The 144179-nt window shown below is 48.2% G+C and overlaps 1 protein-coding gene across 1 annotated transcript; it reads left to right on the top strand.

Annotated features, from left to right (window-relative positions):
- Positions 1 to 55518: 55518 nt before the first annotated feature.
- On the top strand, positions 55519 to 128353 carry LOC146866548 (E3 ubiquitin-protein ligase TRIM39-like). The gene is made up of 6 exons (XM_085636621.1): positions 55519 to 55980; positions 62457 to 62552; positions 85047 to 85277; positions 95797 to 95819; positions 106784 to 106833; positions 127566 to 128353. The coding sequence occupies exons 1-6, from the start codon at positions 55567 to 55569 to the stop codon at positions 128078 to 128080; spliced, it is 1329 nt and encodes a 442-aa protein (XP_085492747.1). The 5' UTR covers positions 55519 to 55566; the 3' UTR covers positions 128081 to 128353.
- Positions 128354 to 144179: the final 15826 nt, after the last annotated feature.

Raw genomic sequence — 144179 nt, 5'->3', positions numbered from 1 at the left:
TAGGTTTTCCTCAATCTAACAATCTCGCCCCTTACCCTAGGTATTTTTTTCAAAGCTACCATCAGAGACCTGTGTGCTTTTGAACATGCGGTATCGAACCAGCGCTTCTTATTCAGTTCTCCTTTCTTTGATTTAGCCAGGAGGTCATGCGACACCTGCCCACAGATCGACTCAAAGGCCCCTATAGTTTCACAACCCGGGGCACGAGGGTTCTGGCAAACCTCAACCTGTTCCTTAATTTTCGGGAAAACCTCAACATAGAAGTTTTCTGGGACCACCTTAGCCCACTTAACTCTCCTACCCTGATCAGAGGTACGCAAAGTATGGTCCGACCTCACTTTCCCCGGATTTGGCCCCATGTAATCTCCCCAAGCCACTTCAAGTAAGACAGGGTTATGATCACTGTGGTGAGATAACACAGTGCAGTAGGAAAGCACCTGGTTTAGAATACCTTGTGTGGTGAAAATATAATCAATTATGGTTCCGGGATTGGTGCCAGTGAAGGTAGCTATTCTTGGGCCTCCCTCTGGTTCGTACAAGTTGAAATTTGCCAGGAAGTCCTCTAGCTCCTCTCCCTCTGTGGTATGTTCAAAGTGAGGTCCCTCGGGACCATCACCCCATTCCTTGTTACTTAAACTGCATGCTAACGTGCAGGGATGAATGTTAAAATCGCCTAGTAGGATATACTCTGTGTCAAGCTGAGTAATCTAGCTGCCTGACCTTAATATAGCGTCTAAAGTGGCGATATTGCTACCGCTGTTGTCCCTATTCCCTGAGTTATAAAAATTTATGTATAAGGACCTCCTAGTGGGGTTAATCTCTCTCTCTACGATAAGTATGTTGTGCGAGTCAGTACTAATCTGTTTTAGGGAGCCCTTCAACTCTAGAGAGAATAACAATAACAGGCCTCCCTTAGCTCTGCCGCTGTGGCTAGGAATAGCTGCCTTGGCGAAGCTAGTGAACCCATCCCACCAAAAGTTAGCAGTTGTATCCCAGGTTTCCTGGAGGGCAATAATGTTATGTCTTACGACAAAGCTTGACCACTCCTTATCATTACGTTTGGAATTAAGTCCCGCTACATTCCAACATAGTATCTTGCATGTTTCTACAGTTCTCTTCGCCACAAAATCGGTCAAGGGGACCCCATCTTCTGCTCGTAGGTGGGGGCTTCCATTAGCCGATAAGTTGCCCACTCTCTCTACTGCACTTAACTGATCATGCGAAATATCATTATCATTAACAATAACATTCTCGTTCTCCTTAAGGGAGCCACCAACGATCACTCCCACAATTTGGTCAGGAGCAGTTTCTCTTTCTGGAGCAACTTGCGCTTTGCGGCCTTCCAGATTAATTGTCTCAAACATGTTTATACCATCTATAAGACCTCTGTCCCTATCTTTGGTGTGGCTTATTATGCATGGGACCCTTGATCCATTTTTTAACGTATTTGGGCCCCGATACGTCAATCGCAATCATTTAAGTTTGCCAAAACCCCATACCTATTCACTGTACCAAACCCCCAATCATAGGGTGGGGCCTCCAATCCCCATCCATTTGTTGCTACATTCCACCTTGGTAATGGGGTATTGGGACGCATCCAAAACTGCTCATCAACCGGCCAAGCTCCAAACCCATTTCCACAGATCCCGGGGTCATTTCGGTCGTTTACCGGGACACCTGCCCCCCACCTATTCATTATATTCCAGTTTGATCTAGGGGTCTTAGAAAATAACACATTCTGATGATCACCTGGCCCTACAGCGAATCTATTTGCTGGGCCAATACCATGGTCAATATGTATGGGTCCAAAATCCCCACCCCATCTGTTACTTCTTGTGACCCACCCTGGTCTTGGAATATTTGGATGGATCGCGTTTTGCTGCTCACTATAGAAAAATTTTAGGGTTAGAGGGATTATGGTTCCACTTCTTCGTTGGGGGGGGAAATATATTTGACAGGACATTTGGGAGCACGTCTGCGTTTGAGAAATTTAACACTACACAGTCCCCCTTGAACTTTTTTTCCCTGTTCCCAATCCATGTCATCCTCCTCGCCATTACAATTTTCCCTGCCAACTGCTCTTTCCCATAATGTGCCATCTGCATGTTGCTTGACAGCCAGTGTAACGTCTTGCTTGTCAGAGATGAAATAGATTCTGTCTGGCCAGGGGGTAAGATGGGTACATTCGCTAGTACCAGTACCAATGGTGAGGCTTCCACTATAAATTGTGTGGGGTTATCCCCTAGGGATGGCGGTGTTGGTGCGGTAGATGGGGGTATAGGGGCCTCTCTTGCTGCTTCCTGACTAGGTACAGCTGGTGGTGCCTGACCAGGCGGAATGGTCTCTGATAAGCCTTCATCTGCTACTATATCACCCCCAATATTTCCCAACACAGTGTCTACTGGTTTAGTGCCAATGGTTACTGCATTCTCTGTTTACTGCATTCTCTGTTTCTTCTACTAGCTTACGTTGCAGCCCTCCCGACCTTTTCACCTCTGCGGTAAGCTTATCAATTTTTCCAATCAGTGGCTTAATGATAGTCTTTATCTTTAGGTCTATCATATCCGCTATCCTGTTAAATAGATCATCATCTATAATTTGTCTAAGGTTATCTCCCTCATGTTCTTGTTTTTTTTCCTTAGACTTTGGTGGGGAAGCGGCCCTTTTCCTCCCTGACCGTGGTCCCCTACGTTTAGGCTGACTTTTTCTGCAGGTTCTCACCGCCCTAGTCACAGGCACAGAGAGTGAGGATTCCTCTGCTATGAGTTCCGCCTGAGACTCGGGGTCAGACTCTGCATTTGTCTCTAGGTCAACCAACAGTTCTATGCTTTGATCATGGTTTCCGACGTCAAGGGGGTAGGTGTCAGGGATGTTCGTGCTGGGGTCTTGCGATAATGTATCAGTCATATGCGCACTAGTGGAGGGGCCTGCTAAGTGAAGGTCAGGGAATTGACTCAAACCTAGCGATTGCCTTCTGTCACTGTTTATTTTATTTTCCACCTGAACCAGATAGTTATCTATGGTGTTAAACGTATCTAAAGCTCTAGAGACGATTTTCTTAGGCATATTTTCTGTTGGTAGTAAACACTGCTATACAACACAAACAAATAACAACAGGATAAGTGCGCGCTAACTACAATCACATGAAAACTACTTTGATAAAATAGGTGGTATAGTCTTACTTCAGCCAACTAGCTTTGATAATTGTGCAGGCAGAGTGGCGGGCCCAGTCCAGTCCCGGCCAGTCTAGGACTGTCTAAGACTGTCCCGCCCTTGTCCCGGGCTTCGCCCGCGCTGCAGTCCGCGCGCGTCCAGCAAGGGAGCTGGGCTAAATAGAAGGAGGAAGGGGGCGGGAAGAGGCACCAGGTGCGCGCGATGTCCTGGCGCAAGCACCTCTGGGCCTCGCAGTCCCGCTCCCGCTAATCAGAACAGCACAGCAAAGCCAGGAATGGAGCACACGGGCTCGAAGACTCCACCAGAGTTCCTTCAATTAGGGAAATGTCAAAACAACATGGAATTCCTCCCCAGAGCACACTTGGTAGAAGCTAATGCGAGCGGCTCCCGCGAAGTGGGGGCCGCGAGGCGTTAAAAGGCCTTCAGGGAGGAGGGGGCGGGAAGAGGCACCAGGTGCGCGCGATGTCCTGGCGCAAGCACCTCTGGGCCTCGCAGTCCCGCTAATCAGAACAGCACAGCAAAGCCAGGAATGGAGCACACGGGCTCGAAGACTCCACCAGAGTTCCTTCAATTAGGGAAATGTCAAAACAACACGGAATTCCTCCCCAGAGCACACTTGGTAGAAGCTAATGCGAGCGGCTCCCGCGAAGCGGGGTCCGCGAGGCGTTAAAAGGCCTTCAGGGAGGAGGGGGCGGGAAGAGGCACCAGGTGCGCGCGATGTCCTGGCGCAAGCACCTCTGGGCCTCGCAGTCCCGCTCCCGCTAATCAGAACAGCACAGCAAAGCCAGGAATGGAGCACACGGGCTCGAAGACTCCACCAGAGTTCCTTCAATTAGTGAAATGTCAAAACAACACGGAATTCCTCCCCAGAGCACACTTGGTAGAAGCTAATGCGAGCGGCTCCCGCGAAGCGGGGGCCGCGAGGCGTTAAAAGGCCTTCAGGGAGGAGGGGGCGGGAAGAGGCACCAGGTGCGCGCGATGTCCTGGCGCAAGCACCTCTGGGCCTCGCAGTCCCGCTCCCGCTAATCAGAACAGCACAGCAAAGCCAGGAATGGAGCACACGGGCTCGAAGACTCCACCAGAGTTCCTTCAATTAGGGAAATGTCAAAACAACACGGAATTCCTCCCCAGAGCACACTTGGTAGAAGCTAATGCGAGCGGCTCCCGCGAAGCGGGGGCCGCGAGGCGTTAAAAGGCCTTCAGGGAGGGGGGGGGGGAAGAGGCACCAGGTGCGCGCGATGTCCTGGCGCAAGCACCTCTGGGCCTCGCAGTCCCGCTCCCGCTAATCAGAACAGCACAGCAAAGCCAGGAATGGAGCACACGGGCTCGAAGACTCCACCAGAGTTCCTTCAATTAGGGAAATGTCAAAACAACACGGAATTCCTCCCCAGAGCACACTTGGTAGAAGCTAATGCGAGCGGCTCCCGCGAATTGGGGGCCGCGAGGCGTTAAAAGGCCTTCAGGGAGGAGGGGCCGGGAAGAGGCACCAGGTGCGCGCGATGTCCTGGCGCAAGCACCTCTGGGCCTCGCAGTCCCGCTCCCGCTAATCAGAACAGCACAGCAAAGCCAGGAATGGAGCACACGGGCTCGAAGACTCCACCAGAGTTCCTTTAATTAGGGAAATGTCAAAACAACACGGAATTCCTCCCCAGAGCACACTTGGTAGAAGCTAATGCGAGCGGCTCCCGCGAAGCGGGGGCCGCGAGGCGTTAAAAGGTCTTCAGGGAGGAGGGGGCGGGAAGAGGCACCAGGTGCGCGCGATGTCCTGGCGCAAGCACCTCTGGGCCTCGCAGTCCCGCTCCCGCTAATCAGAACAGCACAGCAAAGCCAGGAATGGAGCACACGGGCTCGAAGACTCCACCAGAGTTCCTTCAATTAGGGAAATGTCAAAACAACACGGAATTCCTCCCCAGAGCACACTTGGTAGAAGCTAATGCGAGCGGCTCCCGCGAAGCAGGGGCCGCGAGGCGTTAAAAGGCCTTCAGGGAGGAGGGGGCGGGAAGAGGCACCAGGTGCGCGCGATGTCCTGGCGCAAGCACCTCTGGGCCTCGCAGTCCCGCTCCCGCTAATCAGAACAGCACAGCAAAGCCAGGAATGGAGCACACGGGCTCGAAGACTCCACCAGAGTTCCTTCAATTAGGGAAATGTCAAAACAACACGGAATTCCTCCCCAGAGCACACTTGGTAGAAGCTAATGCGAGCGGCACAGTGGTGTTTGGAACCTGTTTGTGTATCTAGGTGCAGTGAGGGGTAGAGTGTCCAAAGGTTTGCCTGTAAACAGAGATGAGAGGAAAAGCGAGTTTTTGGCAGCAAGTGGCGCTGAGGTTTGTTGTGGCAATAGAGTTTATAGCCCCCAGCACACATACCAAGTCGGTCAGAGGGTCAGAGGGATGCTAGTAAGGGCAGGGTGAAACAAAGGTGACCAACAGAGTACACAATGGCTGTGATAGATTAAAATGACTGTAGCTTATGTGCACATAGAAATTTCCACCAGACAAGACGGCGCAGGCAATGTTCACGATTGTCGTTTTGCTTTTAACACCAGAGACATATGGGGTCCTGTAGGAAGGTGGAACCTGACTATATGGTTGCCCCCACTTTTTTCCTGGTGTTTGAATGGTTTTTAACTAGTCTGGCTGGGATCCTGCCATCCAGGACCCCAGCCTATCTGCTTACTCCCTTAAATGACTGGTGTGCATATTAGATGCACTAGTGATTGGATACTGTGGTACCTTATGAGCCCCTAGTATATGGTACCTTAGGTACCTAGGGCATTGGTACTTCACAGGCCTACCAGGGGCTGCAGCATGTATTATGCCACCCCTGGGAAGCATTCACAATCTGACACCACAGGCCTGCTACTTGAGCCTGTGTGAGGTAGTGTTAGCACTCCTCACTGAGGTATAGGTTCCTATATCTCACCATACACACACATATAATCAGCCACCCCTATTGCAGGCCCTAACAATCCTGAGGGTAGGGTGCTTGGTTTACTATGTGAGGGGGTGCTTCTGCATGAACAGGACCCCTCTGCTGCTGGTAGAGTCTATTCTCTGCTACTGTTTGTGGATGCGGTTAAACCATATACTCTTAAGTGCATTATAAACTCGCGGTAAATGCTAACTTTGGAATGACTGCATCAAAACATGTCGTGTTTGGTGTCAAACAACTTGGAATCATACCCCCACACCAGTAACTGGTGTGGGAGTATGATCCCACCCTTCTAGAGGGGATGACATGTACCCACTGTACTAATCAGTAGAAATCTTCTAGAGCCCTGGCATCACAAAATGGATGCCACCAGCACAGACACTGGGCTGCCCTCCTGCTGCTGACCGAAACTCGCAGTGGAGGAAGCCCAACAAAAGGTATCCTGTCACAGGGAGGTGTCACCACCTCCCAGACACAATTTAGTGTATTGGAGCTGGGTGGGTGCACTCTTAGAGTGCTTTGAAGTCCTGCACTGGGGGAGCAGTAGGCTCCTCTGTGCATATACTATATAGATGCCAATGTGCACTCTTTTGTAAAAACGTTTTTAAATAATATTAGTTCCTTGTGCTCTAAACACCAAGACGATTGTCCAAAGCGTCACATAGATGAATATGAACGAAAGTGCATGAAGAGAAGGTCTCTCCTGCTGGTGTGAGCACGTTAACACAGCAAACAATGTTGCTACCACTCAGATAAACCAATATTGGAGTTTAGTTATGAACGCTCATGAGCGGGTATACAGTCTTTCAAAACTTTTTATTGCATTAATTCCATGCAAATCTGATTCATTTGGAATCAAGTTGTGTGAAACAAACACTAATCATCCGAAAATGACATAATTCATCAAAAACCAATGCATAAAACTAAAAGAATTCCAAGAGGGTTACGGATCGCTTTAAAACCCATGTTATGTAAAACAAATAAACTATTCATGGAAAGGTGGTATCAGATTCTAAATAAATGTTCATTGGATCTCATTCTCCTCATTGTCGAAGAGCTATCTAACATACTCAAAACGTTGGAAATGGAAATAACTCAAATTAAAGAAGAACTATCAAAAAAGACACAGAAAACTGGGATGAACTTTTACAAGATCTGAATGAAAAATTAGACCGGTATGCCAAAGAAATACATGAAAGAAAAATAAGAAAGTTTCGCCGCGATACAATCGATTATAAATTGGACGAGGTGTACACCTGGGCTGAAATGTACAACCAACGCAGATGGCAAAGACCACAACAAAAAACAGGGTCATCTGAAGAGAGTGTTGTTTCCGATACAGATTTGGCTCAGAACAGACCACCTGTACACAGATCTGACATTCAAGCTGATACTCAACCGAGTACATCAGGTAGCGCACATAGTAAGAAGACATCTTTTTTAGCAATCAGCCCAGCAGCAAATCATCAACCAGAAAAATCTACACAAAAACAAGGAGAAGCAAAAGAAAAAGTGCCAACGAACGAAACAAAAAGAGACCTCTTCGGAGCAAGACGAGAGCAACCTAGTGGTGAATATCTCAAAAGTTGACTTAACTAAAGCACAAATTGCAGTCTTGAATAAAGGCACATCGTATGTACCAACGTATCACAGTAACATTGCAGAGAGTGAAATCGCTTTTTTCAAGTTTGTCAGAACATTGAAATTGAAATATTTCTTCAGCACCATTGAATCTCCTATATCTACAATGGAAGATAGTTCTTTAAAGGAATTCAAACCCAAAAGCTCCTTCTGTTCCCCGATTTCACACAAATCGATTGACACTTTTGAAAGATTGGTGAAAGCAGACATGAACAAAATCAATTTTGGCAAGAAAATCAAACAAAATTTCAGCAATAAAGAATGGAGTACTCTTAAACAACTATCCAACAATCAAGCTCTGATGTTTTCCAACGCCGACAAAGGAGGGGCTCTTGTGGTCCTTGCTACAGATTTTTATGAACAAAGTGTAATGGAACACATCACGGATAGTGACACATACACCAGACTTGACCATGATCCTACTTTGAGTTACCAAGGTCTTCTTAATCAAATCCTCACACAGGCGCTAGAAAAGGGCTGGATCAACCACAGGACCAAGGAATTTTTATACACTATGTATCCTAGACGTCCAAAGTTGTATATGCTGCCAAAAATACACAAAAGTTTGACAAAACCACCCTTTCGACCTATAGTGTCAGCATGTGGTTCTCTTTCTGAACCCATTGGCAAATACTGGGACTATTTTCTACAGCCTATCGTGCAACATCAAGTATCGTATCTCAAAGATACAACTGACCTTTTGAATACTCTTCAAAACCTGAACCTTGAACACATCAATGAATGGCACTTATGTACCGTGGATGTTACCGCTTTGTATACCTCCATACCACACAGGGATGGTCTTGATGCTATTGAATGGGCATTATTGCAGCATGACAACATTAAGGCTGAAAAAGTGTTTCTTTTAGAATTGCTGCATTTTGCGTTATTCCATAGTTATTTCGAATGGAAAGGCATATTTTATGCCCAGAACAACGGCACTTCGATGGGCTTTACGGGGGCACCCTCGTACGCCAATATCTTTATGTCCAAACTTGAACATGATCACATCGTGCACAATCAACCATGGTCTCAACATCTGATCTTATACAAGCGTTACATTGACGACATATTGATAATTTGGAAAGGCGACCCTAATCTTCTTGAAAACAACATTGGCGATCTCAATCATGTTCACGATCGTATTAAATTCACCTATACGATCAACAAACTTCAAATCAATTTCTTAGATGTATTGATTCAAATCCACGAAGGTCACATCAAAACCAACGTATTTGTCAAAGCCACAGACAGAAATAACAGTTTGCACTTCAGAAGTTTCCATCAATTTACACTCAAAAAGCACTTGCCATATTCTCAATTCATTCGTCTAAAGAGAATAACTTCTGATCCTCAAGATACTGTAGACATCATTCATAAATTTTCCGATAAATTTCGAGTAAGAGGATATCCAGATCACATTCTTGAACAAACCTGTCAAAGATTGGAAACTGTTGACCGCACTGATTTATTAACATCCACTGAGAAACCATACACCAACCGCCCTGTTTGTGTCTTAAAACATTCAACACAATCGTCATTGATCAAATCAACCATCATAAAACATTGGGACATCATACAAAACGAACCAGATCTCAATCATCTCTTTCCGCAGCGTCCGATTTTTGCAATGCAACGATCAAAAAATCTCAAAGAACTCTTGTCAGAGAAATCCACGGATCCTAAAACAACATTCAAAGGCATGCAAAAATGCATGAATTGCATACACTGCAACAACGTAATGACAGGCGCTCTTTTTTATCATCCAACTAAAGGGTATAAATCTAATTTACAGCACTCAAGCACTTGTGACACCAAGAACGTGATTTACGCTTTGAAATGTCCTTGCGACAAAATTTATGTAGGTCGAACTGAAAGAAAAGTCAAGACACGAATAGGAGAACACAAGAGCAATATTCGACTGATGAATGAGAAATCGTCAGTAGCATTGCATTGGAAAGAAGCAAGGCATAACATAGCGCAACTGCGTTTCACTATTCTAGAAGTGCAAAAACCCACAGGAGAGCATGATCCCGTTAAATCATTGGCACGTTCTGAATTTTTTTGGACCAAAAAATTGCAATCTCTCCAACCATTGGGATTAAATGACAGGATTGAATTTAGTTGTTTTTTGTAAATAGAACTTGTACGTGACATTTATATTTGCTGAACTTCTTGCTACTTTTTTTCATGATGAACTATCAGCATCTTTATTAGTTTTAGGCTGTTTGATCCTGTGTTTGTTTCAGCGTTTCTACTCATTTCCGCTCTCTATGTTCATCACAAATCACGGTGACCCGTTTTCTATGTTTATGGTTATGGGATCTTTAAATAGTCACGTTGTTTTACGCTACGTAAACGTTCCTGGCTGAGAAGCCATGCACAATGATTACTCTTGGTAAGTTCGCTGCGCTCTTTAAATTCTTGGCGTTTTGGCGCGTAACCTCACTTTACTTGGTGAGTTGGCAGTTTAATCGTGATTTGCACTATATTTAAGCCGGTTGAGCCTCAGTAGCAATTATCTTTTTTACTTCGTGTAATCTATGGTAAACACTCCGTGTTTTTCATGCTTGAGCCACTGTTTTTTATGATTTTCATGTCTTTATTAGTCACGTTTTGCTCATCGAGTTGCTAGATTACATCTCGCTATCGTGTTTCTTATCACTTATTCAAACGTTTATTAAGGGCACAATTGTATCTTTATACACACATCAATGTTAATAATGGGTAGCAGTAAGTACAGATTGACATCATGATGTGAGGACCGTTTGGTAAATTGCCTTTTTGTTTATTTTTCAGTATGGATGAAATGACCCCTGACGAAGGGTCTGGATTTGACCCGAAATGCATTGGTTTTTGATGAATTATGTCATTTTCGGATGATTAGTGTTTGTTTCACACAACTTGATTCCAAATGAATCAGATTTGCATGGAATTAATGCAATAAAAAGTTTTGAAAGACTGTATACCCGCTCATGAGCGTTCATAACTAAACTCCAATATTGGTTCCTCTGTGCATATGCCAACTCACACCGGTTCAGGGGCTACCTGCCCCTGCTCTGGTGCGAAACTGGACAAAGGGAAGTGGGTGTAACCACCCACTACCCTGACCCTCCTAGAGGAGTGGTCATAGAGCTAGTCCCTCCCCTATCTTCACTATAAGATAGCAAGCATTGACAATGCAATTCGGATTACCCTGGACGACGCTCTACAAAGAAGAATCCTGGCCCTTCGACGTTCCACTAACTCTGGAAGACTGAAGAATCTCCCTTGGAGTCAAGGAGTGACTCCCCTGCTTGGCAGGCACCAGTAACTTTAATCGACGGTTGCAAACTTCACTGCTCCCGCCGGAGTCCGAAGTCCCTGCATCCCCTGAAGCAGATTTCTTGACTTCTTAATGGCCATTTTGAGTCCCCAGCAAAGCTGTGGCATCTGGACCCCACGAGTGACGAGGAACAGCAATACCAGGGAACCGTGCACTGATTTCAAGTGCAAACCCTAACCAACGTTCTACGAACTTGTGCTTTGGACCATTTATAGTCCAAGTCCTTAGCAGGTCTGGTTCTGAAAATCAGCAGCCTACCCCGTCCCGAGTGACCGTGGGCTCCTGTGAAACTTTTCCTGCAAAGGCGTCTTTGCGGTTACTTGCTCATTGGCTAGTGACTCACCCGAAGACTTTCTCATCAATTTCAAGAGCTCTCCTGGTTTCTCCGGGCCTGACCTCACTTACCCTCGCTGGGTAAGTCCATCAGACCTTTCTGGTTTGCATCACCGACTATCTTCAGTCCACACAAGACTTGCAGTTGCCAAGGCTTGTTGGCGCCAATCCGGTTGCTGACACCGTCATCAGCTGCAGACATTGTGGGACACTCCGAATCCAGCTGCTGGTCATCTTCGATCCCTTCTGGACCTCGTGAGCGAAGAGACAAATCACCATCGATGACCTGAAACATCGCGACATCTGTGGTCATCCCTCCTGCTGGCCACCGGTCACTGGCAAGTGACTTTGAACACTGTCCCCTCAATTTTCAGGTCCTCTTCATCTTCAATCCACCTTCGGATTCCAGCTGACCCCTCTTCAGTTGTCTCAAGCAGCAAGTCTTCATTGGTCTCCATTGAAAACAGCATCGCGACCCGACACCAAAAGACACCTATGCACCCGGCTTCCCTGGGTGAGGTAACTCGTGCACTCCGGTACCCAAGTGTGTGTTGGCCCTTGAAATACTTACTCTGTAAATGGCTTGCTTGTTGACCTCTTCGAAGTGCCCTAAAACTTTAAAATACAAACCGCGACTTGCTCCATTGTAACCTATAGGAAACCCGCGGCTGTGTTTAGACACCGCTCGCATCTCCCGTGGGCTTGTTACTTACCTGCTAACACTGCAGTAGTGAAGCCCCAGCGATTCCCAAGGCCCTAGGCTTTGTCATTTTGCAAGTCGACTTTGTTAAACCATTTTCTTAGTATATGGTCTGGTACGCCCCTAGGGCTACAGCCATATTTGTGCTTAATTTATTGAGAACTGTTGACATTTGAATGTGTATCTGGTTTCTAATCTCATAAATAGATTAGTAGAGTGTATCTAGAAATAAATACATATATATTTGATATATATACCTGTGTGGTGTCCTTTTCATTTGGTAATTCAAGAGATTATTAAGGTAAAACAAGCTGCTTTACATTCCTCAGAGACTTAGCCTGAAGGCTGCTCTCCACAGCTACCACTAGGATAGCTTTCTTTAAAAGGTTGTCTTAAACCTATCTACCATAAGAGTCGAATTGGACTGGTGCAAGGTGGCCACTATAACTAGTGACCAGCATATGCCTGGCCAACTTCTCACAGGTCCTTTCAGAACATACCTCACATCTCAACAGCGAGACTCTGCTTCACAGCTGGAGGAAGGCATAGTTTTCACCGGCGTAGGGTAGCTGGGTTCTAGCTCACAATCTAAGCACCGCACTGTTTGATTCCCGGCCCTCCTGGAGCATATCCTATACTAAGGTTATAGCTTCTGTGTACTATGTTCTCGGCTGTGACAATTCCACCTTGTGATGAGGTGTTGCACTCCACTGATTGTATGGACTACAATGTAATAACCACTGTATTGACGCTGGGCTGGACCTTTCTGTAGTTTGTATCCAAAACATGCATCTATATGACCGTACTGGCCTTTTTATTAACTACTGATGATGACTGTACTGCATATGATGATACCTTTGTGACAAAATGATAAATAAAGTTTTTAAAAAAATGTTTGAATGGGTTAAACCAGCGTCCAAGTGTAATACTGTGTTGGAAGACTGCATATTAGGCAGGCATCCAAGCAGCTGACAACGAAGCATAGTTTCGGGCTAAGGGCACGAAACCACCACCAACTTCTGAATTGTAAATGGGATGTTATGTTTATTGAAATCTGAGCCACAATGTAGCCTGATATATCATCCAGTCTTGACCAAAGGTCCAATAAAGTACAAAACTTTCCTTTTTCTAAATATTTTCTCTATGTATCCATCTTTTTCTGTCCATACCAACCATCTGTAACTTTCCTACCCATGCATCACCTACCATCTTTTCATTCAACTGATCACCCAGACATCCATGCATGTCCTCATATAGCTATCCATCCATTCAAGCATTCATACAAATAGCTATCATTCCACCAACCCATCCATCCTAACTGCACCTCTACTTCTTAGATACACACATTATCTGGATGGTAGCCTCTTAATTCCACTACATACCACATACACCGACTCTACTCTATAACACATAAATATTTGCATTTACAATGCCAATAGCGCTAACTCTCGTTTTCTAACTGATCACTCCACTGCAAACAAAAATAAGCATTTGCAATGCAATAGGTCTTGCATTTGCGATAGTTTAATATATCGGCATTGTAAATGACAATGCCTTTTATTTATCTGTTTTGTAATTAACACATAAATAAAAACATTATAATTTACAATGCTATTAGCTCAAACTCTTGTGAATGCGAGACCTATTTCCTTGCAAAGAAGCAGCCACCATTGTCCCAGGCTGCTTGGAAAGTGAAAGCACCCATGGTGTGCTGAATGTTGCAGGAAAGCCTGTTCTGCCTGTAGTAGGAGAAACCCATTTGCAAACCAGCATTAGATTGTGCTGTGCAGCATGAGGCAAATGCGTGCACCAGGTTCCGTGCGTGAAAACCAGCCATGTGGGAAACCTGCATTAAAGTGTGCTGTTCAGCGTGAGACACAAGTGTGCACAAGGACCCGTGCCTTAAAAACAGCATTATGGAAAACCAGCATAAGAGTGTGCTGTGCTGCATGAGACACGAGCGTGCACCAGTGTCCATGTATGAAAACTATCATTAGTGTGTGCTTTGCAGAGTGAGGCATGAGAGTGCACATGATCCGTGTGCGAAAACCAGCTGTGTGGGAAACCAGCCTTAGAGTGTGCTGTGCAGCGTGAGGCATAAACGTGCACCGGGATCCGTGCACGAAAACCAGCTGTGGGAAACCAGCATTAGAGTTTGCTGTCCAGCTTGAGGCATGAGCGTGCACCAGTATCCGTGTGTTGAAACCAGCCATGTGGGAAACTAGCATTAGAGTTTGCTGTGCAGCACGAGACATGAGCGTTCACCAGGACCCGTGCATTAAAACCACCCCTGTGAAAAAGCAGCATTAGTGTGTGCTGTGCAACTTGAGACACGATCTTGCACCAGGATCTGTGCGCAAAAGCCAGCCATGTAAGAAACCAGCATTAGAATGTGCTGTGATGCGTGAGACACAAGCGTGCACCAGGATCCGTGTATGAAAACCAGCATCAAAACGTGTGCAGTGCTACGTGAGACACAAGCGTGCACCAGGATAAGTGCATGAAAAATACCCCTGTGGAAAACCAGCATTAGTGTGTCCTGTGCAGCGTGAGACATGAGCTTGCACCAGAATCTGTGCATAAAAACCAGACATGTGGAAAACCAGCATGAGAGTGACATGAGCGTGAACCAGAATTCCTGTACAAAACCCTGCCAAGTAGGAAGCTGGCACCAGAATGTATGCAGTGAGCCACCAGCGTGCACCAGGATCCATGTATGAACAAAGGCAGTAAGGGAACTAGTTCCAGAATGTGTGCTGTGAGCCTGAAACACGAGCGTGCACCAGTATCTGCATACGAAAACCAGCAATGTGAGAAACGAACATCAGAATGTGTGCCACCAGTGTGCACCAGGAACCATGTATGACAAGCATTTGCAATGCAATAGGTGTCACATTTGCCAGAGTTTAAGCTATTGACATTGTAAATGACAGATTTTTATTTATCTGTTTTTCTAATTAACACATAAATAAAAGGCATCGTCATTTACAATGCCAATAGTTCCAACTCTTGTAAATGCGAGACCTATTCAAAGAAGCGGCCGCCATTATTCCTGGCTGCTTGGAAAGTGAAAGCACGCATGGCGCACTGAATGTTGCAGGAAAGCATGTTGTGCCTGCAGTAGGAGAAACTCATTAAAGAAAATAGTGCTTACAGACTAAAAAACACGTACCTTGTAGCAACTGAAGTAAAAGGGCCAGTCCTCATGGGAGGTTACAAATGAAGACAAGGCGGTACTAATGAGGGACTTACAAGCCTATTAACGAATCAGAAGCCAGCATTTACGAAGGCCAATGGCACAAGCCAATGGCAAATATGGGAGGAGAGTGGTCGGGGCTTCTATTCCATGCTCCAATACATCATACCACAGAGTAGAGCATGCGCTGCCCAGGCTCAACCTAAAAAAAAAAGTTAAAAACATTCAGGCACATGCATCAAAGCTTTTCGCGATCGCAAACGGTGCAATTCGCAAAAATCGTCCGTTTGCGATCGCAAAAATAGCTTTTGCGATGCATGAAACCACTTGCCACTCACAATTTAAGAAATCACTATTTTTTGCGATTTCTTAAATTGTGATTGCATTTAAGGAATCACAAATTGCGATTCCTTAAATGCAATGCAAGAAGCCTTTCAAAATAGCTAATTCTCTATTTGGGCCCGCTATTTACCATGGATTCATAGCACATGGTAAATAGAGAAAACTTTGAAAAATGCACTAAAGTGCATTTTTCAAAGTTGTGGGTTACACACATACATGTCCTTGGGACATGTGTGTGCGCAACATATGTGCACGGATCAATTTCAGGGGTGCAACAGGGTGTCCTTTTGACACCCTTGCACCCTTAAACTTGCATGCACAATTTGTGAGTACCTATTGTTACTCGCAAATTGCTCTCGCTATTTCCCATTCATGTGTGGGAAGCCATTCCTTATTTGCGACTCGCAATTTGCGAGTCGCAAATAAAGAATGTGTAGGAATCGCTATAGCGATTCCTACGTGCATAGGATTTTGTGAGTCCTTAATTGCGAATCCTTAATATTCACAATTAAGGACTCACAAAACCCTAGCTGGATACATGTGCTTGTGTGTCATTTACAATGCCATTAGCTCTAACTTTCACAAAAGTATGAGACCGATTGTATTGCCAATGCTTGTTTAATTAGCATGGACGCAAAAAGATAGGGCAGCTGGTAAAATGCCAAGTATGTTGTATGAGTCACACTAAACATGCACTGTTATTCAACTTATTGTGAAAGTTATATGTTTGTCATTAACACCTTGTAATATATTCATTATTTGAAAATCAAAACACTTTCTTTCCCCATTTTAATACTTTGCTTTTTTCATTGCCTTTTTTTTTTACCTTTACCCTTTAATCTTTCGCTCGTTTTGATATTATTTTTCCCCTTATTTGAACCACTGCCGTTGTTTCTATTCTCTTCCCCTCATGTTATTTCGGTACGATTCTATATGATTTATTAACTTAATTTCTATTTCCATTACGATTCCGTTTATTTCTGTCTGTCTCTCTTCGTGCAAAAGTTTCAGGAGATTTATCGCCAGAGCCGAGTTTGGCATCCTGTTGAATCGTGTATCCCCTAACTCAGCCCGAAAAGTGATCGGCTGCTTCTGTCTGAACCTGCCCGGGCTGAGTTTCGTTTCCGAAAAGTGCCGAGGAGCAGGGGATACAGGAAACCGTGGGGATACCAGATATTACACAACACCAGCTATGTGCTTGAACTAAAGTAAGTAGATGTACAAACATGTGTGCCCTCCACAGCTAACGATGAAAGTGGCACAAAGGCATACATGATTTTTCTCAGACACACAAATATATGCTCACATAGCCACACACCTATAAGCACACATACACTTGAATAACATTTCAATAAAGATTTTACTGTAAATCACTTTTCAATCGTGCTTTCTAAAAGAACTCTGCATCTGGCAACGTAATTGTTTAGCCAGCAGTTGGAAATGGCCCAGAAAAGAATTTTAATATGAGCTAATTTCAGAACCATTAATTATTTTCTCTCCTGTCTCCAAGACGTACGGGATTCAATGGCTGTTTAAGAATCACCTAACAGCAAGGAGTGCATTTCTATCAGCAGCTCGGCTTGGCGCGCTGCTCCTTCTGCCTGCTGGAGCCGAGGTTCCTCCCTCCTGGGGTGGGCGGGGCTGGTAAGCGCTCGTCCGAGCTACCCAATAGGCAGGACGTCTGGAGTATGCCAAAGAGCAGGGTATACCAGATCTCGAGGGGATACCAGAAATTACACAACACTGGCAAGGTTTCAGATTGCTATGTGTGACATTTTCCTAATTTTAGTGTAATTATGAGTGACAATTCAATGACTATGAGGGACACTTTCTCGTGCGCAAAATTAATAAAGGAAAACATGAAAAACATGTAAATATCAGAAATTACTCCCATTTGAGCAGCGAGAACCTCTACGGGCCCCTGGCAGACATTAAATTATGACGCCCAGTGAGAATACCCGACTATCACAATTTCAGGGAGTAGCATAGTGATGCACGCAAAAATGCATAGGTTAAGTAACAGTCACAAAGAAGAACTTACATACAACAAGAAGGAATTATAAACGTGTATAGTATGAGAAACAGTACCAGAGTGATAAGCATGGTCGTACACAATATTCACAGTTGTATAAAAGGTCAATTTGTATGCCAGCTTTTGTTTGGAATGTTGAGTTGGAGCTATAATGCAAAGGATCTATGGCCTGTCACCCTAAATGCATTACAATTAAACACTTCTACTCATTCACTGTGCCTGTGTTCACTTGCATTCTTACTCAAACTCGAAGTTTTTGTGCCCTTTAAATCATTTTTACCTAATTCCTGAAAAAGTCTATTCCGACGCTAGTTCAAGAAGTCCACTTTTTGCTCAGATTGAGTTGCCATCGCTTTGTAAGCGATCAAAAATATTGCACTATAGTAGTGTCAACTCAATTATTACATTCAGCCCACTTAACAAAAGTAGTATTTTGCGCAACACAAGTGATACATGCGAAATAGACAAGAACGAACTCACAGCTCATACAGCTTAGCAGCTTGTAGGAGGCTGCTCTATTACAGAGAGAAGATAATTGGAGGAGGAAATGCTGCCTGCAAGACCAATGCTGGGAGAAGTGGCTCTGATTTACATGCACTCACACGAAGCAGACATTTTTTGCTGCAACAGGCAGGCGTGTTATGCAAACAGAACTTGTAATATATTAAAGATTGTGGCCGCCATCGAATAATACTTTGCTTTTCTTTTGGGTGCCAGGGTCGGACAGATTTATAGGGCAGTACGGCAGTGCCAGAAGTGCATAGGTGCACATGCTTTTTCCCAGTGTTGGAAATGGATGCTATGTTGTTTTGCACTGCTGTAAATTTATCACAATACAGCCCTCGATAACCTAAACAAGAACCCTCCTGTTGGTTAAATGTCAATCTTACGTGTAATAGTGACATCATTCATAGTTCCTTCATTCGTGTTTGTTGGGGTGAATAAAAAAATAAGCATGTAGGAACTGAGGATCTCTAGCCTTGTTCCCATATTTACACTCTCGCGCCTCACCTCCCCTCGACTGATGCTTGCTGGTGTTTGCCATTACTCTTTTCTATGATTTAGTTTCATTTATCATAGCTTTGGGGAATGGGTGGGAATACTCCTTCTGTGTAAAGGTAATGTGGGTTTAAGTGCCAGACTGGAGCCCAGGACATTTGTGGAATGGTGAAAGCTGCTGTCCGCATTCAAGGTAATACAATATTTAGTTAAATGTGAAATGTAAACTGAACTGTCCCTGACATTGATTACCTTAGGGGCTACACTGAATCACTGTCCCTGCTGCAGTTGCTGTGCGGGCTCGGCTGCCGCTGCGTCACTGCTCTCAGTCTGAACAGTCATCCGACCTGAAGGAAAGAGGGCTGAGCATAAAACAGTGAGCACCTCGAACTCCTCAGGCCAGTGTCGCCAGCTTGCCCGCTTGTGGCCCGCCTTTACGTGTCCCCTCGTGGCTGCACAGTCTTTGGATAAATCCTTACAGTCACTCTCATGACGTTGGGTCACGTGAATCAGAATGTTGGGACCAGGTAAAATGTATCCAAGGCGGACCGCAGCTGAGTCTACCCCCAAGCCGCGAGCAGCACGAACCAGCACTGCCAGCTTTGCTCAGACAGACACTGCGAATTACTATATTGTAGTGCTCCTGCTTGACACTGAGGAAGCGCTATAATGCGTGATGACTATTTTTAATGCGGTGATGCGGGGACTTGCCTGCAAATGCGATAGGATCACGCGTGATGCGTGAAAAGTGGCAGGGCTGCACACACCTGCCTTTGCTTGTTTCTGTAAGCTTCTGTGCGTGTACTTTGTCTTTCATGGCACGTTTCTGTGTGTTTGCATGTGTGCCTGTTTGTGGGTGCATTTGTGAGGGCATGCATTATGTGGAAGTGCATGTGTTTGGGCACCTATATGCTTTTGTTTTGTTTGTGTGAGTGTATGTGTGTGTGCCCTTTTCTTCCACAACAGTTCTCTGTGCTCATGTTTGTGTTTGCATTTGTGTGGGCATGCAATGTGAGTGCGTGTGTGATTGCATGTATGCCTCGTGTACAGACTTGATTGCTGCAATGTATCTTTCAAAGTTAAGATATAAGATACTAAATGATATCTTGAACTGCCAAGTTCTGGTAAATAAGAGCAAATACAACAGTCTAAACGGTATGAGTCTTATTTAAAGTTTTGAAATGGATGGAGACATGCAGGTTCCTGCTCTCCTGAAAATGTGCTGTTACGCACAAAACCAAGTGAGGTGCATATTAAATGTATCATATGAAAATGATTTAGATGATTAGTGTGAAAAGAGTCAAAAAAGAGAGCTTCCTTTTTTATCAAGTATGTTAGTGGCTCTAGGTGTTGTGCTCACAGAGTTTCTTGAGAAGTGATTGGCATTTAGCCATGAACTTGTAATGAGGGCCGTTCTAGCCTGCTAGCAAAGATATACTCGGTTGTCCTGATTTTCACTCTCTGGGGTCGATTCCGATCTGAGTCGTACAGCCCTCCGAGAGCTGTCCGTAGCCTTACCTTGCGACCGACTCGTCCCGGGAGCCGGTCCATCCGGGCGATAAAGCAGCAAGTATGAGCTGAACCAACGATGAATCCCATTGCACAGGTCATCCCAGTACTGTACATCAATGACCGGATCAGGAACAGACACGCAAAACGCAGACGGTCAGTCAGACACCTCCACAAATTAACATCACGAACACGCGAAATACTACACACACATAGGGGGGATGAAATCCCTTCCGCCAGCAACAGCAAAACCACAGGGGTAGCATGGTCCCCACTAGTAGCAGTTACCACACCTGGGGGGGTGCCCATCACCACTCCCCTCCCCACTCATAGGGGGCTGTATGTCCTGCACCACTCCCCTCCCCACTCATAGGGGGCTGTATGTCCTGCACCAGTCCCCTCCCCACTCATAGGGGGCTGTATGTCCTGCACCACTACTCACAACTCATAGGGGGATTATGCCCTGCACCAGTCCCCTCCCCACTCATAGGGGGCTGTATGTCCTAAACCACTCCCCTCCCCACTCATAGGGGGCTGTATGTCCTGCACCACTCCCCTCCCCACTCATAGGGGGCTGTATGTCCTCCGCCACTACCCACAACTCATAGGGGGATTATGCCCTGCACCACTCCCCTCCCCACTCATAGGGGGCTGTATGTCCTGCAGCACTTCCCTCCCCACTCATAGGGGGCTGTATATCCTGCACCACTCCCCTCCCCACTCATAGGTTGACCAAGCAAACCATCCCCATAACATCTTGGCAAGATCATATGTTTGTGTGTGCAAAATGGCCACAAGCCAGATCCCGACAGTGATCATACAATGTGACTCACATCACATGTCTGCCCAAAAGGTTGTTGTGGGGTTACAAAAACACAATTTCAGCAGCCGCGGCCCGTGGATAGAGTTCCGTGGGGTGGAAAGGCGGGGCGGGGGTTCTAAACACCGGAATATGGATAATTGCAGGTAAGTAAACAATTAAATAAATAAAACGAATTTCGTTGCGCGCCCTGCATCGCAAAATGCGATGCAGCGCGCGCTACGTAATTCGTTTTATTTATTTAATTGTTTACTTACCTGCAATTATCCATATTCCTGTGTTTAGAACCCCCCACCCTGCCCCTCCCCTGCCCCGCCTTTCCGCCCCACGGAACTCCCTCCACGGGCCGCGGCTGAATTTCAGGATCATTGTGGTAATGGGGTCTAAACCCCACATGACTACAGTCAGCAAAAGGTGAGTGTGGGGTCCAAAAAATCAGCATTGTCAGATCATTGTGGTAATGGGGTAAAAACCCCCCATCACTACAGTGACCAAAAGGTGAGTGTGGACATAACAAGAGCAGCATCACCAGACCAGCATTTGTGACTACTGCAACCAACGTAGTGGCAATGTGGTGGTTGTGTCACTTACAAACATAGATATGAGAGGCAAAAAATGCTGTGTATCACAAGAACTTCCTCAGCCATGTGCAGACAAGCATTAGCCATGACCCCTAAAAATGCCATGAGTGTACAATTAGACTGTGTGAAAAGTGAGCATCAAGATGCATACACACATCTCTGCAAACAGACACACAAACTGCGGAATCCTGTGGAGACTGTCGATGTTAGGTGACAAAGTCACATACCATGGCAGCAATGGGACATACCAAACATGCAAAAATCAATTTGGAGGGAGAAAGAAGAGCTTAGATCCACTCAGCTTCCTTATCTCAATATCAAAAAATCAGTTGTAGAGTGGATCACTGGTCCTGGAGAACCAGGGTATTGCATGGTTAGTACGTTGGTACTATTTAAGAAACCCTCATTCACGTTTAGTTAGGGATCGAGATTAGCGGTATATCTTGATTCTCCGCTAGATGTGGTATTCAACGTGATCGCATAATCATTGGGTTAATCCAATGCTTCCTCCACCCGGAGGCTTTTACCACTGGTAATCACAGTAGTGATCGTGAATAAACTGTCAATTGTACCATGTTTTTCAATTTGGTCTCGATAACCTGGATTTTGATGGTAAGTTCTTCAGTAAGTCTTGTAGCTGTCTTAATAATCAACACTAGGTAGTCTCTTGTGCACTTCCAGGAGATGGAAGACCAGTCTTTGCGAAAGACCAGATCATGTAGAAAGATGCGTGGGGCATTGTTTACCCAAAGACCTCTTGGTGCCGCATTAGCGCGTAAATATTCTGTCATTATTACGCCATGAATAGCTGTTCGTACTTGCTCTTTTTTGACCTCTGAGAGTTCTTCCCAGTCGGTGGTTTGGGTCAAGGTTTGCGTAAGGTCTTTATCTTGTAAAAGTGACGGGAGGGACAGAATTGCGTTGATTTCTTCTGTAGAATAACTTAAGCCTAGATTGTCGGCCATGGTTAGTGTTCACCAGAAGAAGGATGTGTATAGTTCGTATCTATTTGAGGAGAACTCCCACAGCTGCACGCTGCTTAATTATTCAAAAATCAATTTGGAGGGAGAAAGAAGAGCTTAGATCCACTCAGCTTCCTTATCTCAATATCAAAAAATCAGTTGTAGAGTGGATCACTGGTCCTGGAGAACCAGGGTATTGCATGGTTAGTACGTTGGTACTATTTAAGAAACCCTCATTCACGTTTAGTTAGGGATCGAGATTAGCGGTATATCTTGATTCTCCGCTAGATGTGGTATTCAACGTGATCTCATAATCATTGGGTTAATCCAATGCTTCCTCCACCCGGAGGCTTTTACCACTGGTAATCACAGTAGTGATCGTGAATCAAAAAAGTGAAGTGATTGTGATAAAGAAAAAAGGTGTTTAAAAATCTCGTAAAGCCAGTAGATTTCTTTATTGGTACTGGATTCGGGATAAGTTTAAAAAGAGTATTCTAGTTGTGCACGTATTCGACTTATTATGGTCAAGTGCACTTGTTAAAAACTGTGTCCAAAAAAGGTCGACATGTTTCAGCCCTCGTCAGCCCCTAGGGGTCAAGCGGGCTTTCTTCAGGACCTGGTGCAAAACAGAGTGGCCCAAACTGCGGGCACCCTTGTGGATGTGCGGGGAACTTTTTCCTTTTTGGATGCACATACAATCTAAAACCAATGGGATGAAATGTTTGTGGGAGGGGGGGGGAAAGAAGAAAGAAAGAAAAACACAAAGATCATTGTGAATCCATTCTCTATATGCAATCATAAAATGGCAAAACTTTGTTTGTATGAGACCACCAGGTGGGGGACTCCTTGAATGGCAAAATTCGTCCCTCCTTTACTTGCAAGAAACAGACCTTGTTCACAATCCATTTTGTCATATTCCCAAAAGGGTGAAAAAACCGAATCTCCAATCAACACCTCATTGTCAACAAACGATGTGTATGCTCTGTACTCCCCTATGAGCAATTCAGGCTGAGGGGTCGAGAGAATAGCACCTCTGGACGTTTTCTGAGGGTGACTGGGATCTAGGTCATCACTTGGGACCACTTCGTTAATCAAAAAATGAGTCTGGGCTCATTCAGAAGTTTGTCAATAAAGTTTTCGGTCTGTAAAACTGGTTCAGACAGACTATGCTAAGCGGTACAGTAATGCGGGCTCTAAAAGATAATAGCCCTCTAGTGTGGATCAGAACCTAGAATGTGAACCGATACATTACATTATTCTGTTCATGTCAATGGCTAGAGTGGGTAAAAACACACAGGACAAGGAGAAACAATGCCGTGATTACCTGGTCTCCTTCGTTACAGGCCACAACGGGTACTCTAGGGGGGTCGCTTCACGCTCTAATGGTGTTTGAAGAGAAAGCAGTGCTTCAAAAGAAAGTAATCTTAGCAATACATTACGTTTTGTGCTCTCGATTTTTGCTCTCGGCGCTCTCGATCTCCTTCCATTACCTCTTTGGCGTCGGTCTGTGACCAGTGCTGACTCTGCCTCCTAGGACCCGGTGAAGACATCGGTTCCGGGTCTGCTAGTTCTTATGAAGGCAGACTGGTCATAAACATGGAGAAGAGACTTGGAAAGAGGACTCGCTCGTTTAATCACTAATATGGAATGCAGAACTCGATTTTAAATCGCCTAATTACGTTAATAATTCGAAGATGGTGTTTGCAAATTATTAGATAATTAAAAAATTAGTTTGTCATGGATACTCAGTGTTATGGTATATACGGTACCAATTAGGTCCATTGGAGCCGTAAAGCATCTGTACAGAAGTCATTTTCGATCTCTTGACAGTGGTGAATGGGCGAAGTGGCTGCATTGGACTAAATCCTCTGACCTCCAGAGAGAACTGTCAATGAAATCCCACGAGGTCCATGGAATAATTCACCCATAACAGGACACTTCCCATGTGGCTCCTGCTCAGTATGTCACCTAACTAAAACTAAAACTAAAACAACCAAAACATTGCAACTACTACCTGATTTAAAATGGACAATCAGAACACATACAAACTGCAATACCACCCATGTAATCTACGGGCCCGATTCACAGAACAACTTTCAGACTAAATCCTAAACTTAGTACCATTCTGGTATTCACAGAATGCACCTAGTACTTCTGGTATTCACAGAATGAACTTACTACTTTTGCTATTCACAGAATGAACTTAGTACTTTTGCTATTCACAGAATGGATTTACGACTCCTAAACTTACGTCCGCACTCGGGCCGGAAATTCCGGCCCGGAGGCGGAGCTTCCGGCCCGGAGGCGGAGCTTCCGGCCCAGAGGCGGAGCTTCCGGCCCGGAGGCGGAGCTTCCGGCCCGGAGGTGGAGATTTCAGCCATAGCTAAATCGGCCGGAATCCCCACCTCTGGGCCGGAAGCTCCGCCTCCGGCCCGGAAGCTCCGCCTCCGGGTCGGAAGCTCCGCCTCCGGGCCGGAAGCTCCGCCTCCGGGCCGGAATTTCCGGCCCGAGTGCGGACGTAAGTTTAGGAGTCGTAAATCCATTCTGTGAATAGCAAAACTACTAAGTTCATTCTGTGAATAGCAAAAGTAGTAAGTTCATTCTGTGAATACCAGAAGTACTAAGTGCATTCTGTGAATACCAGAATGGTACTAAGTTTAGGATTTAGTCTTAAGTTTGTTCTGTGAATCGGGCCCTACATGATTACATGCCCTTGCAATCTAAGATACATTGGCATGACCACACGAAAAGCCAAAACGAGACTATGTGAACATAGAAGCAATGTGAAATGCAAAAAAATGACCACAAAGATGAGTTGCCACTTCATAGAGCAAGGACACACAGTGGATGATCTGCAATGGGTCATTTTAGAGACCTTAGCCTACAAAAACTCCAATGCCGAAAAGATACTATTCGAAAAGGAACAAAGGTGGGTGTATCGTCTCCAGACACACAGACGAGGACTGAACGACAATATCCCATGGCTCAGCCTTAAAAACACATGATTGATAGATTAACATCCGTCTACACGGAGTATTCTGGGAAATCCAGCAACATTACAAAACAGATATTCCTAATGGCAAGGAACGATATAAACATGGTCAATACAGGCATTGACTAATGCGGCCCGACCAGTCTACTTGTAAAAAACGGAGGTGTGCAAATAAAAAATTTCTTTTCCCACTAGATGCTTTGCAGTATAGAGAACACTGACCAACGCAGCCACTTCGACTTCTTACAACAGAAAAGTGACCTGCCAATCACTTGTATTCTAACGAGATACTTTGGCGCACAGAGATGTCATACCTATGGAACTGGGGCCTGAATTAATATGGGCACTGACTAATGCGGCCCTATCTGTCCACTGGCAATTGCACATATGACCCATTGAGCCACGAAAATCTTTGAAGCTCAGAGGATTTAGTCCAATGCAGCCACTTCGCCCATTCACCACTGTCAAGAGATCGAAAATGACTTCTGTACAGATGCTTTACGGCTCCAATGGACCTAATTGGTACCGTATATACCATAACACTGAGTATCCATGACAAACTAATTTTTTAATTATCTAATAATTTGCAAACACCATCTTCGAATTATTAACGTAATTAGGCGATTTAAAATCGAGTTCTGCATTCCATATTAGTGATTAAACGAGCGAGTCCTCTTTCCAAGTCTCTTCTCCATGTTTATGACCAGTCTGCCTTCATAAGAACTAGCAGACCCGGAACCGATGTCTTCACCGGGTCCTAGGAGGCAGAGTCAGCACTGGTCACAGACCGACGCCAAAGAGGTAATGGAAGGAGATCGAGAGCGCCGAGAGCAAAAATCGAGAGCACAAAACGTAACGTATTGCTAAGATTACTTTCTTTTGAAGCACTGCTTTCTCTTCAAACACCATTAGAGCGTGAAGCGACCCCCCTAGAGTACCCGTTGTGGCCTGTAACGAAGGAGACCAGGTAATCACGGCATTGTTTCTCCTTGTCCTGTGTGTTTTTACCCACTCTAGCCATTGACATGAACAGAATAATGTAATGTATCGGTTCACATTCTAGGTTCTGATCCACACTAGAGGGCTATTATCTTTTAGAGCCCGCATTACTGTACCGCTTAGCATAGTCTGTCTGAACCAGTTTTACAGACCGAAAACTTTATTGACAAACTTCTGAATGAGCCCAGACTCATTTTTTGATTAACGAAGTGGTCCCAAGTGATGACCTAGATCCCAGTCACCCTCAGAAAACGTCCAGAGGTGCTATTCTCTCGACCCCTCAGCCTGAATTGCTCATAGGGGAGTACAGAGCATACACATCGTTTGTTGACAATGAGGTGTTGATTGGAGATTCGGTTTTTTCACCCTTTTGGGAATATGACAAAATGGATTGTGAACAAGGTCTGTTTCTTGCAAGTAAAGGAGGGACGAATTTTGCCATTCAAGGAGTCCCCCACCTGGTGGTCTCATACAAACAAAGTTTTGCCATTTTATGATTGCATATAGAGAATGGATTCACAATGATCTTTGTGTTTTTCTTTCTTTCTTCTTTCCCCCCCCCTCCCACAAACATTTCATCCCATTGGTTTTAGATTGTATGTGCATCCAAAAAGGAAAAAGTTCCCCGCACATCCACAAGGGTGCCCGCAGTTTGGGCCACTCTGTTTTGCACCAGGTCCTGAAGAAAGCCCGCTTGACCCCTAGGGGCTGACGAGGGCTGAAACATGTCGACCTTTTTTGGACACAGTTTTTAACAAGTGCACTTGACCATAATAAGTCGAATACGTGCACAACTAGAATACTCTTTTTAAACTTATCCCGAATCCAGTACCAATAAAGAAATCTACTGGCTTTACGAGATTTTTAAACACCTTTTTTCTTTATCACAATCACTTCACTTTTTTGATTCACGATCACTACTGTGATTACCAGTGGTAAAAGCCTCCGGGTGGAGGAAGCATTGGATTAACCCAATGATTATGCGATCACGTTGAATACCACATCTAGCGGAGAATCAAGATATACCGCTAATCTCGATCCCTAACTAAACGTGAATGAGGGTTTCTTAAATAGTACCAACGTACTAACCATGCAATACCCTGGTTCTCCAGGACCAGTGATCCACTCTACAACTGATTTTTTGACATACCAAACATGATCAATGTGCAGGATGATGACCTACAAGACGCATGGACACTAGGAACAATCCCACAAACAACATCCCCCCCAATGGAACGCTAAAGCCACACCAATGCAGAGGCGCAGATGCACAAACACAGACAGGCAGCCACACACTGCATATCATACACAACACGTGTGTGTGTCACAGTGTCCCCAGGCTAGTGCACAACGCATGACGGTGGGCTGAACTACAATGACACACATGTGTACACAGTCCCATACAAAAGTAAATCTTTGACTGGGCACACCTTTGGGGGGCAAGCAGGCATTGTCGGGTAAGCGAGATAACAAAGGATTCATGTGACACAAGGTGGGTGGAACAGCAACCAACACAGCAAGAGACAGACCCAACACAGCACTACCCTCAAGTACCCTAATTTGTGGTGACATTAGCCTGTAGGCCAATCCCACTGTTATGATAAAGCTAGGTTTTCCCCATACTGCGTAGCTCAGTCAGATGTGCATCCTGGGTCATGTGCCTGGGACCACAAACTCACATCACATCTCATAAACACAAATCACTGTCCATGGCCTGCAAACAATGGGCAAAAAGTAGTCATGGGCCTAGACATGAAACAACTTCCATTTTTCCACCATCAACAGCACACACCTTGATCTGCAACAATGTGCATCAGCTAGGCACACAGGGACTGGTGATATTGCTCGTGCACACATGACAATCCTGGGGGGGGGATCCAAGGTACCCACAAATCCTCACACATGGGCTGACAAAAACACCTGTGAAGGTCTGCCACACTGTGCAGCATGCGGCACATCGACATTATGTGAAAACTACACAATTCATTCGAAACCCTGCCACACACCTACACCAATGTTGAAACAGAGGAGAGCCACAACGCACAATGGTCGACACCTTACAACATAGCAGCAATGACCCTGATGATAGGGAGTAGTCTCACACACACACACACAAGTAAGCTTGTCAATGACAGATACCACATTGTGAAATCAACATGATGTTGGTAACACATAAGTGCCAATGGTAATCCAGAATGTGTCCCATGTGCGTTGGACAACATCCCTGGAATTTACTACTGAAACAGCCAGGGATGCCAGCCTTATTAGCAGTAGTTTGTCATGCACCTATATCCCAGAAAAGGCAGGGCAAAGATGTTACATGAACACAGGCCAAGTCAGCAAGTCCACAAAACAGGTACATCTGTCTGCAACACAGGCTGCGTCCAAAAACGTGAAGTGAACACCCACAGACATGCTCACACAACACACACCATGTGCCCAGGCAATGTCATGGAATGACACAATGTCATGAGGGGACTGCACTCTTGGGGAAGGTCAGCTGTGCCAAATTTCGTCTGTGCAGGCTTCTGTCATGCCAGCACAACACTTGCACAGTGATCCAACTATTACAACTCAAGAAAAGCTATGGTCACAGAAGCTTGTGTACGGGATTCCTCCCTCAGTCATCTGCACATATGCAATACACATGTACACCAAGTTGGACTGATGACACAGATGACTTGTGTAACATGGATGCACAAACATGCCTGTCCAGTGGAGATTGTCCAAGTCAGGGAATCTTTCCATGTGCCCAAATGTAAGCACAACCTATGTGCAACAGTGTATGCTAAAGATGCGAAGTTGCAACCCCAAAGAGAAAATCCAGCCCACAACATGTAGCCAACATCACACCCTGAAATTGCAGCGGAGGATGTCATGGATACATATCTGAAAAGTACACAGATTTCAGGGACCACATGGAGTACATTCCATCAAAAAATCATTCTGTTATACCTTTAAAACACCTGTACAGCAGCAAGTCCATGACACCCATCAACAACATCATGTACATTTGATGCAACAACACTGGATAACAACAATTGACTGTATTGGGGACATAACTCTTTGAAACCGTTTACCCACAATGTCAAGAGGCCAACGGCCAGTCCATATCAGGAGTCCTCACAGGGTGAGATGTGACAAGTCGTCAACCATTGCTTGTCTGTACTGCTACAGGCAGGGGATATCTCCCCTTGGAGGGGCATACACAGGGGCAGGCCAGGCACCGCAGGGACAGGATCAGGAGACAGCAGAATGGGGCAGGGGAGGGCTAGTGGGTGCAGGAGTGTCACTGGCAACTGCAGAGGAGGTGTCTGACACAGTTGACGCCGTCACCACGGCAGGGCCCAAGTCCAATGGGGTGTGTGCTGACACCAATGCAGGGCCCAGGTCAGATGGGGTTGTTACCCGCACCACTGCAGTGGGCAGATCAGATGGTTGGGACGGGGCCTCCACTGCAGTGCACAACTCCAAGGGAGTGTCATGGGACTCAGGTGAGGTTGGCAGGACAGAGGGGGGGACACGGTTCCCACATCAGTGGCAGGAACAGGCTGAGCATGTGAGGTGGGAGTGGAAGTGCAGGTGGTAGGAGGGGATGGCCTAAGCATTTTGGGGATGCGGTATCGGTGTGTGGGGAAACCAGGGGCAGGGTGTGGCGGGGGACCTGTGGAGTGGTGGCCTGGGGGCTGCAGGATGTAGACTGTGACTTTGAGTTGCGGGATTGGGGGGTCTTGCTCTTTCTGCTCCGGGGGGACTTGCGGATGGGGGCCTCAGTGTCCGGGCGCCTGGGGGTGGGTATCTGTGTGGCAGGGGAACTCCCCCTTGTGCGTGGTGACTTCCTCTTCTCCTTGTGCGTCTGAACAGATGGATCGGTGGGGAAGAGGCCAAGGTCACAGAGGAAGAGCTGCTTGGAAGGGGGGGGGGGGGGTTGCAGGTGAGGCAGGGGAAGTGCTTTTGGATGGAGAGGCATCTGAGGTCTGTTGAGTGCTCGTGGACGCGTGTTTGTGCGCCTGTGACCCATCCCCTGTGTGTGTTGCATCAGTCCCTGGAGTGTGCGTGCCTGCGGATTTTGATTTTGACTTGTGTGATTGTGTGCTGCCTGGGTCTGTTGTGGTGCATGCTGGTGCTGGTGTGTGTGTGTGCGTTGGACAGGTAGGGTAGTGGGGACTGTGGGTGTGGCAGAGGTAGGAGGGGTGAGGGACTGTTGGAGGAGGGATACTGCTGCCGTCTGTGTGGAGGCCATGGACTGAATGGTCTGATGTAGGGCAGACATGTTGGATGAGATGCCCTCCATGAAAGACGCCAGTTGAGTAAACAGAGTGGTGTGTGAATAGAGAACACTCAGCATCGCAGTCTGCCCTACATGGAGCTATGTCAGTAAGTCCACAGACTCCACACTGAGAGCAGCAGGGGATACAGGGGCAGGGGGTGCCGTGCCTGGACCAAAGGAGACATGATCCCTCACACGGGGGCCTCCACGGGCATCTGGGATGGCAGCAGATGGGAGGGTGGAGATGGTGGTGGGGACAGACTCGCTAGGTGTTGTCTGGGGTCTGCTGACACCCGCCTCCACAAGGGAGTCCTCACTGGAGATGCTGTGTTCCTCAGCAGAGGTGTTTGTAGCTGTGGTCTCCTCTCTGTGGCTCCCCTCACCCTCAGTGCCACTGGGTCCCTCAAAATCCTCTGAAGCTGACCCAGTCTGGCTCTGCGGCTCCTCTTGGTCAATGGAGCTGTCTCCTCCAATAGCCGTCGATGTATCCACAATCAATCGGGATAAACAGATCCACATCAGTCACCTGTTTCACCTGACACATCACAGTCAGTACAGCACATCACAGAGTACGCCTTGGCATCAAGTGCCAGATATTGCGAAAAGTGGAGAAATGTTTGGGAAATGACACCTGTCTGTCTGCCAGTCAACCATGCCCCTCATATCCTGCCCCTCCATGGACCCATCTGTCTGGGACATGTTGTATGCCACTTCTCATATGTGTGCACAAGCACCACATGGACATATGTCAGAACTGCAGGACTCGTGATTTAAATCTGCCAAGACTAACACATGCCATCTCCTGCCACTGACTCAGTACATATGTCATGCGAAGGGATGGCCAAATTTATTGTCACTAAAATGGATATGCTTCACTCACAAAACACCATGATGTGTCCTTGTTTTGATGGTCAATGCCACAATAGAGTGCATGCTGTACAACTGACATCACTGCGGGGTACACATCAGTAAGTGGGATACCATGCTACGGCCCAGTATGGCTAAGCAGCCAACACTGACCTCAGTCTCAGGGGCAGTGCATCCAAATTTAAACACTCTGCACTGTCACAACCATTAACATGTATGAGAATTAAAGCCCTGCAGATGTCAAGTGCACAGGTACACCCGATGCTAACCACATCTTCAGGCATCTGATGATCACACGTAATACAAATGCAACAGATGACTGACTGCAAGCACAAATCTGTAAGCATGATGACATCACAGCATGATGAGAATGAATGGAGACTGCCTGCACTGTGATGTACAATACAACATTATGCACCGTCAAGTGATTCCACACCTATGCATGAACCCATTGTGATGATCCATTGGCCACATCCCAGCTAGCTGCACAAACCAAAATGACCAACACCACAGGAGTCTAAGAGGCTAATCCACCTCACAATGACACAGATGCAGACACCATATTGCACACTTCACCATGCACTAATGTTAGGCTGACACACAGGAGTAGAAGAACAGAGTGTACTTCATGTCCGGAGTATGCATACCTGTCCAGGAGCATGTGCAACATGGGATTACCCTGGACACCAGGCATGTGCCCATGCATGTATGAAACACATGATGTACATTTTTCTGATGCCCGTAAATTGTCGTTGCTGCTACATGGCTGTGTGTCAAATACCCCTGGCACATATGGTGTGCCAAAACATGAACTGGAACACATGTCAATTGCCCACACAGAGTACATGTCTTTTTTTCTGGCAATGTGCAGACACATGGAAATCATGTGCCTCACTCATGAAGACCAAACAATGCACCGGTCGCAGATGCTGTTCACAACGGTAAGTTTGTACAACAGCAGGGACACACAACCCAAGTTACACAAGTCACAGACTAAAAGGGGCACACCTGTGTATTAGATGGGAATGGGACATGACCATTTTTGCCACATGACTCCTGTAGAAGCAGACAGGAGATCTGTGGAAGTGTAACCAGGATGTGGGAGTGCAAAGAGCATGTGAGACATTGGACACAGAGAATGCATGCACTTACCCCCTCCTTGTTGCTGTCTGGCCTTTAACTGCCCATCCAGGTCCAGGAAGACCACCGCCAGAATCCTGAGCACATGGGGGATCAGTGTCCGTCGTCTGCCCCTTCTGCAAGGAGGCGATAGCTTCAGCTGGACTCTGGCAATCCTCCGGGTCCAGCCACGAATGTCCTGCCACCTCTTCTGGCAGTTGCGGATGCGGCGTCTGTGGGCCCCCACAGAATGAACAGCCCGGGAAATGGTCAGCCAGATCTCCTGCTTCTGTTGGGCATCAATCTGTGAGGATGACAAGGATAGAAAAAGTCCTTTACCACACATGCCACATGTTTGTGCATCACACAGTTGGATATATATGTCTTTCTCGCACACAGGTAGTGCAGATATGGTGATTGACAGTTCTCCTGAATTTCCAACAGGGAAACATTGCCTGAGTATTACAACCGTGTGAAAATGCACTTTACATGCACAGTACCTATCCACTATAGGAACCTACACATCCTGGGAGTATAAACACAATTTCATTGGTGCCAGTCAGACAACATACACAATGAATAAGGGATGTGGAGTGCACACTCACCTACTCCCTTGGTGTCCCATACAGCTTGCTGTACTGTGGAAGGAGGCTGTCCAGCAGGGCCTTGTTCCCTCCTCTGTGAAGGCTGGGGCCCTCTCCACAGTACGTGCCATTCTTGGAGCCAGAGGATGCAGAGACAGCAGCAGAGATAGCAGAGATGTCAATCTTGACCACGTACTGAAGGCAAGTGAGCTCCCAGGTGAACAGACAGACTTATATCTGTGCTGCAGAGGCAGATTCAGTCCCATGTGTCAAAAGCGATAGGTCCAACACGTTTGCATCCTATGAATCTGGCCAATCCATCGCACTGCACGCCTCGTACACGCCTTCCGCATCATTTGAAATATTCCAAAGCATTGCAATGACAAGTCTGAAACATTGTTGCAGGCAGCCAACAGATTTTCAAGAAACCAATTCGTACCAGGCTCAAATCGCATCTGTTCCTATTGAAGACATTGTGCAAGGCGTGCGTGCAAGTCATGCGTGCAGCTCTGTCCACCCACGTCATTCCCCATTGAAGACATTGTGCAAGGCGTGCTTTCAAGTCGTGCATGCGGCTCCGTCCACCCACGTCAGTCCCCATTGAAGACATTGTGCAAGGCGTGCGTGCGGCTCCGTCCACCCGCGTCAGTCCCCGTTGAAGACATTGTGCCAGGCGTGCATGCAAGGCGTGCGTGCGGCTCCATCCCTAGGTGTCCAACGCATCTTTTGCATTGGTCACCTGCGTCAGTCACCATAGAAGTAACTGTTTAAGGCGTACAACACACCATAGCTTGCCATTGACCCATGGGCATAACAACAATACAGTCTGTGACACAGTAATTCAAAGTGCATGTCAGGCTGCATTACCTGTGTGTGTATGTGGATAAACATTTGATTTTGTATGTTTCACTTAGTGACACCCACTCCCAGGCAGGGCAGGTTGTCATGGGGACAGATACAATTGTTGGCTGGACACATAACCACTGTGTTTGACAACAGTATATTTCAGTGCATGACGCATGTATACAGTTCCCGGTGTACATTGTGTATGTCATGTGACACACACCCTGACTCTTCGGTGGAATGGTAGGTGCCTCACAGGGTGTCACAGTGCCACATATTTGATGTTCATCCACAGTATGTGTGCTTTTCCATGCAGAGATGACTCAGATTTAATGTGCTCAATGTCAAACGTTCACAACATCCCTGTCTATTGTCAATGTGAGTTGATGTTGCGTCTGTTTGTCACAGACATCCATGTGTGAGCTGGCATGAAAAGAGGGAGCACTACATGTGTGTGCCATGTGTGCGTTGTGTTGTGCATATGGGACGCCACATCATGATGGTGTCCATGTTGCGACACAAGGTCCCTGTGTGTGTCTGTCAGGATCCTGTGATGTGGGGTAGACATCTGTCCTCACTAGTCACTGTGGTGTGTGTCTGGTATGTGACACTCGTACTGATGTACTGTGACGGAGTCCATTGATTGCTCACAGCACAACAGGGACCTTATTGTGTGGCCGTGTAGTGCTAAGATGTCAGATGATGGGCATGTATCTAATATGTGTGTCCATACCCACAGCACACACATCATGTTCTTGTGTCCTGTAATGTGGTATCATGCGCTATTTGTCATGTACACTGGCACATAGATAGGGGGAATGACAAACTGTCTTTGCTCTCCTATGTACTGCAAGTGACCAAATGTCCACAGACCGTTCCCGGAACTGGAAACCATGGTTTAACGTGACTGCATGCGACTGTACCATTTCACCAGGCCACTGATCGAAGAAGTGGCGGAGTAGTTGGCCTCACATCTGCAACCTGGCCGGACATACCCTACAGCGCTGACCCCCAAGGTAAAGGTGATGGCAGACCTACACTTTTTTGCCACCAGTACTTTCCAGCACACTGTTGCTACTGCTGGTGGGATGTCACAGACTATGTTCAGCCGTGTGCTTCGGGATGTGTTGGAGGCAATGTTGCATTTCGTCGACCAGTACATCCATTTCCCCAAAGCACAACAACTAGCTGACATAAAGGGGGACTTCTATGCCCTGGGCAGGATGCCACATGTCATTGGCTCCATTGATGGGACACATGTGGCTTTGGTACCACCGCAGGCACATGAGCAGACATACCAGAACAGGAAGCATTTCCACTCTATAAATGCTCTTGTGGTTTGTTTGGCGGACATAACCATTTCCCATGTGTGTGCAAGGTTCCCGGTTCAGCGCACGACACCTACAAAATGAGGAATAGTCGCATCCTAACGATGATGGCACAGATGCAGTACCAGCGTTCCTGGCTAGTCAGTGTGTACTGACTGCTTAGCATTGTGTGTGTTTGCTAAAGTTGATTTGCAACCTATTTTCACACTCAACTAATGTGCAATTGTCTCTCTGTAGGTGACTCCGGATACCCCAACATGCTGTGGTTGCTGACACCCCTCAGGAACCCTGTGACACCAGCGGAGATGTGCTACAATGAGGCACATGGTCATACCAGGAGAGTGATTGAGCGGACATTTGGCCTCCTGAAAAGCAGATTCTGCTGCCTGGACAAGACAGGAGGGGCCCTCCCATATGCACCTGCGAAGGTGTGCAGGATCATCATTGTGTGATGCATACTACACAACCTGGCAGTGCGCAAGCGGTTGCCTCTCATCCAGGATGACAATGACCAACCTCCGCCAGCCGTGGAGGATCCTGGCCTGGGACATGATTCCAGTGATGATGAGGGTGAGGGTGATGTTCGGAGCCAGCTGATCCAGAAATTCTTCTCATGAATGTCAGTATACAAGTATGTGTTGTTATAGTATTGTGTCGGCATGACTTATGTTGGTGGTGGACTGGTGCTGATTGAGTGTGGCTGTATGCTACTTGTCAGGAAGCTTGCTGTGATGTGTCCTTTCTGGTAGTCTGTACTCCCAAACAGTATTTACCTGATTGTTAGGATGTGTCTGGGTAGCTAGTGTTTTGTTTTGGGCATGTATATTGTTGTTGTCTGCTGTAAATCTGTGTTTTTGATTTTGTTTTCTGTCTGTCCTTCACAGGGTACTTTGGATGCTGTGTGGTGCAGTCTGAACCCCAAGACCCAGATCCTTGTTCAGAGTGCAAGTACTCGTTGTCCCAACCAATGATGTGCCACACACCCCTGGACTTTCATCGTTCACCACATGTTTAATTTTCTGATCACTGTCATGTTAGGTTCACGTGCCTCAGTTGTGGAATTCTCACAATGTGAATATTTAATAAATCTGCCCTTCACTTTGTGATGTGCTCCGTGTGTGTCCACACATCCAACAGTAATTCGGATCCTGTACCTGTGGGCTGCTTGCCAGTGACTCAGGATGGGTGTTGTGTGTGTGCATTTCACTGTGTTTCCTGTTGACATCAGTGTTGACGAGGAGTTAAGGGCCCTGGTGAGTATGTGTTGTGTTGTCCTAGTGGTGTGTCTCCCTCATATGTGCCACATTCACATGACTCACATAACTGTGTTCACATTGCTCTATTAGTTTGCATGCACAGTGTTCCGTAGCAGTTCATCATCGCCATAGCACAAAGCAAGTAGGAATCACGACAGAGGCAAGTATTGTGTGATTGTCAATTTATTTACTAACATGTGTAAGGATGGTGAACGGAATTTGCAGTGCTGTACAATGTGATGGTAATCCAAAGTTCACAGGTGAGTTGGTAGTCTTGGTAGTTGAAATGTCCAGAGTAAAATCCACAGTCATTTGGTGCATTGTCACAACTTTGACCCTTCATATCAAGTGGGTGATTTAGATGTAGGTCGACATGGTCAACTGGTTTGCACACAAAGGATGTTAACCGGAGCAGGTGTTGGAGCCTGGGGGATATGCATGGCTATCAGCGTCTCAATTGCCCTTCTTCGGACGACCCCTCTTCTTCCTCGGGGAACCTCATGTGCAGGCTGCTGCGGTGCTGAGGACTCTCCGCCAGAGTCCTCCTCCCTCCCTGTGGCTGTTGCGGATGTTGTGGCAACAGATGTTGTGGGTGCACAGGGAGGTGTAGTCAGGTTGGTGCTGATCTGGCGGAGGCATGTTAGTATGTCCCTATGCACCGCTTGTGAGAAGTTGGCCTGATGTATGATGTCACTAGTTCTAGTGTACACCTTATATCAGTCCAAATACCCTTATGGTGATTGGTTGTAAAGTCAACCTTATAGACCAGCTATCCTAGTGGTAGCATGGACAAGAGCAGTCTTAGGCTAAACTCTGAATGGCATGTGAAGCCAGCTGTGATACCATATATAATCCCTTGAATACCAAATGAAAGGACACCACAACAGATATATATATAAAATAAAGTGTATTTATTCTAGTCAAACCCTCAGCACTCTTTATGAGATTAGAGGTAAGTACAACACAGTCTTATTTAAGCATACATTAAGTCACACAGGTAAGTAATACAGTTAGGCCCTAGGGGCCACGCAAACCATATACTAAGTAAGTGGTATAAGGACCACTGTCACGGAAATAGAATAGGCCTAGGCCTAGGGAATCGCTGGGGCTACACTACACTAGCGTTAGTTAGGAAGTGGGAGGCCCACGGGATTCGTGTGCAGAGTGGAAACACTCACGCGTAATGCGTAAAAGTCAATAGCAATAGTACAGTTTAGAAAACGGTAGATTTAGGACACTTCCGGAGTAGCTAGGAAGTTGAGACTTGAAAACTAGACACTAGGATAGTCACTATCCTGATGAGCACCGGAGTACCCAAGTTACCTAGCCCACAGGCTGCGGGTGCATAGGGGTGAAGATGCGTCGTTTTCGTCGTCGACTCCTATGGATGCCTGAAGAAAGATGCTGACAGGCAGTCAGTGAAGAGTGTCCGGTGGATCCCAAGGCTGGGATCAAGAAGAGAAGAAATCTGCAAGCAGAAGGGACAGAGTCAAGGTCACTAGCCAGTGACCACGTGGAACCAGGAAGGAACCAGGCGATGTCGTGAAGATTGCAGGTGAAGGTGAAGCTTGTCGCTGCAGCCAGGAGGACCAGGAAGTGTCGAGGACGACCAGGACCAGGAGGCGAGCTGTCCCACGAAGGCTCTTGCTGTCGGCGGCGTCGAAGTTGGACTAGGACTCACCAAGCCTTGGCAAGCGGAACCCACGAAGAACGAAGGACTTGCTTCTGGTGCAGACCAGGAAGGTCTGGGGTGCTTCTTCTTTGCAGAGAAGCGGGAGCCAGTCTGGAGGAGCCAAACCAGCGCAGAAGATTTCAGGGTGCGTCGTCACAAAGGCCACTAGCCAGCGGGCAAGCAACCGGACAGACGCGGCAAGCAGGAAAATGCTGAAGGGCCCCACGCAGGACTCGTGGAGTGTGGGGGGCTGATCTTCGGTGCAGATGGTGCTTGGGGTTGGGGCTTCTCAATCCCCGGTGCACAACTTCGAGGGTACCTCAGAAGCTGCGCTTTAAGTTACTAGCCACTTTTTCCAGGTAGCCGGTCCCACGTCGCTCGTCGCCTCCACGGATCTCAGCTCTGCTGTAGATGTGGATCAGGGTCGGAGAAGTCTGGAAGTCAAGGCTCTGGTCGGGCTCTGCAGTCGGTTCCTCGTAGAACGTGGGCAAAGCAAAGGGTAGTCTCTTGATGGTGCCTGTTTGCACAGGGTAGCCACTCCTTGGCTACAAGGGAGATTCTTCAGTCTTCTTCTTTCGTCGAATGTCGAAGGTCCAGAGTTTCTGTTCAGTTTTGCAGGTTCAGGATAATCTAAAGTCTTGAGGCCCAACTCCCACTCTTATACTAATCTGGGGGGCTGGGATACCTGCTAGGTCACGCCTTATGGGTGGGACCTGGGAGGGGGTGGTTACACCCACTTCCCTTTGTCCAGTTTCGCGCCAGAGCTGGGGCTGGAGTGCCCCAGCGCCGGTTTGAACTGGACTATGCAAGGAACACCTTGTGTGCCCCAGGCATGTCTCATTCCTTTCAGCCCACCCTGCCCCAATACACTAAAGGCTGTCTGGGGAGGTGCTAGCACCTCCCCAAGCAGGAAACCTATTGTCCAGGCCTCCCTGGCTGGGATCACTCCCAGCAGCAGGAGGTCAGACTTGTGTCTGTGGCAGCAGCATCCATTTTGTGATGCTGAGGCTTTGGTTAGAGTTAAACAGCAAAGTAGGATTTTAACATGTCTCTCCCTCTAGAAGGGAGGAATAATATCCTCATCACCAGAAATGGTATGGGGGTATTATTCCAAAGTGTTAGACACCTTACACGACATGTTTTGATAAAGCCCAACCATAGTTACCATAACCGTTTAAGATTATAAGGCACTTTAAGAGTATATGGTAGGCTATATCATAGAACAGCTATAAGGACATGGTTCCGAAAGCTGCAGACAGGCTCAGCTCATGCTAGAGCACCATCTCACATGTTACCAAGCACTCTGCCTCCAGGATTGTTAAGGCCTGCCATAGGAGTGACTGATAGGTACACATGTGTCTATATATAAGGGTAGATATAGGCATACTATATCTAAGCAAGGGGTGATTACACGACCTTGCCCCAGCTGAGTGATCAGCCAGTTGTGTCTGATTGGAAGGCCAGACCAGGGGTGGCATAATACATGCTGCAGCCCCTGGGAGGCCTAGGGTACACCTATGCCCTGGGTACCTAGGGTACACTGTACAGGGTCCAATAAGGTGATCCTTACCAATTGGTTATGTACCTAGGGTACATGGAGTCCATTTTAAAGAGAGAGCAGACAGCCTGAGACCCTGAATGGCAGGATCTCAGGCCAACTAAGTCGAAAAACCAGCTAGACACTAGGCAAAAAGTTGGGGGTAACCATAGTCAGATATCCACCTTCCTACACAACCCCCCCCCCAAACGAAAGGAGATAAGGCTGGCCTTGACAAGGTAAGCCTCTATTGCCTAAGTGGCCATATAAGGAAGAACCAGCACTGGCATGGTTACCCCCTGTCTCATGGTCCACTAAGCAATCCCTCATCCTAAAGGTATCATAGGGTCTCCACCATAGGGAATCTCTACCTTGGGTGTGTCTTTGCAAAGTAAAAGGCTGGTGTTGAGATGGAGTACTGAAGTGAGTGTCCTCAAAGTGAGGCCTCAGCTTCCTCCAATCATCCTCCACCATGGATGCCTTTCTTTCTTTCACTGAGTTACACTGTGCTCTCAGGGTCAGCCTCTGGCTACCTAAAGCTGGAGGCTGGGTCCCTTTTGTGGGCTTACTGGAGGGACAGGTCAGGTTTGGGGCCCTAAGGTCCCAGGTTTGCCTGTGCCCAACAGAATCCCTCTGGGGGAGGTCCCTAACTACCTGTAAAGGGGATCCCTCAGGAATGTTTTTACCCATCACCTGGCTAGGGCTACTAGCCAGGCAATCCTCATTCTTTTGATGGGGGGGTTCTTGTGGACAGGGGCCCTCTTGGGGTCCACTGGCCTCCCTGACCTCTGCAGCCCTGGGCTGACTGAGGCAGGGTAGAGAGAGGCAGGCTACCTGCACCAGACTGGGTCCCACCTTGGAAGGGGCCACTGACATCAGAGGCTCTGCCAGGCCAGGCCTGGCTACCTCTGGGGCAGTTCCTTCACAAGGGGTGAGGTCAGATCCCTGAGGAGGCTGACCTTTTCCTAATGTCTGGGGAGAGGGAGACTTTTCTTCCTCCCCACTACTCTCTGTTTGTGTGGAGTGATCCATAGTTTCAGGCTTCACCACACCTATGTCAGTCTGAGTATGGGCTGAGACCATTACAGCCTTGCCAACCTTTTCAGGGAGGCACTCAGTTTGGGTTTGAGCTGTGACTGTCACAGCTCTGCCAGTCTCTACAGGGAAGTCTGTCTTTGCCTGGGCTGTGGCTACCACTGCCCTTCCAACCTTTTCAGGGAGGAAATCTACTTGGACAGGGGTTGTGGCTGGCACAACCCCACTACCCTTTTGTGAAAGGCCTACCATTTTAGAATGGGTGTCTTGTTCAACTTCAGCCCAAGCTGAGAGTTCTAAGTCATTCCCCAGTAAGCAGTCCACAGGCAAGGTTGGAGACACTGCCACCCTTTTAGGGCCAGTGACCCCTCCCCAGCTGAGACATACCTCTGTCATGGGATGACTGTTCTGTTTGCCATCAATGTTAGTTACCTGGTATGAGAAACCAGGCAAAAGCTGCTCAGAGGGAACTAGCCTATGGGCCACCATAGTGATGCTAGCTCCAGTGTCTCTGTAGGCCTCAGCTTTTCTACCATTGATGTAGGGTTCCTGTCTGTACCTACCCAAAGTGTTGGGACAGGCAGTGAAGTTGGCAAACCCCATGCCACCATCACAGACAAGAGTAGCTGCTGTAGGGGAATTGGCTAAGCCAGGATCCCCCTGTGTTCCCCAAGACAACCCAACCAAATTTTTGGGGGCACTCCCACCACCTGGGGGATTACTGCTGACAGTAATAGGTGGTGTGACGGGAGTAGTTGGAGGAACAGTTTTGTTTTTAGCCCTTGGGCAACTGCTGTCAGTTTTCCAATGCCCAGGAGTTTTACACTCATGGCAGTAAGGCTTTTTAACTGTGGTAGAGGAGGGAGCTTGGGACCCACCACCCTGTGTGGAGTTTTGGGCCCCTGAGGAAGATTTCTCTTTTGCTTTATCCCCACCCTTCTCTTGAGGCTTGGTGGTATCTTTCTTTTGGTCACCACCCTGATTTTTAGGCCTAATCCTGGTCCTGACCCATTTATCTGCCCTCTTTCCCAATTCTTGGGGAGAGGTCAAATCTGAGTCTACCAGGTGTTGATGGAGAAGCTGGTTCTGACAATTACTAAGGATCTGCTCCCACATAATCAAGTTGTACAATCCTGTATAGTCCTGCACCTTGCTGCCAGTTAACCAACCTTCCAAAGCCTTAGTGGCACAATCCACAAAATCAGACCAGTCCTGTGTCTGTGTCTTCTGGGTGTCTCTGAACAACAACCTATATTGCTCAGTGGTTAAGCCAAACCCATCTATCAGAGCACTCTTCAGGACTTTGTAATTGTTTGCATCCTCATCACTGACTGTGAGGAGCTTGTCTCTACCTTTGTCAGAAAAGGAGAGCCACAAGATAGCTGCCCACTGACTCTGGGGAACCTGCTGTACTTTGCAGGCCCTCTCCAAAGCAGTCATCCACTTGTGGATGTCATCCCCATTCTGATATGGGGGGACTATCTTGCTTAGGTTTCTATGGTCATAAGACCTATCCCTATCTCTAGGAATGTTGCTGCCACCAGTGGGTTCTGACCCACACAATTTTTGCTCTCTAGCCAGAGCAAGCTTCTCCTTGGCAAGGGCAAGTTCTTCCCTCTGAATCCTCAGATTAGCTTCCCTCATTCTGGCTTCATGCTCCTTTCTCTCAGGGGAAGTCATTCCCCTGTGAGAGGAAGCATTAGAGATGCTAGAGACATGGGAGTGGATGGATTCCCTTGAAGGGGATCTGTCCCTCCTGCTTCTCTGTGTAAGCCTACTTGGGGGTCTGTATGGGGGGACCCCATGCAAACTCCCATGTAAGCTTAGGTTAGCCTGGCTAAGTCTTCCTACTTGGCCCTGGCTGTCTACCTCTTCATCTGAAGTCCCATCTGACTCCTCTGTGGTGGGTAGACCCTCCTCTGTACCTAGGGTACCTTCCTGAGATGCCCTAAGAGTATCATACTCCTCTAGGAGTTGTCTTAACTGAAGGAGGGTAGGGTTTGCACCCTGTTTTATTCCTCTGGAGGTACACAAGTGTCTCATCTCCTGGAATGTTAAGGTATCATATCTAGAGGGGGTCTTTTGCAGACCTGATCCTCCTGAGAGAGCAACTACTTGATCTCCTCTTAGAGACATGATCTAGTGAGGGTGTGGTGTGTGCACCTACCTACACTAGTTGTTTCTACTAAACCTCTCTAGTAGTTGTAGTCAGGGTGTGTTACTCCCTTCAACCTACAACTACAAAGTCCAGTAGGACTTAAGTATTATAATCTATGTTATATGTACCTAGACAATATCTGTGTGATCTTTCAATTTAGTATCTCAAGATTACAATGGTATTACAACAGCAAGCTCAGATCCCAACCGCTGCTCACCAATGTGAGAAGTTGGCCTGATGTATGATGTCACTAGTTCTAGTGTACACCTTATATCAGTCCAAATACCCTTATGGTGATTGGTTGTAAAGTCAACCTTATAGACCAGCTATCCTAGTGGTAGCATGGACAAGAGCAGTCTTAGGCTAAACTCTGAATGGCATGTGAAGCCAGCTGTGATACCATATATAATCCCTTGAATACCAAATGAAAGGACACCACAACAGATATATATATAAAATAAAGTGTATTTATTCTAGTCAAACCCTCAGCACTCTTTATGAGATTAGAGGTAAGTACAACACAGTCTTATTTAAGCATACATTAAGTCACACAGGTAAGTAATACAGTTAGGCCCTAGGGGCCACGCAAACCATATACTAAGTAAGTGGTATAAGGACCACTGTCACGGAAATAGAATAGGCCTAGGCCTAGGGAATCGCTGGGGCTACACTACACTAGCGTTAGTTAGGAAGTGGGAGGCCCACGGGATTCGTGTGCAGAGTGGAAACACTCACGCGTAATGCGTAAAAGTCAATAGCAATAGTACAGTTTAGAAAACGGTAGATTTAGGACACTTCCGGAGTAGCTAGGAAGTTGAGACTTGAAAACTAGACACTAGGATAGTCACTATCCTGATGAGCACCGGAGTACCCAAGTTACCTAGCCCACAGGCTGCGGGTGCATAGGGGTGAAGATGCGTCGTTTTCGTCGTCGACTCCTATGGATGCCTGAAGAAAGATGCTGACAGGCAGTCAGTGAAGAGTGTCCGGTGGATCCCAAGGCTGGGATCAAGAAGAGAAGAAACCTGCAAGCAGAAGGGACAGAGTCAAGGTCACTAGCCAGTGACCACGTGGAACCAGGAAGGAACCAGGCGATGTCGTGAAGATTGCAGGTGAAGGTGAAGCTTGTCGCTGCAGCCAGGAGGACCAGGAAGCGTCGAGGACGACCAGGACCAGGAGGCGAGCTGTCCCACGAAGGCTCTTGCTGTCGGCGGCATCGAAGTTGGACTAGGACTCACCAAGCCTTGGCAAGCGGAACCCACGAAGAACGAAGGACTTGCTTCTGGTGCAGACCAGGAAGGTCTGGGGTGCTTCTTCTTTGCAGAGAAGCGGGAGCCAGTCTGGAGGAGCCAAACCAGCGCAGAAGATTTCAGGGTGCGTCGTCACAAAGGCCACTAGCCAGCGGGCAAGCAACCGGACAGATGCGGCAAGCAGGAAAATGCTGAAGGGCCCCACGCAGGACTCGTGGAGTGTGGGGGGCTGATCTTCGGTGCAGATGGTGCTTGGGGTTGGGGCTTCTCAATCCCCGGTGCACAACTTCGAGGGTACCTCAGAAGCTGCGCTGTAAGTTACTAGCCACTTTTTCCAGGTAGCCGGTCCCACGTCGCTCGTCGCCTCCACGGATCTCAGCTCTGCTGTAGATGTGGATCAGGGTCGGAGAAGTCTGGAAGTCAAGGCTCTGGTCGGGCTCTGCAGTCGGTTCCTCGTAGAACGTGGGCAAAGCAAAGGGTAGTCTCTTGATGGTGCCTGTTTGCACAGGGTAGCCACTCCTTGGCTACAAGGGAGATTCTTCAGTCTTCTTCTTTCGTCGAATGTCGAAGGTCCAGAGTTTCTGTTCAGTTTTGCAGGTTCAGGATAATCTAAAGTCTTGAGGCCCAACTCCCACTCTTATACTAATCTGGGGGGCTGGGATACCTGCTAGGTCACGCCTTATGGGTGGGACCTGGGAGGGGGTGGTTACACCCACTTCCCTTTGTCCAGTTTCGCGCCAGAGCTGGGGCTGGAGTGCCCCAGCGCCGGTTTGAACTGGACTATGCAAGGAACACCTTGTGTGCCCCAGGCATGTCTCATTCCTTTCAGCCCACCCAGCCCCAATACACTAAAGGCTGTCTGGGGAGGTGCTAGCACCTCCCCAAGCAGGAAACCTATTGTCCAGGCCTCCCTGGCTGGGATCACTCCCAGCAGCAGGAGGTCAGACTTGTGTCTGTGGCAGCAGCATCCATTTTGTGATGCTGAGGCTTTGGTTAGAGTTAAACAGCAAAGTAGGATTTTAACATGTCTCTCCCTCTAGAAGGGAGGAATAATATCCTCATCACCAGAAATGGTATGGGGGTATTATTCCAAAGTGTTAGACACCTTACACGACATGTTTTGATAAAGCCCAACCATAGTTACCATAACCGTTTAAGATTATAAGGCACTTTAAGAGTATATGGTAGGCTATATCATAGAACAGCTATAAGGACATGGTTCCGAAAGCTGCAGACAGGCTCAGCTCATGCTAGAGCACCATCTCACATGTTACCAAGCACTCTGCCTCCAGGATTGTTAAGGCCTGCCATAGGAGTGACTGATAGGTACACATGTGTCTATATATAAGGGTAGATATAGGCATACTATATCTAAGCAAGGGGTGATTACACGACCTTGCCCCAGCTGAGTGATCAGCCAGTTGTGTCTGATTGGAAGGCCAGACCAGGGGTGGCATAATACATGCTGCAGCCCCTGGGAGGCCTAGGGTACACCTATGCCCTGGGTACCTAGGGTACACTGTACAGGGTCCAATAAGGTGATCCTTACCAATTGGTTATGTACCTAGGGTACATGGAGTCCATTTTAAAGAGAGAGCAGACAGCCTGAGACCCTGAATGGCAGGATCTCAGGCCAACTAAGTTGAAAAACCAGCTAGACACTAGGCAAAAAGTTGGGGGTAACCATAGTCAGATATCCACCTTCCTACACCGCTGTTAGTTCATCCAATTTCTCCCACTTGGACTCCACCCTAGCCATGTGGGAGTCCAAGCGGGCATGATGGGCAGCCTGCTGTTCTTTGAGTTCCTTGAGGATCCCCATGACCTGTCCAAACCCTCCGGTGCTTTCTTGGTACGAATCTATGATGCGTTCCAGGTGTGGCTCATCATGCAGTCCAGCCCCCTCAGCAGGCTGTGTCCTCTGCCTGGCCACCCTCCCACCTCCCCGACCCACACGGGCAGGACCTGCCGTGGGTCCCCTTGAGTGTTAGAACCGGTGGTGTTGTCCCTTGCTTCCGGGGGAACCTGTGTACCTGTTCCGGTTGTTGTTCTGGGGCCTGGGTCTATCCGTGTCGGCATGGGGACTCTGTCTGGTGTCCGATGTGGCAGGAGTGGTTGAGGGGGGTGCTGATGTTACTGCTGCTGGGGCTGCACGATGACTCACGCCGGAGGGGCCAGGTCGGTCAAGGTAGTCGTCCGAAGAGGACGGAGAGTGATCCACACCGGGGAGCTCAGGGTCTGCCAGTGTCTGGGACTGGGACTGTTCCTCAGGACCTGCTGTATCCCCAGCATCCCCTGTGTTTGGAGGAGACACACAATGTATGTTATGTTTCTACAGACCTCAATTTTTCACACACATGACATTTGACACTGAACATCATTATGAGAGTCCGTACATTGCATTTTCCTAAGTTGTGACAGACAGAGGTTGATATTGTTGGAGCACTTTGTAATGGCAACCTGGAGTATTTCGATGTGCATGTCAAGCTGTGTGCATGACCAGCTCATGTATTGATCAATTGTCTGTAGATGCCCATTGCCACTCAGGTTCCATTACATGCCAGACGCTGCTGTATTATCCCTGTCCACATTTGTGCTTTAACAATGACATACGTACAATTACACTTGGGGTATATGGCGAGCTTGGGGCATGTATTGTGTGATTCTTCTCTTTCCTCTGTGCATCACATTGGTGTGTCTGTGCAACATGGTTGCAGTATGGTATACCTGAGATCCAATGTGAGACACTAATTTGTTGTCTGTGTTCCTAGTTCACACCTCTTTTCATACAAGTCATGGTGTTAGCGTTGCTAATGAAGTTGGTGCTGAGTTTTGTATGTGCTAACGCCTTCTATCTTGTCAAATTCCTCCACAGTGAGAGGGATTGAGCACAGTTGTTCTCTTGCTTTTCAATGCTCATTACAGTGATGGGCAGAGGTGTGTGCATTACAGTTCAGCTGTTGTGAGTTGCATGCCTCCTCAGATGCAGTCCAGGTTAGTCATTGTGTTTGGGGTCTCCATAACAGTGAATAATGTGTTGCATAAATGTTGCTTACAACGCAGACCGATGTGATGCTCTGGGTACCCAGAAATTAATGAATTCTCGCATATGTCTTATGGGAATGGGAGTAAAAGGTGTATCCTCGGGTCGTGGGGTGCAAAGTTCTCCAGATATCTATTAAACCCATCTCATTTAGCATTTGTAGCCCCTCCCCAGAGAGAGCCCCTGTTGTTGAGCCGATCTGTTGATAGCTTTATCAAAGGCAAAGTTAACAGCATCTGGTCAGTTGATGTGGTAAGCTCAGTCATTGCCCTTCGTTGGAGGCTTTCTTGACCCTCTTTTGGAACATAAACCGAGCCTACTGTAAGAGTGTGGGAGCCCGCATGAAGGAGAAGGCTTGTAGCATACCCTTTATTTCTGCTTGTTTCCGATCTTTCCGGGGAAGGTGGAAGAGACAAGGATGGCAACTCCTGCAGATTTAGAAGACTGGGAGGTCCCCCCTCTACCGCTCATATCTCTGGGTCCAGTTGGAAAGTCACCTATGGGGAGTGGGGCTTCCGGGGTCTCTCCTCTAGCCCACTGGGGCTCACAAAGTGACGGCCAGGTGGTGCAGCGGGCCTGTCACTGTATCCGCAGGGAGCGGGGTGCAAAATCGCTGGTCTAAGCATCTGGGTCTCCCGCTTCTCTGGTGCCTCAACTTTTGGGCCCTAGACGTAACTTCAGGCTGTCTGGGGCCACTGCCATGTAGGTGGCGCGTCTCAGGCTCAGCAGGGGAGGGCAGGCTGAGTCAGACCTGGGTTGAATAGAGAGATCTGCATTTGGAGTATAGGGAGGGGTAGATCCTTGACCTGAATAGGGCTGTGCCTGGCAAGGTGAATGCTGGCTCCACCTCCCACTGTGCATCTGATGGCAGACGCCCTCTTTCTGAAAGGAAGGATGCAGCCTGGTAAACAAAGTGCTCCAAGACTGAGCAGAACTGGTTCTGGCTGGGTTCAGTGACTTGTAGCTTTTGAAAACAAAGACTTTTGGGGTATAAATATCTGTGCTGAAACCCCTACAATTTGTATTGCTCCTGGACATCAAGACGAACCTCTGTCCGCGTAACTGAAGGAATCTGCAGGAGAAGGACTGTCCTTGTGCTTGTGTGCTGTTTCTTGGATTGGCCTGCAGTGGTTACCATTGGACTTGGAAGAAGAGGGAAAAGGACTTTGAGAAAACTTTTATTAATCTTGCTAAAGCAATCACCCAAGGGCTAGGAGAGAGCTAGCCTCCTACTGAAGTCTCAGGCACATCAGACTTCACCACCAGCCTCCTGATTCCTCCCAGTGAGGATTTCTATCTGCAGGTGAGGCTCCTGTGAGTTCCAAGGCCTCTAGTTCTACTACAGAGAAGGGAGAGCTGAAATCGTCGCTAATGCCCGTTTGCGAGCCGCCGCAGCTGAAAGCGCACCGGAAAATCATCGCGCTGCTGCCGCTGAGTGCTTGCTACCAAAGATCATCGCATCGCACGCTTGCAGGCTGCCAATTGCTCGCTAAATCCAAAGATCATCGCATCGCATGTTTGCGGGCTGGCAAGTGCTCGCTAACCCCACAGATCATCGCATTGAGATCATCGCATCACGACATCGCAGCACGAACGCCGGGCGTCCCCCATTTTCATCGCATAGCATCAGGATCGTCGCTCCCTCGCGGAGCGCCATTTCTTCGCATCGTAACCCGATGGCACATGTAACAGGATCGTCCCCTCGTCTCCTTCCTCGCGGAAAGGAGTCATCGCATCAACGGCTTAGCGTGCAGAAGTTTGTTGCCTTGTCCCCGCACGCATCAGCAGATCGGCGCATCGTCTCCTCCCTCGCAGCAAGGATTCATCGCCGGCCTCGAGTGCAGAAAATCATCGCTACAGCTTCTTTGCGACATTTTGTTGGTTTTGCTACGAAATCCAGGTATTTTGTAAGTAAAAGGGTCGCAGAGACCACTGCTTTGAACTGAACTCCTCTTTGCACACTTTGAACTATTTTTGCAGCATTTCAAGAGTAATCCTATTTTTCAGTATTGTGGCTTTTTACCGTTATTGGTCTTGTGTTAAGTCTATATATAAAGATACTTATTTTTTAAAACTACCTGTGTGGTGTCCCTTTGTAGTGTTCTTCACTGTGCTACTGTGTATGGTCATAAATGCTTTACACACTGCCTCTGAGATAAGCCTAACTGCTCGTGCTACGTTACTACAGGGTTGAGCAGGGGTTATCAAAGGGTGTAGCCCTCTTACTCTGACTCAGGAAGAAGGGTCCCTACTTGGACAGTGGTCAGCCATTGCCAACTAGAGACCCCCATTTCTAACAATGTTGTCTTCAGTTCATTCACCACGTCATACACAAACTACCTGTCCCTCTCATTCTTACTTTCTATCTAATTTATACACCTCTCACCCCTATCTATTCACCATACCACATATTTACAATACATAAATACACTACACACCACACAATTCCAAAACTAACAATTCCAATTCAAAGCACATAATTCCACTACAAACAACATGCATCCACTCCACTGCAAAAACACGAAACATAAATAAGAAACAAAATAATTTACAATGCCAAAAACTCAAACTTCCTCAAATGCAAGACCAACTGCATTGCAAATGCTGGTCTCTATTTCCATCCTTCCCAGGTGCCTTGGATTCCCTTCAGGTACCTTAAAGCACGTACCCCATATTTATCTGCGTTGATCTAAGTTTATTCTTAGTTAGTGGTAACTCTCATCTTGTTTCCCATTAAGCAGCGATTACCATCCTTGTGTTCCCTTGTCCTGATGATGACCTCAAGTCATGAAGGTCGAAACGCGGTCGACTTGTATCAGCCGTTTCGGGATTGCTAATCATGCCTTGATTTTCCACTGCTTGTATTATAAACTAAATGTTTATGCATAATAATAGTTTCAAATATTCCCCAAAAATGCTGGTTTTAAGTTTTTCACGTCTTTCACTTGCGCTCAAACACATTTTCACAAACACAAGGTGTTCACATTGCATGTAGTACACAACTAAATAATGATGGTTGATGCTGCTTCATAACCCGTTTAAAGTATAAATCTATGCTGCTTTGTTAATGTAATTATGTTGAAACAAAAAATTGGGACTACGTGTTTTGTATGATTAATTTACTTTCCAAATTGTATTCCCTCATAGACTCCCATTGAGATGTTTTGTATGATACCGTACCCCTCTAGGTCTCAACTGGGGTTACGGATTTCTCCTGTGACCTTTAATACCTTGGGGAATACATGACATGACATGAAAGATGTAATGCTGCGGAGTGTGTGCGCTATGAAAGCTTCCCCTGGTTGCATGTGTGCTTGTGTGAAGTACAATACATGAAGTGGTGTGCAGCACGCAGATGGTGAGTGGGTGTGTGTTTGGGAGAGTGATCCCCCAGACAGATTGTGTATTGCTGCATTCCTGTGAGATGGGTGGGACACACACTGGAAGGAAAAGGAAGCGACTCCCTTTACACTTCAAAAGATGCTCCTTTGATTCTGTGAGAGATCAGAAGGAAGGGGCCTGGACACATCTCAGGACGAGAGTTAGGGCTGAAAAGGGAGTCATAAAGAGGAGGGCTGGGGTCTGGGATTAACCTTTAGATGCACATATCACTGTGGGTGACATCCAGGTATGAAGTCTGGTCACTTCCATGAGTGGTTTTATGGGACAATCAGCTTCAAAGTCTTGCCTACTGTGACAGACATGTGTCATGAGGAAAGAAAAAGAGAGGTGCCCACTTTAAAAGAAGCAGAACGCCAACATAAACCTTCAAAGACTCAGACTCTAAATCACACTTGGTGTCTGGAAAAGGACTATAAGAAGGGGAGGTTCGAGTCCTCAAATACTGGTCTTCTGCCAAGCAGCCAGACAGGCTGTGTGAGGAGGGGAAGCTCTACAAGACTTATGCCTCGGTGCAAAGGCCTGCTGGGTCCATGCTAGGTAAGGGGACATCACCCAGGACACCAAGATTACCTCCCCTGGAGCACCATCGTCTGCCTGCTGCCAAGACTAGTGTGCCCTGTGAGGGTGAGGAGAGCGTTGGAGGGGGCGAGGTCCAGTGGGGAGCCCTGCACGTGCATTCCCTGGGCGAGGTGTGAGGCTGTGCACCAATCAGGCAGTGGCCCGTGAGCAATATCGCCTGTGCAACGCCAGAATGCCAAGAAAGGGGTGCCTTGTTCTGAGCCGTATCGGAAGCACGGTGCACCAGGTCACTCCGCTGCGGAGACATCGTATTCCAGTAGTTGTCACAGGTGAACTGATTTTGGGCCAGGAGTGCCGGACTTGTGCCTGCCGAAATCAGCGACTCCTTATGCCAGGAGGAGCCAACGTGGTGAGGGCGATTGCATAAGGAGAGTCTGCGCCTGGATCATGGTCAACATGGGGCTGCCGGTATCACTTTGGCCAAGGGTTCAGGCCTAAGCAATACTGCTGTGATCAGTGGGTCTAGCCCACACGATTAGATCTAACCTGACGGATCATCAAGACACTGCCGAGGACATAATACCCTCATTGGAGCTACGGTTGGGAGCCAGAGGACCACACCAGCCGACGCGGCCCCCTATGCTAGGGGGAAGAGCAGCTTAGATTTGTGTCTGTAGAGCCGGAGAAGCTCTGATCACTGGAAACAAGTGGCAGTGCTGCTTGACAGTGAGAGACTGGGCCGCTGGGTCCTGCTGCATACATCAGGAGCAGCACATTCTTACCCTACACCATCCGGACTCATGAGAGCCAGAGGAGAGGGCACTCGCTTCACCAATGAACATTGCCACACCGCCAGAGCGGGTAAGACTGGAACTGGGCCTTTGTGGCCCCGGAGGACTTGCTGTTAACGGTGCTACGGCACCATGGACGCTTTTGAATAATTCCTCAAGTGTCAAAGGGAAAACTGTTGAGTGCGGCCTAATAGTTTGCATTACATGGATGCAGCCACCACTAAATGTGGAATAACGCCAAACACATTACAAGAAGGCGGGTGGGAACAGAGATCTGCCTGACAACTACTAGAGCCCAGACTTGAAGGGAGATTGCGTTATTGCTTCCGAATGTCATTCACCTTTGTATTTGTAGTGTTAGAAATAAAATGCTTCTTTTTTCTATAAAAGCGAGTATTGGACTGGAGATTGATTTATTGCGCGTACTGTTTGCACTTTGAGTTATGAGTCGTGTTCATTGAATTGTATCTAAATGCCCCCAAGGGAGCCATGAGTGCTCAACCACAGCTACCCCTGGGAGTCAAGTGCAGAAAGGATACCTGTCCCAGTTGATCCGGACCCATAGTAGGTAGAGCCCTGGGACATCGGTTGTAATAGGTCTCAACCACCACGGTCGAGCCCAGTAGCCCCTACATGCCCCTTGGCCCTCTGAAAGGTTTCTGACAAAAGGCAAGAAAAAAAGGAAAGACGGAATGAGAGAAGAAAAGAAACAGGGAAGGAAAGAAAGAAAGGAAGAAAGAAAGAAAGAGAAGGAAAGAAAGAAAGAAGGACATAAAGATGGAAAGAATGAGAATGAAAGAAAGAAAGATAGAGAGAGAGAAGGAAAAAAGAGAAGGAAAGATAAAGAAAGACAGAAGGAAGCATTTAAAGAAGAGATGAAAGAAAGCAAGGGTGATAAGGCTAGAGAAAGAAAGAAACATGGAAAGTGAAAGAAAGAAGGAAAGAGAAAGAAAGTGAAAAATAAAGAAAGAACGAGAGAAAAATGAAGGAAGGACAGAATAAAGGGAAAAAAGGTGAAAGAAAGTAAAAAGTAATAGAAAGAGCAAAAGAAAGAGAAAGAAAGAAACAGGGAAAAGGAAAGAAGGAGAAAGAAAGGAAGAAAGAAAGAAAAAAGAGAAAAATGAATAAAGTGAAAATAAAATAAATTAATACAGAACAGTTTCAAACTAACTCAATCATGTGAAATAGCAGCTGCCAGAAAAGCAAAACATTCCAAAAGGAATTTACAACAGCAATGGCAAGAGCTGGGATCTGCTAAAGATGTTATGTGCCCTGTGTTGACATCAGAACCCTCTAAACACAAAGGCAAGACTAAAGTAATTATAAAGTAAAAACAAAAAATACTGCCACTGAAGGGAACTGGCTAATGTGTGGATGTGCTCCTTGTGAGTGAGCGAAATGCAGTCACTCAAAGTGACGTTAACCAGTGGCTTGAATAGGATGACCCTCTGCCCCATGCTACATGGCGCAGTGGGTGGAGGCAAAATGTGAATGACACAACAACAGACCAATGGATGAAAAGGGGTGGCTGAAAGCCCCTATATGTTAGTATATTATATATATTTTAGTACAATCATAAGGTCTTGGTTAACGCCAGACCTAAAAATAGAATACAATAGAAACCTCACATCAGGATATTTTTATTGAATGACTGAAATGTATGGATAAAAACCTGTATGCATATTTTTACATAATTAAATCATTCATATATGTGTCAGTAAATGTACACACTGGGATTGGCCCATCTTGGTGCAGCCTGTTTGGACAAAGTTTAGACTGGCATAAGAACAGCGGAATATGTATGTACTCTCTGGGATATAACGTACACATCTGTAGTTAGCTGCATAGTATATTAAATAATTACAGATTCTCAGGGGAGCCCTGTTACATGGTAGACAGTGAATTGTTCTGATGACACACAGGAGTGTTGCAAGCTGCAGACATGTTGTGGAGTTATCTCACTCTCATGTCTTACACTGACCCTGAAGGACTTTCCATCCTTACACTATTCAAAGAAACCAGGTGAAGCCCCTCTCTCTTCTTTCAGCATCAGCCTGAAACATCTTAAGCTGTAATAAACCACAAACAGAGGAGAGAGCACGAAGAAAGAATTTAGTAATCAATACACTTTACAGCACCAGGACGTCTGCTAAAGAAACACATACAAACAATTAAAGGTGCACACCTAAAATTCGCAGAAGTGTATATATTTCATGTTTACTTTGGATTTGGAAATAGTTCATAGTGAATACTAACTATGCAAGACGAGGAGAGTAAAAGGGTCTTTTATGTTTTATTCACTTTTTTAGTGTCTACCACGAGAAAGCAAACTCAGCTTTTTATTGTAATCACTGGTAGGTTCTGACCTCTGACCTTTAATGAACAGCTCCTGTTTGAGTATAGAAGTAACTGATATGAGCAGTGTAAATACTTAACACACGTGAAATTCCAAGGTGTTAAATTAAAATAATGTGTAGTTATAACCAGTAAAATATTTACAAATATTTTCCGAACAAAATAGAAAACTTGTTTTTGCACAAATGTTTTGTGATCAGTCAATGGAAATAATGGATTTTGCACAAGTTGAATTGGGCATATAATTACGGCTATGCCACATGTACCACATAAAACTGTGTCTGCCTCAAACAGATGAACAATGACTAAAAAGCGCCACGTGTGGCAGCCCCTTTCCAAGGCTCCACTGGTCACCTGATGAAAGTTGTAGTGAGGAGTTTAACTGCACTGATGAGGTGAAACCTCTGCTCAGACAATGATTGTGTTGGATAAAATTGCAGGATATTGAAATCATGGGGTCACAGATTGCTGTTAAGCCGCATATTTTGCCTCATCTCGCTGTATAATTTAGTCCACCCTGCGGTATAAACTGCTCCTCCAATTGCGGGTAATGCCAGTGATCCCGATAATGAATTATTACATGTAAAGAAGTGAGAAAAGCAGTTATTTTTCAGCCTTCCAAACAGCAAATGCATGAAGAAATTGTTTCATAATTATTTTCCAGATGTCATTCCAGTTCTAAAACAAATATTATAACAAACAGACGCAGAATTGCCAGGTTAAAACTAACTCGGAGGATTTTATACAAATCCATCTTTAGGTGACCGCTCCTGGCACTTACAGAATCGGAAAACAAAACTAAAATCACTGGTATTTTAGCCGAGAAAGAAGGGAAACTTCCAGTCAGAGCACAGGCAGCAGAGGAGTCAGTTCCCTGTTCTGACTGTAACATGAACCCGGAAGTCCCAGTGCAGCCAGAGAGGGGCAGACGCACAGACACACCCACTTCACACAGAGAGAGAAATGAAACTTAAGTTCACTTCCTCCTGCATTTCTGAATCATGGCGGCAGCAGCTCAGCTCGGGAACCTAAAGGAAGAGGCCACTTGTTCCATCTGTTTGGAATATTTTACTGATCCGGTGATGATCGATTGTGGACACAACTTCTGCCGCTCCTGCATCACTCAGAGCTGGGAAGGAAGAGATGGAAACTTCCCCTGTCCACAGTGCAGGGAAATATCTTCTGGGAAAAGCCTCCGACCCAACAGGCAACTGGGGAACATGGTGGAAATGTTAAAACAGCTTCATCTGCCCCCCGTGAAGCCCCCGGAGGAGAATCTGTGTGAGAAACATGAAGAGAAACTGAGGCTGTTCTGTGCAGAGGATCAGAGGATGATATGCTGGGTCTGCCGGGAGTCCAAGGACCATAGAACTCACTCGGCAAGTCCTGTAGAGGAGGCTGCAGAGGAGTACAAGGTATGTCTGTAGGCGTTCAGGGATCACAAAATCACTTGGTGAGCCTCACCAAGGGGCAGTCAAAGACCACAAGCGCAGTACGCGGTGTTAACAAATCACGAGTCACCCTATTTATAGGGTGGCCAGATTGCTCCATGTCACTGGGACACCACTTTTCCATTCCTGGATTTAGCTTTTACATATCATTTTTATTATCTGGTGTGTTGAAGCAACAGGGTCAAGTAAAATGAACCAAGACTACAAGTCCCAGAATGACCTGATCTGTTAAATCAAAAGCCCAGAAAAGGAAATGTGTCCCGGTGGCATGGAGTCATCTGGTCAACCAACTTGTGTATGCCATTAAGGAAGCTGCATAAGAGAACAGGGTATGTCTGGGGATGTTCAGGGAGTTAAAAGGCACCCGAGAGTCCATAGAGGAGGCTGCTAAAGAGCTCTAGACGTACGCGTGAATGTTTATGGATCATAGTGCACCCGTAGGTCTGTGCACGGATTGTATCTGGGTGTTCAGGATTCACAAATGAAGACACAAATGAAGACACTGTAAGTTCCACAGAGGAAAAAGCTGCAAGCTGCAGAGGAGCACAAGGTATGTGTGTTGATGTTCAGGATTCACAAGTGAAGACATTCTGTAAGATCATCATAAGGTATGTGTGTTGATGTTCAGGATTCACAAGTGAAGACATTCTGTAAGATCAACATAAGGTATGTGTGTAGGTGTCCAAGATTGACAAGTGAAGACACTGTACGTTCTGCAGAGAAAGGAGCTGCAGAGGAGCACAACGCATGTCTGTGGATGTTCACGATTCACACGTGGATGCACATGTTACAAGCAGATATGTGATGCATCTGCCGGCGTAAGGTTGGCGCAGTGCTGAAGTTGCGTCGCAAGCGTGACGCAACTCCAGCACTGTTCCAACCTACCCTATCCCTAACATGGTGCGTCAAGCCTTACGCCTGCTTCAAGCAGGCGCAGGGTTTTGACGCATCAGCATTGGGAAAGTGACTCAGTGAAATCTTATAGATTTCACTGAGTCATTTTTCAGGGGCGTTCCTGCGACGGAACGCCCCCCCCTGAGTAGAAACGCCCACATGAAACCTGACGCAGGTTTCATGTGGCGCAGGGCTTTACACCGTGACGCATCTCCATAGATGCGTCACGATGTGAATGGGGCGCAACATGGCGCAGGTTTTACGCCGCCGCTGCGTCACAAAAGTGACGCAACGGCGGCGTAAAAGTGGCGCAAGTCTGATATAAATCTGCCCCTTTGAGTGCACCCACCCAGCCCCAATACACTAAAGCCTGTCTGGAAGGTGGTCACACCTCCCTGTGACCGGAAACCTATTGTCAAGCCTTCCGCTGCCGGAGTATCATCCAGCAGCAGGAGGGCAGACTCGTGTCTGTGGCTGGCAGCATCCATTTTGTGATGCCAGGGCCAAGAAAGCTGGTACCGGGTGTACCGGTGTTGTCATATTTCTCCCTCTAGGATGGTGGAATCATACCTCCACACCAGTTACTGGTGTGGAGGTATGATTCCAAGGTATTTGACACCAAACACGACATGTTTCCATGCAGCCGTTTTAAAGTTAGCATTTACCGCAAGGTTATAATGCACTTAAGTATATATGGTTGGCTGCATCACAAACAACCCTGGAATATAGGTTCCGAAGGCTGCAGACGGGCTCTGCTCATGCATGGGCACCCTCTCACATAAAACACAGCAACCTGCCTTCAGTATTGATAAGGCCTGCCGTAGGGGTGACTGATAGGTTTATATGTGCTGTGATTAGGATAGATATAGTGAACCTATATCTAAGTAAGGAGTGCATGCACCATCTTACACAGGCTGCTGTAGCAGACCTGTGTTGTCAATTCAATTCGTAACTTTATTCGATCTTAAGCAGCAAGATCATAAAAGCACAGCATAATACACATGTTCATAATTAAAAGGAGAAATACATCACCAACGATACGGTTAAAACATCAAAAAGTTAATAACTCATAATGTGCTTTGTGCAAATACGCAAGATGCCATATAAAGAGCTAACAGTAACTTTTGTAAACAGTACCAATACATTAGACGCAATATCTCACATTATCCAATATTTCATCTAAAACATATTGAGGGCCTAGGATACCTGTCTTCCCGCAGTCAGTTGTTATGAAGTGCTTTTTAGTGCAATGTTCAATAAAAACAATCTAATGCCTCGCTAGCCTCCTTTTCGATAATGCCAAGCATAAATACGATGCGACACAATAATTAAATATGGATTAGGGAGCATTTGGATGAAAAACAAATGTGGTGTCATTTTAAATGGTCTCTGAGGGGTGGCATAATACATGCTGCAGCCCCTGGGAGGCCTCTGGGGTACCTATGCCCTGGGTACATAGTATACCATATACTAGGGACTTATAAGGGTTCCCCAGAATCCAATCTGGAGTGTACCTAAAGTATATGCACAACCAATTTAGGGAGAAAGCAAATAAACTGGGGTCCTGCATGCAGGATCCCAGTCAGACTAGTCAAAAACCAGCAAAACACCAGGAAAAAATGGGGGTAACCATGCAGTCAGATTCCATCTTCCAAAATGGCACAAGGGCCCACATGGACATCAAACACAGAAGAAGAGGTGCAGCAATGCAAGTTGTGGCACACGGGCTCACATGGGCACAGACACAGCAGAAGAGGTGCAGTAATGCAGGGTGTGACACATGTGCTCACATGGACATAAAATACAGCAGAAGAGGTGCAGTAATGCAGGATGTGGCATGTGAGAAGATGGCCTGGTATATGCTGTCCACTAGTTATAGTGGACACCTTGCACCAGTCCAAACGACCCTTATTGATGATTAGGTTAAAGACAACCTTTATTGAAAGCTATCCTGGTGGTAGCTGTGGAGAGCAGCCTTAAGGCTAAGTCTTGAAGGAATGTAAAGCAGCTTGGTTTACCAGATTATAACCTCTTGAATATCCACGCTCCTGGTCTGATGTTGTTCCTTGAACGTGTATAGTTGGTTGCCAGATGCGCAGAGTCTTGTTGTTGAGCGCTTTATAAGTGATAAAAATGATCTTGGCCTGGAAGGGGGAGTCAGTGTAGGTCTTTTAATGTCGCGGTGATTTCTTCAAGTCCTTGATGAGCTGCGCTGCTTTATGTGTGCTGCCTTTCAGGGGTGCTAGGGTGGTGTTGGAGAGACTGTTGACCAGGGCCTTGTCTCTAGCCCCATGGGCAAGGCCTTGTACGTTTGTTCTGAAGTCATCTTCCAGGATAAACAACCTCCTCAAGAGAGGACATTGCAATCGAGCTTTCTTGGCATTCATTGTTGTTCATTCAGTGTGTTGCTTGAATGAGAGGTCTGTGTCGAGGGTGGGAGTAAAGACTGATACGTGTTCGTTGGAGAGCCAGGCTAAAATCTGGGTCTGTTCGGAGCTAGCGGCTTACAGGAAGAGCTCAGTCTTTGTGGCGTTTAAGTTTAATACATTAGTGGACATCCAAGACTGGATGAGATCAGGGCAGAATTTAAGGATGTGGTTGGGTGAGGATATTTAAGGTAGAGTTGCGCATCATCTGCATTCTGATGGATCTTGATGCTACTGTCTGTAAGAATGGATCCGAGAAATTCCGTGTAGAGGTTAAAGATGATGGGAGAAAGAATAGAACCCTGAGGTACTCCGCTGGAGACAGGGAATTTCTGTGATCTTGTGGAACCTATTTGCATGAACGGATTCCAGTTGGTGATGTAGGATGTGAACTATTTATAGACAGTGCCTGAAAATCTCACTCATTTTTTCAAGGTATTGATCAGAGCTGGATGATCGTCTGTGTCGAAGGCTACAGAGAGGTCCAGGAACAGGACCATAAGGTTGAGAGCTTTTCTTGTCGTTGACGAGGAGGGTGTTGTCGACTACTTGGAGTGTGGCTGTGTCAGGGCTGCAGCGTGGCATGAAGACAGATTGGTCCTCCTGTAGAAGATTACTCTTGCTGATGTGCTCCTGTAGAGTGTGGCAACTGCTTTCTTGTTGATCTTCCCTACAAATGAAAGGTAGGTAATAGGTTAGACTTCTGTGAGGTCGGCCGGGCCCAGGGATGGCTATTTTTGCAGTGGAAAGATCTTAAGAATGTCTGAGAGTGTTCCTTGGCTGAAGGAGATGCTGACAATGTGGTGCATTTTGATGATAGATGAAGGAAAGGTCTTCTTATGATCAAAGGTTCTCTAGACTAAAGTTTAGGATATTGGGGAGACCCATGTACGAGACTGGATAGAAGAAGATCCATTGACGGGTGTGGCAATGGGGGATGGTTTAAAGTGGAGGGATTGTGGAAGTGGCAACAACGTTAGATATGATATGTTGATCTTGGTGAAGAAGAGTTTGATGGCATTGTATTTCTCGACTGATGCAGAGACTGTGGGTTCTGAGAGAGGTTTGGTTCAGTGTTTGACAGCTTGAAGAGAGTTCTTCACATGTTGATTGCCTCACTGATGGTGGTTTTGTAGAAAAAGAATTTAGCTGCTATGGTGAAGGATCTGCAGTTTGTGTTTTTAGTAGGGTGTTTGACTTCTCCGGTTTTCACACTCCGCCATCTCTGGAGGGCTGAAGTGTTCTGGCATGTTTCAGAAGACTGTTGGATGGAGTGGAGGGATATTTTTCTTCTAATTGGGTGCAGCTATTATGAGACGCTGATAGAAAGTGATCTGACATGTTGCCTTTGTGTTGGGTTGTTGATGAGTTCTGTTATTTCCAGTGTGTTGAGTAGTGTGCAGAAGGATTCCTTCATGCATTTTGTATTGGAGTTGCAAGGGGGTTGGAAGTCTCTGAGGAATGTGGGTGACTGCATTAAATGGAGGCAGAGCTGACGTCTGAAGTTTCTTCTATTAAGTGCTTGCTTGGTCCGGGTCGTCTGTAGATGAGTTAAAAGGATGCTATTTTGGAGATTGATAGAGGGAAGTGGCAGGAGTGGATCTTGAAAGAGTTGGGTATGGCAGAGTTACTAAGAGTGAGGGTCAGAATGTCCTGTGTGTACCATTCTCCCCAGGCTGGGCAAAAGCCTACGCCACACATTGAGGGTAGATTTACACGCCTTTATTCATCAGTGTGTAAACGCGAACTCAACGTTCCAAACCTGTCTCCCTTTCCCTGCATTCGAACATTCATGTCTAAGTGTATGGAGTCCATCTGAAGCCAAAAGGGTCCCGCCATTTCTAACTCACAAGAAACCTCCCCTTTGTTAAAAAACAATCTCTGCTCCCCATCTCCCCCTTTGTTAAAAAACAAATTGCCAAGTCTAAATGTTTCCATGCAGTTAGGCTTAAAGTATGCACAGTGGGCCCCGATACACGAAGGTAAACTTAGATGTTTGGTCTAAACTTAGTTATTTTGAACAACAACGGTCCCTCGAGAGTTCAAGATAAGACGGCGGAATAAATATAGACTCAATCAGTACTATATTGAAGAGACTTGTCCAGCCCGGACAGAGGTCAAATATTTACTTATAAGTAGATAAACAGGCATAATACCCGTTGTCCTGATGATGATCCGTGTATGCCCCCAATGGATCGAAACGCCGTCGACTCTTTATTAACACCTTATACGCCCTAAATATTTTATTTGAAAGTGTAAAGGTGTTCTACGCGATTTGTTTCCTTGAAATTGTTTACTGTTTCCTCATAACAAACCATGAGCTTTGCCTGAGCCTCCTGTTGCTTTGTTTTGTCTTGCATTCCTTCCAGGTTGGTCGAACAGGACACTGGCTTGTGTCCCACTTTATGTACTAATGTTTAAATGTTTGTTTATCTACTTATAAGTAAATATTTGACCTCTGTCCGGCTGGACAAGTCTCTTCAATATAGTACTGATTGAGTCTATATTCATTCCGCCTTCTTATCTTGAACTCTCGAGGGACCGTTGTTGTTCAAAATAATTCACTCCCAGGGTCCCTGGTCGACCTTTCTTGGGTGCCCTTGTTGTATTATAATATGGTCTAAACTTAGGCCAAACGTCTACGTTTACAACTCTGGGAATTCACAAACAATCCGAGTGCGGACTAAAAGATGGTACCTGTAAATGCCCTTTGTGAATTCCCAAAGTCATAACCTTAGACGTTTGGTCTAAGTTTAGACCATAAGTCTAAGTTTACCTTTCTGATTCGAGCCCAGTGTCTTTATCAAGTACAAGTAAGTGCCAGTGATGAAGGTAGTTTGCATGGAACAGGATTTCAGGTCCTTTTAGGCAAGAACAGGTCCAAAGAAGTGACACCGTGGTCTGTCTCCTTGGCGGTGATACTTGGGGCTGGTGCTTACAATCCTGATTTGTGCGACTGGTACTTACAATCTGGATATGTTTGAGTGGTACTCACAATATTAATGTATGACTGGCACGTACAGTCTGCGCACATGGGGCAGAAACTCTAGTGACTCTTTTCTGTAAGTAAGACCGCACTCTACAGATCTACACTTATTTCTTGCACTCTCATCTCTGCAGGTAAAACTTCAAGAGTGGCTGCGTCTTCTGAAGATAGAGGAGGAATATATTCTGGAGTCCAAAGTCAAGGAAGAGGAACAATATAAAACCATGAGGGTGAGAGGCTGCAGTGAGTGCTGTGTCTCTGTGTGTCTGTATATGTCTGTGCCCATGTCTTTGTAAGGACACACAGAGCCTGATGAGTGACCCTACAGACTGCGACAAGGTTTCCACCTGATAAATCTTCTGACCAGAGTCACTGTGCTTGGATATTGGGGCTGAAATCTGCAAGGGTCCATCCTAAAATAAATAAAAACAAGAATTACTTTCTGACCTTAAGATAGCACCTACATATTTACATAGTGCGTGTTAGTGTATATGTGCACAGGTGTGGCGTTATTTTGCTGTAAATATGTACCGGTGTGTGTGTGCATGTGTACGTGTGCATGCATGCATGTTCATGCTTAGGTGTTCCCGTATGGATGGTCCTGGAGTTATTCATGGGAGTGCATGCATGTCTGCACATCTCTATATTTGTGTGTTTTTGTGGGCATGGATGAATTTTCTGTGTATGCATGTATATATTGTGAGTCATAGATGCATGTGCTCACATGTGTGTTTGAAGGTTGGGTATGCTTTAGTTTGGATTTATTGGTTGTGGGTTTGTACTTGCATATTTGAATGCCTGTCTAGGGGTTTTCATATCGCAAAGTCTGGTGGTATTTGTGAGTTTGCAAATGCATGTGCATCTGTATGTGTGTGTGCGTCTGTGAGCTTGTGTATTCATAAGTCAGGAGTTATACATCATTAAGATTATGTAAGCTTCTCTGTGTTCGTATGTATATGTATGGGTGTGCCAATGTGAGAGTGTGAATTTGCGGGGTTTGTGTATGCACGGTCTGGAGATGTTCATCTGTGTTGTACAACTGTCTATGGATATTTGTGTGAGTGCACACATTTATGTGCGCATCTGTATGAGTTTGTGCCTCTGTGAGTTTGTGTATGCGTGGGTCTGGAGTTATAAATCTGTGAGATTTTAAATGCATCTGCATGTAAGTATGTGCACGCATGGGTATATCTGTGAGCCTGTGTATGAATGGAGTGAAGATTTCCCTCTGTGAGTTTGTACAAGCATTTGTATGTGAGTGTGCACCTTAATGTGTGCATCTGTATGAATGTGTACCTCTGATCGTATGTGTATGCATGGATCTGGAGTTATCTATCCACCCATCGAGCAAGCACGGTGTAAGACTCTTCCTAAACCAAGGATTTAGTAATGTAATTGTGCTCCGATGTTGTTTATACATCATCAGCCACTAACCTTGGACATTCTCTGTTCTGCTCAATCTTCATTGCAAGGTTTTCCTGCAACAGTCTATTTAATCGGTCATATTTTATGCCTGGATCTCCAACCTCAAGACACAGGAATGCAGCCAATGCACTTCCATTGTCTTTGGAAGATGTATCCACCCTCCATCTAAACCAGAGGGATACAAAATGGATGCCACTGGCCCCAATACTTGGACTCTCACCATACACTGATTTCTATTACCACACTGTATCAATATACTAGCGACAGCACAGAAGCACAAGACTCTAGCTGTATACTTGTGGTGCACCACAGGAGCGCACCCCTTTAACGGTATACTAGTGACACTGCTCAGGAGCACAACCGTCTACCTTTCTACTGGAGAAACAGCACAGGGGGCCAATCCTCTACCTTTATACCAGTGGCATAGCACATGGGCACAACCGTCAACCTGTATACTAGTGGCACAGCACAGGAGCAGCAAAATAGCAAAACCCTCTACCTGTATACTAGTGACAAATGCAAAAACAACAGTTGATGGACAGAATGCAGAGCAATGCCATACATTCACCCCAGTACAGACACCTGGGCTTAAATCCATCTTTCTTTTGCTCACCACAGGCTCCTAGCTACAGTGTGACATACCTCACCTGATAACACACAGGCTCCTGCTCTAAGCTACAGTGTGACATACCTCACCTGGCAACACACAGGCTCCTGCTCTAAGCTACAGTGTGACATACCTCACCTGACAACACACAGGCTCCAGCTCTAAGCTACAGTGTGACATACCTCACCTGATAACACACAGGCTCCTAGCTACAGTGTGACATACCTCACCTGACAACACACAGGCTCCTGCTCTAAGCCACAGTGTAGGAAGGTGGAATCTGATTAATGGTTGCCCCCAACTTTTTGCCTGGTATTTGAGTGGTTTTTGACTAGTCTGGCTGGGATCCTGCTATCCAGGACCCCAGCCTATCTGCTTTCTCCCTAAAACTAATGTGGAGTACCCTAGGTACAAACTAATTGGATGCTGAGGATGCCCTGCCAGTCCCTTGTAGATGGTACCCTAGGTACCTATGGGCATGGGTCCCTCAGTAGGCCTACCAGGGCTGCAGCACTTATTGTGCCACCCTGGGACAGCCATACAAACTGACACCACCAGACCACTACTGTAGTCTGGGTAAGGTGGTGCTAGCACCCCTTACAGGGATATAGGTATCCTATATCCCACCCCATTACAACACATATACTCTCATAGGTCACCCCTATAGCAGGCCTTGGTAATCCTACAAGGCAGGGTGCTGAGGTATGTGTGAGGGGGGACTCCTACATGAGTAGGGCCTCTCTGCAACCTTCGTAAAATCATTGCTGGGTTGTTTGTAGTGTAGCCATACCATATACTCTTAACCGCATTATAAGTCTATCGCGATATCGCGATGACTTGAGAATGGCTACACAGAACCATATCGTGTTTGGTGTCAAACATGTAGGAATCATACCCCCAGTCCAGCCATGGGCATGAGGGTACGATTCCCCCCTGCTAGAGGGGCGATATGGGAAAAGCGGCAGAATTTAGACACCAATTTAAAAGTGCACAAGTTTCACAAAATGGCTACTACCCGCCACCTACACGACCCTGGCTGGCTGTTGCTGGGGAAAACCCCAGCCTCGCCAGCTGGACAATAGGGCTCCTGTGGCAGGGAGGTGCTAGCATCTCCCTAGACAGGATAATGTGGATTGGAACAGGGTGGGTGCACCAAAAGTCTTTTCAGAGTTGCACGTAGGCAGCTGCAGAAGCTTCATTCTGCATACACCGCTTGGAACCGGTTCAGGGGCATCCTGCCCCTCACCCAGGTGGGAAACACACAAAGGGGAGAGGGTGTAGCCACCCTTTCCCACCTCACCATTCATTGGTGGACACTACTCTGGACACTCCCCTAATCTTGGGGATAAAGGTGAATAACGTGGCCCCAGAGCCTCAGATTAATTTGGAACTTCACAGAACCGACCTTCGACAAGCTGCTGTCCAGCTGACTGAAGAAATCTCCCTTGGGATAAAGGAGTTATCCCCCTGCTTGGCAGGCATCTAAAACACTGCAAGTGACCCGGTTGGAACTTCGCGGCTCTCACGAACTTTGACGACTTCCAGAAACCTTGAGGTGGGTTTCCAGCGCATCCCAGAGGCCAGTGAGTGTGCTCAAGGAGTTTGGGCACCGTGGACCGCGTGGGTGCTGAGATCCCCAATACCCCGAGACACCGGCCACCTCTTGCGTAGCACACGACCCTGACCAGTGGGGAAGTTGTGCTTTGGCCCGTTTACGAGCCAACCACTCTACAGCAATTGTGCCAAAGACCAGCGCCCTAGCCCCCTCCGGTGGCCCGTGGGTGCCCTTTTACGCACGCTGTTGGAAGGCGTTCCCCGGGGAGGCTGCGGAATGTGTTCCTGACCACCCTGAGGCCCACCTTTCCCAGTTAGGCCGAGCAAGAGCAGGGAGGCCCTTCCTGGAAGGGTCTCGCACCTAGGATGGCACGCGCTACGCTTCTCTCTTCTGCGGATAGAGGGACACCACACAGTAATCGTTGCAAGATAATAAGCTTTTATCGGTGGTTATCAGGGATCTTTATAATCCGGCAGGCAGGTGCAGGATTAATGCCACAAGCGGCAGCGATCTTATGATGGAGGGAAAAGGGGTAGCGGGACAGTCTTTCAATCAATGTCTCTGCGAGGTATCCGGCGCCCAGCTCTCAATCCTCGAGCTGAGGGGATGTTGCGTCTTTCGGCGATCTCTGCCGATTTTCTTGGAGGAGCGGGCCGCGAGTCACTCAGCAGGCACCGGAGGGTTTTAGTTCAGGGAGCCGCGACGGCGTCAGCAGGGCTCAGATGGTTCAGAGTTTGGGGAGCCGCGACAGCGTCAGCAGGGCTCAGATGGTTCAGAGTTCGGGGAGCCGCGACAGCGTCAGCAGGGCTCAGATGGTTCAGAGTTCGGGGAGCCGCGACAGCGTCAGCAGGGCTCAGATGGTTCAGAGTTCAGGGAGCCGCGACAGCGTCAGCAGGGCTCAGATGGTTCAGAGTTCGGGTAGCGTTCTTCTGTTCGGGGAGCGATCGAGCCGCGACCAAGTCCGCAGGCTCTCGTCAGTCCAGGTCTTCTCTGCCTCTCGTCCCTTCAGCCCCCCTTGTTATACTCCCCCTCCTCTTTGAAGTCCGGAGTCCTCGCGGAGAGGGGTCTGGTGCCTGGGGGGCGGTGTGTCGGGGTTTCCTGTCGCTCGGCCCCTTGATCTGTTCAGGTGGGTCTGGGAGGGACTCCAGACACTCAGCAGGTGAGGCGCCTGCTCACCGGGGGCCTGGTGGTCGATCGAAACCTCCCTCGGGGGAGAGACCAGAGGTGTGACAGGGTCGGCGGCTCTCGGTCTGGTTTGGGGGGGGGGGTTTCGTTCTCCCTCGTCCGGGCATGCGTGTTGGGGATCTGGTCGGCCCTCGGGATGTTGGTCCACGGAAGCCGGGAGGCCGTGTCCACGAGGTTCGGCGTGGTTGTAGTGTAACTTGCTGGTCGGGAGGGCCCACGCCACGAGGCCGGTCTCACACGTGCCCCCCCCAGCTGAAAGGCGGGGAGAACTTCCCATCCACTTGGGAGTTCTCCTCGCTGAAGCGGAAGAATCGGGACAGGCCGTCCACGTTGGCGTGGTCAGTCCCCGGGCGATGTTCCACAGTGAAATCCATCCCCTGGAGAGAGATGGACCAGCGTAGCAGCTTGGGGTTTTCCCCTCGCATCTGCATCAACCACCGCAGGGGTCGATGATCTGTTTGCACTCGGAAGTGTGCTCCGAACAGGTAGGGCCGTAGCTTTTTGAGGGCCCAGACTACTGCGAACGTCTCTCGTTCAATTGTGCTCCACCGCTGTTCCCGGGGCAGTAACCTTCGGCTGATGAAGGCTATGGGCTGATCTATGCCTTTGTCGTCGTACTGTGAGAGGACTGCCCCGATGCCGTGTTCCGATGCGTCCGTCTGGACCACAAACTCCTGGCCGTAGTCGGGTGCTTTGAGCACTGGAGCCGCGCACATTGCGGCCTTTAGGGTGTCGAACGCCTTCTGGCAGGAGGGAGTCCAGAGTATTTTCTTGGGGTGTTTTTTGGAGGTTAGTTCTGTGAGAGGGCCTGCGATGCTGCCATAGTTTTTAATAAACCTTTGGTAGTAGCCGGTGAGGCCCAGGAAGGCCCGGACTTCCGTTTGGGTTGCAGGGGGTTCCCAGGACAAGATGGCGTCGATCTTTGGCTGGAGGGGGGCGACCTGCCCACTCCCCACCTGGTGCCCCAGATAGGTTACGGAGCCGTGCCCAATTTGGCATTTGCTAGCTTTGACGGTGAGGCCGGCTCGGCGCAGAGCCAGCAGGACATGACGGAGGTGCTGGAGGTGCTCGGTCCATTGGGAGCTGAAGACCGCTATGTCGTCGAGGTATGCTGCGCTGAACCCTTCTAGTCCGGACAGGACCCTGTTCACCAGCCGCTGGAAGGTGGCCGGGGCATTTTTCATTCCGAACGGCATCACCCTAAAGCGGTAGTGCCCATCCGGGGCGGAGAAGGCGGAGCGCTCCTTGGCTCCCTCGGTGAGGGCAATCTGCCAGTACCCACTGGTCAGGTCGAAGGTGCTGAGGTAGCGGGCGGCCCCAAGGCGGTCAATGAGTTCGTCGGCACGGGGGATAGGGTGGGCGTCTGCTCGGGTGACCGCATTGAGGCCTCGGTAGTCAACGCAAAACCTCAGTTCGGGGGCAACACCCGGGGTAGTCGCTTTCGGAACCAGGACTACCGGGCTGGCCCAGGGGCTGTCGGAGGGTTCAATCACCCCGAGGTCTAACATCTTTGCCACCTCGGTCTGGATGCAGGTCCGGACCCGATCAGGGACCCGGTAGGCCCGATGTCTCACTGGCGGGCTGTCTCCGGTGTCCACGTCGTGGACACACCAGCTGGTGACCCCGGGGGTCAGGGAGAAGAGATCCGCGAACTGCCCTAGTAGCTGGCGGCAGTCGTCGGTCTGTTGGGCTGTGAGGGCGGTCGACAGTCTCACTCCCTCCACGGATCCATCGGTTTCCTTCGCCCCCAGGGGGTCTGGAAGGGGCTCGGTGTCTTCTTCGGCCCCATCGTCGGTGGCCAGGAGTAGAATTAATTCGGTCCGCACAAAGTGGGGCTTGAGGCGGTTCACGTGGAGAACCCGGAGGGGGTTCCGCGGGGACTGCAAATCGATGAGATATGTGACTCGGCTCTTCCGCTCGACCACCTTGAAGGGCCCAGTCCATTTATCTTGGAGAGCGCAGGGTCTCACCGGGGCCATGACCCAGACTTGTTGGCCCGGCTGAAACTCGACCAGCGTAGCATTCTGGTCATACCAGCGCTTCATTTCTTCTTGACTGGCCTCGAGGTTTGCTTCTGCGAGTTCCCTGAATTTTCGGGTCTGGTTGCGGAGCGCCAAGATGTATCGGAACACGTCCGGAGGGGTCCCCCGGGGGGTTGTTTCCCACCCCTCCTTGACCAGGCTCAGGGGTCCTCGGACGGGGTGTCCATATAATAGTTCGAATGGGCTGAACCCCAGGGATTTTTGGGGAACCTCCCGGTAGGCGAACAGGAGATATGGGAGGAGGACGTCCCACCTCCGGCGTAGGGGTTCCTCGAGGCCCATGATCATTCCTTTCAGCGTTTTGTTAAAGCGCTCGACTAGTCCGTTTCCTTGGGGGTGGTACGGGGTGGTGAATTTGTACGATACTGCTGCCAGAGGGATTTCATATAACGGGAGATTAAGTTCGTACCCCGGTCACTCACGACTTCGCGGGGGAACCCCATGCGGGAGAAGATCCCCATCAAGGCCCGGCCCACCACGGGGGCCGTCACGGTGCGGAGAGGGATGGCCTCGGGGTAACGGGTGGCATGATCCACTAAGACGAGAATGAACCGGTGGCCCTGGGCGGTCTTGGGGTCCAGCGGTCCCACAATGTCGATTCCTACCCGCTCAAAAGGGGTACTGACGACGGGGAAGGGCTGGAGCGGAGCCTTGCGCTTGCCCCCACTCTTTCCGCAGGCCTGGCACGTGGGGCAGGATTTGCAGTGGGCCTCCACATTTGCTCGCATCTTGGACCAATAGAAGTGGGTGACAAGCCGTTGGTAGGTCTTATCTTGGCCTAAGTGTCCGGCCAGGGGTACATCATGGGCCAGGCCCAGGAGGAGACTTCGGAAGCGTAGGGGTACCACTAGTACCCGGGCCGATCCCAACTCGGCCGACTTCTGTTCGCTGTACAGGAGGCCGTCCTCCCAGTATACCCAGTGGGTGCCAGTCTGGTCGCCTGCTGCTTGGGCCTCGGCCTGTTGTCGGGGTCCGATGAGGGATGGGCAGGTGGATTGTTCTTGGCAGAATTCTTCATGGGAGGGGCCCCCTTCGCAGGGCCACTGGGCCAGTTCGGGCAGGTCCTCGAGGTGTGTCAGGGCTTCGGGGTCGGAAGGCACTAACCCTTCGTTGGGAGCGGTCGGTTCGTCCAGAAGGGGGTCGTTGGCCTCTGGTGGTGTATTCTGGATCTCGGGGGTGGTGGCGGTGTCTAGCGGCATGGGCTCTTCCCCCTCGGAGGGAGGTGCCCGGAGAGTCATTGAGCGAGTGGTGGCGCATACCCACTCGGGGAGGCCCATCATCTCGAGGTGGGCTCTTCGTTCCACTTGTCCCCACGGGGAGTTCTCAAGGTCATTGCCCAGGAGGCAGTCCACGGGCTGGGAGGTTCGGACCGCCACTTTTAACTTGCCGGTGACTCCCCCCCATTCGAAGGGGACTAGGGCCATCCGACAGAGGCTCTCGGAATTGTCTGATGATATGACGGGACAAAAGGCGCCAGGCAGGATCTGATCCTCGGAGATCAGGTGACAATGAACCGCCGTGACACTCGCCCCCGTGTCCCGGAGGCCCTCGATGCGGTGACCGTTGACCGTCACCTGCTGTCGGTACTTCTTCGTGTTGGCGGGCAGGGACGTTCCGGGGACCATCTCTCGATCCCCTAGGGAGACCAAGGCCATGGCGGCTGGTTCCCATTCTTCGGAGTCTTCTATCTCTTCCCCCAGGGCTACGGAGGCCATCTGTCGAGTCGGCGGGGTTGTTGTGGTGGACCGCTGGTACAGGGGACACTGGGGGTCGCTGGCATAGTGTCCGGTCTGTTGGCAGCGGAAGCAGGTGATCCTCACTCGGGGCCCCGGCCTCCCTGGTGGCCCGGTGCTGGCCGGAGGTGGAGCTGGAAAGGGCGGAGATTGTCCTCTGGGAGGGCTGAGCGGGGATCCCCCCGGAAGCTCCCTTTGCCGGCCTTGATTCCCTCCGCCCCTCTGGCGGGGGGGTCCCTGACTGTGGCGACCGTAGTCCCCCACGGGGCCCCGGGAGGCCCGGGTGTTCACCCATCGGTCAGCCTCGACGGCCAGTTTTCGAGGGTCTGTGAGTTTGCTGTCCAGGAGGTGCTGGCGCAGCTCTACGAAGCAATTCGCGGATAAGTGTTCCCATGCGATTATGTCGAACAGCTCCTCGAAGGTGGAGACCTTGCTGCCCTTGATCCATCCGTCCAAGGCCCGGCTGTAGAAGTTCACATACTCCACCCAGGTGGTACCGGGTATCTTTTTGCAGTCTCTAAACCGTTGCCGGTACATTTCAGGGGTGAGCCCATATCTGGCTACTAGAGCCTCTTTCATGTGACTGTAGGAGTTCATCACGGTGGAGGGCAGGTCCAGCAGGGTATCTCTCCCCTCGCTCAGGAACCGGCCCCACAGCCCAGCCCCCCAGTCCTTCTGCGGGACTCGATGGGAGGTCATGGCGACTTCGTAGGCCTTGAACCATTGCTGAATATCGTCGTTCTTATAGTATTCTTTCACCACATCTTTGGGGATGTGGACCTTTGGTTCCACGGTGGAGGAGATGGGTTGGGTTTCCGAGGGTCGGGCCTCTGCCCTTCTTAGCCTTGAGCTCGATTTCTTTTAGGCTACGTTCGTGCTCTAGTTGGAGTTTTTTCTCGTCGTGTTCTCTCTGTCGTTTCTTTTCCTCTAGTTCTCCTTGTAGGCGTAACTGTTCCACCACCAGTTTTTTCTCAGCCAGCTTTAGCTCTCCTTCGATTTTTAATTTTGCTAGTTCTAGTTCGTGGTTGCGATCTCTTTCTCGGTCCGCTAGTTCCTCTGGGGATAGGCCCCTCTCGGGGGCGCCGTTCATCCCCGGGTTGCTTCGTGGTTCGTTGGGAGGTTCTCCTTCTGTTTGTGTCCGGGGAGTTTCTGCCTCGACCCAGGTTTTTAATGCCCCCTGGAAGTCCTCTTTTGTGCTTAGTCCGGTGGTAGCGATTCCAAAGTCTTTGCAAAATTGTTTCAGTTCTCGGTGTGTATAAGATTCTAACTGGTCTTTTTGGAATGCCGTGCTCGGGTTGGTGCCTGCGGCACCTAGGGAAGTTTCTCCTTCCATCCTTCTTGGTGATGCGTATACCGTCTACTGCACGATCTCTAGGTGTTGGCTCGGATCCCGTCGCCTGCCACCAAATGTTGGAAGGCGTTCCCCGGGGAGGCTGCGGAATGTGTTCCTGACCACCCTGAGGCCCACCTTTCCCAGTTAGGCCGAGCAAGAGCAGGGAGGCCCTTCCTGGAAGGGTCTCGCACCTAGGATCGCACGCGCTACGCTTCTCTCTTCTGCGGATAGAGGGACACCACACAGTAATCGTTGCAAGATAATAAGCTTTTATCGGTGGTTATCAGGGATCTTTATGATCCGGCAGGCAGGTGCAGGATTAATGCCACAAGCGGCAGCGATCTTATGATGGAGGGAAAAGGAGTAGCGGGACAGTCTTTCAATCAATGTCTCTGCGAGGTATCCGGCGCCCAGCTCTCAATCCTCGAGCTGAGGGGATGTTGCGTCTTTCGGCGATCTCTGCCGATTTTCTTGGAGGAGCGGGCCGCGAGTCACTCAGCAGGCACCGGAGGGTTTTAGTTCAGGGAGCCGCGACGGCGTCAGCAGGGCTCAGATGGTTCAGAGTTCGGGGAGCCGCGACAGCGTCAGCAGGGCTCAGATGGTTCAGAGTTCGGGGAGCCGCGACAGCGTCAGCAGGGCTCAGATGGTTCAGAGTTCGGGGAGCCGCGACAGCGTCAGCAGGGCTCAGATGGTTCAGAGTTCGGGGAGCCGCGACAGCGTCAGCAGGGCTCAGATGGTTCAGAGTTCGGGGAGCCGCGCCAGCGCCAGCAGGGCTCAGATGGTTCAGAGTTCGGGTAGCGTTCTTCTGTTCGGGGAGCGATCGAGCCGCGACCAAGTCCGCAGGCTCTCGTCAGTCCAGGTCTTCTCTGCCTCTCGTCCCTTAAGCCCCCCTTGTTATACTCCCCCTCCTCTTTGAAGTCCGGAGTCCTCGCGGAGAGGGGTCTGGTGCCTGGGGGGCGGTGTGTCCGGGTTTCCTGTCGCTCGGCCCCTTGATCTGTTCAGGTGGGTCTGGGAGGGACTCCAGACACTCAGCAGGCGAGGCGCCCGCTCACCGGGGGCCTGGTGGTCGATCGAAACCTCCCTCGGGGGAGAGACCAGAGGTGTGACAGGGTCGGCGCCTCTCGGTCTGGTTTGGGGGGGGTTTCGTTCTCCCTCGGCCGGGCATGCGTGTTGGGGATCTGGTCGGCCCTCGGGATGTTGGTCCACGGAAGCCGGGAGGCCGTGTCCACGAGGTTCGGCGTGGTTGTAGTGTAACTTGCTGGTCGGGAGGGCCCACGCCACGAGGCCGGTCTCAGACACGCCAAATTGCCGCCTCCCGCGGTCCCTTGTCTCTCGACTTGTGGGCCCTAGCGGAGGTCTATCTTTGAAAACAAGAGTTCCCCTGGTTGCTCCAGGCCTGCTCTCCAGTCTCCCCGAAGGAGACCTCTCCCAGACCTCGTGGGTTTGCACTGTAGCAGATTTGTTTATTCTTCGTGGGTTGCGGTTGCCAAGGCTTAGTGGATCCAATCCGGACACTAACACCGCAGCGACCCTCATCCGACGTGGGACGTCGAAGGGCTCTTTGCTTTGAGCCTCCTGGTCACTTTGCCGTGACCCAGACTCTGTCCCCTCTGCTTTCAGGTTCTTCTCTACATTCTTCACATCTTTGATCTTCACGGCATCATCAACGCTTTTGGCTAGCAGAACTTTTGACTATTTTCCCATTGAAAATCAGCCCGCGACCCGACAGCAGAAACGACCTATGCACCCGGCTTCCCTGGGGCAGGTAACAGTGGTACCTCGGTACTCTTGTGGTTGTGGGCATCTCAAAAGCTTAAGTCTAAAGTTTTAACTTTGTACTCCTGCTAGAAGTATTTTTAAACTGTTTATTTCCAACCGCGAAATTCTCCATAGGCTGTAAAAGAGATCCCGATAGCAGCTACTTGCACTGCACGCGCCTCCCGTGGGTCCCCTTCCTCATAACCTGGGGTGGATTCTTAAGGGGCCCGCGATCCTGAATGCCCTAGGCATTGCCTGTAGAATTGTCGTGGTTCTTATACCACTTTTTTAGTATATGGTTTGGTCCCCCCCTGGGGCCCAATGTTAATAAGGCTATTTATTGTGTCTATCAATGCTTGTTTGATATTGTAACTTTGCCACAGCTTCATAAAGAGACTGTGGGATTCTGTCTAGAATAAATACATATATTTTATATATATACCTGTGTGGGCTACTCTTTCATTTGGTTATTCAAGAGGTTATTATGGTAAAACAATAAGCTTAACACTCCTTCAAGACTTAGCCTGAAGGCTGCTCTCCACAGCTACCACTAGGATGGCTTTCTTTAAAGGTTGTCTTAAACCTATCATCAATAAGAGTCGAATTGGACTGGTGCAAGGTGTTCCTATAACTAGGAACAGCATATGCCAGGCCAACTTCTCACATTGGTGTGCAGCGGTTGGATTCAAGCTTGCCATTGTTTTACCAGATAACAAATTGAATTTCTAAAGTGAAAGCCACTAGGTACCAAAGGTACATTTAAATACAAGCTTAGAATACAATAAGTTCTACTGAACTTAGAGTTGTGTGTAGAGGGTTTAGCACACCTTGACTACAACTCAAGAGAGGGTTCAGTAGGCCACACTTAGTGTAGGTAGATACACCACTACCACTACACTAGAAATGTCTTTAGGTTCAGGTGCCCCTAAAGCTCTGGAAGGACCCCAAAGGGTCCCAGTCGACAAGTATGATCATCTCTCCTTTGCTGATCTTAGGGAGATGTGCACCCTTAGGAAACTTAAGATAAACAAAGGTGCCAATACCCAACGTCTCAGGGAAATCCTGCTCATAGCAGACTTTATGCAGACTTTAGGGTCTGGTGGGGTAGACAGGTAGGGTGGGCATCCCTCAGAAGAGGACACTCCCAGAGTGGACTTTGATGAGGACCAGGAAGAGGAGGAAGATCCTGACCTGGAAGAAACAAACCACTCACAACATAGAGGTGATGGCCCAGGAGGCACTCCCTCCATCCCTAAAGGGAGAGTGGTGGATCCAAGAAGGAACAGATCTCCCTCAGTGGGATCCAACCATTCTAGGAGATCCAAAGGGACCTCTGCCTCTTCTCAGAGAAGAGAATCCTCTCCTGAGAGGAAATGCAGACTGATCAAATTTGAGCAGGCTAAGCTACAGCTTAAGAGAGAACAGTTAGCATTGGACAGGGAAGCCCTGGAGCTTCAGAAAGCTTCAAGAAAGTGGGGTCTAGAGACCCCTGGTGGCAGTAATGAAACTCCTAGAGTTAGAGAGAAAGTCCCTGACAATAGGAACCTCCACAAGATTGTGCCCCCCTATAAGACAGGGAAGGATATCCACAAATGGATCTCTGCTCTTGAGAGGGCCTGTAAGGTACAAAGGGTCCCAGTAGAGCAGTGGGCAGCAATCCTGTGGCTCTCCTTTGCAGACAAAGGTAGAGACAAGCTCCTCTCTGTAAGAGAAGAGGATGCAGATGATTACTATATCTTGAGAGATGCTTCAATAGATGGGTTTGGCTTAACCACTGATCAATACAGACTTAAGTTCAGAGATACCCAAAAAGCACAGGATCAAGATTGGGTAGACTTTGTTGATTGTGCTACCAAGGCATTGGAAGGTTGGTTAAATGGCAGTAAAGTTAATGATTATCAAGGATTGTACAATCTCATAATGAGGGCGCAGATTCTTAATAATTGTCATAACCAACTCTTACACCAGCACCTGGTGAACTCTGATCTGACCTCTCCCCAAGAATTGGGAAAGAAGGCAGACAAATGGGTCAGAACCAGGATCAGGCCCAAGAACCAAGGTGGTGACCAGAAGAAAGATTCTACCAAGCCCAAAGAGAAAGGTGGGGATAATAAAACAGAAAAGTCCCCTGAAGAGCCCCAAAAAACCAGTGCTGGGGGTGGGTCCCAAAATCCTTCCTCTTCTAAAAAGAAACCATATTGCCATGTGTGTCAGAAACCTGGCCACTGGAAAACTGACTCCAGTTGTCCAAAGAATGGCAATAAAGAAAATGTTCCTCCAGTTGCAGCTCCGACACCTCCTGTTGCTACTAGTAGTAATCCCCCAGGTGGTGGGAGTGCACCCAAAAACTTAGTTGGGTTTTCTTGGGGAACTCAGGTGGACTCTGGCCTAACCAGGTCCCCTGCACAAGCAACTCTAGTCTGTGATGGTGGCATGGGGTTTGCTAACTTTACCATGAGTCCCAGTATCCTGGGCAGGTACAGACAAGAGCCCATGATCAATGGTCAGAAGGCTGTGGCCTACAAGGACACAGGGGCCAGTGTCACCATGGTGACCAAGAGACTAGTGCCCCTAGAACAGCTTTTACCTGGGTTTAGCTACCAGGTGACCAACGTTGATGGAGTTAGGACAGACCATCCCATGGCAGTAGTAAATCTCAGCTGGGGAGGGGTCACTGGCCCAAAGAGAGTGGCAGTGTCCCCCACCTTGCCTGTAGATTGCCTACTGGGGAATTATCTGGACATCTCAGCCTGGGCTGAGGTTGACCACAAGGCCCATTTGAAAATGGTAGGAATCCCTGAGGGAGTAGATGAGACCCTGAGGGCCTCACCTCCACCCCAGGAGAAAATAGAGGGAGTGAAGCCTGAAACTATGGATCACTCCACACAAACAGAGAGCATAGGGGGTGAGGAACAGTCCTCCCCCCACCAGACTAAAGGTAAGGGTCAAGTTTCTCAGGGAACTGATCCTGCCCCTTGGGAAGTAACTACCCCAGAAGTGGACAGGCCTGGCCTGCCCACCTCGCTGATGGCAGGGGATCCTTCCAAGGTGGTACCCAGTCTGGAGCAGGTATCCCGCCCCTCTCTACCCTGCCTCAGTCAGCCCAGGGCTGCAGAGGTCAGGGAGGTCAGTGGACCCTTAATGGGCCCCTGTCCAGAGGAACCCCCCTGTCAGCAGAATAGGGACACCCAGCAGAGTAGTTTCAGCCAGGTGAATATTCCTCTACAAACTGAGGGATCCCCCTTACCCCTAGGTATAGGCACCCCTCAAATGGATGATGTTGAGCACAGGGAAACCTGGGACATAGTTGCCCCAAACCTTCCAGTGCCCTCCACTATTCCAACCAAAGGGATCCAACCCCCAGCTGTAGGCAGCCAGAGGTTGACCCTTAGGGCCAGATATGACACAGTCATGGGCAGAAAGGCTTCCATAGTGGCCAGTGATCTGAGGAGGTTGAGACCAACCCAAATAGGGCCTCACTTCCAGACTCAGAAACCCCACCAGCCCACCTCTGACCCAAAAACCAATACAGGTAATTTCCCTAGACTTTGGAGAAACTCTAGAACCCCTTGGGGTAGGATGTCCCAAGTGGACCATGAGACAGGGAGCAACCATGCTAGTGCAGGTTCTTCCTTATATGGCCACTCAGGAAATAAAGGCTTATCTGGACAAGGTTAGCCTTATCTCCTTTCGTTTGGGGGATGTTATGTAGGAAGGTGGAATCTGACTAATGGTTGCCCCCAACTTTTTGCCTGGTATTTGAGTGGTTTTTGACTAGTCTGGCTGGGATCCTGCTATCCAGGACCCCAGCCTATCTGCTTTCTCCCTAAAACTAATGTGAAGTACCCTAGGTACAAACTAATTGGATGCTGAGGATGCCCTGCCAGTCCCTTGTAGATGGTACCCTAGGTACCCAGGGCATGGGTCCCTCAGTAGGCCTACCAGGGCTGCAGCACTTATTGTGCCACCCTGGGACAGCCATACAAACTGACAACACCAGACCACTACTGTAGTCTGGGTAAGGTGGTGCTAGCACCCCTTACAGGGGTATAGGTATCCTATATCCCACCCCATTACAACACATATACTCTCATAGGTCACCCCTATAGCAGGCCTTGGTAATCCTACAAGGCAGGGTGCTGAGGTATGTGTGAGGGGGGACCCCTACATGAGTAGGGCCTCTCTGCAACCTTCATAAAATCATTGCTGGGTTGTTTGTAGTGTAGCCATACCATATACTCTTAACCGCATTATAAGTCTATCGCGATATCGCGATAACTTGAGAATGGCTACACAGAACCATATCGTGTTTGGTGTCAAACATGTAGGAATCATACCCCCAGTCCAGCCATGGGCATGAGGGTACGATTCCCCCCTGCTAGAGGGGCGATATGGGAAAAGTGGCAGAATTTAGACACCAATTTAAAAGTGCACAAGTTTCACAAAATGGCTACTACCCGCCACCTACACGACCCTGGCTGGCTGTTGCTGGGGAAAACCCCAGCCTCGCCAGCTGGACAATAGGGCTCCTGTGGCAGGGAGGTGCTAGCATCTCCCCAGACAGGATAATGTGGATTGGAACAGGGTGGGTGCACCAAAAGTCCTTTCAGAGTTGCACGTAGGCAGCTGCAGAAGCCTCATTCTGCATACACCGCTTGGAACCGGTTCAGGGGCATCCTGCCCCTCGCCCAGGCGGGAAACACACAAAGGGGAGAGGGTGTAGCCACCCTTTCCCGCCTCACCAGCCATTGGTGGACACTACTCTGGACACTCCCCTAATCTTGGGGATAAAGGTGAATAACGTGGCCCCAGAGCCTCAGATTAATTTGGAACTTCACAGAACCGACCTTCGATGAGCTGCTGCCCAGCTGACTGAAGGACTCTCCCTTGGGATAAAGGAGTTATCCCCCTGCTTGGCAGGCACCTAAAACACTGCAAGTGACCCGGTTGGAACTTCGCTGCTCTCACGAACTTCGACGACTTCCAGAAACCTTGAGGTGGGTTTCCAGCGCACCCCAGAGGCCAGTGAGTGTGCTCAACGAGTTTGGGCACCGTGGACCGCGTGGGTGCCGAGATCCCCAATACCCCGAGACACCGGCCACCTCTTGCGTAGCACACGACCCTGACCAGTGGGGAAGTTGTGCTTTGGCCCGTTTATGAGCCAACCACTCTACAGCAATTGTGCCAAAGACCAGCGCCCTAGCCCCCTCCGGTGGCCCGTGGGTGCCCTTTTACGCACACCAAATTGCCGCCTCCCGCGGTCCCTTGTCTCTCGACTTGTGGGCCCTAGCGGAGGTCTATCTTTGAAAACAAGAGTTCCCCTGGTTGCTCCAGGCCTGCTCTCCAGTCTCCCCAAAGGAGACCTCTCCCAGACCTCGTGGGTCTGCACTGTAGCAGATTTGTTTATTCTTCGTGGGTTGCGGTTGTCAAGGCTTAGTGGATCCAATCCAGACACTAACACCGCAGCGACCCTCATCTGACGTGGGACAGTCGCCCTCCTGAAGCTGGCCTTCCTTGAAGCCTCCCGGAGCCCGTGGCTGCAGATCCAAGCTACACCACTTTCCACCTGAAGCACCCGACATCGAAGGGCTCTTTGCTTTGAGCCTCCTGGTCACTTTGCCGTGACCCAGACTCTGTCCCCTCTGCTTTCAGGTTCTTCTCTACATTCTTCACATCTTTGATCTTCACGGCATCATCGACGCTTTTGGCTAGCAGAACTTTTGACTATTTTCCCATTGAAAATCAGCCCGCGACCCGACAGCAGAAACGACCTATGCACCCGGCTTCCCTGGGGCAGGTAACAGTGGTACCTCGGTACTCTTGTGGTTGTGGGCATCTCAAAAGCTTAAGTCTAAAGTTTTAACTTTGTACTCCTGGAAGAAGTATTTTTAAACTGTTTATTTCCAACCGCGACATTCTCCATAGGCTGTAAAAGAGATCCCGATAGCAGCTACTTGCACTGCACGCGCCTCCTGTGGGTCCCCTTCCTCATAACCTGGGGTGGATTCTTAAGGGGCCCGCGATACTGAATGCCGTAGGCATTGCCTGTAGAATTGTCGTGGTTCTTATACCACTTTTTTAGTATATGGTTTGGTCCCCCCCTGGGGCCCAATGTTAATAGTGCTATTTATTGTGTCTATCAATGCTTGTTTGATATTGTAACTTTGCCACAGCTTCATAAAGAGACTGTGGGATTCTGTCTAGAATAAATACATATATTTTATATATATACCTGTGTGGGCTACTCTTTCATTTGGTTATTCAAGAGGTTATTATGGTAAAACAATAAGCTTAACACTCCTTCAAGACTTAGCCTGAAGGCTTCTCTCCACAGCTACCACTAGGATAGCTTTCTTTAAAGGTTGTCTTAAACCTATCATCAATAAGAGTCGAATTGGACTGGTGCAAGGTGTCCCTATAACTAGGAACAGCATATGCCAGGCCAACTTCTCACAGACAGTGTGACATACCTCACCTGATAACACACCGGCTCCTGCTCTAAGCTACAGTGTGACATACCTCACCTGACAACACACAGGCTCCAGCTCTAAGCTACAGTGTGACATACCTCACCTGATAACACACAGGCTCCTAGCTACAGTGTGACATACCTCACCTGAAAACACACAGGCTCCTGCTCTAAGCCACAGTGTGACATACCTCACCTGAGAACACACAGGCTTCTGCTCTCAGCCACAGTGTGACACACCTCACCTGATGACACACAGGCTCCTGCTTTCAGCCATAGTGTGACACACCTCACCTGATAACACACATGCTCCTGCTTTCAGCCATAGTGTGACATACCTCACCTGATAACACACAGGCTCCTGCTCTAAGCTGCAGCGTGACATACCTCACCTGACAACACACAGGCTCCTTTTCTAAGCCATAGAGTGACGTACCTCACCTGATAACACACAAGCTCCTGCTCTAAGCTACAGTGTGACATACCTCACCTGACAAAACACAGGCTCCTAGCTACAGTGTGACATACCTCACCTGATAACACACAGGCTCCTGCTCTAAGCTACAGTGTGACATACCTCACCTGATAACACACAGGCTCCTGCTCTAAGCTACAGTGTGACAAACCTCACCTGATAACACACAGGCTCCTAGCTACAGTGTGACATACCTCACCTAATAACACACAGGCTCCTGCTCTAAGCTACAGTGTGACATACCTCACCTGACAGCACACAGGCTCCTGCTGTAAGCCACAGAGTGACATACCTCACCTGATAAGACACAGGCTCCTGCTCTAAGCCACAGTGTGACATACCTCACCTGATAACACACCGGCTCCTGCTCTAAGCCACAGTGTGACATACCTCACCTGATAACACACAGGCTCCTGCTCTAAGCCACAGTTTGACATACCTCACCTGATAACACACAGACTCCTGCTCCAAAGTACAGTGTGACATACCTCACCTGATAACACACAGGCTCCTGCTCTAAGCTACAGTGTGACATACCTTTCCTGACAACACACAGGCTCCTGCTCTAAGCCACAGAGTGACATACCTCACCTGATAACACACAGGCTCCTGCTTTAACTACAGTGTGACATACCTCACCTGATAACACACAGGCTCCTGCTTTAACTATAGTGTGACATACCTCACCTGATAACACACAGGCTCCAGCTCTAAGCTACAGTGTGACATACCTGACCTGACAACACACGGGCTCCTGCTCTAAGCTGCAGTGTGACATACCTCACCTGATAACACACAGGCTCCAGCTGTAAGCTGCAGTGTGACATTCCTCACGTGATAACACACAGGCTCCTGCTCTAAGCTACAGTGTGACATACCTCACCTGACAACACACAGGCTCCTAGCTACAGTGTGACATACCTCACCTGATAACACACAGGCTCCTGCTCTAAGCCACAGTGTGACATACCTCACCTGATAACACACAGACTCCTGCTCCAAAGTACAGTGTGACATACCTCACCTGATAACACACAGGCTCCTGCTCTAAGCTACAGTGTGACATACCTCACCTGACAACACGCAGGCTCCTGCTCTAAGCCACAGAGTGACATACCTCACCTGATAACACACAGGCTCCTGCTCTAAGCCACAGTGTGACATACCTCACCTGATAACACACCGATTCCTGCTCTAATCCACAGTGTGACATACCTCACCTGATAACACACCGGCTCCTGCTCTAAGCCACAGTGTGACATACCTCACCTGATAACACACAGGCTCCAGCTCTAAGCTAGAGTGTGACGCACCTCACCTGATAGCACACAGGCTCCTAGCTACAGTGTGACATACCTCACCTGATAACACACAGGCTCCTGCTCTAAGCTACAGTGTGACATACCTCACCTGACAACACACAGGCTCCTGCTCTAAGCCACAGAGTGACATACCTCACCTGAAAACACACAGGCTCCTGCTCTAACTACAGTGTGACATACCTCACCTGATAACACACAGGCTCCAGCTCTAAGCTACAGTGTGACATACCTCACCTGACAACACACGGGCTCCTGCTCTAAGCTGCAGTGTGACATACCTCACCTGATAACACACAGGCTCAAGCTGTAAGCTGCAGTGTGACATCCCTCACCTGATAACACACAGGCTCCTGCTCTAAGCCACAGTGTGATATACCTCACCTGATAACACACCGGCTCCTGCTCTAAGCCATGGTGTGACATACCTCACCTGATAACACACAGGCTCCAGCTCTAAGCTACAGTGTGACGCACTTCACCTGATAACACACAGGCTCTTAGCTACAGTGTGACATACCTCACCTGACAACACACAGGCTCCTGCTCTAAGCTACAGTGTGACAAACCTCACCTGATAACACACAGGCTCCTAGCTACAGTGTGACATATCTCACCTGATGACACAGAGGCTCCTGCTCTAAGCTACAGTGTGACATACCTCACCTGACAACACACAGGCTCCTGCTCTAAGCTACAGTGTGACAAACCTCACCTGATAACACACATGCTCCTACATACAGTGTGACATACCTCACCTGATAACACACAGGCTCCTGCTCTAAGCTACAGTGTGACATACCTCAGCTGACAACACACAGGCTCCTGCTCTAAGCCAAAGAGTGACACACCTCACCTGATAACACACAGGCTCCTGCTATAGGCTACCGTGTGACACACCTCACCTGATAACACGCATGCTCTTGCTCTATGCTACAGTGTGACATACCTCACCTGATAACACACAGGCTCCTGCTCTAGGTCACAGTGTGACATACCTCACCTGATAACACACAGGCTCCTGCTCTAAGCTACAGTGTGACATACCTCACCTGATCACACACAAGCTCCTGCTCTAAGCCACAGTGTGACATACCTCACCTGATAACACACAGGCTTCTGCTCTAAGCCACAGTGTGACATACCTCACCTGATAACACACAAACTCCAGCTCTAAGCCATAGTGTGACATACCTCACCTGATAACACACAAGCTCCTGCTCTAGGCCACAGTGTGACGTACCTCACCTGATAACACACAGGCTCCTGCTCTAAGCAACAGTGTGACGTACCTCACCTGATAACACACAGGCTCCTGCTCTAAGAAACAGTGTGACGTACCTCACCTGATAACACACAGGCTCCTGCTCTAAGCCATAGTGTGACATACCTCACCTGACAACACACAGGCTCCAGCTCTAAGCTACAGCGTGACAAACCTCACCTGATAACACACAGGCTCCTGCTCTAAGCTACAGTGTGACGCACATCACTTGACAACACACAGGCTCCAGCTCTAAGCTACAGTGTGACGCACCTCACCTGATAACACACAGGCTCCTGCTCTGAGCCACAGTGTGACGTACCTCACCTGATAACACACAGGCTCCTAGCTACAGTGTGACAAACCTCACCTGATAACACACCGGCTCCTGCTCTAAGCTACAGTGTGACGTACCTCACCTGATAACACACAGGCTCCAGCTCTAAGCTACAGTGTGACGTGCCTCACCTGATAACACACCGGCTCCTGCTCTAAGCCACAGTGTGACATACCTCACCTGACAACACACATGCTCCAGGTCTAAGCTACAGTATGACATACCTCACCTGAAAACACACAGGCTCCAGCTCTAAGCTACAGTGTGACATACCTCACCTGATAACACACAGGCTCCTGCTCTAAGCTACAGTGTGACAAACCTCCCCTGATAAGACACAGGCTCCTAGCTACAGTGTGACATACATCACCTGATAACACACCGGCTCCTGCTCTAAGCCACAGTGTGACATACCTCACCTGATAACACACAGGCTCCTAGCTACAGAGTGACATACCTCACCTGACCACACACAGGCTCCTGCTCTAAGCCACAGAGTGACATACCTCAGCTGATAACACACAGGCTCCTATCTTGGTATAGGACACGATTTCTAATCATCCTCCTCACCCATCTTCTATAGGAATTGGTGAATTTCCGAAAAAGAAACTAGTGCAGTAACATTGATGTTCTCCATTCAATAACAGAATACGCATCATTTTTTTATGATTCCGAACGGGAAATAACCACACCAGTGATTTCTCCTCACTCTGTATGAGAGCCTTAGTAGGACACACCCTGTGCGTCTCCTTCTGAGCGAAAATTTCCAGTGTCCTGGCAGGACCAGGGCAGCGTGCATACCACCTACATCCTCTCTTTCATCCCAAGGGCTCAAACTTCCTGCCCCTCCCTCATTTAAATTCTACTGTGAGTCACATCCACTCACACTTGACTTCAGCCAGTCTCCACTCAGCCTGTCTCTGGGTCTTTGACTGTCTCTGCCTGTGGTGGGTTCGCTTCCTTGCACTTTCTTCTTGGATGTAACTTCTCTGCAGCCTCACAAATTCTGACCTCCCCACAATTTGTGAGGTGTCTGAGGACAGGGGGAGGGCAGGAGTGGGAGAAGGATGTAAGACAGTAAAAGTGAAGGTAGTAAGAGGCTGCAGTTCAGAAATTGGGAGAAGCACGCTAGTGTTCTGATTTTTTAAAGTAGCTATCAGCCCTCGACCCTCCCCTGAACTTTTTAATATCTAACCAGCTTTTGTGTCTTTGCTTATGACAGGACAAGTTAAGAACTGAGAAGAATAAAATTGAATCTGGGTTTGAAAAACTGCGGCAACTCCTGAAAGAACATGAGCAAACACTTTGTGAAAAACTGGAGGAGATGGAGAAGAAAATTACCATGGTAGAAAATGCAAATATCACCAAACTGTCCAATCAAATCACCTCTCTCAACGCCCTGATAACAGTAATAGAAAAGAAGTGTGAGGAGCCAGCGTGGGAACTCCTGAAGGTGAGATATCAATCAATCAATCTACTTGGATATGTAGAGCACGGCTAATCACCTGTGAGGGTATCCAGGCACTGGGCTCTTGCTGGGATCAGTTGAAAAGCCAGGTCTCGATTCGTTTTCTGAAATCAGGGAGAGAGGATGATGTTCGGAGGTGCAGGGGGAGGTCGTTCCAGGACTTTGCAGTGAAGTAGGAGAGGGAACATCCTCCACTGTTGCTTCGGTGGATGTGGAGAGTGTGAGCGAGGGCGAGGCAGGTGAAGGGCAGGTGTCTGGTGGGTTGGTGGAAGTTCAGGCGTTGGTAGATGTATGCTGGTCCTTGGTTGTGGATGGCCTTATAGGCGTCGGTCAACATCTTGAATTGGGATCTTTTCTGGATGGAGAGCCAGTGGAGGTTCCTGGGGTGGGGGGGATGTGGTTCCTCCCGGGGAGGTCCAGGATGAGTCTGGCAGTTGAGTTCTGTATCATCTGGATTCCATTCAGGAGTTGGATGATGAGTCCTGCATAGAACATGTTGCCGTAGTCCAGCCAGCTGGTGACTTGAACTTGAGTGACAGCTCACCTGGTGTTGATGGGGAGCCTTTTGAAGATCTTTTGGAGCATGTGGAGGGTGAGGAATCAGACGGAGGAGACTGCATTGATCTGGTCTTTCATGGTGAGTTTGCTGTCCAGGATGTTCCGAGGTTGTGTGGTCTGTCGGTGTGGGTGTGCGTCTGAGTTAGGAGGGCCATCGGGTGTCGTTCCACAGGGAGGTGTTATTCCCAGAATATCAGCACTTCCGTCTTATCCATGTTGAGCATCAGGCAGTTGGTCGTCATCCAGTTAGTGACGCTCGTCATGCAGCTGTGGGAGTTGGCCCTGGTGGTGGAAGGGTTTTCTGTGAGCGAGAGGATGAGCTGGGCATCGTCTGTGTAGGATATGAAGTTGAGGCCGTGGGTTCTGATGATGTTGGCCAAAGGCGTCATGTACGTGTTGAACAGGGTGGGGCTGATTGAGCAGCCTTGAAGGACGCCGCAGACTATGCTCTTGGGTTTCGAAGCGGAGGGTGGTTGGCAGATCTTTTGGGTTCGTCCTGTGAGGAAGGATGTGATCTATTTGAGGGCGTCGCCCTGGATCCGGATGTGATGGATTCTTTTGATGAGGGTGAGATACGTGGTTGAACGCTTCTGAGAGGCCGAGAGGGTTCACGGCCGCTGTCTCCCCACGGTTGAGAAGGGACCTACTGTCATTGGTGATCAGGGCAGTCTTGGTGCTGTGGTTGGCGTGGAAGCCAGTTTGGGAGGTGTGCAGCAGATTGCTGCTCTCCAGCTGCTCGGTGAGTTTGTGATTGATCACCTTCACAAGGACTGTGGCTGGGAAGGGGAACAGAAAGATGGGGTGGTAGTTCTTGAGTTTGCTGGGGTCGGCGGAGGGTATCTCGAGGAGCGGTCTGACCTCTGCATGTTTCCATTGATCAGTAAAGGTGGCTGTGTTGATGAATGTGTTGAGAAAAGAGGTGGTGGGGGCAGGGGTCTGTGGGTGCTCCAGAGCGGATGGAGTTCATGATGGCTGTGGTGCTCTGTGTGGTGAGCAGTTTCCATGTGGTAAGCGGATGGTGGGGGGGGCATCAGTTGACATGAGGAGGCTGTAGAGGTCGTCGGTAATGCAACATACCAGGCAATTTCAGTGAAAGTAATTAACATGGAAATGAAGGAGCAAATTGTGAAAAAAGCTGAGCCAGCATCTTAGAGAATTTTTTAAAAAAAACAAATTCCTCCTTTTCTAAGAAGTTTGAAAATATTTCTGTTCTAAAGCAGTTACTTTTTTCCTGAGACAGATGACCACTTACGTTTGCGTTCACCGATCTTTTTTTAGGGTGTACAGCTATATAACTAGGCATTTGGAATAAGTAGTGAAAAGCTCACTGGTTTTTTTTCCGCCCCAGATAAAGATTGCCACAGAAAACGCTTTAGTTTGAAGAAGAGTGACAATTTTATATTGCAGTTAACCCTTGGTCATATTTCAGTGTGTGACATGAATGTCTGCAAATTGCTGCCCGGCAGCAAAAGAAATTTGATTTATAACTGGATTCTCATGAAACCGTGAAAGGCAATCAAATTCCTCACCAATTTGGCTTAGGGTGGGATTAGAGGTATAAACCTCCTTATTGTGGTCATAAACTGTCACTTTTGACAGTGATGCTCTGCTCAAATGGGTTGATAAGTTTACAACCCAGAAGCTTCATGAGAAATCGCTCCCTGTAAAGTGCATTTGATGAGGGTGTTAGAGAGCATCCAGAACATCCCACCGAGGGAGACTGAGAGCATCGCCCCCGGGGGCGTTAGGGAGCAGCCCTTCAAGGGCAACAGTTAGCATCCCTTCGAGGGCGACTGGGAGCATCCCTTCGAGGGCGACAGGGAGCATCCCTCCGAGGGCAACAGGGAGCATCCCCGAGGGTGACCGAGAGCATCCAGAACATCCCACCGAGGGAGACTGAGAGCATCGCCCCCAAGGGCGATAGGAAGCATCCCTTCGAGAGCGACAGGGAGCATCCCTCCGAGGGCGACAGGGAGCATCACTCCGAGGGCGACAGGGAGCATCCCTCCGAAGGCGACAGGGAGCATCCCTCCGAAGGCGACAGGGAGCATCCCTCCGAGGCTGACAGGGAACATCCATCCGAGGGTGGCAGAGATCATCCCCCTCTGGTTCCACAGCCAGTTCTGAAACAGTCTAAGTTGAAGTAGTTTATAATGACCATGACTTGTCAATGTTGCTATAAACATGTTATTTACCAGCTAATCCAAGCACATGTTCAAATGCCATTTCTGCTTTTAAGAAAATAATAGATAGTAGAGCTATGTTTCCCTGTGTGACCAATTTGGGAATCAAGCTTGCCACCAATGTAGATAATGTTTGGCCCATAGTTCTCTGTTAGTGATGAGAAATGAAATGGGTCCAGTAAGACCCACAGTCCAAGGGAGGGTCATCCTTCTCACAAGAGAGGGCCACTCTTTCCTCCTGCTAGAATGATGGACCCGGACCCATTGATATGACCTTGCGATTCAGTCTAGGATGCTCTCCTGTGACCTTTGTGGTAGCCTCTCTTACAGTTACAGGAAGATGACTCCTGACCTGGTGATGAACCTCTTGTGTCAGTCGAGGACGATGGCCAATGACCTGTTGATGAACTCAAGCGGTCGTATATGTTTGGGTTATCTGATGATAGTGGTCCTGCGCTTGCCACTTTCCACTAAGTCAGTAATTCTGCTATCTTAGATTTTCAATAGAACATACACAGATGTGGGGAGAAGTGCCCTACAACAGTAGGCTCCTCTATTCTATAGGCAGCTGACAGCTCCTCTATTCTATAGGCAGCCGACAGCTCCTCTATTCTATAGGCAGCCTACAGCTCCTCTATTCTATAGGCAGCCTACAGCTCCTCTATTCTATAGGCAGCCGACAGCTCCTCTATTTTATAGGCAGCCGACAGCTCCTCTATTCTATAGGCAGCCGACAGCTCCTCTATTCCTCTATTCTATAGGCAGCCGACAGCTCCTCTATTCTACAGGCAGCCGACAGCCGACAGCTCCTCTATTCTATAGGCAGCTGACAGCTCCTCTATTCTATAGGCAGCCTACATCTGATTGCAGGGGTCCTTTCCAGGTTGCCCTCACCTGTAAGGAAGCGGCAGTCAGGCATCCTAGCTCTGGACCTGGTTCAGTGTTTACAACTGTGAACCCCGTGTGCACTGTAGTTGCTATATTGATTCACAACAAATGACTACACCTCGAGGACCAGCATTTGTGATATAATACTCTGTGACATCACAGCTTTTGGGAAGAGCTGAACATAAGACTTTCATAGTAATTCATGACCATCAAAAATGTAAATGGTGTTTTAGGTTCAATAGGATTCAGAATGTTTCAAAGAAAAATATCTTTCTTGTAAACATTGACTTTTTTATGCCTAAAAAACATATTGTTCCTTATTTTCATGTTTCTCTAAAATTCTACGCTATTTATCTCCATCAGTGCTGTGTGGATCTCGACACTGGTCAAAGAGACTCCTGGCACAGTGACCTGGGTTTCTTACCAGTATTTGTCTTAGTTTTTTTAGATGTAGATGAAAATTTGGAGAGCTCAAAATCTGGAGCTGGCTTCAGGGAGTTCTGACATTTTATTCATTGGCACAGACTGGTCAGGCTAAAGTCTTTGTCACTCAATCTTGGCAGGAAGAGAGAGTGGAGCTGGGTGTGCCGTGACTGAGGAATCTGAGACAAAGGCTCAGAAGAGAGGCCTTCCCTCCCGGCTGCTGCACAGAACTGCATTAACTCTTCTGGTGATGAAGAATGCAGGAAGTGAACAGCGAATGACCTTCAGAGCATCATTTGTCTCCCTCATTCCTTTCCGTACACAGACGTCTGGTCCACTTCAAAGACCTGAAGAAGGTTTCCACAATCTACCTCCCTATCTGTCAGGCTCACTCCATCCTCCATCATATGTACTATTCACACATAGGGGATACAACTCCTGTCCCCATACATTACATCACAAAAGATACACTCTGAGCTCACCCTAACCCCCACATGCAGCACGCATGTATCATGCACTGTCTCCGTTGGTGTCTAAGCGCTATAGATTACAGCTAGTAGCTAAATTGTGACAAAGATTTTAGTGTATGAGACTCCATTAGGATAACTCACTTCACTGCAGAGGTCCAAATACCTGTATTCAGAGCGTGACTTACAGAGTGTTCATGGGAAGAAACCAACTTCCATTTGCCGCTCTAGCTGAGCTCTCAGTGTGTGTCATATCATTTGTAGGTCGTGTAAAATGTCTCCTCTACGGGTGGATATCATTCATGATTTATAATATTATTTGAAGTTCTCCATGTGCTGGGTCATGTGACACAGTGCAGAATATAACAGACAATGCAGTGCCATGTGACCCCATTCAAAATATCACAGACTATGTCATGTGGCCTCATTCAGTAAATCCTACACTGCACTGCTTCATGTGATAACATTCAGAATATCACAGATTGTGTCATGTGCCTTGTTTTAGACCAGCAGACTGTGTCATGTAAACTCATTCATATCACCCACTGCTGTATCATGTGACCAGGTACGTTGCCTCTAGGAGTGGGCGGAAAACTCAGCTTCTTTGGCACAGTTTTGCCACATTCTGTGCTCTGCTTGGAGAACGGAGTTTGGCAACAACTCTGCCTGTCGCCGGCAGAGTAGAGTTTGGCTCCACCCTACCAACACTGCTCAGAAATCAATCTGCTCCCATGTATGCGAGTGGGAAAACGAGCTGCTTACATGGGCTTTGTGCATCTCTGAAAAGCCCGAAAGCTGTAAAATGCCTGCATCCATCCGTGCCCACACTTTCCAGTTAGAGTCTGAATACTATGACCTTCAACGGCCTTTAACGTCCTTCAACGTCCCCTTTCATTCTGGCGACTGAGCTGAATTCAGAATATAAACTTCTGCTTCCACCAGTAACACTGAAGACGGTGCGGAAGTACGGCAGGATTTGCTGTTGCTGTTGTTACACTGTTACAGAGTTGTTACAGAGTGCCATAGCCGTTGGCCCAAGACAGGTTCACCTTCTCCTAATATATAGATAAGTGGTCCCCGCTTCCTCCTGATGCTATGCCCCTTTAGGCCGCTACTTGCTCACATTGGATACTTTGTATTTTTTGTTATTATCTGCTGGTAAACAATATGTGCAGTTTACACAGCATGTCGCAACTTGGACAATAACATCAGAACATTGGAATTCTCTATAGGAGGGTGACACAGGCAGGGGGCGTGTGCGGAATCGGTGCATGACTGTCCCTCTTGCAAATTCCGCTCGTTCTACAGTGGTAACGTTTTACTGCATGAAACCGTTGGTGCTACCAGTAATCCGTGTATACCAGGGGTCTCCAACCTTTTCTGTAGAGAGAACTACTTCTGATCAGTAAAATCATTGTGAGCTACTAAAGACCGAGCAACTGTTGCATTGTTCCCAGAGTCCACCCCTACTACCCACTAATAAAGTACTGGTTGCAAGTTGTCCCTAGGCACAAACCGGAGATAGGAACCTATTTTACATTTCTCTCATTATTTTATTACAATTTATAATGCTTTCAGTGAGGGTTTTTAGGCGCTGTCCATAGGCCGTAGTCGATAGGAGATTAAGTAATTTGTCCAGAATCAGAGGATGTGAAGCCGATGCCGATACTCGAACCTGGGTCCCCAGCTTCGAACTCAGCAGCTCTGGCCCTTACGCCATAACCTCTCAGTCATTCAAATTCAATGAAAAGAAATGTAAAATAATGTTCCTGGCTCCAGTTTGTGGCCAGGAATGGCTCAGATTACTTTATGTATTTAAAAATAAAAGATCCCTGTGAAATGCTGCTTTAATTTACATGATCAGGCCTCTAAAATTTAAAAACGCAGGTCTAGAGACTTGAATACTCTACTGAGAATCTAGAGTGCAGCTAATAATTCAACAACACACACTAAGATGGGATCGTGCAAGAGGGGTGGGATACGAACCCCCGAAACAACACTGTATGCTCACGTTTCCAGTCATCTCCGGACACAGAGTTGTGAACATGCACCACCCGCTCGCCCACCAGTCAACCTGCACTGCCAAAAGAATAAGTATTTAAGTGACCTTTCCTGAGATAACAGTATTATTTTTCTTTTAGTTTTATATAGTGCAAACTCGACCCGAAGGTATCGGAGGTCTTTACATGAGCACCAGTTGCGTTACAGACAAACACATTAATTTTGTTAGGCATTGAGAGATTAACTGATTTGCCCAGAATCACAGGATGTTGAGCATCCCTGTTGAGACACAAACCTGGTTCTGCAGCTTCGAGGTTGACCGCTCTAGCTATTAGGCCACATCCCGTCCCCTAATTATATCACACACCGGAATTGTGAACCTGCCTCTGTTGTTTAAGATATGGGAGCTGGGGCGGATTCCAGGGTTGTGCAAGTGCCATCTCATATAAAAGCTATTAGCTAACGGGGGCTGTTGTTGGTTATTCATTTTGGATAGCACCCATAAGGTCATGCTGCACGGTGCTGAAGACGAATACCCCCATCATGTCACTTGACTCTGAAGAGAAGGGCACACTGCACTGACGGAAACTCACCAGCACAAACATGCACACAAAAGAGCTTTTTTAAGTGTAATAATGTATACATTAGACTTTTAGTTACCTGAATTCAACAATGAGCAACACACAGAGGGGCTGCAAGCGTGTCAAGCTATATCATGTCCAGAGAATGGCTGGTGCAGCGGGGGCTCAGCCAGCTTCTGAAGCCGCTGATGCACTTCTGTTTCTAGAGGAAGCTTCACATCCACAGGCGCCGCACTAGCAAAGCAGCTGATGCACTTCTATTTCCAGAGAAAGCTTCAAATCCACAGGCGCTGCACTAGCAAACCAACATTATTCAAGTGCTGCAGACAGAATCGCTGCACGCGGGGGCTGGCAGAGGCAGTGTACGCACATCCCGCCTTGTATATCAGCCAATGGGAAGCGGCCAACATGGACTGGAAGCACACCAGTTACTGACGGTGGGCAGTCTAACACTGCTCATGCAGGACTGACGTCACTCGCTTTGCCCCACCACTCCCCAGTGAAGCTTAATAGCCAATGGGAGCAGTTGGTGTGTGCGAAAGCGAGCAGGAATGGATAAGAGGCCAAAAAGGCCTGAAAATAAACAAAACTGCTATGACAGGCTACAAAAGTGGGGGTCAGGCTGCGAGGTACTGACAGGTTGTCGGCGAGCTACCAGTAGCTCGTATTCAACTGGTTGCAGACCCCTGCTTCAAATGTTTCTGGATTTTCTCCCCATAATTCTAGACAGTAATTTCATTGAAAATTAGTAAACGTACGACCACAGGACGCTTGCTTATTATTAAACATTTACCATCCTGAAGTCGTACTGTATTTCCGTTTTAGTGCCGCTTGGCCTTGTTAGATCATCTTTGAGGTTTCATGGTTCAGTTAAATGATGAAGTCTACATTTTACCAATCAGAAAATGTATATTTTTGTGCCTCACTCATCTGGCTTCCCCTTGTGATTTTATTTTTCACTCATCTGTTGTTTAGCTCTCTACACCCTTCAATTTCATGGTCCGTTTTCATGATGTTTTTTTTACCATATTCTGATAATTTTCTCAGGTATCTCTTAAGTCTGTTTACCAGGTTAATTTTCAGTATTGTAAAACATCTTAAGAAAACATTAATCCTGTAAAATAGTTTATTACCATATCCGTTACTTACTCGCAGCGCTTCTCGCCCTCGTCTTTGCTACTCCCTGGGCTGGGCATGATGATGAGGCGGTAACAGTAGAACGACTGAAGGGAAGGCAGCAAGGGATAGAAAATGACGATCACTGGATGGCTTCATAATAAAGCCATACTCTGATTGGCCATGTCCTTCTGTAAAGCCAAACCTGCTGCCTCCGAGACAAGGCCTACTCTTCGCCTCTTGAGCCAATCCAGAAGCTGCTTCACAGCATAAAAGCAGCATTGGGATTGGCTGGAGCAGGCAAAGTCAGCTCTCCTTTGGAGACCGGGGTCGCTGCGGATATGATGCCTGGCTCACTATCGTTGTGCGGGTAGGAGAGGCCTTATGTGTGCATGCAGGGTTGGTCATAGGAGGGCATCCATCCATCCTGACGTGCGCACTTACACATCTTTAGACCCAGACACTCTTCCGGTGCTGTCTATAATGATGCCACGCCCCCGCCCACTCATAAATTGAAAGTCTGCTGCTTGCAATGTGCAGCCGGCCCACCGCTGTAACATAAGCACCGCAACCGGAAATATAAACTGTCTAAATGCATATTAGGGTCCAGGGGGGCAGCAAATACAGGGGAGCAACGCCCCCATGGAGAAATCGCACCTGGGTGGAATTACATCTAGTACATCAGGACTAGAATTTTGTGATTGTTGCCCCCCATATGTCATGGTTTTCCTCCCTTATGCCAAGAAGCATCTCCAATGAGCTAGTGCCAGTATCTTGCCACAGTTACCCCCTATGCCAAACATTTCCTCCAGTCTGCCAGTAGCCGTGGTTTTCACAGGTGCCTGTTCATGCCAGCAATTGCCTGCTGTGTGTCAGTAGCAGTGGTTTTCACAGGTGCCTGCCCATGCCGACAATTGCCTCCAGTGTGCTAGTACCAGTGGTTTTCACAGGTGCCTGCCCATGCCTACAATTGCCTCCAGTGTGCCAGTAGCAGTGGTTTTCACAGGTGCCTGCCCATGCCTACAATTGCCTCCAGTGTGCCAGTAGCAGTGGTTTTCAGAGGTGCCTGTCCATGCCTACAATTGCCTCCAGTGTGCCAATGGCAGTGGTTTTCACAGGTGCCTGCCCATGCCGACAATTGCCTCCAGTATTCCAGCAGTAGAAGTTTTCCATAGGTGCCTTTATAAGCCACAAATTACCTTCAGTATGTAAGGGCCAATGGCAGACTAGTAAGCATTACATCATATTCTCACTCACATTTACTCAACCACACTCAATCATTCATTCTCACTCAGTCTACGTCACTCTCACTCATTCTTACTCTGACTCCAAAATACTTACTCATACTCACTTGCTCTAACTCTGTCATTCTCACACAATCTGTATCACTCATTCTCTCTCCTTCATTCTCACTCACACTCACTCCAACTCTTACTCACTCATACATTTTCACTCGTGCACTCACTCTTATTGTCACACATTCTGACTCACTCATACTCACTGACACTCATTCTCACTTATTCTCACTCACTACCTTTTAGTGGCTCTCACACACTACCTGTCACTGACACTCACTGTTACTTACACACACTCATGCTCACACGTACAAACACATTCACAAACACACAACCACACTCTGATCCCCAAGCTTGTACCCTACATACATTTAAAAGCATTTTTTATGTCATCTGCCACAGAAGTACTCATTCTAGATCCTCGTGCCCCATTGTTTATTACACTAACAGTGAATAATAATCTGTCATTCACTATTAGTGTAATATAAAAGTGTCTGAAAACAAAGGTGGAGCACAACTCCCTTCAGGATAAGCTGCCTCTGTGTTCTTGGTACTCATTTTGCTACCTCTGAAGCCAGAGGTCTCTCAAGCAGTGTCAGGGGTCACAAGGGGCAAGCCTGGAGTCACAGCTGCGACCCCTGGCAATCCCAAAATGATGCCCATGCATGTTACCCTGTTGTGAACATCATACAATGTGCCAAGTGACCTCATTCAGAATATCAGAATGTGCTGTGTTTTGTGACTCCATTCAGAAGGACACTGTGCTATGTCATTACCATTCCGAATATCAGTTTCTTTTATATCTTGTGACCTCATTCAGAATATCACATTTTGTGCTGTCATGCTATACCCCAGAATGTGCTGTGTCATGTGACTCAAGTTACTGTTTTCTAACCATAGATAGTTAAGTGTTTCACTCCTAAAAATACTGCCATAACTTTAACATTTCCTGTGGAAACTGATTTCTCTGTGTTTGTTTCCCTGTTTTGCAGGATGTCAGAAGCACCCTTAGCAGGTAAGGCTGGTTTATTATCCTCCTGTTAGTGTGTAAGGAGCAGGTCTCACTGCTGCAGTGTGTAAATGCCACTACTGATCTCACACAAAGTGTTAGGAAACTTTCAGATCCTCATAAAATCACTTTACATTCTCAAAACAAATCTTAAGTCCTCAGAAACCTCCCCTGCGTCATCAGGAAACTCTCTTACATTTTCATAAATCCCTGCAAGTTACCACAAACTCTTGTGAGTCCTGAAATAATTGCCACAGAAATGAGCTGCTGTCCTCACAAAACATATTTGTATCTTTAAAGCTTAACTGAAGTCGTACGAAAAGTACCCTGAACATACAGAAAAAGCAAGCCCATTCTGGAAAAGTCCCCCTAGGTTTTCCTCAATTCAGAGGTGTGCAAAAACTAAGTCAACATTTCCTAACTATACAAACACAAATGGTGGCTATGCCCACAACAACTGCAGATCCAATTTTCAGCACTATTGTTAGGAATGTTAGATCATACACATATATCTTCATGTGGGGTAGAGGTGCCACCATGGTACTACAGACACCCTGCCACCTAGGGTGTTCACCTGCTTAGGACAATGTCCTTGGCAAACAATATACACAATAATAAATACTAGAGCACACATAGAAAGTCCATTTAATAAATAAAGTGGTCCTAATATGAAGTCCATCAAATTTTTTGTTCTTTTTTGAGAAGTTATTTTATTCCATTTATATTTTCCACAATGTTCGGTTTATGAATCAGCAGGAATGGCCAATATCTGCTCTATACGAGCACAAGCAGCTGACACGTGTTTCGTCTATTGGGCTCTGTCAAGGCTGCAGAAAAAATACATACATTGGAATGGAACATCATCTCTCATGAAATCTTTTACGTAAAATTCTTACGTGTCAACCTCATGTAGCAGTGATGAGGGGAAGGAAAATAGTGACATGAAATTCTATATGCTGGTCACATCGCACTGGGGATATTGTGTAAAAATGCATTGTAGCGTCAGCTCACCCAAAGCCATAAAAAGCGGTACCCTTGATAGGTGATGTTGACCGAAAGAAGAGAACCCATGGAGGCCACAGGGAATGCCAGTATATATTATAATACAAGTGAAAAACTAGATTTTGCATGCATTGTGCTCTCTAAGATACAAATAAATATGTGTATTTGGTGTTCCTTTTTGCATGCAAGGAAAGAATATATATTAGTTGTGAGATTTAATAAGAATATAGAATAGCTGAGCACCCTGTAGTAAGGACAATGTCCAAAAGTAGTCCGATAGATACAGAGAAGATCTTGTCAGAATCTATTTAAAATATATATAAAACTGCATGTATATGCAACCATGCTGAGGAAAATATAGGATTGTGCAGAAAAGTAAAAATTAGTACACCGTAAGGAGAGCAAAGTCTCCTGAGTAGTAAAAAGGGAAGTGCAAATAACAACATATAAAAGTAGACCAGTTTAGAATGAAAACTGGTCACCCAGGTGAAACGAGGGAAGTGATTCCATGTGTAGCGGAATACAACGAAAAGGGCCAATGTACGAATAGTTGTCCGGTGAATTTCCGGATGGAGTATATAATTCCATTTCTAGGGCCTTGAAAAAGTCACTCTTGTCACTGCTTTAAGCAAGCAGATATTCCGGCCATTCAATAGGTTGTGTATGAGTATGTAGCATCCTGTCACGTCCGCATCCCGGCCACTCAGCTGAAACAAGAGCCCCGAGCCACCCATATGGATACCTCTCTGGCATAGGATGAATAAGTGGATGAGTAAAGCGGTCCCCTCCATTTTTTGAGGAGTTTCTGGGCTTCTGTCTCCAACATATGTGTCTCTCAGAGGAGAGCTTTATGAACTCCAATTCTCCTAAGATTGATGTGTGTTCTATACTGTTTCACGAAGGAGTTTCGACCCCTCACATTCCATGTGGCAAAGTTAAAATTTCACCCATCTCGTAACATCCCACCCCCCCTCGCTCTCCTCCTCTGCACACACGCCTCCCCACACCATTCCCAAACCCCACCACCCTCAGACACACAACTGAGGCTTCAACAACGATAATAACCCCAAACCATATGCGACTCCCATTATACCACCCGGGTAAACACCTTTCAACTTAGCTAGTGTCCTCCCACACATAATGCTACTCCCACCCACCCAAAAACAGTCTCAATTGAACTATAGTGTGTGTACCATCCCTCTATTGGGTATAAACTGGTATTATATCTTAGGGGCAGAAAACAGTCAGATCTCACCCCAGGGGGCGGCTCAATCAGCAGTTCCGCTCCCTAATACCCTGAGGTTTCTCACACTGGTAGTCAGGTAATCAGTCACACCACTGAAAAGTAGAAATGGGAGAAAAACAAGAAGTAAAGTATAATAGAGCAAGTGAAAAAGGGAGGGTTGACAGCTTGGTGGGTGAATGACCCGGGGCCTCTATCAGTGTCACCACCTCATCTTATCACACCTCACTTAAAGTCCGTACAACAATGACCAAGTGTCCCAGGGGGAGCCTCAACAAACAGACTAATCAGTCCCTTTGTACTACTGGGTGGCATTCCCCCTCCAGCCCTCCTCATACCTGTCATGCCAGGGGCAAGTGCAACATCATTCTACATCACCTTCAGTGTTGTCCATAAATATGTGTCCATATTCGACCATCTGCTCGCTCGGGTGTTCGTGAGTCCCCAACAGATCCGATTCTGTGCTTGAGGAAGCAGCAGAAGTAACTGCCTCAACTAAGGCCCTGGCTGCTTCTCACTCCTGTCATTGTTTTGCTAGGTCCAGAGTACCATCAGATTGCACCAGCATTCTCGCAGCAGATCTGGAACGGCGTCTATGTTGGCTTTGTCTCCTTGAAGTAGCCGAGGGGCCTTCTCAGTGCCACAGTGAATCCCGAGCTCGTCCCGTAGATGTCGAAGGCTGACATTCAGCACTATGGACCTCCAGCCAGTGCCAAGTGTTCTCTGGCATTATGAAAAAATGAGAACGTCCATCCCGCCGCACCTTCAGTTTGGCAGGAAAGGCTACATATACTTCAATCCAATCATTCTTTGCTTTTGTTTGACACTACTAAAGGACTGCCATTGCAATTGGACAGCTCTTGTATAGTCTGGGAATATTCGTATACTGCTATTTACAAATATCGGGTCTCCATGGCTCCGAACCCCTCATAGTAGTTTATCCCGTTCTCTGTAGTTGAGAAATTTCCCTATTATGCTTCGGGGTCGAGCTCCTGGTTGCGGCGGTGGGACCAATGACTTGTGGGCCCTTTCCATCACAAGAAATAGTGTCATGTTTGTGAGTGCCGTCTTGATCCAGTCTTCCATGAAGGTCTCTGGGACGTTACCCTCGGCGCCCTCAGAGAATCCCATAAATCATAGGTTACATCTGCAGGACCAGCCCTCTACATAGTCCATCCGTGCCTCCAATCGACTCAAGCAGACCGCCTGGGTGGCCACCGTCACCCTCAATGTGGAGATTCCCCCCCACACTTCCGTGACCTGTGTCTCCGTTTCCACTGATCGCTCCGCTACCGTGCGAAGGTCGGTGTGGAGGAGGTTCACGTCTATGGCCATGGCTTCGGTTTTGTCCTGAGGCTTCAATTGCTGCCAGAATCTGGGCCCCTGAGGGCTCCATTGCAGGTTGTGTCGCCTCTTCCAGAGACTGTGATGTGGTGGTACCCGCTCCCTGTGTCGTGAACTGGTCAATCTTTATCTGCTTGCTGCCCCTGCGCAGTTTGTCCTTACCCATGCCACCTTGAGGACCTGCAACTTACTCTCCCTCAATATCTCCAAGATTTCTGGCGAAAGCGCTGCAGTTGTGGTCGCTCCCCACACCTTGTTTGTCTAGAATGAATGCCACCAGTGGTGCCAGTCCAATTCTCCACAGGTAAGCTGTGTGAGGGACTCCAGGAGTAGCAGCGCGGAGCAGCAGCACAGAGGATACAGAGTTCCCACCTCCTGGTGTCACCTACAGCTCTGATTCAAATCCAGGGTCCGGTGTTCAGATGCCTGTGCAGGGATCGCACCAGGCAGTCATGTGACTGTGGAGGCCATGCTCCTAGTTCAGAGCTAGTTACCAGCGAAAATCCTACAGGAGGAGAATGTCAGGATCATTGGCAGGTTGCAAGTCACACAGCCCACTCACCAGACAATGGGACTGGCCACCAAGAGTGTGGGTTCACGTCCAGTCCAGTTCACCTCCATGCCGCCAAGGCTGACTGCTAGTCTCCTCGCTCCTCTGCACGACCCTCAATCCCGGGGTGGGGCGAATAAACAACTGCTGGCAGCCTCTCGCTTTTGTGTGCACTTGCATTTATTATACCCTCCAGGCATACCCCTGCACAGCACCTGGAGGGGAGGGAGTCCACAGAAAAGCTCCACCTCAAGCACCATGAGTCCACTAGGGCCACCACGGGATCCGTCCCCAGCATCCTACTGAGGGCCCCTTGCATCAACCAGGGCGCACCGTTGTCACGGCTCACCTCCGCCACGGCGTGTAGTAGTGCCTGCAATGTCCAGGGGATCAGCGGTCACTCTCTCTTGCACTCTGCCTCAGGAGGGGTGTAAATCAATGCAGCCACCATGTTGGGGGGTCTCTCTGTGGCGAGACAGTCCCCAAGAGCGGAGGCGTGCCGGGGCTCCATTACAGGGTGCAGGTTCTGTCAGCAGGCCGGCCCCACCACTATCGGGGTATCGGCTGTCCCACTTTACCACCCACACTCCGTTCACCTCCTTGCAGTAGCTCCCCAGGTCTTCCCCACAGCTTTCGCAGGCCACCTGGTCTCCAGCATAAAGGTAGTGACTCGTAGGCCTCTCCTCAGTTTGTGCATCAGTGCGTTGCAGACAGCTCCGGGGTGTCACTATTTCCATGCCCCCTGGCGCCTCCCTATCCGGAGATCAGTTTCAAGATTTTCAGAGTCGAGGGGGCGGCAGGAGGATGGAGTATGCCTGTGTCTGGGCTGGAGCTCTCTTTTAGTGCTGCCTCCCGGCCATCTTGTTGGCCACGCCCCCCAATCTTATCTATCATTAATAAAATGAATGGCCATGCTGATCCTATGAATCCACCATAGGCTAAATGAACAGCTAGATCCTATGGATGCCAGAGCCAAAGATGAAAAGAAGAATCCTAAGAAGTAACAGTGCCTAGAGGTTACAGCGTATAGTGACATGACTTCTCCTCTCTGCAGAGGTAGTATGCGGCACTAATCATCTACTGAGGCCGACTTGCGGTCCAAATCCAGTCTACTGACATCTCTTACAGATCTGAGCCATTCTGATACCTTTGGTGGGTCGGGAGTAATCGATTTCTTACAGATTTCCGTTGTTGCTAGCGATATCAGAAAAAATATCAGCGAGGCCTGATCCAAGTTTAAATCGTCCTAGTACGGGCACAAGTCCATCCCAAATCGGATCAGGCAGGGGCTTACCTTAACTTCGCAGCCATTAATTTCTTAATATGCTTGACTTAAATACCACCAGAAGAAGGCAAATAACGGGCAGTCCACGAACATGCGTATATCATCCACTGACCCTCCCTTACTTCGGCCTCCTCCGTATGCCCATATGAAGCTGCTGACCCTTCCTTGCTTCAGTCTACTCGTTCTTTCATGAGATCCTGGCTCCCCTGGATGCCCATATAAAGCTGCCGACTCTCCCTTGCTTCAGTCTCCTCCTGAGCTTCCTTCATGAAAGCCTGGCTCCCTTGGATGCCCATATAAATCTGCCAACCCTCCCTTGCTTCAGTCTCCTTCTTTCATGAGATCCTGGCTCCCCTGGACGCCCATATAAAGCTGCCAACTCTCCCTTCCTTCAGTCTCCTCTGGAGCTTTTTTCATGAGATCCTGGCTCCCCTGGATGCCCATATAAAGCTGCGGACCCTCCTTGCTTCAGTCTCCTCCGGAGCTTCTTTCATGAGATCCTGGCTCCCTTGGATGCCCATATAAAGCTGCCGACCCTCCCTTGCTTCAGTCTCCTTAGGGGCTTTTTTCATGAGATCCTGGCTCCCTGAATGCCCATATAAAGCTGCTGACCCTCCCTTGCTTCAGTCTCCTCCTTCTTTCATGAGATCCTGGCTCTTCTCGATGCCCATATAAAGCTGCCGACCCTCCCTTGCTTCAGTCTCCTCCGGAGCTTCTTTCATGAGATCCTTGCTCCCCTCGATGCCCATATAAAGCTGCCGACCCTCCCTTGCTTCAGTCTCCTCTGGGGCTTCCTTCATGAGATCCTGGCTCCCCTGGATGCCAATATAAAGCTGCCGACCCTCCCTTGCTTCTGTTTCCTCCCGAGCTTCTTTCATGACATCCTGGCTCCCTGGATGCCCATATAAAGATGCCGACCCTCCCTTGCTTCAGTCTCCTCTGGGGCTTCCTTCATGAGATCCTGGCTCCCCTGGATGCCAATATAAAGCTGCCGACCCTCCCTTGCTTCTGTTTCCTCCGGAGCTTCCTTCATGAGATCCTGGCTCCCTTGGATGCCCATATAAAGCTGACGACCCTCCCTTGCTTCAGTCTCCTCTGGGGCTTCCTTCATGAGATCCTGGCTCCCCTGGATGCCAATATAAAGCTGCCGACCCTCCCTTGCTTCTGTTTCCTACGGAGCTTCCTTCATGAGATCCTGGCTCCCTTGGATGCCCATATAAAGCTGCCGACCCTCCCTTGCTTCAGTCTCCTCCTTCTTTCATGAGATCCTGGCTCCCCTGGACGCCCATATTAAGCTGCCAACTCTCCCTTCCTTCAGTCTCCTCTGGAGCTTCTTTCATGAGATCCTGGCTTCCCTGGATGCCCATATAAAGCTGCCGACCCTCCCTTGCTTCAGTCTCCTCCGGAGCTTCTTTCATGAGATCCTGGCTCCCCTGGATGCCCATATAAAGCTGCTGACCCTCCCTTGCTTCAGTCTCCTCCTCCTTTCATGAGATCCTGGCTCCCCTGGATGCCCATATAAATCTGCCGACCCTCCCTTGCTTCAGTCTCCTCCTTCTTTCATGAGATCCTGGCTCCCCTGGACGCCCATATAAACCTGCTGACCCTCCGTTGCTTCAGTCTCCTCCGGAGCTTCTTTCATGAGATCCTGGTTCCCCTGGATGCCCATATAAAGCTGATGACCTTCCCTTGCATCAGTGTCCTCCGGGACTTCTTTCGTGAGATCCTGGCTCCCCTGGATGCCCATATAAAGCTGCCGACCCTCCCTTGCTTCAGTCTCCTCCTTCTTTCGTGCGATCCTGGCTCCCCTGGATGCTCGTATAAAGCTGATGACCCTCCCTTGCTTCAGTCTCCTCCTTCTTTCATGAGATCCTGGCTCCCCTGGATGCCCGTATAAAGCTGCCGACCCTCCCTTGCTTCAGTCTCCTCCTTCTTCCATGAGATCCTGGCTCCCCTCGATGCCCATATGAAGCTGCCGACCCTCCCTTGCTTCAGTCTCCTCTGGGGCTTCTTTCGTGAGATCCTGGCTCCCCTGGATGCCCATATAAAGCTGCTGACCCTCCCTTGCTTCAGTCTCCTCTGGGGCTTCTTTCGTGAGATCCTGGCTCCCCTGGATGCCCATATAAAGCTACCGACCCTCCCTTGCTTCAGTCTCCTCCTTCTTTCGTGCCATCCTGGCTCCCCTGGATGCTCATATAAAGCTGCTGACCCTCCCTTGCTTCAGTCTCCTCCTTCTTTCATGAGATCCTGGCTCCCGTGGATGCCCATATGAAGCTGCCAACCCTCCCTTCCTTCAGTCTCCTCCGGAGCTTCTTACATGCGATCCTGGCTCCCCTGGATGCCCATATAAAGCTGCTGACCCTCCCTTGCTTCAGTCACCTTTGGAGCTTCTTTCGTGAGATCCTAGTTCCCCTCGATGCCCATATGAAGCTGCCAACCCTCCCTTGCTTCAGTCTCTTCCTTCTTTCGTGAGATCCTAGTTCCCCTCGATGCCCATATAAAGCTGCTGACCGTCCCTTGCTTCAGTCTCTCCTGGCTCCCCTGGATGCCCATATAAAGCTGCTGACCCTCCCTTGCAATTTCTGCAAAAGCTTTTTGGGGAAAGGAAGTGGTTTAGTGTTAAACAAGACAATCACCTTCGGAAGAACCAGCTTCTTAATGGTGTTCACCCTCCCATAGATACAGAGAGGCAGATTTTCCCTTCATCTTGTAAGGAGAGCATCTATATCACGGTGTTGCTTGAACATGAAATACCTTTGAAAAACCTTTGGCAAAACAGGAACAGTTTGTTTAATTAAACATAGCGGCCGGGAGAACAGTTACAGACACAGGGTCTGAGGAATGTCTCAAATTACAATCAATTTGTAGCGTTCTTATATACAATTCATTATAGGCAATAAAATGTTTCTGGAGATCCTTGTATGGAGAGGAATGTAAGTTGCTCCCTCTAGATTCATAAATTAATTTTAATTGATAATCCAGGTGGGCCTCGACCTTGCAAGGACAAAATGCGACCAGTGGTTAAAGTGTCCAGATGTCTGGCACGGGGAGCACGTGATCACTGCGTGTTCTGTGATGTGATTTTCTCTATGTTCCCAACTTATGTAGCATCTGACTTTATGCTGTTTTTGGAGCGCGCGTACCCCCTCCAGCCATGCTCGTTTTATTGGGGCCAATCTCCCTTAACAATTGTAGTGTCTCTTCACTAATCTGTGGGTTTGATCTCGGATTTCCCGTCCATGCATTTGTCTGCCGGCTACGTGCCACCTCACCTGTGGCCTGACAATCAGTAACCTTGGGCCTAGGTCTCAGTGCTTGCCGGACTACGTATTTGCGAGTCGAGGTTGATGCGGCGTTCACATCGGGTGAATTTGTTAATAAGGACGCGATTTTGTTCACATAAATAAATGTATCATTTGTCATATCAGCATCGATATTTTCCTAATTAACAATGGGATACCTTAGTCAAGTTTACATCCGATATTTCCTCCAAACTCTGAGTTACGATGATCCCATGATTCCTAATCTGGTTTTTGGTTTGAAGCCTTTACCTTCTCTCTGTCTTCCCCTTCCTTATTGATTAGATATCCTGACAGACTCCCAAAATCTCTGGCATGCGTCTCAAGCTGTGGAGCAGAGAGCTCTGGGTTCGATGCATACAGAACTATGTCATCAGCATGCAGTGCTATTCTGGTTGGTAACCCTGCAGCTTCAAATGGAAGAATGGTCTAATCCTGGCGAATCATCTAGGAAAAGGGCTCAATATATACACTGAACAGAAGTGGCGACAAAGGACACTGCTGTCTAGTTCCCCTGGATATCTGAAACAAAGCTGTAAGTTCGCCATCCAAAATCTTAGCTGCCGGCACCTTATTGCATTTGCACAACTTCAGTAACATTGCTGCTGAAACGATAATCCTGCAATACCTCCCAAAGATAGACCCAATTAACCCTATCAAATGCTTTAGCAGCATCAATTCTTGCGATGGTCAACAGGAGATTAGAGGCCTCGGCCATATCATTCTCACTAATGTCATTGGGTTAATTCATACAGCTTCATTCCAGGCACAAACCACTTTTGATCGAAATGCATCAACTTTTGAAGGACATCTGACAACCTCTTAGCCAAAATTCCTGGAATCATTTTGTAATCGCAGTTCAACTAAGATATAGGTCTGTAGGAATCCATTAACCTAGCGTCTTGACCCGGCTTAAGGATCATAACTACAGTTGCCTCATATTAGGAAGGTGGAATTTAACAGCCTTCCAGAGAGATCTCATTAAAATAAGACACCCAGTAAGAGAACAAAGAGTTACATTTTTTTATAGAATTCAGTTGGGATCCCGTCTGGGCCTGCTGCTTTCCCTTTACTGAGCCTCCTCGCCTGTCCCCTCATCTCCCCCTCGGTGATCCCTCCTGGGCCTGCTGCTTTCCCTTTACTGAGCCTCCTAACCTGTTCTCTTATCTCTCCCTCTGTGATCCCGTCTGGGCCTGCTGCTTTCCCTTTACTGACCTCCTAACCTGTTCCCTTATCTCTCCCTCTGTGATCCCGCTTGGGCCTGCTGCTTTCCCTGTACTGACCTCCTAACCTGTTGCCTTATCTCTCCCTCTGTGATCCCGTCTGGGCCTGCTGCTTTCCCTTTACTGAGCCTCCTAACCTGTTCCCTTATCTCTCCCTCTGTGATCCGCTCTGGGCCTGCTGCTTTCCCTTTACTGAGCCTCCTAACCTGTTCCCTTATCTCTCCCTCTGTGATCCCGTCTGGCTCTGCTGCTTTCCCTTTACTGAGCCCCCTAACCTGTTCCCTTATCTCTCCCTCTGTGATCCCGTCTGGGCCTGCTGCTTTCCCTTTACTGAGCCTCCTAACCTGTTCCCTTATCTCTCCCTCTGTGATCCCGTCTGCGCCTGCTGCTTTCCCTTTACTGCGCCCCCTAACCTGTTCCCTTATCTCTCCCTCTGTGATCCCGTCTGGGCCTGCTGCTTTTTTCCCTTTACTGAGCCTCCTAACCTGTTCCCTTATCTCTCCCTCTGTGATCCCGTCTGGGCCTGCTGCTTTCCCTTTACTGAGCCTCCTAACCTGTTCCCTTATCTCTCCCTCTCTGATCTCTGATGTGACAATGTTGTGTTGTGCGTGCTGTCTGGAATTCACGTGGACCTCAGGTAGGAAGGTATTCATTAAGTATATACACGAGACCCGACCAGGAACAGATGTATCCTGTTACTCAACCGCCCCCCCCACACTCAGCCAACGGCTGCTCCTAGAAGACCCATGCTGAGGCACTCCATAGCATCACATGAAGCGCGCTGGTCTCACCGAGCTATCTGCCATAGAACACCTACATCCTGTCATAAGATGTTAAAGGTACTTTTGGATATCGTTAGAGGTTTGACTCTAGTGTATGAACAGTAACTCACACTGAGCTCTAGTCCACAGGCGCTGCTCTTAATAATGAATCTTATTTCAAAAACAGGTCTTGTGTGATGTTCATCCTTTGTTCCTGTAGCTGTCATTGTTCTTTAATACAAAGATGATGTTTGTTATTACAGGTGTAATAATGTGAAGATTCAGATCCCGGAGGTGGTGAAGAGTTATAAAGGTAAATATCATTGCGATGATTAGCTCTGAATATTACTGTTCATGAAAATGATATGGTGTGGTTTGGTATGCTATGGTAAGGTGTGGTATGGTGTGGTGTGGTGTGGTAAGAAATGCTATGGTAAGGTGTGGTATGGTGGGGTGTTGTGTGGTATGGTATGCTATGGTAAGGTGAGGTGTGCTATGGTATGGTGTGCTATGGTATGGTATGGTATGGTTTGGTATGCTATGGTAAGGTGTGGTGTGCTATGGTATGGTATGGTGTGCTATGGTATGGTATGGTGTGGTGTGCTATGGTATGGTATGGTGTGGTGGGCTATGGTATGGTGTGGTGTGGTAGAATGTATGACATTACAACGCTTACATTTACAACGCATGCCTTTACAACACAGTTTTTACATCGCAACATCTTTTACAACGCATTCTTTTACATTGCATGCCATTACATCGCATTTTGAGAAACTACCTTTACAACGCATAACATTACATCGCATTATACCTTTACAACGCATACCATTACAATGCATACCATTACATCGCATTTAAGGTAAGTGTTGGATAGTATAGGGGTAATAATTGCTATTCTAACTCCAGTAAGTGCAACAGTAGGGTAAGTGTTGGATAGTGTAGGGGTAAAACTGACTATTCTAACTGCAGTGAGTGCAACAGTAGGGTAAGTGTTGGATAGTGTAAGGGTGCTATGCGTTGTAATGGTATGTATTGTAATGACTTGCGATGTAATGCCTGCATTGTAGTGACATACGTTGTAATGATATGCGTTGTAGTGATCACATGCGATGTAATGGCTACGTTGTAATGACATGCGATGTAAAGGATGTTGCAATGTAATGACTGCGTTGTAAAGGATGTTTCCCAGTGTGGTTTGGTATACTATGGTATGGTGGGCTGTGGTATGGTGTGGTGTGGTATGCTATGGTATGGTGTGGTGTGCTACGAAATGGTATGGTATGTATGGGATGTTATGTTGGGGTGGGGTTGGATCGGATGGGATGGTATGGACTGGTATGGTATGGAATGTTATGATGGTATGTATGTTGTGGTGTACTATAGGGTGAGATCATGGTATCATATGGGATGGTTTGGTATGGTGGTGATGGAATGGGATGGCGGTATGGTATGGTATTGTATGGCATTCAGTGGTAACGTGCACTCACGTCAGGGTACAGTTACTTGATTTGTCTCTAAATTTTGTCTTTTCCAGATTTTTCTAGATTTCTACTTATCTCTATTCTGTACACACGCTGCCGCATTTCCTTTCTTTAAATCATTCTTCCCCTTGGACATTCATGCTAAGTTTATCGGAAATTCAGATGCGGTAATTTCCCACCTCACATTTATTTATTTATGGGTTTTATATAGCGCCTGAATCACCCTCAAAGGGGTATCTCTGCGCTTTGGACCTTGCTGCTGGACAGGCTGACGAGAATTATCAGAACAGAGTAGTCTTAAGAAGCTTTCTAAATTGGAGATAGTCAGGACATTGTCTCAGGTGAATGGGGAGCTGATTCCAGTAAAGGGGAGAGAGTTAGGAAAAGGATTTCCCACCTAACCTTGATTTCCTGATCCGTGGGACCAAGAGAAGCAATTTGGTTCCTGACCGGAGGGTCCTAGAAGGGACATAATGATTACGTTTCTCGGCGATGTAGAGGGGGCCGTTGTTATTCAAGGCCTTGTGGACGGTGAAGCAGTATTGAATTTAACCCGCTTGTGCACTGGATGTCAGTGAAGCTGTTGAAGGAGAGGAAGGGAGGCAGTTTTCGGGGGGCGTTCGAGACAAGGCGTGCTGCTGTGTTCTAAACCACCTGCAATCTGCTCAGCGAGGACTCATTGGCCGAGACCGAGAAAGTGTTGCAGTAGTCTAAGCGGCTTACTATCATTGTCTGAATTAGGGTTCTGCGAGTGGAATCTCGGAGGAAAAGAAAAACTTGCAGTAACAAACCCAGCACGTAGAAGCAGGAGCCAGCAGAATAAGCGGCATGCTCCTTCATGGTGAAGGCCCGGTCTACGCGAATGCCCAGGTTTTTAACAAGGGCCTGAGGGGCGGGGGGTGCCAAGGGCTACTGGCCACCAGTCTGGTGTCCACAGCTAAGATGCCTCTCTGCAAAGCATAATCTCCGTCTTCCCTGAACAAAGGGAGTGGATTTATTAAATGAGAAGAGGAGCTGAGTGTCGTCAACAATGCATATGAAATCGGCATACAGCCACAGGTCCTGAGGAGGTTGGCTAAGGGAGCAACATAGATGTTGAATAAGGTAGGGTTTAAACATGAGCCCTGGGGAACTTCCTTGGTCAGTTCCATCGTCTTTGAACGAAAAGGGCCTAAATTGATGGTCTGAGAACGGGAGGACAGGAAGCTCGTCATCCACTAAAGAGCAGGTCCTGAGTCCAATCTCCTGAGCAAGATCTGGTGGGAGACAGTGTCGAACGATGATACTGTTATGATACTGCTAGGCTTGACAACTGCGAGTAACTCATTTACTGCAGTATTCTGGGACTATTGAATGGGAAATTACCTCAGAATTTGGTATTTACCACATAACACATTGGGGTATATTCTCAAGAACGTGTAATAACCATCGCAAATGTAGCTTAATGCAACTTTGCATATCGCAGTCTATCGCAAGAAAACGCCGTCTTAACGTCCAATATCCAACCCAGCGGCACCATGCGATAGCAGCATGATAACGTGCCAAATGACAGCATAAAAACCAATGCGACAAACCAAAAATACGAAACATGAACGGTCAAAAATTTGTTATGCCACAAAGCGCGATACCAAAATCAGCGAAAACCAGCGACAGGCCTGCAATTCCCATGCGTCATGCGGGAAAATGCACCATAAAAGCAAAAAAAAATAAACCCCAAAACCAATTCAAACTGCGTAGAACCATGAATGGATGCACCAGGACCGAGTGCAGAGGGCACGCTGAACTCCACAAGCCCCACGGAGGACCAGCCAGGAACCCTGTGTTCAGGGAAGGGCAAGGAGAAGGAGAAGGAGAAGGAGAAGGAGAAGAGGAAGAGAAAGGCAACAACTGTTCGTCACCTCCACTGCGGCACTGGCAACCCAAACGGAAATATGGCAGTCCATCGTCACCAACGTCAATGCAGTGTCGAGGAGGTCAATGGAGGAGGTCAAGAGGTGCTGGCATGAAGTGCAAAGCCAAACCAAGGAGAAGCTGGCCACCAACAGGAAGGCAGCAACGGCGACTGGAGGTGGGAGTCCTGCGACACAGGAGGAGCTGGGTGAGCTGGACCAAATGGTGGCCACAGTCATCAGTGTGGAGACGGTGCAAGGAATTGGGGGCCTGGACACAGCTCGACATGAATTGACCCAACAGCAACAGGGTGAGTATCCACCAGGGACTGGGGGAGATGGGCACAATGGCACACATGCACAATTATGTGTAGCACACTGCACATGCACAATGACTGTGGAACATGTCCCTGATACACTTGCAACACTGCAGCACACATACAAACACCAGGTAGGCCCCCATCCACCATGTGCACATATGGGTCCCCTCCAAATCACCAACCACACAACTGAGCCACGCACATGTGATGAACCCAGAAAAGCAGTGGCTGTGTGAGCCACACTGACTATGCAAATGACACCGCATGACAGATAGCATGGCGGCAGCCAAAATACATGGCATGGTGCACGATTCGACATGGAGGTGGCCCAGTGCGGATCACATCCATAAAGGAGCAGGTCACTCTGGCATATCCACGTACACCCACAACCCATGCCGTCCAATACACGCAGCAGACGAACAATGCACAAGGCCACAAAATCTGTCCAAGAGCACATATGACCCAAGTCGCAAACATTTCAGCCCCGAAAAGCACACAATTCAAAGGCACACCGCCTCAAAGGGATAAGGGTACACAAAATCAGAGCTGCAGGGGAAACTCCCCCACAATGCAGCACACACACATAGCAATCACAGATCATCAGCAATGACGGCAATGTGGTTTAAAGTGCAACACCTACACCACAGGACAGAGGACACAACAGGTTCCGCTTGTGCATAGAAACTGGCCACTCACATCTGGCATTGCCTGACACTGTGTGATGATAATGTACGGGTACTTCCACACATCCGTCATGTAGTCAAAAATCCCAGTGTCTGCCATCAAATAGCCAGCTCCACCAAAACAGTCAAATTTGCCTTGTCATGCAGTCTGTATATAAACATCTGCAAAGCGTCAACATACATGGAACACACTGTTAACCTGCATCTCCCCTTAACATTGCAGAGGGACAATCAACACTTACTGCAGAGCAGACCACAAACCCCATCATTGATGATGTAGAGATGTAGAGGACAACCTGCACATATGTCAAGACACACTCCAACGGATAATGGACAGCCTCCGCAGCCCACCCCCAGGAGCAGGGCAGGCCAGCTGCCTCGAGGTGACCCCCCACCTGCACACACCACACAGCAGGAAAAACACACAACCACGGCTGTCTCCCAGGACCCCCACGAACAATACATGAAATTTCAACGCCGTGTGTTGGGTTGCCAGGTGGAGTTGGCGGATCAGCTGCAGGTGGGTTTCGAGCTTGTAGCAGCCAAACTCGAGGCCATATGTGGGTGTCCGAGTCCCATCAGGGACCACGTACAGTCCCTTACGGACACCCCCTGTCCGCACCATGCTCACCGACAATCCTTGGCTGACCTCGCTGGGGCCATTACTCGGATACAGGAACTGTCCAGTCAGACAGGCACCAGCGATGACAGCACAGAGTTGGCACAGATGCGGAGGACAATGGAGACCATGGAGCAGATGCAGGCTGGAAGTATGGCTGTCACGGCTAACACCAGCAAGATGTAGCTGGGATCTTCCATGCCCTGTATTTCATCATCCTGCCATTGCTGCCACTGAGCCAGTCCCAGATACTGCAGCGGGAACTTTGACACACACATCTCCGACCCCTGATGTGTCAGTGACACACAGTGATGCAGCCCCATCACCTTCGCACCCTATTGTGTCAGTGGCACCCAGTGATGCAGCTATTACACCGCCACACACACCGGACACAGAAGAAGTATCAGAGGAGTAAGATGTGGATGGTAATTACTGTGTGAGGAAGGAGGTAGTAGCATCCATCACCGCCAGATGGCCTGTCCCTGCCTGGTTCTGCCCTATACATCATGCCCTACAACACCTCCCACTGTCCCTCGGAATACTCTGGGACATCCACCCGGACCCCGATTTGGACTGCCACATCTTCACTGCTTGACAATTACACAGCAATCCTGCTGCGGACTGCACTCTCCCTCTTCCCAATCACTTTTCAATCCCCAAAGGACTCTGGTTTGCCCGCCACTGGGCTTCCATGTTATGTGGGCTTGGATGAACATGTACAGCTCCAGCTCCGTCAATCACCTGAATGTGAATAAAACATTCTAAATCACACAGATGTGTCTTCACTATGTACACACACGCATGGAAGTATGGCTGGATGTAGGGACCATGTCTGCACATGAAGGTACACCCTGGTAACTGACATCTATGCACATGTCTATCCCTGAGACACCTGGACAATTGGATGACTGTGAGGTGAGTACTAACTGTGTCCCCATTGCACATTAACAGCATTCTCACAACCCCCCAACGTAGGCACACGTCCATGTGGCGAAAATGCCTGTGTGTAGGAATGACCAAATCGGTAGCAGTCCAGGAGTGGTGTCCTACATCACATGAGACAACAGAACTTCATGTCGCATACCTACTCACACACATCTGTGTGGACACATTCTGTTATGATTTATGACATTTCTCCACAAGGTCAGAGGCTGGACACCATACTCACATTGCTGAAGACACGTAAGTGCACAGGTCTGCCAGCAACTATCCGAAAACAGTGTCTGGCTCACAGAGGAGGAGCTGTCAAAAGGGACCCACCCCCATTGTACATGCGTCAGTCAGACTCTCCCTCTGTAGGGACGATGCTCATTGTGGCACACGAGTGGTCAATCTAATAAACACTCATCACAGTTAGACACCAGTGAAATTGCGTAGACTTTATTGGTATGTGCGTGTCAGTATAGACAAAGCAACGGCCACAATAGGCAGGGACATGCTTAAGACACTTGCACGCAGCATGGGAACCATTCGAGGTGCAGGAAATGGGGAGGCAGAGCTGAACACCAATCATTACGGATGGCAATGGTCTCAGCCCACCTTGCCTTGCTGGACGAGTGATGTGTTGTTTGGCGTCTGCCCATTGCCCCGTGTGAGGGGCACGACATACAGCCCATGGGGTCTGCATAGTGCTCTGCCACCGGACTGCGCCGACTGTCTGCTCTGCTGACAGTGATCAGGTGAAAGGGTCTGACAGGGTCACATGTCGTGCTACATTGCCATGTGTGTGCTGTTCCCCCAGCAGTGTGTTCAAATTGGTAACGTTGTCAAACAACGCTGTGCTGCTCCGACCATGGAGCTGCATCACCTTGCACAAGGTAGTTCCACACACATGCATTCAGAGTCCAGACAAAGGCAGACATGTCCTCTGTTGTGGTGGGATATGTGAGCATTCTCCACGATGCAACAAGGTTTTGGGATCTGTGCTCTGGGTGACAATCCGATGTGGCTGCAGGAACGTAGTTACGCGTCCATGAATGCCAGCGCAGCCTCATTTGCAATGTGTTCCAATAGTACATCGTTGTCGGGTTCAAGGAACACCAGGGTGAGCCAATCCATTAACTGGTTCGGGCAGATGTGCTCAGTCCACGCCGTTTCCCCAATCCGCAACACAGCCCAAAAGGGCAGCGCCTCGATGTGGTCACTGCACACGAGGAGTTGTGCAATCTCCCATGCACAACTGCCAGCACATACACCAAAGATCAGTGCATCTCATGCATGGCTATCCCGGTGACACTCCTGTTTGTGGGCCAACAGGGGCCACACTGTCAGGTCACAGTCCAATTCAGCTACCGTTGCTTTGGATAGGCAGACCTCCATGGGCCACTCGAATGTGCATGATCGACAGTGGAACCAGGGCTGGAGGCAGGTGACGTAGGCAAGACGGAAACTCAGACGGAAACTGATTCGCAACACTGCCATTGGCAGGGATACCAACAGATGCAGCAATAGTGCACAGTACAGTCCCACGTGACAGGGGTTGTGCTTGTGCCCGGAAGTGCCTGCCATTGCGTTTGTTGGGCTCATGGCAACGGCACTCCTCAGACCGGTGGCAGTTCGGTGGACGATATGCCACAGCTCTGGGCAATGAGTCGTATGTGTGCGCGTCGTTTGTGTATATGGGTAGTTTTTAACCTATGTGTCAAGGGCATCCCTTGCAGGTGTAGGTCGCGCAGGGACAAGTGTGTGTGGGGTGTGGGCACGTTGGTGTTTCATTAGCGCAGTTCGTGGTGTGGGAGTCGTCGGAGGCTGGCATGGTATCTCACGCAGGGTGTGCCAGCCACATTCATGACCAAGGTTGGGGGTTCGGTTGGCCTTCAGCCTTGTGTGTTGAGACAAAGGGGCTTTCATTCCTGATATGAATCTGACTACTGCTTGTATTTCTTGAATGTGATGTGGACTTCGCGCTGACTTTGATGCCAGGCCTGTGATTTGGGGGCACAGATTTTGAGACACACGCAGCTGTTGGCATGTTTGCATGAGCCAAGGGCCCGATTGGCCTTGCGCTCCTTGTTCAGTTTTTCTCTTTCTCTCTTTCTTTCTCTCTCTCTTTCTCTCTCTCCCTGTCCTTTGATGAGTGCCTGACACACCTTCTTATCTTGGATATTGTCTTGCAGGCTGTGAGTCACAGATTGTCCAGGGATACCCCACCATGACTCTTCAAAATAGTTGTTTGGTGACAATTTTGGATGTGACATTTTGTTTGGTCTTTCAAGGGTGGATGTATGAATCAGGATTTCAGTGCTCACATGTATGTTGCAAATGTGTGACATCAGGCGGGTGCTTTTGTTCATGTTTCGTGCCGTTGATGTGCAGTGTGTTGGTCAGGGGGAGCTGGGGGGTACCCGGGGTGAGTCCCGGGGGGGAGGGGGGGGGTGGGTGTTGTGGCCCTCTTGGGTGTCCGGCACGCATGTTCCGTGGCTCCATGGCATCTTTGTTCTTCAGGTGTGGCTCTGGGCTGGGCTTTTTTCTGGTGCAGGTTGTAGTCCGACTGTGCACCAGGTCGGAGCAGGTGTTAGTTTCCTGCTGCTAACGCGTCTTATCGCATGTTTTGTGATCTTATCGCAGATCTGGCTGGTCGTTGACAATGTTGCGGTGTGGTGTTGTTGCGGCTTTGTGCACTGGATGGCCTACTCTGCCTCTCATTAGCGATAGTTGCCGGGGTGATCTGTGGCGATGTTTTTTGAGGATGCTATCGCCGGAAAACTGGTGATATCGGCTGTTTGCACCAGCTTGTGAATGGGGCGGTACATTTATCGTGACTTTGGCTGCGATAAAGTGCAGATAACTCGGTGATAGCTCCTTGAGAATATGCACCCTGTGTTCCTGAATTTTAGCACCAACAGGGACCAAGCGCATGCATCTACACTGACCCAACGCATGCATCTACACAGCTAGTGCATGCACCTGCACTTACCTAATTCATGCATCTACACTGACCTAGCGCATGAACCTACTCTGGCCTAGTGCATAAACCTATACTGACCTAGTGCATACATCTACACTAACCTAGTGCATGCACCTGCACTTACGTAGCACATGCATCTACACTGGCCTAGCACATGGACGTACACTGACCTAGCATATGCACCTACACTGACCTAGCGCACTCACCTACACTGACCCACCGCATGCACCTACACTGACCTAACACATGTACCTACACTGATGTAACTGATGTGGTAATACTGCATGTGACAACCCTGTATGTGGTAATACTGCACGTGGTTATGCTGCACATGGCTGCTGCATGCGGTAATACTGCATGTGGTTATGCTGCACATGGCAATACTGCATGTGGTAATACTGCATGTTTTAATCCTGTACGTGGTAATGATGCATGTGGTAATACTGCATGTGGTAATCCTGCATGTGGTAATGCTGCATGTGGTAATGCCATAAATCAAGAGGGGAATGGATCACTTGTAACTAGAAGTAGGGGTTCTTAAATCTTAATTTGAAACTATAACACCTGAATAGGTGTTTATGAGAACCCTCAATAGCGTATTTTAGGGTGGTATGGGCGGTTTATCTTGGTTCTCCGCCTTTAGAATACGCGCCAGCATTATCATTGGGTCTCTTGTTTGTCATGCTGCCTCCACCTGGAGGGAACCACTGCTTCTTAGTAGTGATCAGTAATCTTGGTGCAAAAGTGATGATGGTGAGGTTAAAAGTATCACGCCCACAATGCCCTCAAGGAGTAAAATTTAATCTGGTGGGTGTGTGGCGAGACTATTAAAAGTGGTGGTGCTGTGGGTTAGATTATGTAACCAGAGCACTTTAGGTGTCCATATCAAAAGGTCGACATGTTTCTGCCCATCTAGTGCCCCAGGAGGGGGTCGTGGGGCATTCTTCAGGACCTATTCGTAGTGTGAGCTGGTGATGCCCAGTTCTAGAAATTGAAATAAGGCTGTCTTCATAAATATGATAGCTAGCAATGTCTCAAGATTATTGTTACCTTGAAACGCGTCCGTATTTCGGCTTTGCCTTACCAGCATTAGCGTCTCGCCTCCTTTGCGGGCTGAGCACGACTTGTGCTAAAGTGCTCTGGTTACATAATCTAACCCACAGCACCACCACTTTTAATAGTCTCGCCACACACCCACCAGATTAAATTTTACTCCTTGAGGGCATTGTGGGCGTGATACTTTTAACCTCACCATCATCACTTTTGCACCAAGATTACTGATCACTACTAAGAAACAGTGGTTCCCTCCAGGTGGAGGCAGCATGACAAACAAGAGACCCAATGATAATGCTGGCGCGTATTCTAAAGGCGGAGAACCAAGATAAACCGCCCATACCACCCTAAAATACGCTATTGAGGGTTCTCATAAACACCTATTCAGGTGTTATAGTTTCAAATTAAGATTTAAGAACCCCTACTTCTAGTTACAAGTGATCCATTCCCCTCTTGATTTATGACATAAGCTATGGAAGAAGAATGGATGACTATCTCTTCTAGCTCCCCCCTTTCTTGATTGGATGGCATGTGGTAATGCTGCATGTGGTAATCCTGTGGTAATACTGCATGTGGCTAAACTGCATGTGGCTAAGCTGCATGTGGTAATACTACATGTGGTTATGCTGTACTGCATGTGGTAATACTGCATGTGGTAATACTGCATGTGGTAATACTACATGTGGTAATACTGCATGTGGTTATGCCGCATGTGGTAATACTGCATGTGGTAATCCTGCACGTGGCTATGTTGGATGTGGCTAAACTGCACGTGGTAATACTGCATGCGGCTAAACTGCATGTGGTTAAACTGCATGTGGTAATCCTGCATGTGGTAATCCTGCATGTGGTAATCCTGCATGTGGAAATACTGCATGTGGAAATATTGCATGTGGAAATACTGCATGTGGCTATGCTGCCTGTGGTTAAGCTGCATGTGGTTATGCTGCATGTGGTAATGCTGCATGTGGCTATACTGCATGTGGTAATACTGCATGTGGCTATACTGTATGTGGTAATACTGCATGTGGCTAAACTGCATTTGGTAATACTGTATGTGGTAATCCTGCATGTGGTAATATGAATGAATGAATGAATGAATGAATGAATGAAATAAGCTTTATTTCGATAAAAGATATCTTAAAAAGCACATACAAATATAAAATAACAAGCAAGTGATACCAAAGAGCGAATCATATAAGGATAACATCAACATATTCCCAAGATATACAAGAGATTAAAAATACATGTAAACGTTATAAATAGGAAAATATAAAATAAGGGTGCAGACAAATAATAAAAGCAGTCAAGCTACTTGGTCGAGGGCTACAAGGGCTTTAGTCCTTAGGAGCCAGGACCACCTCAGAAATTTCGATAGAGCGCAAGCGTACAGAGATCGCGTGTCTGATTTAAGTTTGGAAGGGAGGTTTCCAGCGAGCGGTCAGCTCGCGCACCGGAAGAGAACCAACCCTAAATTTAAAGTAGAGGGCTCGATCATACGATTTCTGGATGGTATCGAGATAAGGCTCAAAGCGGACTACATCTTTGAGCAGAAGAAACTCGGTAGTACATCTACCGAATTGGGAGCTGGAATTCCTTTTTCCTAAAACCCAACTCCAGTAGAGTTTCTTCAGCTCAGCATTCGGGGGCGAAATTCTGTTTACCCAGGCGTCTTTAAGGCCGAGATCATAGAGCAGGGTCTTTACGTCTTTCAGCCATTTGATCTTGTTCCAACAAGGCTTAGACAGTATTTCGGATAAGCCCTCCGCATACTTGGCTAACTCGGGAGTTCGCCAAAGCCTGGCCCAGAGAAGTAAGGGGCGTACTTTTGCCAAATCTTTCAACACGTGGCACCTTAAATCCAGTAATAAGGGCACTGTAGGTGTGCTCTGCGGGAGTGCCATCAGTTCCTTATAGAAACTGGAATCGGATTTGGCAAGTTCCTCAATATTGTTTAAGCCCCATAATTCGGCACCGTAAAGTGCCGAACTCACGGCCTTTGCTTTGTATAAGTCCAGTGCTGGGTCTATTTGCCTAGATGTAGAGGAACGATGTTCTCTAAGAAGGGCACCAGTAACCCTCTTGTGGGTTAGAAGCATCTTTTGTAGATGAGATGTCCAACGCATAGTGTCTGTGATGCGGATGCCTAAATAGTCGAACTCTTTGACCCTTTCAAGAGTGACTGCATTCAAGACTGGAGGCCGGCCTAATTTTTTCGGGGGATTCAAGATTAGGTATTTCGTTTTAGTGGTGTTAATAATGAGACCTCTGTCATTACAGAAAGATTGAAAACTGTCGAGAAGAGTTTGCAAGCCCATGGGTGTTTTGGACAAAAGGAGAGTATCATCAGCAAACAGGAGAGTTGGAACACGTTCGCCCGCCAGGGATGGTGCATCAGCAGGGACTTTCAGCAGATGATCCACTACTCCATTCACATAAAGTGAAAAGAGGGTGGGAGCAAGGACACATCCCTAGCGGACGCCCCTGTTTACTGGAATTCTCTCAGTTTTCTGGCCCTGTGGACCCCAACGTACTTGGGCATAATTGCCGTCATGGAGTTTAATTAGCAAAGCCAACAAGTAGGAAGGGATATTCATATTGGCCAGGACGCGCCAAAGGGTGTCGCGGGGGACAAGGTCGAATGCTGTTTTTAGGTCTATGAAGGCAAGATAGAGACTGCCCTTTCCGAGAAGGACGACCTTCCAATAGATGAGGAACAATCTAAAGACCTGTTCTATAGTACCTGTCCCAACCCTAAAGCCTGCTTGATAATTTGAGAGGATATTGTTGTCATTCGCCCAGGTTAGTATCCTCTCCAGAATCACTTTCCCAATGACCTTCTGGGATGAGTCGATCAGGCTAATTGGGCGATAATTAGCTGGATCGTCTCGAGCACCCTTTTTAAAAATGGGAACAACCTCGGCCCCCTTCCAAGATTCAGGGACCGGAGCGCCATTAATGATGGAATTAATTAGGGTGGAAAGGAGCTTCCCCCAGCTAGATGGATCAAGTTTGAGGACATCACCGGGAATACCGTCCGGACCGGCTGCTTTCTGCGGGACAATAGACTGGATTGCACGGAACACCTCCCCATCTGAGAAGGGGTCGATGTTCATGGCATCCTCGAGGGGAGACGTCCCCTCAAGAAGGAACTTCTCCACATTCTCGGAACTGGAGGAATATAATTTGAGGAAGTGCTCATACCATGCTATACCAGTGATATTGCATGTCAGAAGTTCGTGGGCTGGTCTGTTCTTAGATCTAATTGTGTCCCAAAAGGCACCAGAGTTGCGCTTAAGGGAAGCCTCCCTTAGAGTCTGCCAAAACTCTTCCTCCCAAGACTTTTTGGCATTGGTGACAGAAGACTTATAGTCTTTCCTAGCTTTCTGGATCGTGGATGCATTCCCGCTTTTTAAAGCCACTATTAGAGCAGATTTCATAATCCTGCAGCTTTGCGTGTACCAACCATCCTTGGGGGTGGGCTTAGGCCCTCCATTCGATGGGCCACCTTTGTTATATACGCGGAATAGGTTACCCAGTTTGAGGATAGTGTCTTGGAAGACAGATGGAACCCTATCACGGGCAGGCTCATGAATATTTATTGAAGTCAGCTCGACTTGTGTGGCATGTAAGATTAACCTTATTGATTCAACTTTACCATCATCCAGCATAACTTTGCGCCATTTAAGGCGCCTCTCACAGTTAGCAGGATAAACCTCAGAAGTTTGGAAAAGACTAGCTACTGGTGGAAACAAGGACCCATGTAAATCCACCCATAGTGATTTGATACAAAGGGATAGCTGATTGTGATCGCTGTCATAAGAGGGAATTATTTCCATGTCTACCATATACGTCCAGAGCTTAAGATCGAGAAGTATGTAATCGATCCTAGAGGTGTGATTAGGCCTATTATAGGTTTGTGCGCCCTGGAGGTCAGAAGGTGTTCTGCCATTAGCCGCCCTTAAGCCAAACTCCAAAGACATGGTGTTCAAAAAAACAACAGATTTGGTCCATCTCTTGATAGGAGGCAATGTTAATATCGGAATGCCTCGTTTGGCGTCATCCTCAAATAAATCAGGAAGATCTACTGAGCTTAGGGGCTCGAAGGAGCAGTTGAAATCTCCTGCTACCAGGACGTGAGATGCATGATGGCACTTGCGTAGTTCGCCCTCAAGAAGTACAAGTGCAGGTGATAAGGCTCCTCCACTAAGGCCCCTTGCGTAGACGTTGAATATGTCAAGAGACTTCCTTCCCTGGGCTCCCTTGAGGGTAAGCCTTAGTATGTCAGGGGAGACAACGTGGGCCTGCCTAATGGTACACCCAAGGGAAATACTAACCCAGATCAGCAGGCCACCTGAAGGACGTCCTCTTCCTGTCAAAGGTGGGGTGGCCGGTATGAAAAAGGTGGTATAACCAACCATATGGTACGGCTCTGTGGCCCAGGTCTCCTGAAAGATGCAAATACTGTAGGATATTATTAAGGAATTCCAATGAGGGAGATCTAGTTTGCTGGTGAGGCCAGCTACATTCCAGTTTATAATCCTGAGGGATGGAATAGTAATAGCTGAATCTTGTAATATAGGCAAGTTGGAAAAATTAGGAGTAACCTGGGTCAAGCTGTGTGGAGAAGGTAATAAAGGATGGTTAGTAGCCTGGTGAATTGAAGTAAGCTGAGAGCAATGCTGCTGAGCATGGGGACTCAGATTGGTTTGAAGGGGATCCCTATCAGGGTCAATAGCTAGATCTTTTGTGTTAGTTTGGACACCAGCAGAAAAAGGGATATCAACCCCTGCAGAAATTCCGTGTCAATAATGCTCATATCGGCCATAAATGTCATAATATCTACTGGGGGCAAATGTAGGAAAAGCTTTTTCACTGGTATTCCAAACTCCCTTAAAGTGCCCATCATAAGGTGATTGGAAGAAAGAGTGTAGATAGTGGGAATAGACAGTGTCAACGTAGAATTGACTTAAGTCTAGACATCCTATGCCACTCTTACTAAGTTGTTGATAGTTACAAATTAGCCTTATAACCCGGGGATCCCTGAAATTTATGATAACACAGTCACCAGACGTATTTTTCGGTTTGTTACCCACCCAAGAGAGACCCTTCTGACATGAAGAACATGGCCATCCAAATGGTTTGGGAGCGGCCTGTTGGTATTCAACCAGTGTGTTGTTTTATTGCGTAATTCAATATAAGATTCTGGCTTGCCAGCTTTGGGGTGAGGAACTCCAGTCAGAACGGCAACAAAGGGTAGGCACTCCGGTGGAAGATTAATATGGGGTAAAGTCTGTTCTGGGCAAGTGGAGGTAACTTTAGGTTGAGCTTGTGTGAATTCGTTAATGGATGGTTTAGAGGAATTCTGTACAGACTCTACAGTGCGTCCCGATACTTCGAGGATTATACAACTACCAGTCGGGCCGGAATCCGATTTTTTATTTGTAGAAAGGCTACCCGAGGAGGTTATGGGTAATGGAGGCCTTGGGCCTGATGAAGTGGTTACAGTCTTTGAGCCTAAGCTTAAGGCAGCCTTTGGGTGCGGCAAGGCGACTTGGGCCATAGGCTCGTTAAGGGTAATTACAGGGGGGTCAACAATAGTACCATGATCCTGACCCATCTTTGAATGCAACTTGATTAGGGACTTAAGAGAAAAGAAGTTGTCCAGAGAGGCCTGCTCAAATCTCTCGAGCATCTCGGTCAATAATCTTACTCTTTCGGTCATAGGAAGTAACAAAGATTTAATAAGTAATTCAAGTTGGCCAATAAGTGGAAGTTGGGACTCGGGGTCATTTTGAAGTCCAGGATTTTGGGGGGGCTGCTCTGCAGGTGTATGAGAGGCCAAATTAGCCGGGTATACAGTGGATGATCTTGTCCTCTGCTGATGGAATGAAGGCAGTACTGTTCGGCCCACTTTCTTGTCCAAGTTAATGCGTGATTTACTTTTGCATTTCTTGGATGCTTTTGTGTGATCCTCCTTATTACCACTACCCGCTCTTTTCCTTTTGCTTGAAGCAGTTTTTGAGCCTGCTGCGGTGGGTGACTCAGTGGACGCAAAGGTTACAGGAAATGGAGTGACAGTAATGGCAGAATCGGGTACCGCTTGGGAAGCAACCAACAGAGGAGAATATGAAAGGTCTGACGGTGTTACAGGAGCAGGATCGCTAGGACTAACAGAATTTGTATCCGCACTAATCGGCATACGCTGCATATTCCCTGTTGTTGTACCATCCAATTGGGTGTTAGTTTGGACGGGTGAAGCAGCTAGCGCAAATGTGCCCATTGAAGAGCGCTTGTCTTTTAGTGCATCAAGGGAAAGTCGCCGCTCTGTAAGGGCAATTTCCTTCTCAAGCACAGAGCAGGCGCGAATTATAAAGTGGTCAAGAGTGCCGCTGACAGTAGCCCCGCCCAGTGTGCCTCCCCTACCCGAACGTGTGGACATTGCCATAGACAGTGATTAAACACGCTAGTCACGGCGTGAGATATAGCAGACAGTTTGTCACAAGTGTAGTACAGTTTACCAGACAGTGGATCAAGGCAGGAACAAGAGGGGTGGCCCAGCCCGGCCTCCTTTGGCCCCTGATGGCCACAGACGGCCCGCCCTCTGCCCGGGCTCAGCCCGGCGCCGCCCGCGCGCGGTCCCGCGACGCGGAGGGTGAGCTTGATTTTGTAGCGCCTCCGGGCGCGGCAAGTGGGCGTCGACTTCCGCTCCCCTCCAGCAGGTGTTGCTGGGAAATGTAGTCCCCCTCCAGGCCGCAACCGCGAGTGTGTCAGAACGCGGCGGCGGGAGGGAGACACAAACACAGGCAGGAGCCGACAGGAGATCACAGGGCACAGGGCTCAAGGCAGCAAACATGGGAACCACCTGAAACACCACGAGAAGGTAGGACACCCCCACTCCACCGAGGGTGAGCTTGATTTTGTAGCGCCTCCGGGCGCGGCAAGTGGGCGTCGACTTCCGCTCCCCTCCAGCAGGTGTTGCTGGGAAATGTAGTCCCCCACCTGGCCGCAACCGCGAGTGTGTCAGAACGCGGCGGCGGGAGTGAGACACAAACACAGGCAGGAGCCGACAGGAGATCACAGGGCACAGGGCTCAAGGCAGCAAACACGGGAACCTCCTGAAACACCACGAGAAGGTAGGACACCCCCGCTCCACCGAGGGTGAGCTTGATTTTGTAGCGCCTCCGGGCGCGGCAAGTGGGCGTCGACTTCCGCTCCCCTCCAGCAGGTGTTGCTGGGAAATGTAGTCCCCCTCCTGGCCGCAACCGCGAGTGTGTCAGAACGTGGCGGCGGGAGGGAGACACAAACACAGGCAGGAGCCGACAGGAGATCACAGGGCACAGGGCTCAAGGCAGCAAACACGGGAACCTCCTGAAACACCACGAGAAGGTAGGACACCCCCGCTCCACCGAGGGTGAGCTTGATTTTGTAGCGCCTCCGGGCGCGGCAAGTGGGCGTCGACTTCCGCTCCCCTCCAGCAGGTGTTGCTGGGAAATGTAGTCCCCCTCCTGGTCGCAACCGCGAGTGTGTCAGAACGCGGCGGCGGGAGGGAGGCACAAACACAGGCAGGAGCCGACAGGAGATCACAGGGCACAGGGCTCAAGGCAGCAAACACGAGAAGCTCCTGAAACACCACGAGAAGGTAGGACAACCCCGCTCCACCGAGGGTGAGCTTGATTTTGTAGCGCCTCCGGGCGCGGCAAGTGGGCGTCGACTTCCGCTCCCCTCCAGCAGGTGTTGCTGGGAAATGTAGTCCCCCTCCTCGCCGCAACCGCGAGTGTGTCAGAACGCGGCGGCGGGAGGGAGACACAAACACAGGCAGGAGCCGACAGGAGATCACAGGGCACAGGGCTCAAGGCAGCAAACACGGGAACCTCCTGAAACACCACGAGAAGGTAGGACACCCCCGCTCCACCGAGGGTGAGCTTGATTTTGTAGCGCCTCCGGGCGCGGCAAGTGGGCGTCGACTTCCGCTCCCCTCCAGCAGGTGTTGCTGGGAAATGTAGTCCCCCTCCTGGCCGCAACCGCGAATGTGTCAGAACGCGGCGGCGGGAGGGAGACACAAACACAGGCAGGAGCCGACAGGAGATCACAGGGCTCAAGGTGGCAAACACGGGAACTTCCTGAAACACCACGAGAAGGTAGGACACCATGTGGTAATACTGTATGTGGTAATACTGCATGTGGTAATACTGCATGTGTTAATACTGCATGTGGTAAACCTCCAGGGTGGTGGAGTTCAGTGAGATATTCTGGCTCAGCCCCTGTAGTGTTTCTGACAGGGCTGTGGAGTTTAGTGAGATATTCTGGCTCAGCCCCTTTAGTGTTTCTGTCAGGGTGTTGGAGTTCAGTGAGATATTCTGGCTCAGCCCCTGTAGTGTTTCTGACAGGTCGGTGGAGTCCAGTGAGATATTCTGGCTCAGCCCCTTTAGTGTTTGTGTCAGGGCGGTGGAGTTCAGTGAGATATTCAGGCTCAGCCCCAGTAGTGTTTCTGACAGGGTGTTGGAGCTCAGTAAGATATTCTGGCTCAGCCCCTGTAGTGTTTAGACAGGGCGGTGGAATTCAGTGAGATATTCTGGCTCAGCCCCAGAAGTGTTTCTGACAGGGCGGTGGAGTTCAGTGAGATATTCAGGCTGGGCCCCAGTAGCGTTTCTGACAGGGCGGTGGAGTTCAGTGAGATATTCTGGCTCTGCCCCTGTAGTATTTCTTCAGGGCGGTGGAGTTCAGTGAGATATTCTCGCTCAACCCCTGTAGTGTTTTTGACAGGGCGGTGGAGTTCAGTGAGATATTTTGGCTCAGCCCCTGTAGTGCTTCTGACAGGGCGGTGGAGTTCAGTGAGATATTCTGGCTCAGCCCCTGTAGTGTTTCTACAGGGCGGTGGAGTTCAGCGAGATATTCTGGCTGAGCCCCAGTAGTGTTTCTACAGGGCGGTGGAGTTCAGTGAGATATTCTGGCTCAGCCCCTGTAGTGCTTCTGACAGGGCGGTGGAGTTCAGTGAGATATTCTGGCTCAGCCCCTGTAGTGTTTCTACAGGGCGGTGGAGTTCAGTGAGATATTCTGGCTCAGCCCCTGTAGTGTTTCTGCAGGATACCCGGGTCTCGAATATGTCTGTAAAAAATCAGACACCCAAACTGTAATCTTGCTTTGTTCCCATTGTAACTTTCTAACCCACAAATGATGTGCTGTGGTTTATTTCACTAAATACTGGGATTTTTAAATAAATGTATTGGGAAAAGTGAAAACCCTTCCACACAACCCTGTAGTCTTGACTTCACTAGAGCTTAGCTCAGGCCTGGGAGCGGCCCCTGCTGGAAGTTAATCAGATTAAAATTATTTTCTCTCTAGCTGCACTGACCTGAGGTAGAAATGTTTATTCCCTCTCAGACATTCCTAAGGCTAGACAGGGGCCCTTGGACCATGGACCTGAGATTGGACATCCCAAGAGATGGATCTCGGCTTTCCGGCCTTTATGTCTCAACCAAATGTGTCTCGTCCACACCACTTCTGATCAGAAACTTAACTGTGACCCCCAAATCCTGGCTAAGGTCTAGTAGGAATAGGGAGGCGGCGTCTGTGGACAACTAAAGCCAAAGGCAGTGTCTGCAAAGTCTGTGGGAGTCTAAAAGACACGGGGACCACCAGCAAAATGTGCAGAGTGGTATCTGTGCATGAGTTTACCTGCTGTGGCCTTTACACCTGGAATAACATCTGTATCTACACTCATTAATTCTACTAATGCCAACCAATCGAAGCATCTCTAAAGGGTGGTGTCTACCTGGGTCACTAAACTTGTACAGTATACCTTCTAGAAGCTCTGTCATTCTGTACCATCTGACACTGTGTGCTCACTAGTACAGTATACATTGAAGTAGCTAATTTACTCTGTACCATCTAATGCAGTGTACTGACTAGTACAGTATACCTTGGGGTAGCTCTACCACTCTGTACCATCTAATGCAGTGTACTGACTAGTACAGTATACCTTGGGGTAGCTTTACTATTCCGTACCATCTAATGCAGTGTACGAACTAGTATAGTATACTTTTTAGTAGTTCAGTCACTCTATTCCAACTAATACAGAGTACGGACTAGTACAGCATAATTTGGAGTAGCTCTGTCACTCTGTACCATCTAATGGAGTATACTGAGTAGTACATTACACTTCTAGTACCTCTGTCACTTTGTGACTTCTATTGCAGTGTACTGACTAGTACAGTATTCCTTCTAGTGGCACTCTTATTCTTTACCATCCAATGCAGAGTAGTGTCTAGTACTGCATACCCTGGAGTAGCTCTGTTACTCTCTATCATATAACACAGTGCACTCACTTGTACAGTATTCCTTGGAGTAGCTCTGTCACTCTGTACCATCTAATGTGGTGTACTGTCTAATACAATATATCTTGGAATAGGCCTGTCACTCTGGACGATCAAATGAAGTGTACTGAGTAGTACTGTACACTTCAAGTATCTCTGTCACTCAGTGATATGTATTGCACTGTACTGACTAGTACAATATACCTTCTAGTAGCTCTCTCACTCCGTACCATCTATTGAAGTGTATTGACTATTACTGTACACTTCTAGCACCTATCTCACTCTGTGTCATCTAATGCAATGTACTGAGTAGTACAGTATACCTTGTAGTAGCTCTGTTACTCTGTACTATCTATTATAGAGTACTGACTAGTACAGTATGCCTTGGAGTAACTCCATCACTCTGTGCCATCTGATGCAGTGCACTCACTAGTACAGCATACTGTGGAGTCGCTAGTACAGTGCCCCACCTCCTGTCCTCTCTATGTACTGCGGTTTAGTGTAGTGTGTGCTGTAGATGAATGTGCGCTTTAGTGCAGTGAGCGGTCTAGTGCCGCGCGCTTTAGTGCAGTGAGCAGTCTAGTGCCGCGCGCTTTAGTGCAGTGAGCGGTCTAGTGCTGCTCGCTTTACAGCAGTGAGCAGTCTAGTGCCGTGCGCTCTCTAGCGCCGCGTGCTCCTTCCAGGTGTGGTGTACATTAATCATATGTAAAGCAGAAGCAGTAATTACAGCCTTTCTTTGTGTCATTAAATCTCTAATTATGAATCTCTTCTCTGCAGTGATGGTGACTCTGGATCCCGACACGGCTCATCCTTGGCTCCTCCTGTCTGAGGGGGGGAGACGAGTGAGATACACGGGCACAGCGCAGCCCCTGCCGGACACCCCTAAGAGATTCACCTACCACTGGCCCTGTGTGCTGAGGAGCGAGGGGTTCACATCCGGCAGACATTACTGGGAGGTGCAGCTGCTGCAGGAGGGGCTGCGGTGGCATGTGGGGGTCGCAGCAGAGTCTGTGGACAGGAAGGGATGGATCACATGGTCACCTGAGGGGGGAGTCTGGGCTGTGGAGGGGCGGCGGGGTCAATACAGGGCTCTCACCGACCCTCTGACCCCTCTGACCCCTCATGAGAACCCCCTGAAGCTGGGGGTGTATCTGGACTACGAGGGGGGGCGGCTGTCCCTGTACAATGCTGACTCCATGGAGCTTCTCTACTCCTTCCCGCAGGCGCCCTTCACACAGAGGCTCTTCCCGTACTTCTATCTCTGGGGAGGAGCGGAGCTGAGGCTGGTGTGAGCCCCCCCTCCCTCCCCCCCAACTGTCATCCACGGTTTAAACTCCAACATTCCAAAGAATCTTCAAACACCAACATTCCAAAGGACCTTCTTCACACTGACCCTCTGACCTGTTTCCATGACAACCAGAAGCCTCACGTGAAACTGTGTATCTCTTTTCTTTGTACACTTTTAAAACAAGGGCAGAAAATGTTTGCAGTGTGAATCATACACCAAACAGCATGTAACATATGATAAAGTCATTGCAGAATTAAACAAGCATTGGCATAGCCAATTGGTTTCGCCTTTGGGACCGTATAAGTCTTTAGCCAGAGCTATAGGCTTTGGCAATGTTTCTAAGGCATGTTGTAGAGCAGTGTGGCTGCTGTGCTCCATGCTGCAAACTTGGTGTCTAGTGCAGTGATGTGGGGCAGTGGCATGGTGTGGTGTGTTGTTATAAGTTGTGTGTTAGTGGGATGCATGTGGGTAGTGTGCTGGGGTGCATGTGGGTGGCATTTGCATCCTTACAACAAAAATCAAACCAATTGTAAATAGATTAATAATGCTTGTCTACAAGCTATTGAAACGGCAATAAGGGTAAATTTAATATGCATAGCCCCATGGACCAACCTTACCTTTCCATTTTTATTGTCGCATGACAACGTCTGAACACACAAGGACATGTTCTTTGCAGCAGGCATCTTAATCCTCTGCACTACTTTAGCATCACAGGAAACAGCCACTAAATTAAACTCCCATCTCTCTCCAGCAGTAACATTAATCGCCAAAGTTACCTTTATATTTTTATTGTCGCCTGAAAACATTGATCTCACAAGGACATTTTCATTGCAGCAGGCATCTTAATCCTCTGCGCTACTTTAGCATGAGTGGAAACAGCCACTAAATACAACTTCCTTCTATCTCCAGCAGGAACAATAATCGCCAGTTACCCTTACATTTTTATTGTTGCCTCAAAATCTCAAGACACACAAGGACATGTTCTTTGCAGCAGGCATCTTAATCCTCTGCGCTACTTTAGCATGAGTGGAAACAGTCACTAGATAAAACTTCCTTCTCTTTCCCACAGGAACATTAATTGCCAAAGTTACCTTTACATTTTTATTGTTCCCTGAAAACTTCTGGACACTCAAGAGCATGTTGTTTGCAGCAGGCATCTTAATCCTCTGCACTCCTTCAGCATCAGTGAAAACAGCTACTGGATAAAACTCCGATCTCTCTCCCGCTGGAACATTAAACGGTAAGTTACCTTTACATTTTTATTGTTGCCTGAATACCTCTGAACGAACAAGGACATGTTCTTAGCACAAGTCATCTGAATCCTCTATGGTACTTTAGCATGAGTGGAAACAGCCACTTTTTAATAATCCGATCTCTCTCCAGCAGGAACATTAATCACCAAAGTTACCTTTAGATTTTTATTGTTGCCTGGAAACCTCTGAAGACCCAAGGCCATGTTCTTTGCAGCAAGCATCTTAAACCTCTGCGCTACTTTAGCATGAGTGGAAACAGCCACTAGATAAAATTTCCTTCTCTTTCCCGCAGGAACATTAATCGCCAAAATTACCTTTACATTTTTATTGTTGCCTGAAAACCTCTGAACACACAAGGGTATGTTCTTTGCAAAAGGCATCTTAATTCTCAGTGCTTCTTTAGCATGAGTGACAACAGACATTACATAAAACTCCCATCTCTCTCCAACAGGAACATTAATCGCCAAAGTTACCTTTACATTTTTATTGTTGCCTGAATACCTTTAAGCACACCAGGACATGTTCTTTGCATCAGGCATCTTAATGCTCTATACTACTATAGCATGAGTGGAAACATGAACTAGATAAAACTCCGATCCCTCTCCAGCAGGGACATTCATCGCTAAAGTTACCTTTTCATTTTTATTGTTGACTGAAAACCTCTGAACGAACAAGGACATGTTCTTAGCACAAGGCATCTGAATCCTCTATGGTACTTTAGCATGAGTGGAAACCGACATTAGATAATACTCCCATCGCTCTCCAACAGGAACTTTAATCGCCAAAGTTACCTTTACATTTTTATTGTTGCCTGAAAACCTCTCAACGCACAAGGATATGTTCTTTGTAGTAGGGAACTTAATCCTCTGCGTCATTTTAACATGAGTCAAAACAGCCACTGTATACAACTCTAATCTCTCTCTACAGCAGGAACCTTACACCAAAGTTACCTTTACATTTTTATTGTTGCCTGGAAACATCTGAACACACAAGGACATGTTCTTTGCAGCAGGATCTTAATCCTCTGCGTTACTTTAACATGCATGGAAACAGCCACTAGATAAAACTTCAATTTCTCTCCAGCTGGAACATTAAACGCTAAGTTACCTTTACATTTTTATTGTTGCCTAAAAACATATAGGCACACAAGGACATGTTCTTTGCAGCAGGAATCTTAATTCTCTGCGCTACTTTAGCATCAGTGGAAACAGCCACTAAATACAACTTCCTTCTATCTCCAGCAGGAACAATAATCGCCAAAGTTACCTTTACATTTTTATTGTTGCCTGAAAACTTATGGACACACAAGAGCATGTTGTTTGCAGCAGACATGCATCTTAATCCTCTGCACTCCTTCAGCATCAGTGAAAACAGCTACTGGATAAAAGTTACCTTTACATTTTTATTGTTGCCTGAAAACCTCTGAACGAACAAGGGACATGTTCTTAGCACAAGGCATATGAATCCTCTATGGTACTTTAGCATGAGTGGAAACCGACATTAGATAATACTCCCATCGCTCTCCAACAGGAACTGTAATCGCCAAAGTTACCTTTACATTTTTATTGTTGCCTGAAACCTCTCAACACACAAGGATATGTTCTTTGTAGTAGGGAACTTAATCCTCTGTATCACTTTAACATGAGTCGAAACAGCCACTGGATAAAACTCTAATCTCTCTCTACAGCAGGAACCTTAATCGCCAAAGTTACTTTACATTTTTATTGTTACCTGGAAACCTCTGAACATACCAGGACATGTTCTTTGCATCAGGCATCTTAATGCTCTACACTACTATAGCATGAGTGGAAACATGAACTAGATAAAACTCTGATTTCTAACATTGGTTGGCAGCTATGAGGATAGGACTTGCGTTTGCACTTGACTTACAGTGATTGGTGTGCACCATATCGCAGACCATTACGTACCACATACTAGACCGTTTTCTTTTTGGCCTATTTTTGTGATCTAGCCAGGTGAATTTTCTACTTCGTCATGCCGGAATCAATAGCATCATCCACTGCAACCCTTGGCATTACCTTTGAGGAGGAAAGGTTGGAGCTCTACACTGTTAGGGAGATGAAATCCCTTTGCAAAAACCTAAAAGTCCAAGTCAGAGGCCTCACAAGGAAAGACGAGCTACAGAAGGTGCTGCGGGCCTGGGTAGCAGCCAGAGACGCAAGTGGGCAATCTGGTGATCTTAGTGGGAAGGCAGAGGAGCCTAGTCCTAGGAGGGATGCGCTGTTGGGAGGGGGGGAAACCTCCTGGCCAGGCAGCAGTGGCATGTCCACAAAGGAGCTTGGGACAGACGGGAAGCAAGGAAAGTAGCCACAGAACTGGAAAAGATTAGACTAGCCATGGAGGAAAAGAGAATGGTATTGGAACACGAAGTTAGGATAAAGGAGCTGGATCGAGAGAAAAGAACTAGCTCAGATGGTGGCAGCAACTCGTCAAGGCAGACAGACAGAATCGTGCACATTACCAAGAATGTAGGCAAGGAGTTCAAGAAGGGGGACGACATACAAAGGTGGTTCCAGGGGTATGAGGCGGCAATCCATATGAATGGGGTCCCTGAAGAGAATTGGGGAGCAGGATTGTGGACCCTCTTCCCTGAAGAAGCGAGGGAAGCTTTGATAGCTTTGGGTAAGGGGTATCACCTCACCTATCCAGACATGAAGTATGCCCTCCTTACCAAGTAAGGTCTTACTCCTGAAAAGTACAGGGATCAGTTTAGGTCCAGTAAGAAGTCCGATGCCAACACGTGGTTAGAATGTGTGGATGTGTTTTGTCGATCGTTGGATGGCTGGGTAAAGGGCAGTAATGTGACAGATTTCCAGGTGTTATACAATTTGATTGCATGGGAGCACCTGTCTAGTCTATGTTTTGCAGATATGCGCCAGCACCTAGTTGATAGTAAGCTGACTGACCCCAGGAAGCTTGCTATGGAGGCGGACCGCTGGGTGAGTACCAAGGTCCACAAGGAAGCGTTTGGGGGAGCCAAAGGTGGGCAGAGTCCCCAGCAGAAAAGTGGGGGGGACAGTGGGTAAAACACAGGAGTTCTCGAAAGGGCCCCAAAATAACACCCAGGGTAAAGGTTCCAATCCCCCGGGGATAAGAAGCAAGGGTTCTCGACAGGAAAGCCTGCTGAGACACGCCCTTGCAAATGTTTTGCATGTGACCAGGTGGGGCACATAAAGGGGGATCCCAGGTGCTCCAAGGAGGCACAGCCACCCCCCCGGTGGGCAGTCCAAGTTGTTGGCTAGCGTAGTGCTTGGGGAGGTAGAGGAGTTCCAACAGGAGGGTGGGGACCCCGCAGAAATGACCCTCGTCTCACCAGGGGACAGTGAGATGGTACTAGGGGCCCAGGTGCCCCCTAACACAAAGAAATACAGCAACTGGGTGGCCATCAATGGGTGAAGGGTAGAGGCTCTCAGGGATACTGGAGCCAGTGTGACCTCAGTTTGGTGTCACCTGGTCTCTGAGAGGCAGGTAGTCCCCGGGGCATTCCACCAAGGAATCGCAGTCGACAATTCAGAGCGCCAGTGTCTGGTGATGCAGGTTCCCTTCGAGTGGGGGGGGTCTCAGGTCCTTTGAGGGTAGTTGTGAGCCCTTCCATGCCTGTCGATTGTCTGCTCGGTAACGACCTGGAGCAGTCCATCTAGAAGGATGTTGAGCTCAGGTCCCACTTGGAGATGCTTGGGTTGCCAGAGTGGGCATGCGTGTCCACTCGTTCAGTGGCGGCCAGAGAGGGTGAACAGAGGGACCTGGAGCCTGAAACTGTGGCCCAGATCCCTGCCAACAGAAATGGCCGGGGGCGCGGGTAACCGACCCCCAAAGTTCCCACGGCCCGGGAGGAGGCGTACCTTGAGGGGGAAGCCCCGGTGCGTACAGAGGAACAGATGGCTGAACTGGGGGACATCTCTGAGCTGACCCATTGGCAGCAAGAAGGGGGTCCCACAAGGGAGGAGTTCTGCCAGAAAGAGTGCCCTTTTCTGAAGGGTCAGCAGCAGCTGGCCGCAGCCCAGGCGACTGGCGATCAGTCCGGATCACATTGGACATATTGGGAAAATGATCTCCTGAACAATGAGCCTAAGGTCGCGGAACCTAGGCAGCCTATGTGCTGGTGGTACCCCAGCGCTTCCGGACCTTCCTACTGGGTCTGGCTCACTACGTGCCTTTGGCAGGACATTTGGGGCAGGGCAAGACCTTTGACAGGCTTGTCACTCACTTCTTCTGCTGCCAAATGCGGAGGCAGTCGGATGTGCATTGCCGGACTTGCCAGGCAAGTGGCAAGAGTGGGAGGAAGGTGAAAGCTCCTCTCCAACCATTCCCCTTGGTGGGGACACCCTTTGAAAGGGTAGGGATGGACATTGTGGGGCCACTGGACCCCAAGACAGCCATAGGCAACAGGTACATCCTGGTCTTGGTAGACCACGCTACTCGGTACCTGGAGGCCATCCTTCTCAGGACAACGACGGTGCCAGTAGTGGTCCGGGCGTTAATGGGGATCTTTTCCTGCGTGGAGTTCCCCAGAGAGGTGGTTTCCAACAGGGGGGCCAATTTTATCCCTAAGTATATGACATCCCTGTGGAAGGAGTGTGGTGTTTCTTACAAGTTCACCACCCCTTATCACCCCCAAGGTAAAGGTCTGGTAGAAAGGTTCAACCAGACCTTAAAGGGCATGATCAAGGGTCTAACAGAACCCATGAGGCGTAAGTGGGACATCCTCTTACCGTGCCTTCTCTTTGTGTACCGGGAGGTACCCCAGAAGTCTCGGTTTCAACCCCTTCGAGCTTCTGTACGGTCACCCTGTGCGCGGACCTCGCTCCTAGGAAGACACCCCAGGATGTGTTTAGCTACATGCTGGCCTTCCGCAACCAAACTGCCTGCTTCAGGAAACTCAGGCGAACCTCGAAGCCAGCCAGGAAGAAATGAAGAAGTGGTATGACTAGAATGCCACTCTGGTCGAGTTTCAACCTGGACAAAAAGTGTGGGCTATGCCCCTGTGGAACCTTGTGCCTTGCAGGACAAGTGGAATGGGTCCTTTGAGTTGGTGGAGCGCAAAAGTGAGGTCAACTACCTGGTGGATTTTCAGGCTCCTTGGAACCCGTTATGGGTTCTACAAGTGAACCACCTCAAGCCCCACTTCGAGAGGTCCGAAGTGAGCATGCTCTTGGCGACGGACAACGGCGAGGAAGTGGAGAGTGAGCCTCCCCAGGGCCTCCTGTCTGCCCAAGAGGGGGATGGGCCAGTGGATGGTGTGATCCTCTCCCCCAACCCTGACTGACCGAGCGTCGCCAGTTGCTGGGGCAGTTTGCCCCGCTGTTCTCCTGGACCCCAGGTGTTACTCACTGGTGTACCCACGATGTGGATACCTGTGACAACCCCCCTGTGAATCATAAGATTTACAGGTTGGCTGACCGGGTCAAGGCCAGCATCAAAGAGGAGGTCTCGAAGATGTTGGCGTTAGGGGTTGTTGAGCCGTCCAGCAGTCCATGGGCCAGCCCCGTGGTCTTGGTCCCAAAGGCAACGGCGCCCGGTGCCGCCCCAGAACTGCGGTTCTGTATGGACTACCAGGGACTCAATGCTGTCACTCGGACTGATGCCCACCCCATCCCCCGAGCTGATGAGCTCATCGATCGGTTGGGAGCTGCCAAATTCCTTAATACCTTTTTTTTAACGTTGGGGTACTGGCAAATCGCGTTAACCAAGGGGGCCAGGGAAAGATCCCCATTCTCAACCCCGGAAGGACATTACCAGTTCTGTGTGATTCCCTTTGGGTTGAAGAATGCCCCTGCCACCTTTCAGAGGTTGGTCAATCAGGTGTTGGCCGGGCTGGAGGAATTCAGCGCCGCTTACCTGAACGACATTGCGGTGTTCAGTTCCAGTTGGGACGAACACTTGCAACACCTCGGATGTGTTGAGGGTGCTGCAGAAGGCAGGCCTTGCGATTAAGGCCAGAAAGTGCCAGATCGGGCAGGGTCCTGTGGTGTACTTGGGACACCAGGTAGAGAGCGGCCAGGTGGCGCCCCAACAGCCCAAGATTGACACCATCATGGCTTGGGAGCCCACCAATACCCAGGCGAAGGTGAGGGCCTTCCAAGGACTCACCAGGTACTACAGGAGGTTTGTTAAGGGATACAGCACCATTGTTGCCCCCTTAGCTGAGCTGACTTCCAAGAAGCAGCTGGGAAAGGTGATCTGGACTGAGTCCTGCTGGAAGGCATTTGATGCCCTGAAGGCCACCATGAGCAGGCCCCTGTGCTCAAGGCCCCCGACTTCTCCAAGGAATTTGTCGTGCAGACCAACGCTTCAGAGCATGGGGTGGGAGCGGTGCTCTCACAACTGAACAAAGAGGGTCTACACCACCTGGTAGTATTCCTTAGCCGGAGACTACTCTCAGGGAGCAGAGGTGGAGTGCCATAGAAAGAGAAACTTAGGTCTGGGCGCTGAAGAACCTGAGGCCGTGCCTGTTTGGGACTCACTTCTGGGTTCAGACCGACCACAGGCCCCTCAGATGGCTAATGCAGATGAGGGGGGAGAATCCAAAACTGTTGAGGTGGTCTATCTCCCTACAGGGAATGGACTTTACGGTGGAACACCGTCCTGGCACAGAAAACGCCAATGCAGATGTTCTGTGCAGGTTCTTCTGCCTTAGTGACGAGAACTCCCAGTTCTCCCTACTTTCAGATGGAGGGGACATGTGTTAGACTTGGCATCTTTTGGCGTGTTTGCCCTGAGTTTTGCTGTCTGACCTCCCGGTTGTGACTCTGTGTTTGCTGGTGTAACTTTTCTCACACTTTCCGCACTGCTGATAAGGGGTAAAGTGCAGGTGCTCCTGTGATAAATTATGTCATGAATTGGTGTTTCCATGATTGGATGCTTGATTTACTTGTCAGTTCCCAGTAAAGGGCACTACGGGTGCCCGGGCTGTGAATCAAATGCTACTCATGGGCCTGCAGCACGGATTGTAGCCCGTAGAGCAGAGTCTGTGCAGTTGCGAATGCCATGTTGATGCGGCCCGTGCCCACACTGGCCGGTAACAGAACCTTCCCTTTTCTTACATGTAAGGCACCCCTAAGGTAGGCCCAAGGTACCCCTCTGGGCAGGGTGCATTGTATGTGAAAGGCAGGACATGCCCGGGTGTGTGTGGCGTGTCCTGATAGTGAATACAGTCAAATTCGCTCTTCACTATTACAAGGTCACCCTTTCCCCATAGGATGGATTGGGCAGTTGGTTTAAAAACGTCTTATAAACACAACTGGCCCCGGGGAGAAGGTAAAGAAATGAAGTTTAGTATGCCTGAACTCGGAATCTAAACACACAGCTTTTAGCGAAGGTGCCCTTTTCATTCTGAGTTCATAAAGGCCACTTTTAGAAAGTGAGTATTAGTTTGCTCGGTCATCCCGTGTGCCTCTGCTGGAAGGTGGATTGCCTGTCTGGGTTGTGGGTGACAGAAGGCTGGGGAGCGGGTGTGGCTCCAGATAGTCTCGGTATGTCAGGAAAGGGCTGAATAGACCTGGGCTGCGATGGGGGAAGAGGGAGGAGATTTCCTTGCATCTCAAAGAGCCTGGTTGCCTCTGACAAAGCCGTCTCCACCTCCTGCCAGGAAATCACACCAGAGAAGGCCGGACTGATTCTGGCCGGGCAAAGACACCCTCTGCCTGACAGATCAAAGGATTTTTGTGTACATATACTGGGGCGCAGACCCCTGAACTTTAGAACTCATCTGGAATAAGAAGACTGCCAAGAAGAAGAGCCGGAGAAGCTGCGAAAAGGAATGACTGCTTTGCTGGGTGCTTTGCTGGGCTGACCTGCAGTGGCTACTTCTCTCTTGGGCAGTGAAAGGCCTGGACTGGACTTTCTGCGACCAAACTTGCGAGTCTCTCCAAGGGCTTGAGGTAGAGCTTGCCCCCTGTTCACGAAGTCTCAGGAACAGCAAAAACTTCAAGTTCTTCGACCCTCAGCACTGGGGACTGTGTGTTTTGTGCTGCAAACCGAAGAACACCAACTCGACGACGTCTACGACGACCCTGCTGACTGTGTCCTGAAGGCACCGCAGCGGGCACCTCCGCAATGCCGCACCGCGACCCTGGTCTCACCGACAACGCCTGCTGACGCCATCACCGAGCCGCTGCTCGCAGCACGACCTGTGGGCACCGCACTTCGCACCGCCTCGCTTCCCCCCGCCTAGGGCACCGCTGCAATGCCGCACCATGACCCTGGTCTCACCGACGATACCTGCTGATGCCATCACTGAGCCGCTGCTCACACCGCAACCCGTGGGCACCGCATTCTGCACCGCCTCGCTAAACGTCGACGCCGTGGCCTTCCTGATGCCGCAGCTTACCGCCGAAATCGATGCCGCTGCTTGCACCGTGGTTTGGGGGCACCGCTCATAAGTCACACGACACACCGCCCTCATCCCACAACGCAGCCTTGGCTCATCGACGCCGGTGCCATCAACTCCCGCTCGTTAGCCGACGACAGCGCTTCAGCAACGACAACGCCGCTGCTTACACCGTGACCAGCTAGCACCGTGACGAGCCCTGCCTTTATCTCGCACCACGAACCTGGTCTCACCGACACCACCGTCTGATGCCGCCACCGAGCCGCTACTCGCACTGCGACCTGGGGGAACCGCACGCCGCAACACTGCACTTCACACCGCAGCACCTGACGCCTGTTGGCGCCAGCGCTCCTGATCCCATCAGAAAGGAGCTCGACCTGCAACGCGAGTGACTTCAAGGGCCCCATCGCCCTGCATTTCTGATAGGTACTGTTTGCGGGTCCGTCCGACACTGCAGCTGGCCCGCGACCTGCGGACCACCGGAACTCTTTTGGATTTGTTTGTACACGACACCGTGATAGCCCCGGACGGAGCTATCCACAGCAAGGAACTTTGTTGGAATCTTATTTTGATAATTAAAGACTTTTCTTTTAATTAGTATTGTGGATTTTTATCGTCTTTGGTCTTATTTATAATATTTTTGGTTATTTTTCTAAAACAGGTGTGGTGTCCTTTTGTAGTGCTTACACTGTATTACTGTCGGTTGGGTGGGAAACGCTTTACACACTGCCTCTAAGATAAACCTGACTGCTCGTGCCAAGCTACCAAGGGGGTTAGCAGGGGTTATTTTTGGAGTGTAACTCCCTTATCCTGACTAGAGTGGAGGTTTCCGCCTGGCTCCCGCCCTAGCCCTAGCCTACCGGAAATCCCATTTCTAACAGTTAGCTTTACATTTTCATTGTTGCCTGAAAACCTCTGAACACACAAGGGCATGTTCTTTGCAGCAGGCATCTTAATTTTGAGTGCTTCTTTAGCATGAGTGACAACAGACATAAGATAAAACTCCCATCTCTCTCCAACAGGAACTTTAATCGTCAAAGTTTCCTTTACATTTCCATTGTTGCCTGAAAACCTCTGCACACAAGGATATGTTCTTTGGAGTAGGAAACGTAATCCTCTGCGTCACTTTAACATGAGTCGAAACAGCCACTGGATAAAACTCTACAGCAGGAACCTTAATCGCCAAAGTTACCTTTACATTTTTATTGTTGTCTGTAAACCTCTGAACACACAGGGACATGTTCTTTGCAGCAGCCATATTAATTATCTGCGCTACTTTAATATGAGTGTAAACAGCCACTAGATAAACATCCATTCCTCTTCAGCAGGGACATTAATCGCCAAAGTTACCTTTACATTTTTATTGTTGCCTAAAAACCTATAGACACACAAGGAGATGTTTTTTTCAGCAGCCATCCTAATCCTCTGCGCTACTTTTGCATGATTGGAAACAGCCACGAGATAAAACTCCGATCTCTCTCCAGCAGGAACCTTAATCGCCAAAGTTACCTTTACATTGTTATTGCTGCCTGAAACCCTCTGGACACACAAGAACATATTCTTTGCAGCAGGCATCTTAATGCTCTACACTACTATAGCGTGGGTGGAAACATGAACTAGATAAAACTCCGATCCCTTTCCAGCAGGGACGTTAGTTGCTAAAGTTACCTTTACATTTTTATTTTTGCCTGAAAACATCTTAATACACAAGGAAATGTTCTTTGCAAGAGTTACCTTAATCCTCAGTGCTTCTTTAGCATGAGTGGAAACAGCCACTAGGTAAAACTCCGATCTCTATCCTGCAGGAACATAAATCACCAAAGTTACCTTTAGATTTTTTTTGTCTGAAACTGTCTTTACACAGAAAGACATGTTATTTGCAGCAGGCACCTTAATCCTCTACACTACTTTAACATGAGTCAAAACAGCCACTGGATAAAACTCCCATCTCTCTCCAGCAGGAACCCTAATCACCAAAGTTACCTTTACATTTTTATTGTTGTCTGAGATAGTACTGCAGGGTGTGCTCTACCCAACTCAGCTAACATGTTTAAACCCTGGATCGGCAACGATCCTATTGTACTGCAAGCTTCCTCCCCTGACCCTCGCCCACGGATCGTTACAGGTGCTCACCATAAGTGTCTTTAGTAATGCACAGGTCTAAGGCAGGGTGACTTCTCCCCAGCCCACCTAACATATCCATAATCTTGATATGAAATCTGACCTTTCCCCTGACCATATTATGTGTATAATCTGATGCAAAGTCAAAAATTGTAAATGCGCTTTAAAGTTCTCCCTTTTTTACAAACAATAAACCTGGCCAGTTACCAGCCTCTTGTTTTTTTGGTTTTTTTAAATCCGAGGACCTTTTAATTATAATGGAAACAACTGCTTTCTGCACTAACAGCTGTACGGTTGGTGGCAGATTTGAATTCACTGTTGTAGGCCCACATGCATCAAAGCAAAAGCCAGTTGCAAACGGGCAGATTCTCAGAATCTGCCCCTTTGCGACTGGGATTTTTGCATTTGGGATGCATCATCCCAAATGCAAAAATCGCAATTTAAGGAATCTCTAAATTGCTATTCCTTAAATTGCTATTGCATTTAAGGAATCCCAAATTGAGATGCCTTAAATGCAATGCATGAAAGTTTAAAAATTAGCGATTTCGCTAATAGGGGGAGCAAATTACCATGAAGTTGAACCTCATGGTAATTTGCAAAAACTTTGAAAAATGCACTAAAGTGCATTTTTCAAAGTTCCATTTTACACACACACATGCCCTTGGGGCATGTGTGTGTGCAAGATGTATTCATATGCAGATTTCAGGGGTGCAACAGGGTGTCTTTTTGACGCCCTGGCACCCTTGAAATAGCGTGAGCAATTTGCGATTCTCTAATTGAGATTAGCAAATTGAGAAAGTCTTCCCATTCATTCCTATGGGCCTCTAGGCCCATAGGAATCAATGGGGAGGTATTCCTTATTTGCGACTCGCAATTTGCGACATACATGTCATTAAGCATCACTGCATCACTTCAGCACCAGCTCAGCACCACCTCAGCCTTACTCAGCACCACATACCTGTCATTCAGCATTACTCAGCATCACTCGCCACCACCTGAGCATCAGTGCAGCACCATCAACTAACTATTACTCAGCATCCCCTCAGTATCACTCTGCATCAATTCAGCACTAGCACACCACCAGCTCAGCACCACCCCAGCCTCACTCAGTACCACATACCTATGATTCAGCATCACTTCGGCACCAGCACACCACCACCTCAGCCTCACTCAGCACCACATACCTATGATTCAACATCACTTTGGCACCAGTACACCCCCACCTCAGCCTCACTCAGCACCACATACCTTTCTTCAGCATCACCTCCACACCAGCACACCACCACCTCAGCACCACTAAGAATCACCTCAATATGCCCTTGGTATCTGGCATCTGTTGATTCACCCCGAATATCTGCACACTGCTTATGTTGTAATTCAGAAACTATTTCCTAACATCCACCCTCCCTTGTTTATGCCCCCCTCCGAAAAAACTATATATAACAAACAAGCATTAGAACAAGCAGGTAGAAGTTGCAGCATTTCAAGGACAAATAACTAGAAGACATTTTTTATGTAAATTCATTTACTACAGTAGTTCAGTTGTACATAATGCCTTCTTGGTTATATGTAAGTTAAGAAAAATGCTTAAAAACGATTTAATTGTAACTTTTCACCTTACTACACATTTGAAACATTGCTCTACAACATAGCTAAACACCATTATCAAAACCAATAGCTCTGGCTAAACACTTGTACGGTCACAAAGTGGACTTGCTCCTTCCACAGTGCAGTGCTCTCTGGTAGCTGCTACTGCGCTCCCCATCTGCTGCTGTTTGCGCCACTGACTCAGAGGTCATGAGTTCGAGGCGCTCCTCCACCCGCAGGCTCCTGCCTACACCTCATCCCTGGTGGTCCAGTGGTAAAGCGTCACTGCTCTGCTGCATGATTGCCGTCCTGTCCCTCTTTTTGCTGTTTCTGTCCATCAATGCTTTTTTCTTTCCCATTTCGGCCTCTGCATTTGGCTTTGATTTTTCTCTTGCTCTTGTGCATTTTTCTCTATAAGTTTTTTTCTTCTCTCTCCCTCGTTGCCGCTGCGATCCCCCGCAGCCTCCCTCCAGTGTCCTTCCCCACTCCCGCGTGTCCTGCCTCCCAGTTGCAGCACTACTTAATGGCGGCCGCTGTGATCCAGCGGCGTACTAACAACAGATACTCCACTGCCTTATATTCACCTGGCCCATTAAACATACTCCTCATACAACAAGTAGTAAACCGCTGGAGTCAAAGTTTATTTATAATTTATAAACTTTAAGATCAGTTGTTCATTATTCCTAACTAACCTTTCACTGATCAAAAAGTTCTTTCCTCTGGTCGATGGACCATTAGTTGAACTAATTGATGGTGATGATGCACAGAAGTTTAACGTTATATATATATCTCAAAGTAAGTAACCACAGACTCGGGAATATTTTAAAGCTCTATCTAAATTAAATGCACGTGAACCACTTCAAACCCACCATACAGGCACCCTTATTCACAGACCAGATAAATCGATTAATCAAACACATCCATTAGCTCACGCAATGACTTATACTCAGAAAGGAGAGGATGGAGAGAGAAAAACATCAGCAAATACGCAAAATCTATAGTTACGGAGAATGTTGTGAAGACCAACTCCCTGCCAAAGAGCTGGTAAAGGTCCCCTGGGATAGATCAGGCGACAAAGGCTTCAGGACAGGATAGTGGACCTCTGTAGAACCGACAAATTAGTCGCACCCTTCTCTGACACTCTCTTCCTCCTCGAAATTCTTCCGCGATCTTCTTATCTAACCAAATTGCTTAGGATAGAAAGTTCTGCATTCGATTCTTCATCAGCATCTCACAGCTTCTTCACCGACAACAGCATCTCTTGCCACTCCGAGAGCACCCTCGTCTCTCAGCATCTCAACTCCCAAATGGACTAACTAACTAAGGCTACCTCAGTTATACCTTTCTGTTTTCATATATCACCCACTAAAGTTGCAATATCGTAAAAATACGGAATCTAATTGGACAGGCAAGGGGAGTTACGTCATCACACCATGCTTACATAGCACTTTTTTTCAAGTTGTCCATTGTTAATAAACCCATCCCCTTAATTCTTTATTCAATCTTTATTTTCCCACCCACATTCACACCATAATTGCAACATTTGTCCTTAAATTTTATGCCGATCCTTCCAGGCTGAAATCTTTACTTGTCTTCTCTCACGCTAGGATACTTTGGTGTCCTTGTACTTCATCCAAACTCTTCGTCATTCTTCAGAGTTCACTTCTCAACAGCCATGTGTATAGATCATGTGACTCTGCTCATTTCAGACATGCACGAGAGGCCCAAACGCACTCTAATAATAATATCAAGAAAACAAATGTTACTTATAAAAAAAAATGGTTTCACTGTATACCACCCAACTCTACTCTATTACCTTTTATTCATTAGTACTTTCCCAGCATTAGCTTTAGTAAAATAGCTTGTTTTCAAGACAGCTAGGCAGGTGCCATGCATGTGGGTCTTAAAGATGCCATATTAGTGCTTCCTGCTCATACGCAAGAATTTCCCTCCAAGCATTAGACGTCATATTTCGTAGATGCAATCGACACATGCGCAGTAAAGATTTCCGTGTCACAGCCGTGTTTAGTCCTTCCTCCGTGTTACTCACATTAGTAAACACATAGACAAACTTCTCTAACCCACATTTTGGTGTGGTGCTCGTTGGTTATTCACGAAATGTAATTAATATCATGTTAGTAACTAACGAGCGGATTGCATACAAACAAGTCTCTTTTTAATGAGTCCTTGCTCTATCAATCCCCTCTCTGATGGCCTTTTGTGCCATCATAAAATGACCCATCCCTAACCAGATGCCAACTTTCAGTATTCCTCAATTTCATTTTCCTCTTTTGCTTTTTCATCCTCCCCTTTGTTCTCTAAATCCCTCATCTTCTTATAAATCCTCCCTTTCATTTCCTCCATGTCAATTTCGTTTTCCCTCTTTCTCTTCTTTTCCTTTTCATTTATTTCATATTTTCTTCTTTTTCCTTTGTTTCTACAACATTTACACAAAATCATTATCACTAATACTATTATTATTATACCAAATAAGGGCAAGATTATTTGACCTATAGAACTTTTCCCTATATCAGCAAATCAAGTCCCTATTGAAGTTAGACTTTAGAAAAGTTAGAAAGTAAGGATAACTATTCATTTATTTGTATAAAAACTATCTTGTATGCACCTCTCTAAAATGACGCAGATTTTTGTGCCTTTTGCAGCAACAGGAAGTGGTTAGTCCACTTTCGGCTAGATTTTCGTGGGAACTTCCCTTTCCTTGGGTGAGTGGATGCTCCTTACTTGCTGAAGGGAGTTATAAACAAGAGACGTATATGGGTGATATAATAGGA

The sequence above is a fragment of the Triturus cristatus genome, chromosome 2_1 (assembly GCF_964204655.1).
Source record: "Triturus cristatus chromosome 2_1, aTriCri1.1, whole genome shotgun sequence".
NCBI classification, from domain to species: Eukaryota; Metazoa; Chordata; class Amphibia; order Caudata; family Salamandridae; genus Triturus; species Triturus cristatus.
This window is presented reverse-complemented; position numbering and strand designations above follow the sequence as displayed.

What these genes read in the sequence shown, in the direction of transcription:
- LOC146866548 (XM_085636621.1), top strand. Translation starts at nt 55,567, where the DNA reads ATGGCGGCAGCAGCTCAGCTCGGGAACCTAAAGGAAGAGGCCACTTGT. An exon ending in GTCAGAAGCACCCTTAGCAG is followed by an intron (nt 95,820 to 106,783) that starts GTAAGGCTGGTT and finishes TTGTTATTACAG; the next exon opens with GTGTAATAATGTGAAGATTC. An exon ending in GGTGGTGAAGAGTTATAAAG is followed by an intron (nt 106,834 to 127,565) that starts GTAAATATCATT and finishes TCTTCTCTGCAG; the next exon opens with TGATGGTGACTCTGGATCCC.